At 37.7% G+C, this 144,179-nt stretch overlaps 5 protein-coding genes across 5 annotated transcripts in view; 3 read left to right on the top strand and 2 right to left on the bottom strand.

The window, feature by feature from the left end:
- Window positions 1–26,120: 26,120 nt before the first annotated feature.
- LOC140237932 (uncharacterized) lies at window positions 26,121–29,725 on the bottom strand. Its single transcript, XM_072317862.1, has 2 exons — window positions 29,700–29,725; window positions 26,121–26,907 (listed from the first exon to the last, which is right to left on the bottom strand). The coding sequence occupies exons 1-2, from the start codon at window positions 29,723–29,725 to the stop codon at window positions 26,121–26,123; spliced, it is 813 nt and encodes a 270-aa protein (XP_072173963.1).
- Window positions 29,726–29,986: 261 nt separating this feature from the next.
- Window positions 29,987–46,673, top strand: LOC140237571 (sperm-associated antigen 16 protein-like). The gene is made up of 15 exons (XM_072317506.1): window positions 29,987–30,084; window positions 31,373–31,447; window positions 31,874–31,941; window positions 32,434–32,558; window positions 33,283–33,420; window positions 34,976–35,083; window positions 36,124–36,241; window positions 36,690–36,908; window positions 37,726–37,859; window positions 38,311–38,454; window positions 39,315–39,415; window positions 39,927–40,011; window positions 42,644–42,770; window positions 43,364–43,621; window positions 44,262–46,673. The coding sequence occupies exons 1-15, from the start codon at window positions 30,033–30,035 to the stop codon at window positions 44,370–44,372; spliced, it is 1,863 nt and encodes a 620-aa protein (XP_072173607.1). The 5' UTR covers window positions 29,987–30,032; the 3' UTR covers window positions 44,373–46,673.
- A 1,664-nt stretch (window positions 46,674–48,337) lies between these two features.
- Window positions 48,338–52,929, bottom strand: LOC140237933 (sulfotransferase 1A3-like). Its single transcript, XM_072317863.1, has 7 exons — window positions 52,908–52,929; window positions 52,450–52,632; window positions 52,039–52,166; window positions 51,138–51,387; window positions 49,698–49,792; window positions 48,947–49,145; window positions 48,338–48,447 (listed from the first exon to the last, which is right to left on the bottom strand). Exons 1-7 carry the CDS (start codon window positions 52,927–52,929, stop codon window positions 48,338–48,340), a joined length of 987 nt encoding a protein of 328 aa, XP_072173964.1.
- Window positions 52,930–60,557: 7,628 nt separating this feature from the next.
- LOC140237515 (ralA-binding protein 1-like) lies at window positions 60,558–116,790 on the top strand. Its single transcript, XM_072317447.1, has 15 exons — window positions 60,558–60,692; window positions 84,853–84,982; window positions 86,991–87,295; window positions 90,914–91,024; window positions 99,604–99,807; window positions 100,618–100,736; window positions 101,687–101,817; window positions 104,260–104,319; window positions 105,038–105,119; window positions 106,926–106,982; window positions 107,663–107,825; window positions 108,639–108,830; window positions 110,799–111,019; window positions 111,893–111,955; window positions 113,376–116,790. The coding sequence occupies exons 1-15, from the start codon at window positions 60,611–60,613 to the stop codon at window positions 113,781–113,783; spliced, it is 2,328 nt and encodes a 775-aa protein (XP_072173548.1). The 5' UTR covers window positions 60,558–60,610; the 3' UTR covers window positions 113,784–116,790.
- Window positions 116,791–136,957: 20,167 nt separating this feature from the next.
- The window catches only part of LOC140238000 (solute carrier family 25 member 44-like), a 7,563-nt gene continuing 341 nt past the window's right edge, over window positions 136,958–144,179 (top strand). Inside the window, exons 1-3 of the mRNA XM_072317928.1 lie at window positions 136,958–137,558; window positions 141,508–141,647; window positions 143,797–144,179. The exon at window positions 143,797–144,179 is cut by the window's right edge and continues 341 nt beyond it. Coding sequence (XP_072174029.1) covers window positions 136,958–137,558; window positions 141,508–141,647; window positions 143,797–143,970 — 915 coding nt within the window. The 3' untranslated portion in view covers window positions 143,971–144,179. The remainder of the gene's footprint in view (window positions 137,559–141,507; window positions 141,648–143,796) is intronic.

Below are 144,179 nucleotides of genomic sequence, written 5' to 3' on the forward strand. Positions count from 1 at the left end.
CGAGTCACTGCACATAGTATGTCATGCAGAGACAGCAACAAAAGTTATGACATGAAATCTTACTCAAGGGTAAGAGAAATTTCTCCCTAGTCTTTCATTCTGCTCACTATTACGGAAGAGCTTCGTTAAAATCGATCATCCATTTTTGTGTTCAAACTAACATGATGTGGTGCCCATGCCCATAACAGAAAATCGAGCTTAAATTGTAACCCCTATCTAATTTTAGCCACAGTTGATGCATAGTGACACAGAACGTATCTTGTTAGCTGGCTGGACATCATGCAGACTAGTTGGTAATCAGCTGAATGATATCTTAAAGTGACTGTACAGTACTGGTTGATGTGGGGATTCATGTTTTGAACATTCCTAAGTGAGATAATGAGAAACCTCTTATGAAATATGAAAGAGCATGTAATTTTAAGAAGAATTCAACGTTTATTTGATGAAAATTGGTTTTCAAATGGCTAAGATATCCAAAAAAGTGATAATAATTGAGGGCGACAGGCCTCGCCTTTTATTAGGATCTCTTTGTTTCACGTTGTTTTTGGATATCTCAGCCATTTCAAAAACCGATTTTCATCAAATAAACTTTTGATACCCCTTTGAATTGCACATGCTCTTTGACATCTCATAGAGTGGTTTCTGAATATCTCACAAAACATTAAAAGCTAAATACTCACCTCGACCAGAACTGTACACACCCTTTAAATGCGGAGTGACTCGGGTGTTATTTTCGTGTTTTACAACCCTATATCAAGTGATCCCATCACTGCAAGCCCTTGAGGCTTTTACGGGACACCTTTTTCTTTCACTTTACTTCACTTCTCTCTTCTTCTTCTTTCTGACTTTTTTTAAAAGTCTGACTTGTTACTGTACTTTATTATGTCGTCCCTTTGTGTATCATATTGTGAATTATGTTATACTTCGTCTTTTTTAACTGTATATATTGTAAATGTGGAAAGAAATAAAGGAGAGTTCCTATGCTCTCGGTCAATCAATCAATCAATCTTGCCATTCCACTCAGGACACTGAAGTAATACTGACATTAAAAAACAAAAACAACCAACGCTTGCTCATTTAGGTGATAGTTACGGACATAAAAAATATCCTAGTTTCATTTATGGTAATGTAATAACTAATGATGAAAGAAAATTAACACCAATAACAAGGATACCATGCGACACCATGTGGTCCTTAATAAGATGCTCCTGAAATCTGCCACAATTTATTCTTCATGTCATCATAAATATCATCGCCATCGCTGTATACCGTGTGTTCTTTTGATGCTTTGGTTACTAACATGAATGAGATAATGAACATTGCCTTTGTGAATTCGCGAGCACTATCTCTGATAAAAAGTGGATCATTTTAGCTAGTATACGATCTACCACTGTAAATTGTGTAAAAAGTCAGGACTAAGGATCCAATCAACTGGTAAAAATGTGACCAGAGTTTTGACACTGTCTCCTTCCCTGCTGATCATATCACCACTGTGGTAGGAATAGATATGAAATTAAGACATCAATAATACGGCCTTCTTTCGGGAACAGATATGCACACAATAATATGAACAGATATGAATGGCCATCCCTGATGCAAAGGTCCACAGGAAGGTGTAGTTCAGGGAGACTGGAAAGGCTCTTTCAGCAGTTTGACTTCACAGAACACCAATTAAAGTAACATAGTCGGATTACATTTTTCACAGGATGGATTCGTACTCATCGTGGGTTTTATTGTTTTGAGTGACATTGGATTAATTTTTCATTTCTTTTTTTTTAACTCTAGGGTTTGTTAGAGTAAGATTTTATACGAGATATTTGGATACATTATTCTTTGATCATGCAAAATATCTCAGCGTTTGCAAAAGGAATATGCGACCTTTTAAGAAAGCAATAAAAAGACAAAGAAAAACACTAATTTACATAATGGATTAAAAACTAATCCTTTCTTCAATAAGTAATATATGTACACTCAGGAAGAAAAGGAAGTAAACACTTTTTCCAGTTCATATTTTTCATAGAGGACTTTGATAAAAAGCCATTTTGTCATTTGCCATATCAAAGATTATTTAATTGACTTTCAACCTGATATGTTTATATAAAGGGGAACCTTATGCATGAGTGAAAACATTTGTTTTTGTCCTCCAAGGCAGAAAAGTAAAAATTAAAAAAATGGACAAGTTGTTATTCAAGGGTATGTCCTCTTCCATATACCAATGAGACTAAAAGACAAATTCAACACAACAAAAATGCAATTTTGTTTGCAAAGATCAACCTATGATCTCCATAATGTCTCTGTAACCCTCCAAAGATAAAGAAAGGCAAAAAATAATGGAGGAAAATGAAGAATCTTCTGTCAAGTCCTGAGTCAAAAGACATAAGAAAAGGAGCAATGGTAACAAAGACGGTAGAAATTTGAAACGTTGTTCCAAATTACTACTAGGTTTATAACCAATTAAACTGCCGTTAACATGGTATATAAAACATCTTTATTGGCAAAATAATATATGAGAAAGATTAACTTGAAAATTGCTTTCTTTTTTTTCTTTTTGTTTTTGTTTTTGTTTTTTTGTTTTTTTGCTGAGTGTATTATCATGGCTAATCAACAGCACTGACTTGACTGGATGACATCACGTGTCGTGGCCAGACATAAACTTGGTTTTGAGAGTCTGACAGAGATTGATGGCGATACTGGCAGCCAATCTTGATAAATGAAATTATACGTCACAATGTTTATAAGTGGTACCCAGTTTGAGCTATCCGTTCAGACGAAGCATAAACAGCATTTCGATCTGATGAAATATACCCGCCTGAGGTCGCCTTGCAGAAGACACAATCATATACAGTATATGTTATTAATAGGTCAAATTTAGAGCAACGTAAGCCTGATGCATTTTAGTTAAATGCAATTGCGTGATGACAAGGAAAATGAATAGACAAATTTGTATGGTTAGGCCTATTACACGTTTGGTCCGTACTTGCGTGCCAGCAGAAAGACCATGCTCGTATCATCTGCAAATAAAATAAAATGGAGCAATTGCAAAGAAGGTACAATAACATTTACATACAAAAAACAAAATGGGTCCTTGAATCGATCCTCGTGGGACTCCACAAAGGGTGTTTGCTAAGTGGATTCATTTTTATTGATAAAATACATATTGTTTTCTGTTATATTAATAATCTGTGAAACAGCTAAGAGCTCGGCCTCAAATACCACATTTTCCCATCTTATACGATAAGATATTATAAATAAGGTATCAAACGCCTTACTCAGGCCCATGAAAATACCAATGGCATGTTTTTGTCATTTTGAAAATATTCAATGGATTTGTCATATAATTGAATGATATAGCATTGTCGGTTGAGTGACCTTTTCTAAAGCCAGCTGGTTAGAGACTAAAAGTGCATTACTATTCAGAAATCCATAAAGTCTGTTATGAACAATCTTTTCCAGGACTTTAGATAAGGCAGGAAGTAAAACAAAAAAAAAAATGGACGATACTTCTTCATTTATGAAGAATTATCTTTTTTTTTTCTTTGATAAACTTGCTTATTTTAACTAATCCACCCAATTCACATTCACCCAATAAAAAGAAAGTAAGACAAATTCAGGGATCAGCTATACAAATCATTTGTTTGATAAGATAGACACTAAAACCATCGTGCCTTTTGGGATTGCTCAGTTTAAATTCTTAGACTAATTCAAGAAATCCAGGATGGTTTAAGGACGGAGTAAGAAATAAAGAGCCTCCAGGAGATATTGGTAAATACTATCAAATTTATTATTCCCCGCACCTATATATAGCGGAGGCTAATAAAGCGAGGTCCCAACTCAATAATGTGATAAATTCTTCAGCAATTTCCACTAAATCATTCACTAACTCATCATTAATATCAATATTAATATTAATATCAATATTAATATCATGTACATACTCTTTGATGAGTTCTACGTAATAAATCATTAACAAATCATTCAATACGTCGAGACTACAAATCAAAAAAGAAGGCACTTGCGCAATGAGAAACTCATCATGAAGCATAAATTATTGGGTGTTCATCATCATAATGATGAATACCTATCTAACCTACATCAGAAACAGGACCGTGAAGACAATAGGTTAGCTTTATTTTTCTAAACTTTGACCTCAATATATAAATATCCACACGAATCCCGAATCATGGAAGAAATACCTTACCTAGACAACTTGCAAGTGGCAGACAAGTCGTGTTTAAATGCAAAACACCAACGGGTACTTTAACTTGTCCTTCTCTTCCTCTCTAAAAGACTACAATTAAGTAAATGACTTGACTGCTTTCAACCCGCAGAGACCAGCGAGGCATCTTCCCTGTCGTGTGCTATTGGGCATCTGATGAATAAATGAGGATCTATTGGTCCCTGCAACGCTCGAACAAATAATAGGCACATCAAATATTGAAGAACCACGTCTTATGTTCGGCATTCACCTTTCACTATACGCCGCTGCTATCCCACCCAAGAGACGTTTGTTGTGGACTCAAGTTTAAGGTCCAACATGTGACTGTGTGGAAACGGAAAGCGTTGGATTTTTGTAAATGCTTGTTTCTGAAACAGAGGCTTTTGGTTTTTTTCATGTTTTTTGTTGTTTGGTAATCTATGTTTCACCATGTATAAAATTTCCGAGTTGTCTGTTCCAAATCCTCTATAGCTGGCGGTTACAGTATTTATCTCTAAATTAAGATTTGAAGAAAAAATGTTACATATATTTACATGTCACAAAACACATTATTGAAAAAATTAAGGCTGTCTAATATTTTGAGCGCATTTTTCAGATTCTTGTTGTTCTGTGCGCACTATAATTCATTACCAGTAAAATTTTTATACACAGATATTTCTGTTTGTGTATTTTGATTTTGTTTATATTTGACAGAGACTGTTGTCTTCTAATAACATAATGAACATTTTCTATACATAGATTTCCCTACACATTACTAGTATTTCAATTCTAAATATGAACACAATATACTGTATATATTGATTTTAAGTGTATCCTGTAACTTTAGCTATTATGTAAGTTCATTCTGTATTCATGGGATTTTCATTACTATATTGTCACTATTGGTTGATTTGTAGAAGTAGGTCGCGAATCAAATTTGTGGAAACTTGATAAGTGAGATGAATAACACATCCAATCCTGTTATACACAGTACATGCAGTATGGCGTTCGGTGACACTCGGGTATTAGCAATAACTCCATGCTATCAAGACAGAACACAAATGCCACTGAATCAAAACAAATTCTGTATTCCACTGAGACTACACCATTATCGATTGCAGTTTTAATCACACAGGTACTATCTATTCAACTGCTGTTTAATGTGCAAAAGAGTTGGTTTTGTAACGGCTGAAAAGGAAAGGAATTATTTATTGCCATCACGTACTTTCACATCCATCGGAAACAAATTGAGATTTTTCTCGGTCGTGTGCTTCCGTCGAAGCCCTTCCGACATTATTTTCAAAGTCTGAAGAGAAAATGCAGGCCTTTATACCTGCTTTATACTAAATACACTACAACTCCAAACACTGAAAATATGCATAATGGTACGCCGAGAAAAAATGTATGAGTAATAGTTGGTTTCGACTTGACTTCAAAAAAAAAAAAAAAAAAAAGTTTTTTTTCACCGAAGAAGGAAATGACACGTTTGCAGGGGTTCAGTTTATATGACTGCCTTAAAAATATGAGGCATATTATAGCCAAGATGGTCATCTAAGTCCCAGTATCTTTCATCCTGTTCCACTCATTCTTTCCATGACTTGTGAAGTCATCGCCGTGAGGTAATCTTAGCGGATGTGAACGTGTAATCCTTTCATGCTACGATAATACATGCAGCTGCGTGCAGACATGAGAAACGACACCTAGTCTGATCTTACATTTTACATTAATGTTACTCTGTATGTTGGGTGTGTGTGGGGTGCATTTTGGCAACTTGTTCTTCATTACACACACTGAAGCATGTGTACCCGTGTGACCAAGGAGGTTTTATACATGGAGTAACAACAGTTTTATTCCCTTTGATCTCATGTTTGATGCCGCTATGGTAATTACTTTTCGCTACCCCTTCTTAATAAAAGGTAGGTGGTACAGACACGAGGATGCGCGAACAGAAATTGAGCAAAAAATGCTGAAATAAAACTGAAACTTACTCGACTGGGCATAATAATGTGGGCACTAATCTGATATATCTATTAATAAAGAATTATACTTGAAGATAATTCCATATTACTTTTAATTGGGGAAATTAAGCCGAAAAGTGATAAAACCAGCTTTCCAGGATGGTACATTGTGCAAATTGTGCAAATTTCTGGACGGAATTGACTTTTGTTTTACATGCTTTATCATTATGTCAAATTTCATTTCATTTAATGAATAAATAGGCAAAATATGGCCAACATTATGATAACGTTCATAATAAATCTTCAGATTGCTCAGCAAGACGGCGGCGTCGAACATCGATTATCAAAGGCACAAATGCACCTGTGGAATTCTTTTGTATATCAATAGAAATCTGACAACGGTTTGGATAATTACAGCCATAAACACAGTTGGAACTTCATGTATAAAACCTCCTTGGTGTGACGTAGGCTACACTCATAAGTCATCATTTACACGCGTGTTGCCAGGAGGGGATGGGGGGGGGGAGCAGAAATATGCCGTCCTTGAGATTTATATGAAGAGTGATTCATCACTGTACTATAGACTGATTTGAATGTGTCTCATTCCCCTGTTTATACGTAAAAAAAACAAACAAACAAACATACACAGTTTATATTCTTCAAGTTAGGGGATACCTTTTACAGACCTCCCAAAATGCAGCAAAACATTAAATATGAACCTCAGGGGACTTGTTTAGGTCACTGCTGAGAAATTTGGAAGTCAACAGTTATCTACAATTTGAATAATGCACAAAACTCAACTACTCAGTAGTTCCTGTGTGTCAGCCACACTTAAGCCTTTTTGTTGCAGTCTTCTGTATTTTTTTTTAAATCTATAAACACAAATCTAAAAGTATAGGAGCTGATGTAATAACATATAGAGTGTGTGGCAAGAATGTATATAGAAATGTTTGTAAGTTTTGATGAACTTTCTTCACAAAATATACATGATGGACACACATGCAGTGCATGGGTTTGCAAAGGTAGCCTAGTAATGTACTGGAATTTACGGTGAGCCCCGAAAAAAAAAAATCAACTCAAAATCTAACGGTCAATAAAAATGTACTAAATGTTACCTTCCACTTTCAATACTTTATGGGAGTTTCTAAAATGATACTCTCTTCAACATACCACTGTATTTATACAACTCTTCATTTAAGGCATGCAAATGGGATTCCCTACCTTTAAGCGCTAGCTCGCTACGCTTGCTCAGTCAGGTTTTTAGAGTGTTTTTCCTGACATCAGCAATTAAGTGGGGGCGCTGTGGCATAGTGGATAAGACTCCCGACTCCCGAACGGAGGACCGTGAGTTCGAATCCCGCCCAGTGCTTACATCCTTGGACAAGATGTTTTTACCCACAATGTCCCTCTCGACCCAGGTGTATAAATGGGTACCTGGCAACGCTAGGGTAATAATAATAGCAGGGCCCTCTGGTAGAGCAGTGGCAACACTGAAGAGGCTACCCTGGGTAAATAAGACCTTATTATTATTATTATTATTATTATCATAAGTGAATATAGAAAGCAGATAACATGAAAAGCACCAACAGGCTATGAAGTCAACCTGTAGGTCTTTTGAAACTTTCCCTGTTATAAGATATACGAAAAGTGTGCACCGGATAGCTAAATCTCTTGTGGGAGGGAGATCGGATCAAAATGTTCCAATGTTATCTAACAAAAGGTGTGCAAAAATGAAAACAAAAAGCTGCCTATTGTGTGTGTGTGTTTGTTTGTAGGATACCCCCTCCAACCCTTCCCCATATGGAACATATTTTTGCCCCCCCCCCCCCCACACACACCTTGAGCTCCTCATCAAACTTGAAGTGAAGGGATAGTACAGTATTGGTGGAGATAAGAATTGGGCTTTTAACTTTTTGCGAGATACCAAGAAAACACTTATGATATACAGGGCATAAAGTTTATTTGATGAAAATGGGGTTTGGAATTGCTGAAACATCCAAAAACAAAGTAAAACAAGCGATCGTAATAAAGTGTGGGTCCCACACTTTATTTATATAGAATAGCTCTTTTTTGGATATCTCAGCCATTTCAAAACCAATTTACATCAAATAAAATGTTTAATTCCTCATAGAATTACATGCTCTTTCATATTTCGAAAGAGGTTTCTCATTATCTCACCAAAAAAAAAAATGTTAGAAACCTGAAATTAGGTCTCAACCAAAACTATACGATCCCTTTAACGTCCCCTTTAAAAAAAATCCTGTGTACGTGTATGTGCCTACGCATCATGAAAATCAATTTTGAACATTACCGATTTATCAACCAAGCAAGGTGTGAAGACTGAGGTTCGAAGATGTGCGAGTATGACATGTAAATACTAATTATATCTTCTCTAGGTACCATGTTGTGTATATATAGCCCGTATAATTTTATGAAGTATGGCGATACACGTTCTGTCGTTTGTCACGTACCAAAGACTTGTTATATACCATACAGCTCACACATTCTATTGATTATCTTCCTTCTCTTCTCATCTTTTATTTTATTTTCCCCCGGCATTTTCTTTGTCCTTGTGGTGCCTCCAGGAATACTAGGCAATCATTGAAACGCATTCCACGGTTCGGGGTTTTGTACTGTCACTCCGGAGTAAATAAGGTCAGATATAAATATTCTTCATTGTCTTTCTGCATCGCTTGCTGGTGAGATTACCAGTTCGTTACCATGGTTATCCTTGCTAGCAAAGAAGTCAATATATCATTCTTTTCTTCTCTCAGAAGCTCCCTTCGTCTCATTTATGTCTTAGTATGAGTCCTCTCATTTTCCCCGTTCAGTCAACACTTCCATTTTATTTTGATCGTGTGTATTTTTTTTTTATCTTTCGCGATTTCTCTTCTCCCTACCTCAACTCCTATCACATTTAATGCAATTCTTCCTTGGTGTTACATATTTCTTAGAGAAATGCAGATTTCTTTTCAAGAGTTGTTGATGAACATCGAGCCAAAATTGCTACTCAGTGGAAAAGAGAACTGTTACTCAGAACTTTGTATTTACGTGGTCGCATATTATGCCATTAGTATGCAATTATATGCAATCATATTTCATAAAAGTGTCTGGAGTAAATATCAAATTTTGACTGATACCTATGTCCTATGACATTTTACCTCTGACGTATTTTTTACATCATTAAATACCATCATTACACTATTACACAGTTCAAATACTACTGCAGAATTCAAAATGGTTTCAGATACACCGAGTTACCGTATATCTGTATCAGTAATGTGGATATAAGACATAATGATATGTGACCATTCACACCATTCACACCGTCGTATATCCATGATACGTATATTGATATGACAGCATTCAAACCTCAACACAACATGATACATCGGTCAGATGATAGTGCCGATACACCGTAAATACACCTTACGGTGTATCGGCACTGTCATGTTTCATGGCAAGCTCATTAATTGATTGGTTGATTGATTGATTGATTTTATTTCTGCATTTCTCTTTCATACATCAATATGATACAGAGTCAATTAACCAAATTAATTGCGTACAATATCATTTGAATCTAAGAGTTGAAAGCATGGATATATATATGATTCTCTCCCTTGCGCAGAACGAACTTTGAATGGGCTTTGCGCATTGATTTCATCTGGTTGTTCGCGGCCCCAGTGAGCGCCGCGAATAAGCCCCGCCTATACCTCGTTTATCTATGTATGTGATATCCTCACGTATATCCTCACGTCGTACATCCATACGAGATCTCTCTAGTCTGGAGGGTGTTAAGCGTTAGGATTAGGGTGGGTTACGGTTAGGGTGGGTTTTATATAGGGTTAGGGTTAGGGATAGGGCTACAGTTTGGTGTTTGGTGTTAGGGTAAGGGTTTGGGTGGGTTAGGGCTAGGTCTAGGGCTAGGAGTTAGGGTTAGGGTTAGGGTTAACCCTAGGGTTAGCCCTAGGGTTAGCCCTAGTTGGGGTTTGGTGTTAGGGTTAGGGTGGGTTAGGGTTAGGATGAATTAGGGTTAGGGTTAGTTTGGACTGGTGTTTGGTGTTTTGTGTTCGGTGTATGTCAGAATACTATTTGCCCCATAACATAATTTGTGTAATAGTTGCCGAGGACCATCTAATATATATTTCTTCAAATTTAGATCGTGGTCGGTACACACAACCACCTGCGTGCAGACACTTACTGTAGTATACAGCACGCAAACGATGCGTACACGAGTACACCTACGATTACACACACACACAGACATACACACAACACCCAAAATAATATATAAAACAAATAATGGTGGAGGTCTGTGGAGCCGGGAAATGTGCAAAAGCCGGGAAATGTGCAAAAGTCTTGCCGGCGGGCAATGCGCAAACGTCGGGAAAATGTTCAAACGTTCAATTTGTCGCTAAATGTGCAAATCATTTACTTCACCGATATTATGTATAAAGATGGTAGATAAACTCACTTTTTAGCTCACCTGAGCCAAAGGTTCAAGTAAGCTATTGCGATTGCGATCGCGCTTTGTTCGGCGTCCGTCGTCCGTGTACGTTGTGCCTAAACTTTTTACATTTTCATATTCTTCTTGAAAACTCCATTACCGATTTTCACCAAACTTGGCACGTAGCATCCATAGGGTGATAGGGTCTTGGGTTGTTTAAATGGGCACCATGCCCCACCTGAAGGCGCCAGGGGGCCCCAACCACCCTCCCAAAATTAAGGAATCTTAGAAAATCTTCTTCTCTAGAACCAGAAGTGATAAAGCTAAAGTGAATACTATTGATTAATACATTAATGGCAGTAGTTTCAAGTTTGTTCATGGAGGAATCAGGCGTGCCCCCCTTGGGATCCTGGAGAGGGGATGGGAGGGGTCCTAATGGGGGCCAACATTTCATCTTCTTCTTGAAAACCCCAAACCAATTTTCACCAAACTTGACAGGTAGCATCCCTAGGGGGATAGCATACTTATCTCAATTGTTCAAATGGGTACCATGCAGGGGCCCAAACCCCCCAAAATTAGGGAATCTTAAAAAATATTCTTCTCTAGAACCAGAAGTGATAGAGCTAAGTTAATACTATGAGTTAGTACATTAATGACTGTAGTTTAAAGTTTTTTTTTTTTTTCATAGCGGAATCAGGGGTGCCCCTTGTGACCCTGGGGTGGGGGTGCTGGGAGGGGTCCTAATGGGGGTCAAAGTTGTACATTTTCATCTTCTTCTTGAAAACCCCCAAACCGATTTTCACCAAACTTGGGAGGTAGCATCCCTAGCGGGGACAAGATCTTAAATTGTTTAAATGGGCACCATGCCCTACCTGGGGTGCCCGAGGGGATTATCCAAGAATAATTTTTAAACTTCATCATTTTGTTGAAGTGGTCAGACCAATATCAAACGTCTACAATCATACAAAAAGTGTATAACATTGTATGTAATGCTGAAGGGATATTATTCAGAATTATAGTTGCCATGTAAACACGAGGATATTGGTTTCACTGTAATTCTTTTACCATCCATTTCTCATGGAGCTGCGGAGGCATGTATATACCTGGTCATCCAAAAGAGAAATGTTCGAGCTATGTTATTCCATCATGGCCCAACGACACGTTCTTCTCCGTTGCTTTATCATTTAAAACATCCCGAGATATCTATATGTAAGCATGGTATAGATACTACCGGTTTCTCATAACTGGAACTTTTGTTTTTGATTTGATATTAACAAAAACCTGTGACGATTTCTCCATGAATATCAAATTCTAATAGGCAAAAAAAAATCAAAAACAAAAAAACCACCCACAAACAAAACCAAACAAAAGCAGCAGCAGCAACAACAAGAACAACAACAAAATTTGAGGCCTACAGTCACTGAACAGAAGGAAACGCTCCGACCGGACCTTGAAGGGTCAAAATAGCTTGGGCTTTATAGGGTTAAGGTGATTGTATATTATGCTATCAGAGTTGTTGTTCCCTATTTCCATGATTCGTATTTAGAGCTTTAAAAAATAGAAGTAATTTTTTGTTCCTCTTTTTTTTTTCAAGGACATTTTTCCAACGTTAGTTTCTCTTAAAAAACAAATAAAATTCTAAATAGAATAAAATGTTTCGCTTTCAATTTACATAAAAAGGAGGAGAGCTCAGTCTTCGATCTGCATCCTAGGCTGTACATCCTGGCATTCATGATTTCTGTTTGTTATGCCAATTGCGCCCATATCGTTTTAAACTCTTTAAACTTTCTTTCATCATTCATCATTTATCTTATTCAATTTTACATCCACCAGCGCTCCTCCACCGTCCCTGCAGCTGAGTCCTTCTTGCTCTAAACCCCGGTATTGGAGTGGACATTGTTCACTTCTCCTTGCCTTCCCCTCAGGGCTGGTAACAGTCTGAACACTCCTGTTCACACAAGAGCTCTCGAAGAAGGCACACTTGAGTCTTGCTTTTGCCACCCCGGTCACTTATGGAGCCATTCAGGCTGCTCCTCGAGATCGAGTTACGGTCAGAATTGTAGACAGACATCCAGTCATGGAGGAAAGCACACAGAAGAGCTATTCGTCTCGCTGTACAGGCAGCAGACACTACGTCCCACTGCTAAGCTATGTCAGCAACTATTTTACTTCTTATAAACGCTTGTCTTGGCGATTAGCCTTTTCGACAGCAGGGTTTTAAGTTTTAGTACCAGTAGACTCTGAAAATATATGTATCAGAGGCTGAGCATTGCTCTTTTATTTTATTTTTGTTTTCATGGAGTCCATACATAGAACTACACGATATGCTCTTTCTATTTTCAACGGTATTGATAGTGTAACAGTTTGGAATATGACACGCGAGAGTATATGATAGTAATTATACTTCTTGAAATTTCATGAAACATTATAAGCCATGACATGTTTTAAATGCATGATTGTATTGATTCTTTCCCTATAAAGGGTCCAAATAATAGTTTTAGTACTGCTGGGCTGAAATGCAAAGACATCTAATTGTTCTTTTTGCTCAAAGTTTATGCAGAAATTGTACATCTTAAAACAAGACATTATGAGAAATGAGAATTAAAATGTAAAATCAAATATCTTAAATTACTTCGAAACCGTAGTCTGCAAACCCATCCAATCTTAACATTGTCAAACAGAAAATTTAGTGCATAAAAATTCAATCTTATACTGCACTGCTTGAAAGTGGCACAGCAAAAACGAACTGTATATAGAATTATGTTGGAACCTCAGGCTCAGTTTCCTAAATAAGTTGTAGGTCTACACCTAATAATTATAATTATGTTAAATCATTGATGCATTGATGAACCAATTTCTTATCCTATTAAATACGGATAACAATGTCATGACTCGAGCATTAGAGCGATATTTCAAAGTAACCGCTGTATAATATACCATGGACTTTTTACAACAGGAATGTAATATTACTGTCCATAATCTTCTGCACGGTGCGTTTATGGTTAAACGAGATTGATTCACGTCTAAAGAAGAAAGGGGCTTAGGGAAGTCATCGCAAGGGAAGGTTCGATTCTTTCAAACATTAACACTTAGCTTAGATAATCCGAGTAAAAAATGTGCAGGTTCTCATCACAAACTAGTAACTGACATCTTAGCCTATATAAATCGCAAGAGAGAAATGACTGTGTGAGGCCTCTGTCAGTATGTTCTGTTCAATAGCGGCAAGATTTGTTTTCTTTCTCAAGACTTCCAGTCGCACTTAGGCCTACTACAATCCTAGGTGGCGCCATCCCAGCTCACATCCCACTATCCCACCCAATCTAACAGGGGTTTCTCTTCATTGCACTAGTTTCTAATCGATCTTTAAAGGGCTACATGACACCAATAAAGTTAACGTAATATGCAGAAAAACCCATGCTGACCTGAAGAACTGGGGAAGCCTATACTAACGATGGATACAATCATATCTTCAACATTACTTGCATTAAGATGCAAGAAAGCACACGAATGCGGATGATTGCATGAAATCTAACATTCTTCCTTTATCAAAAGAAATATTTCGTCTAATGCTGCCACGGACTCTGCCATCGGTATTTCTTGCCCGACGTAACAAGTTGTGGAATTCATGTGCTAACCAAGATTGACCAGAATGGTCCGTTCTCCCATTGGGGAAGCATCCATTTAATTGTTTTGCATTGAATGCAATAATAACTTTCTTCTACATTGTACTGCCCATAGTTGTTGCTTTCAGATGGCGGTACTCTCCCATGTAAGATAAATAAATAAAAAGAATGAGCTGCTCGACCCAAAAGACGTATTTTGGCCCATTACAGAGAATCCTAATCTGCGATTTTTTGTGGGCTGTGAGCTGGGCGGTTACATAAATATGTAATTGGCATATTGTCTTTCGAGTGATCTACATCTTCAGTTAATCACTCTTTCCTATCGCTATACATAACATATCTATATTTTGTCACCATACATGTATGCATTGTTTCTCTCATTACATAATCATTCGTACATACTATTTTATATTATACTTCACGACTTGTATATATTCTTCTTTTTTTTTTGCATTGAGTAAAACATTTGCATGAATATACCGAAAAGCAAAGAATTTCGCTGAAATCTACATAACATTCATTGTCATTATGTAGATTATGTAAAACCTATTTATAACCTTTTAGTGATTCTATGAGGTAGTTTTCTTTCTTCTTTTCGTGCGAAATGTCCAGTGCGACAATTTGCCATCTTGTTGATGGCAGCTCTATCCCAATTTGAGTCATTTTTTTTAACTCCCAAATCTGGCTAAACAGAGGTTGTTGTTGTTTGGTTGGTTTTTTTCTTTTCTTTTCTAGTAGAACTAATGCATCATTTGCTTTCATAACCTTTTTCTTTTTCTTTTTTTTTTACCGTTATGTATATGCTGGCGATTCACCAGCTCAACGGAAACGGAAGAGCCGAATAATAGTCTTGGCTTTTGAAGCACCTGGCGAAAAGCTTCGCATGTGCATGAATGAACAATATACGCCATGAATATATCATATTTCTTTTTGTTCCTTACTACTGTGGTGAGCTCCTGCTCTAACGACGACGAAAAAAAAAAAAAATCTATACTCCACCACGCGGAATCACTCCATTCTTTACTAATATCACGTTAAGGTACGATGGCAGTTACTTGAGAAATCGAGCGTTATTGCTTTTTCCAAAAACTACCGGTGTATCGATTATAATGTGTGATTCATAGAAGGTAATCGGGCGAGTGATAGCTGGAAATTCGGTCGCTGGAGGTACCGTCAAACTATCACTGTGTTTTTCACAGTATGCATGAAATTAAGCCATCTTTATAGAAACAATATCATGACTGAACAAGAATCAACATAGGATCTGATTCGTATCAGGGTAATTACCCCAAGGACAATTACCCTGACTAAGTACTGGTTAGTGCAGGGTTAGAGCAAAGATGATGGTTAGGGAGGGCTGGGTTTAAGATTATATTTTTGTTAGGGCTAGGATTAGGTTCGGGATTAGGGTTAGGGTCAGGGGAAGGGCCTGGGGTAAATGTACTAGAACCTATGTACATTGAATGCAAACACTTCCTGCCGAGACTGGTCATTTCATGTTGTGAAGCGGTAAAAATAGAATGGTCTGTATGCTCGCATGGACGCTGCGTTGATAGTGATAATATAGTGAAAAAGAATATAGAAATGGTATCATTTTGGCGGGCTCAGACTTCAAGCTGGTTGAGACTTACCAAGATGGTATGCAACCTGGGGATTGGGGCCATCGCGGTGAACTTTCGGCATGTTTCCTTTCGTTGACCCACTTCTAGTTCTCTCTCTGTGTTTTGCTAAGAATACAACCCTGAGTCCCCGTCACAGATTTCGCGAAAATCATCTAGACACGCTTGAAATTGTCCACAACATTGCATGCCAATTATTATGTTTGATTTACTGATGTGCCAGCTCACTCATGTCTGTTGCCCTCCCTTTTACGGCTTTACACTCGTAGCTGTTGATTACGGGACAGCCGATGAAAGGTGAACATTGCATAGATGTCAGTTGTTTCCCATGCAGAATGATATGTCTTGTTTCCAAGAAAGCTGACAACGGTCATATTATGGCAGCGTGAGGGAAAGTGTTGGTGAAAGTTTCGGCGAGAGATTATATCAATAAATGCGTCTTGTTTGCCACTCGCGAAGGAAGCAAAACCGTGTTTGCACAAATCAGCAAAATATGCGTGCGTATAGGTCTACAATAGATCACACACCTTAAATGAGTAGACATAAGGAAATTGATTGCATAAATGTCTAAATAATAAAATCCACGTGCAACAATCCATAAATCAACTGGGTATAAGCCTTCTATTGAAGCTCCGTGATAAAGTTTTAATTGTCGTTTTACGCGCGCCAAGACTTTAATTTGTGAGGGAATGACAGTTCTCCGATGTCTTCTTAAAAGCAGACGACATCCAGCCCCTGGTAAACACACGAATGGAGAGCAAAAGCGAGTCAAGTGGACATCGGAGAACCCAATGGCGACTGCTTGGCATTTTCCAAACCTCACGGTTTGACAAGAGAGGTATACAACGTTTTTGTACACATCCAACGGCAGCACGCGCTCACTTCACGCACTTGTGCTGAAGTCAATTGCTCTGAGCACGCGCGTGGTGAAACAATTAGAGTTGAGGCGTGAGGTCTACAAAAGGTCATTCATTTCTTCCAGTACTGTATTTTCTTTGTATCAAACCTTTTCTTGTCTTGAACCCGTCATCTACTGTTTTCCGGGCAGCGATATTACTACCACCAGGCTATCTGTTGCCGGCGGTGACATGATGAACTTCTCACGCAAATTCCTAAGCTTTTCCCAGATTCTTATGTTAAACATAGATGTTAATCTTAATGTCATCTTATATTAATCATAATAATTATGTTTAACATAACATTGTCGGAATTTCAAAGAATGAGTATTTTGTTCCAAGTTCCAAATTCATCGTGTCACTGCCGATAACCAGGGATGACCCAGCATGCTGGTAGTCATGTGCCGCTGCCCGGAAAGCAGTAGGCCAATATTATGACAGGTTCGATTCCCACAGGTTCCTTCTTCCCACGTACAATGTATTTGCAAAAATGTAGACCAGCAGTTGGGATCTTACAAAATTATTTGTACAGAGGGTGACAATTCATAAAGCAAGAAAATTCTCATAGCACTTACTAATATTGTTCTGAATTATTATGTTCTCTGTGTTACTCTGGTCCTCTTTGTCCCATGACGTCTATATACCCAACCATAAGAATGATAACAAACAGGATTGTTATTGCTAACATTGTGCACTAAAAGTTGATTCGATCTTGAAGAACAAACCTGAAATTCTCCAATTTCATTATGTCTTTGTCTTGTTATCGGAGGCAAAAAGAAAGAGTTGTCACGCACTCAAATCAAATCTATATCTCACTCGCGATTTCGATCTCTTCATCAATATTTTTACGCTATAATTGGCTGTCCTTCCTCTATAGGTCGTGATACAGATATTTCGCATTGTAAGTTTCTGGAAGTATTCTTCATTAGAAGATATCACTCATGAACTCTTTAGAGCATTCTCGGTGATCCATTTCATCTGAGCGTGCATGTACACTTCCAGCGCTTCAAAGATCTGCGATAATTGGTATCGTTGTTTAGATTCCCTCAGGATATTCCAAAATCACCTGCTTTAGCTTTTTGCAATACATTTTGTGAAGGTAGAGAGTACCCTACAGAAACGTTGCGTGACTGTGAGTGTGGCGCATTGCTCTATATACTGTAATCAAGGTGCAATTGGCTTCGACTCTGCTACGTTGCCCACGTCATCCTTTATGCAGGCACACGTACTAGTATATAGCTATATCCGACTGGCAAAATTTGAGACTCAACTTTCCAAAGATTACAAAGATGAAAAAAAAAACTATAATAGCAACTACTGTTGTGCACGTATAAGCAGAAAAATGCATCATCTTTGTGCGATTTCCAAATACATCTTTTTTTTAAACTAACATTTTTTCAAAATCTTCATTACAGTGGAAAATGTCCAATAGCGATAACCATGCACTTGATGAATATACTAATGAGATTTACCATTATCTTACCGTTTCACAGATCACAAATCACATGAACAGAGTCTGAGAAAATATCGGAGAATATCGAAAGAGTATCTGCCAAAGAGCTGTGTTATGTATGTTTATAATATAATCATGACTATAGTCTTCATATCAAAGGTGAAGTTGAAGACTCAAATACCCACCAAAGGAAAGTCTCGCATAGTACTCCCCATCTGCCGATTTCACACAATCCTCGCCCGGTGTATACCTGACAGCAGGTTCATAGGCACCCTCAATGAGGTTTTCAGAAGCTCTGCCGGAATCCATCTAATAGACAGAGTAAAATATTACATTGCTTCAACATGAGGATTTCTTTTGTGGAAATGGTAATGAGTGATCTCTCAGTCAAATGTTATAATCACCTTTGTCAACCTCTGAAATAAAAATACAATGTACTAGTTAAATCAAGCTCTTCTGTTTGTGTGCACTCTTCATTATTCCCACTTACCAATTAGGAGAGCTATCAGTGTACCTATGGCAGACATCACTTCCTTTTCAGAATGAAGATAAAACAACCCAGGAAAAACCAAAGTACAAATTCTCAGCACCTCCTATACTTTGTAAAAGTTATTCAAACAGAGAAGAGACATAATTGGTGACATTGCTCGAATACCATGTGTGCGAGTGTAGCCCTTTATCCGCTTTATGCGGGACAATAAATTTCGGGGCAAAGTCTGTTTTCGCCATTATATTCAAGAGAAAAATCAACATGAGTAATATTTGTGCTTAGATGTATAAAGTAACGTCATGTTTGGAGTGGCATGTGATATTATATACAGTTATGGAATTTGTACATATAGGGATTGTTTAGTCTAGCTTGTGTTTAATAGTCTGGAAGAAAATTATGTTTTGAAAAAAAAAAAGATGCGAATGTTTTGATGACTGTATCTAATTTTGCCCTCAAAAGTTCTTAAATGAGTACTCAGGTTCGATCTTACTGGAAATCATGAACCTGAATAGTCGCTGTGATACACAATACCCGCGGGTCACTACACTATAATCCTATGGTATTATTTGCTACAGTGATCACATATTGCTTTGTTTTGAAGATGTATACAACCATTTCTTTGTGCATACGTTATTTAGCAAAAGAAAATCACCTAAGAAAATTAGTTTACCGTATTCAATACCGAATAGCTGTTCACTAACTATCACTATAGAATCTAATGGATCCACCAGTCACGTGGAACTGATGTAAGAACCTGAAGCAAAAACAAACAAAACAAACAAAACAAAATTTTCTGTAAGGAAAGCAGGTGTCTGTGTGATGTTTGCTGGGTTTTATTTTGGAAAGAATCACCTCATCGAAATCAGACTTCATGGAGTACACGTTTATGTTCAATTCACCTTCAGCATATTGTAGCCGCGACATAACAACCCTTAGTCAAGAGTTTCCATTAATTAACTGCAGTGAAATGATACAAGGTAATACGTCAGACTCATTATCACAAAACTCATTATACTACAGAGCTTCATCATGTTTAAAGAGAGTAAACGATGAGTAGTTTACAGTAGAACAAATCGTGAATTCCCTATATTGGACGAGACAATAATCACGCATGGATATTCGTCACCATAGGAACTGAGAGTGTCGATTTGGGCATGTTGGGTGAAATTGACAAATCAACTTGGTCCCTATGTGTTTTCATATACGCTTACATTTTGTTTTTGTGTGAAAAAATGGTTGGACATGGAAAGTTGCTTTCGCAGGAACCTTAACTGACAAAATAACAACCCGGATTTCTGCATACTCCGTATGACCATCAGTTTGTTTATAATCAATCAATAAAGTTTATGAAGTCCACAAAAGTTATAGGAGAAAATTATAAAGCAAAGAGGGAAATGGAATCCGAATGGGGAAGAAGGGGTGATGATCGCTATAGCGCAGTATACGGAACGGTATTAATGCATTATTCATCTGTTTGGCAGGGAACATGGCCCGGAAAAAAATAATTATCACAACACCACAGGAAATGTCAGCTTTATCAGCTCGTACGGATCATGCATGCACATTGATTTAAAATAATGCGGTTTGAGAGCGTCGCTGCATGTGTGGCAGAAAGATCCCCACTGTATTGTCAAATACAAGGGGATTTCAGTGCTGAAGAAACAGATGATACGGCCGAAGACAGCATCATTCGTAATGAAGAAAAATAGTATACTTACTTGCCTCTCTAGCACTCCATAGCCGTAGGTATATGAAAGACCACAATGTCCTTACTCTTTCAAGACGTTCACTTTGATATTCAGTCACTGTCCATAAGCGTGTACAGTATACAGTACTTTGCACAAAGAAACTGCGGCAAAGTAGCCCTTGTTAGAGGGTAGGTAAAGACGAACAGTGATTTGAATAAGGCGGCGCACATTTGAGCAAGACAGGGCGAAGTGATCCGGTATTTCCTCATAAACTTCCAGTGTAAATAATAATTGTTCTGAATACTTTGTTGTTGGTAGCCCGCTGACAGCATAAGATCGACCTGGTCCCGTGATACTGAGCGTTCCACAGTGAATCATTTTAGCGAGGATTCCCAAGCACTTCTCCAAGTAATTAGGCTCTGCGCAGCTTTAAGTGAGAATTTCCCCGCGGTTACTTTATCTATATTTTGCAAAGAAAGCAGAAGCCCTTTTATGATCAAGAATACCACCCATGTATTTCTTGGCCCTTGGTTTACTCAACAGAATTATTATGATTCCTTGCACTTTAACGCTGCATTTGACATTGTGACAAGTTGCAGAGAGAAGAAATGAAAAGGGTTAGCCCAATATTCCGCGTAAAATTGATATCTTAGTAATTAGCATTTTCTTTTGACAAGTAAGTGCTTTTTAGTTTTAAAGGGATCGTATAGTTTTGGTTGAGACCTAATTTCAGGTTTCTAACATTTTTGGTGAGATAACGAGAAACCTCTTATGAAATATGAAAGAGCATGTAATTCCATGAGGAATTCAATGTTTATTTGATGAAAATTGGTTTTGAAATGGCTGAAATATCCAAAACAGAGCCATTCTAATAAGTGTGGGACCCAAACTTTGGATTTTTCAGTCATTCCAAACCCAATTTTCATCAAATAAACTTTGAATTCCTCTTAAAATGGTATCTTCTGTACCATTTCATAAGTGTTTTCTTGGTATCTCGCAAAAAGTAAAAAGCCCAATTCTCATCTCCACCAATACTGTACCATCGCTTTAAATTCCACATAGGTTTCCTTTTCATTACTGTTGGATGTACTGATTGTCTGTTGATATAGTTGGAGGTGTTATGTGTACATTATACGTGCCAGCGAGAAGATGAAACAATTTGCCATTCAAATCAGTTCAATAAAAAAATAGTATTTCCACATAAAGTAGTATTAGCCATAGCCAGAGAGAAAACTACTTGCAGTCAATCCATATCACACAAAGAAAATTAGTAAGTTCGATATTAATAACTTGTTACTATATTCTCCTAGATTACTATATTCTCCTAGATCATCTCGTCATCTTTTTTCTACTCCTCTTTTTCTTCTTTTCTTCAGCTTTTTTCTTCTTTCTTCTTCTTTTTTTTTTCCTCTCTTTTTCAAACAAGCCATCTCTACATAAACTAAATGTCTGTCAGGACCCTTTTCTCTCTCTCTCTTTATATATCTATTTATTCATCTATCTATCTATCTATCTATCTATCTATCTATCTATCTATCTCTCTTTCTATTTTGTTCATAATTTGTATGCATATCTTGTGGTACAAATGGCACTAAAATGGAACGCAACATTTTATGGGTCAATTTGTGCTAGCAGGAAAATGGCCTCGAGGCTAGCGCGCGCAGTGAATGCGAAATGAAAACACCTCAAACACGGTTGTTGTTGTTGTTGTTGTTGTTTTCTCCTGCCTCATGTATTTGATATATTTACACGTAGATGTCTTCGTGATAGTTATTACCGTTGTGGAGTGGTCATGTCTGAACCTTCCCCTGATTATCTTTTGGTCTGAAATTATAAGACCGACGACCTGAAAAAAAAATCTTATTCAACAACAAGAATGGATATGCCATTCCTTGGACTGATTGAAGCATTACGGCTTTCCGACGTAGCATCTGCTCGAAAATGACAGACCAATAATGCAATGAAACTGTTAGATATACTCCATGTGGAAAATCATGCCGTTCTTGGAAGAATTCCTTTGTGACTTAATCAAGAACTCATCAATCGAGGATACCCTCAATTAAACTTTTGTTCACAAGGCTGTCCCGTACCTTTATAGCATTATCATCATTCATGCACATTTGAAGACATTATTTTAATATACCATAGACCGTGACAAAGAATGTTACACTCTACAGAGAGGTCAGGAAGAGTCTCATGAGGTCATACGATCAATCATACATCAATGTTTTATCTTATTTGCATTTTATCACTGTTTATTGATAAACATGCAAAATTCAATATTCCAAACCTTTCGTATTGAAAGAAACATTCAGATCTGTTTGTTGGATCTCACTGTAAATACGTTTTGTGGAATGACGCTTTAAGAATATTATGATGCTAATTTTTTTTTCGCTCTATTTCCTCTGAAGTTAAATGTACTGAGGACTACTGCCATCTCATGGGGCAAACAGAAACATTCACCATTAAGAAAACACCTTGAAAACCTTCAGCCATTTCCTTGGTATCTCCCCCCCCCCCTCCCCGACTGAACACCGATTCCCTTGGGCTACCTCCGTTGTCAAGTGGTGCTTCTCCTATCTTTTCGATGGGCTGCATAAATTATCGAGACTACTGACTTCCGCTGCAAAACACGCTGTATGTAATTTTATTCAAAAAGTCATTGTGATTCAATTATATTCACGACGTCTCATTTTCTTTCATATGCACGACTATGCAGATGTTGACATTCCTATTCTATGCTTGTGATTCGTGCAGGGGTAGGAGCTGCCAAACACGAAATAAGAACTCCAGTAACACAACGATAATAGTAATAATGATGATGATTATTATGATGATGATAATAATGATAATATTAATAATAGTAATGATAATAATAATAATAATATAAAAATAATATATAAGATAATATGTAATGATATAATAACCAATGATAATGATAGTAATGATAATAATAACAATAATAATGATAATAATAATAATAATAATAATAATAATAATAATAATAATAATAATAATAACAATAATAATAATAGTAATAATAAACCGGCACAATTAATTCATTTCGGAGCTTGGCAGAAAAAAAAAGAAGAAATACCATGTGAGAGCAAATGGTAAATGCACGAACCATAGAAAGTTTCTGAAAATAGCCGAGTTAAAATCCTGTGGGATTTCGATGTCCAAACTGGCAATGTCATCCAGCATGAACGTCCAGATATCATCGTTGCATTATAGAAAAAGATCGGAAGATGTGAACAATTGCTGATGTGGATGTACCGTGAGACAGCAGAGTAGCCGAAAAGGAGAAGGAAAAGATAGAAAAGTACCAGGACCTGGCCAGTGAACTTTTCCGCCTGTGGAATATGAGAACGATGGTGGATTCCTATTGTAGTCGGAGCACCCGGAACAACACCAAAGCAGCCTATATACGACGTTACTTAGACGATGTGGGTGTCTCCGAACGAATGCAAACGGGTGCACGTCGCGAGATCGACACCCACGAGTCATACAGCCCACGAGTCATACAGCCCATGAGTCATACAGTCCACGAGTTATACAGCTCACGAGTCTTATACAGCCAATGAGTTCGTTAAGCTAACAAGGCCCACGAGACCGACACATTAAGCCCCGTGTTGTATCTGTCGAACTCGTGAGCTGTTTTTACCTAGTGTCGAACTCATGGGCTTTATGACTCTTGAGCTGTATGACTCATGGACCTGTTTTCAATGTCGAACTCGTGGGCTGTATCGCTCGTGGGTGTCGGTCTCGTGGGATGACCCCGTGCAAACGCTCCAAATAGAAGCATTGCTGGGGACTCAGAAAAGTATTAGAGTCAAGGGTTGTAGGATGGAACTTAACGTGATATTAATCTCCAAAAGATATGATAACGACAGCAATAACAATTATTAATCCCTTCCTCGTCCATGTCATCATGATAATTATTTCGCCGACTGGCAAACGATAGACATTATTATTTATTTCCATCCAAAAATACAATGCATGCATTACACAAATCATATTGCTTTATCAATTTGTAAAAAAAGAATTATAATGCGTGTTGACCGTAATATGTACGATCAAATACAATAACGAAGAAAAACAATGCATACTTTGCAAGGTTTAGGGCTTATCCCCGTAGGTATATTATGTAAACTATGTTTTATAATGTGGGCGTGTCTATAGAATGTCTACATTTATCATTATGTATAGATATTATTGTGTATTATCACACGAGCATCCGTTAGGCAACTTGAAAATCAACGCTGATGTAAGTAACATTATAGCCTCACAATCAAGGACCTGTCTTTTATGCCACTATCAAAACTAATTAAGCTAAATTAACAGCTACATCGTACTTAAAAGTTTGATATAATCATCCTTTCAAATAAACTTAATGAAAGTCTGTCTGTAGCTATGATACCGTCCAAGGTTGTCAAAAATTTGACTCTGCTTTTTAGAGAAGAAGATGAAAATGTGAAATTGGGACCCATTGGTCTCTCTCCTCCCACCATGGGTTAAAACCATGGGTGCTTTGCTTCCGTAGTCCATTGCAGCTTTGTTTTCTTTAATAGCCAGGTACGGTTTACATAAATTTAGCTAGGAAGGTCAAACAGTCACAAGGTTTCGGTTGTTCCCAATCCTTGATTTATTTTGGTATCATGCAAATCTTTCTGTTAAAGGGTCATTCCAGACAATTTTCATAATTTCACATCATGTAGTACATAAATCGACAGTTCCATGTACAGATTTGCGGAATTTATTGTGGTCCTAGAGCAGAGAAACCAATACTCTGAAAATCTTAAACAAATTACACTGAACAGTGTTGATGACATAGGAGCCTCACATATTTCAGAAATGTAGCAGTGCAATTCCAATACCGCTTGCTTAACAAGTTCACCTGTGTAGAATCTACGCATGCCTTCTTCTTTTGTTCTGCTTCCTTCAGCCCCAGCTCATCATCCTTGTTTATTGCAATTTGTTATAAATTTTGAAAACATTCTTATTCCTTATCCCAATCACTATAAATTCTGAAACTCTGTACTCAGTATAACTAATTTATAGTTGTTCAAATGAAAAAGTCTGAAAATCATCCGGAGGTCTCCTTTAATTTTTGTAGAAGGAAGGGTGCAAATCTTACATGTTTACACTTTTTCTTTTTGGAGAAGGTGGAGAATATATTTCATTAGTCTCGAAGCTAAGCCTTGTTTATGACGGCAATGATCTGCACTTTTTTCATTTTTTTTCCTTTTAAGCCGATATGAATTTGATGATAATTCATAAATATTTAAGAAGTATGAAAATACAAATACAACAACGTAGACTAGTAGGTCATACAGAATTTTACATTATCATCAAAGGAGAAAGGGAGAAAATTTCCCCTTTGTGTTGCTCTTTGTCTTACACCTCTTCCTGCTTCTGCACAGACCTAATAATTTGAATTAGAGCACGTTTTTTGAAGCGTGCATCCTGTTTGGTTGAAAGCTTCTCATAGCAAGGCACACCGAGTTATCGTTTTTCCTTTCAAGCTAAGGATATAGACCTATTCACTCCAAAGTGTTGAAGACAATATCTTAGACATACTCCGATTAATATCATTGTTATTATTATCATTATTATCATTATAATTATTATTATTATTATTATTATTATTATTATTATTATTATTATCATTATTATTATTATTATTGGTATCTCTATCTTCACAAGATATCTCTTGGAGATTAATATCACGTCAAGTTCCATCCTGGAACCTTAGACTTCCAGTACTTTTCTCAGGATTCGTGCCGTCCCCAGCAATGCTGCTTTTTGGAGCGTTTGCACTCGATCTGGCACACCAACATCGTCCAAGTGCCGTCGCAGCTGCTTTGGCGTTGTTCCGAGTGCTCCAACGACAATAGGGATCACCTTCGTTCTCATATTCCACAGGCGGCGAAGCTCTCTGGCAAGGTCTTGGTACTTCTCTATCTTTTCCTTCTCCTTCTCGGCTACTCTGCTGTCTCCCGGTACCGCGACATCGACGATTGTGCACATCTGTCGAGCCCTTTCTACGACGATGATATCCGGACGCCTGTGCTGGATGACATTGTCAGTTTGAACATCGAAATCCCACAGGATTTTAACTTGATCATTTTCAGAAACTTTCTGTGGTTTGTGCATATACCATTTGCTCTCACATGGTATTTCATGTTTTCTGCAAAGCTCCCAGTGAAGGACTTGTGCCAGTTTGTCATGTCGTCTTTTGTACTCCTTTTGCGCCAATTTACTACAGCCACATACGATATGTTGCACTGTCTCGTCTCTTTCTCGGCATATCTTGCATGTGGCATCCACATCTCTCTTCTGTATCTTGGCTTTCAGAGCATTTGTTGACAGTGCTTGCTCTTGGGCAGCGATGATCAGTCCTTCTGTCTCCTTCTTCAGTTCTCCTTTCTTCAGCCATAACCATGTGTCATTACTGCTGATGTTCTCCGTCTCTCTGCAAAACTGCCCGTGCAGCTGCTTTTCTCTCCACTTTGCAGATCTTTCTGTTCGTTTCTGGCTTTTGAAAGTAAGTGGATCAATGGCGTTTACATTATTTCCACTTTCAACCAGAAATTATTATTATTATTATTATTATTATTATTATTATTATTATTATTATTATCATTATTATCATTATTATTATTATTATTATTATTATTATTATTATTATTATTATCATTATTATCATTATTATTATCATCATCATCATCATCGTCACCATCATTTTTGGTCGTTGTCGTAAATAATTTATTTAGATTTTGTTGAATATAATAATGACAATTAAAGAATAGTACTAATAAAAATAAATCACAGCGGTGACCCATAATACAACATCCATGATGTGAACGACAAGTTGTTCTTCATTTAAAAGTCCGGAAGTGGTAGTAAACGTAGTTAGAAGTTTAGTTAGATGGTTAATTAGTTTTCCCCTATTTGGGCTAATTCGTCGACTCTGTCTTGAACTGTTCATACCCTTCACCTTTAGAAGGAGGCCCTACCTATGATTATGCAATATGATTTGCTTATAATAATACTACTTTCGGACCTGGAAAAACAAAGCTTTGAAATGCACGCCACCTCAAGCCCTTCGTTGCCCCTCCCCCCAACTCCCAAAAGAGGCCTCCACTGCACGGATGGGGTAGATCTGAAGCATATTCATGATTTGGGAAGAAGATCTTTGATACCAGTGGCGTACCGTGGGTCAAGACATTGGGGGGGCACCTCATGGCAGCAACATCAGAATTGCATAACGTAACAATTAAATGCGAGCGAGCGGAGCGAGCGAGCTTGAAAATTTTGACATTTAAAGTCCCCAAACTGCCGTTTGTAGCTATATGTATGTATATATTTGCTTTGGAAATTAAGGGGGTTGCACCGGGCGCAACTACTGGCAGTTGCTGGCAGTAACATCACGAGAATGGCATAACGATTAAATGCGAGCGAGCGAAGCGAGCGAGCTTGAAAATTTTGACATTTTACAGTCCCCAAACTGCCGTTTGTAGCTATATTTTTCGCTTTGGAAATTCAGGGGGGGGGGCGCACCGGGTGCAACTGCTGGCAATTACTGGCAGTAATATCAGGAGAATGGCATATAACGGTTAAATGCGAGCGAGCGAAGCGAGCGAGCTTGAAAATTTTGACATTTCATGTTCCCAAAACTGCCGTTTGTAGCTATATTTTTTCGCTTTGGAAATTAAGGGGAGGGGGCGCATCGGGCGCAACTGCTGGCAATTACTGACAGCAACATCAGGAGAATTGCATAACGATTAAATGCGAGCGAGCGAAGCGAGCGAGCTTGAAAATTTTGACATTTTACAGTCCCAAAACTGCCGTTTTTAGCTATATTTTTTCGCTTTGGAAATTTAGGGGAGCCAACGCACCGGGCGCAACTGCTGGCAATTACTGACAGCAACATCAGGAGAATTGCATAGCGATTAAATGCGAGCGAGCGAAGCGAGTGAGCTTGAAAATTTTGACATTTTACAGTCCCAAAACTGCCGTTTTTAGCTATATTTTTTCGCTTTGGAAATTAAGGAGAGGGCCTGGGCGCACCGGGCACAACTGCTGGCAATTACTGACAGCAACATCAGGAGAATTGCATAACGGTTACTTAGTAAATGCGAGCGAGCGAAGCGAGCGAGCTTGAAAATTTTGACATTTTACAGTCCCTAAACTGCCGTTTGTAGCTATATTTTTTTCGCTTTGGAAATTAAGGGGAGGGGGCGCACCGGGCGCAACTGCTGGCAATTACTTACAGCAACATCAAGAGAATTGCATAACGATTAAATGCGAGCGAGCGAGCTTGAAAATTTTGACATTTTACAGTCCCCAAACTGCCGTTTGTATACATTGTATATTTTTTCGCTTTGGAAATTAAGGGGAGGGGACGCACCGGGCGCAGCTGCTGGCAATTACTGACAATTACTGACAGCAGCATCAGGAGAATTGCATAACAAAAATGCGAGCGAGCGAAGCGAGCGAGCTTGAAAATTTTGACATTTTACAGTCCAAAAACTGTCGTTTGTAGTTACATATATGTTTTTTCGCTTTGGAGGGAGGGGGCGCCCGGTGCTCCCCCTGGATCCGCCACTGGTAGTCAAGGGTGTCGGTTTATGTTCATGATTGGGGGAGGTATGACCAGCGAGGGGGCGTCGAAGTGACCAAGCGGGAGAAGGATGTCTAAAATCTGCACTTTATATAGAGCATCCCCTAATTTGTTTGTGTTTGTGAGTGTGTGTGTTTCATATAGATGGAAAAGTTAGGAAATAGCTAAGGTCAAGTCTTATTATTGGCAATGCAAGGCATTTTAATATAGACTAGTATGTAAAGCAACACTGCAAAAATCAATGATCAAGCTTTGATAGCAAAATGTGTACAACCTATCAAACATCACATTGCGCAACATTGCAGCGACTCTTTTTGCCATTCCGATGTTCTGAGTACACTGCGCACATCCTGCTTGTATTCAAAATGGCAACCAGGAATCACACTGAATCACAATCTTTTATCGTCTCCGGGCTTTTTGAACAATGTTTCACTATAATACCTCTTTATGGTTAAAAGAAATCTTAGAAAAATATCTTTTTTCTTGATCATCCTTTCATGTCGATTTCAAAAGCAGTTTACTAACCCTTAAATTACCATTTTGGTAGGGTTTTTTTTTTCTTTTTTTCTTCTTTTTTTTTCTTTTTTTTTTTACCAGCGGATTGGGGGGGGGGCACGTGCCCCCCCATGCCCCCCCGTAGTTACGCCACTGTTTGATACTATGGTTCGGTACCGGTACACACTTTTGAGCTTTTGGTTACCTACTTTGCATCCCCTACACACCCAAACATGATTCATGCCATGCTTTGTGAATTTTTGCATTTTAAAGTCAGAAAGTAGAAGATGAAAAATATCAAATTTTGCACTCAGCTGTTCAAAGTCTGATTACAGTACGGTTATGCGTCGCCCCTAGCCCTGGGAGGACGATGACGACCGAGCATGCGCAATTTGTACGTAGCAACTAGAAGCTCGGTGACGACGGAGCGACGCACAGTGAAAGCAACCTGTGTGTACATGTACTAACGTTCAGTACGTACAGTATGTATTGTGATTTCTCGAACACAAAGCTTGTCATCGGTTATCAAGGAAACGAGAACGATGGCTTCGACAAGGGAGAGAATTGGCGAAGAAGGCGCTTATTACTTAGAACGTATCCTTTTAGAAATGATCATGTTACTAAGAATTATTCTTGTAATTTTCGATTATCTTGATTAAGAAATAAAGTAAGAACAAATAATGGAGTGGGCCTTTTGACTAACCCTTGACATGTGCTAGTCCCACGTATGTATTTGCTTGTTATGTTTTCGCCGTCAACCTATTCACCGTGTCGTGCAGTCACAATATATAGTCTACTCCTTTGTATTAAAGTTGTAACCATAACCGTGTATCTTGTACCGTGTACTAGTATTTTTCCCATTTTGTAGTCCTCCTGATCCTGGTTATTCTAATGAGAAATGCTGTTCAGGGAATATATTTGCCAGGGGCCAGGTGGTACCTGGTAGTGCAGGCTGGCGCTGGGTTTTAGTTTGTGATATAACGTTATGTGTCTATTCGTTTGGATGCATCAAAAACCAAAGTAGGGGACCTGATGTTCCTAGGACAAATGCAAAATAGTAGCTGAGTAGGATCTAAGTACTATTTCTGTGAGTAGAAGTCTAGATCCTAGACAAATAGGCGGTCTATACAAATGTAACCCCGGCGCGGGGCGCTGTATGGGTTGGGGTCGCTAGTGCGGTTGAAGAATACAAATGATGCAGATTTATGGGTGTCATAATGTTAGTATAAATTATGTACCAAATGATAACTTTGAAGCAGCTGGCAGTTGTTAACATGTGAGGTAAAGTCAAGTGTGTTTTTGACTATTCCAAAGTTATGGAGGATTGATATTTTTTCTAACACCTGACCATGTAATGTGCATTATTTGTTTTATGAAATGGTCACATTATTTAGATTCTGTGGCAGCCACTTTCAGGAGATTGCCAGGCCAGCACCAGCTCCAAGCTAAACTGATCTACACACAACTGCAGTGCATAATATGTTGTGCACAAGCAATGCAACTGAACACAGACAGACAGGCAGTCGTTGATAGTCCAGTCATTTGTATATTAATGCCTTGAGAAAAGTTAAAGTTGGGCCTCTAGGTAGAATATTCAAAGGACTGGTCACATGGCAACTCTCAGCAATCATTCAATTAGGATCCATATCACTATTTGGTAATAACATCTACTATTAGTTATATTGATTAATGTTCCTGTTCAGTGTTTTTTTTTACCTATAATTTTTACAACTCTCTTTATCATCAATGCATGTAACCTAGTTTGAAAGGATAATGTACTTTTGAACACATAAATTTTATTGCAAAAACTTTAAGGTCATAAGTGGTGATGTCTAATGAATGCATTCTAGTTTGTTTCCTTAGCTTTGATAACTCATAACAGGTGCTTCCATCCCTGATGATTCTGGAGATGAATTTCAATATGAAGAGATTCCTATTGATGATGACCTCCTCTCAGGTAATTCTTTAAAGGTGTGATAATATACAGATTGTGTAGTTATTAGCATTGAATCTGTGTAAAATTCATCATTTTGGGTGAAAATATGGCCCATGTTTGTGTTTATTGTATATCATGTCTTACATCCAAGCTTAGAAGCCTAATCTATTGAATCACAAGCAAAACAAAGCATGGAGAGGATGTTTATGTCTATTATGGGAGGGGGGGGGGGGGTGGGGAGGGGGGAGTGGGGGAGAGGATGGGCCGCTGTCTTCTTCTTCTTTTTACATCAACTCATCCTAGATGTCAGGCCTAGATTTTTGATTGACTAGCTGCAGATCCTTTTTTTTTTCCTAGTGGTTAGACAATTTGTGAAAAAACAAAGAAAAACAGGTTTGTCTCTCACACAGAAACATTATTATTCAGATTTTCTTTTTTCTCTTGCAGAAATTGATGAGGATCTCAACCATGCTGTACGCACTATTCAGGAGGCCCAAGAAGACCAAGAGGCTACAGTGAGTAGGGGAGAGGGAGAGGGAGAGGGGTACTGTGACTGGTAGACATGGGTGAAACTGACTTCTTTTGCACTTAGCTGTATATGAAATTACATGATTACTCAAACACTGATTAAGATTCAGTCCTTTTAAGAACAAAAAAAAGAAGAAGAAAATGTACAGGTACCTGCATTTATTGGAATAATTTTTAAAGTGAATTTGAATTGTGGACCCAGTATATACTGTGTACTTTGCTTAACCTTACAACCTCCATCATCTTTGTTACATCAGCTGACTGCACCCTTTGGTGATTTGGATAACTTTGATGATACATGTAATTTTGATTTATCAAATGAGTACACCAAAATCCACTGCAAAAGTTTGAAAAAACAAAAAACAAACAACAACTGGGAAGAGAATATACATGTACTTCAAAGAGAAATAAAAACTTCATGTACCTTCAACAGACCAATGTTTAGTATTTTTTTTTTGTTATTGTCTTTTCCTATCTAGGAGAGAAAGGAAGGGCTGATACCCCCACCTGTCACCCTTCGCCCAGAGGTTGTTGATGACTTTGTTCGCAACTTCTTAGTCAAGATGGGCATGAATAGGACACTCGACTGTTTTCAGACAGAATGGTTAGTAAAGCTGAAATAAGGGTCTTTCTTTGTAAATGTGCGAGTGTGTTTGAATTGTTTTTATTTGCTTGCTTTGCCTTGTCACCTAACAAAGGTGATAATTTACCTGCTGCATGATGACAAAAGGAATTATAGTATGGCAATGATAGTGAAAATAATTGTAAGAGGTGTTAGGAAGCACTGTACAGCTAGCAGTAGATGCAGAAAGCTTGGTGGAGATCAGGGAAATTTGGGCTGCATGTTGTACAAGGTCCTGTATTTTCAGAAAACAATGGTATGTCATTGTTTTGCATGTATTCATCACAATAATATGTTGAATTATGTCAAAAGGAAAAAACTTTCTCTTCTCAAGTGCTGCTTGGATTCTTACCCTCTGTCCTTCTGTTACATCTATGTACTGATGTGTTCATGCTCACCATATTTGTTTGTCAGTAATAAGTCAGCATTTGTTGAGGTTGATTTCATCGAGCGTTACGTAAGGTTAGCAGTAATTATTTCAGATTGCCATGGCCTGTATTCTTTCTCATCAACATCGTTTCATCTTTAAGTTAAAGAATCAAACTGAAATGTAAAATTCAGAAAGATGCCTTAAACCCTTGCATCATCAATCACGAAAGGTATTGAATTGATTATTTTCCTTTACATGTAATCCCAAGCCATTTTGTGTTCTTGACATAATATCAGTGGAGTCAAGATTACTAAATCCCTAATGTTTTACCTGCAGGTATGAACTGCAGCAGCGAGGACAGTTGAATGAGGAAGACGTGGGCACTGTGCCTGACATCTACTGCCGCAACCAGCAGCTGGATGGGACTGTCAAGACACTCCGTCATGATGTGAACAAGTTTAGAGCAGCTGCCATGTAATTCAAATCAGATGAAGGCCCTTTTGTGCCTCTTTCCATACTTATCAGCTCACCTGAGCCAAAGCCTCAAGTGAGGTATCGCAATCATCCATTGCGCAGTGTCTGCATCCATAGTCCATATCATCCCTAGAGTATATATATTTGCATCATGCCTTTACGTTGGGCAGCCGAGAGCCAAATCCTCTGATCTAGAGATTCTTTCCAATTTTTTTTTTTCTAGTACCAGAAGTGACAGAGCTTAGATAACATCAGTGACTGTAGTAATTTTGAGTTTACTTTTGGCAGATAGGGGGGTGGACAGCAATAAGGGCCCAATTTTCATCATCTTCTTGAAAACACATGGTCTAGTTTTCACCAAACTTGGCTGGTAGTATCATGAGGGTAATAGGATCTCAATTCATTCAAATGTGCATAATGTTCCCCCACCCCTTTCCCTGTTTTGCTGTGTTTTTCTGCAAGAATGCATGGAAGGTGAACTGGCGGTACTCAGGTGAGCACGAGACCCCCAGGTCTCTCGTCATAATTAGCAGTGTGTTGGATGGCCAGGATTTTGATAGCAGTGATTCCATATTATTTACTGGTTTCTGTGAAACCTGCTTACAAGAAAGCTGTTAATTTAATTTTCTTTATTTTTTTCAGTTGCACTTTGCTGGATGATGTTTCATGGCCAAACTCATTACAGTTTGGTAGAGCCTTCTGGTTTAGTCTGTTGTGTACATATCCCTTTACATGTGAATAGATACCATGCACTTTGGTATTTATGGCATATGCTTGGTTCAGTAAAGTAAATATTACTGCATGAATTTGGCAGTTTTGACATGTAAGTTATAGACATTGTCATACATATTATCTACACTCCAAACTGTCTAAAGTGACCACCCAAGGGAGACAAAGAAGATGACTGCTATTGACAGGCCGCTGCTATAGACAGGGTCTTTAACATGGCTTTTCTCTCGAAGGGAATAATTTTTAGTGACCATATACGGCAAGCAGCCGCTATGGGCAGGTCACCACTCAGGCAGGTTGGACTTATCTTGTTTAGCCCGTCTCAGCAAATGTGCACACAAGTGTACTTCATGAGTTAACAACTGTACATACATGTATACATATCAGAGATGCCCACTCTCCCACATGTGTTCGAATTTCTCCCGCTTAAAAGCTCTAGTTTTCTAGCTTTCTCCCACCCAACTTTTGTCATTATGTTCAAAAATAAGGTTAAGATAGCACCAGAGAGCATCTATAATCCTATAGAGCTTCCAAGGCAAGTGTTCCAGACTGCATGGGACGTCATGATTTGAGCTTTTGGTGTGTGCTACACACGCATAATGTCGTGCACCTTTCTGTGCAATCGGAGACTCCAATTTGCTAGAGGTCCAGGGAAGAGAATTTCCCATTCAAGAAATTCTTGGGATCTCTGATATACTCTGCAGTTCTTGGAACATGTGTGCTATGTTGTAGCTTGCAACAGTGCAGCTGTTCACTCATGTGCCTCTATGCATGGTATGTTCCTTCTACATTCTAAACCTCTACATATTTTAATATTCATTGACAGGAAAGCTAAGGAGACTTATGTCAAGCTTCGTAAAGAGCGTGACTTCCACCGCATGCATCACAAGCGAGTGGTGCAGGAGAAGAACAAACTGATTGATGACATCAAAAGGTGAGTTCAAAAGTTGCTTCAGGTGGCATTGCACTTTTTGTTACAGCAGTTGTGAAGAGTTCAAAGTGTTCAGAGTGAACAATTATAGTCAAAGTTCCTAAGTAGATCTGTGAGTATTTTTTGCACTCTTTTTTATTTTCCAGACAGAACATGACTTTCCTGTCTGGGTCAATTCTCTTTAAAAAAAAAAATGCACATTGTACATAAGTGTCTTCAAGGTTCTTTAAAGTAGTACTTACAAGATTTCCATACGTGTCACAAAATCAAGAGTGAATTGCAGAGTACAGTGTATATAAATCTGATCTTCAAGGGATGGTACAGTAGTGGTGGATATGAGAATTGGGCTCTTAACTTTATGGGAGATACCAAGAAAACACTTATGAAATAGTACAGAGCATACCATTTTAAGAGGAATTCAAAGTTTATTTGATGAAAATCGGGTTTGGAATGACTGAAACATCCAAAAACAAAGTAAAACAAAGTGATCGTAATATTAGAATTGCTCTGTTTTGGATATCTCGGCCATTTCAAAACCAATTTTCATCAAATAAACATTGAATTCCTCATGGAATTACATGCTCTTTCATATTTTATGTGAGGTTTCTCATTATCTCACCAAAAAAATGTTAGAAACCTGAAATTAGGTCTCAACCAAAACTATACGATCCCTTTAACATCTGACATTTGAACTTCATTACATTCAAGCTACAGTTTTACTCTTATTCTGTCAAACCTTGCCTTCTACCCCAGAATAGACTCTGGTTATTTTCCTGTAGGGCATTAATCAAACAGATGTCAGAAATGTTCGTAATTAAAATGTTGTGTCACTTAACCTTGTCTGCTACTACTTGCTACTACTTCACTATGTCTACTTGCACGGGCACTCGTGTCAACACCCCATGTACGTATGTTGGTTTGTGCTTCAGATACACTCACAGGTGTATGTAGATTTTCACCAGTGCAGATTGTAGATAACACTGAAGAGAAATACTAGTACTTTCATGTGTATGGACTTCATTGTTTGTTGTGTTGGGTTTCAGGTTGAAGCGCCACTACATGTCATATGAGCCCACTCTGCAGCAGCTGAAGCAAAAGTATGAAACTGTGATGAAGGAGCGGATGCTGGCCAAACTGGAGAGAGACAGGGCCATCAATCAGGTGGGCCACTCATTTCAGCCTTCTTGATATGTAACATTTTTGTCTAAAACATGTCATAATATATTGCACTAACATATGGGAGATGGAGCTAAAGAACAAACGTAGAATTGACAGAACAAGATTATTAATGAAAAAGGGTGAAGATTTGCTATGGCTCATTTCTTTTTTTCTTTCTTTTTTTCAATTGCCCCCTCTGTACAAAAGTATAATTTGTAAGATCACAACTGCTGATCTTCATTTTGACAAACATGTCAGAAAAAGAAACCAGTAGAATTACCTGTCATCCACTGCTCTCTTGATTTCTTGGAAGTTACACATCATGACTTCCTTCCATGTAACACTACACTAATATTCTGATAAAGAAAAAAGGTCTTTTTTGTGATTATTTTGCCTGCAATGATGGCCTATTTACCCACTTTTCTCACATATCTTATTTCATGTGTGGCAGGTGTCTGCACTGCAAGCTACCCTGCGTAGTCTTGAAAGTGGACTGAGAGAGGGGGCCACACACGAGATGACGAAGGAAGAGCGCCGCCTCATGTATGCGTCTGGGGTAGGCCCCACCCAGCAGGCTGTCCATGAGGCACGGGAACTGACCAAAGAGCCACAGAAGGTGGACCCCAGTAGCCTGGATGTAACCAACCAAACCCTGCCCAGACACCCTGAGGTATGATGAATGGTGCTTTACATGACTATTCCATGGGTACACTAGTCATGTCGTGTCATAGGGTCAATATTTTTAAGAATAAAAAAGTAAAGTTATGTATATCAATCAGATGGCACATGATAACAAAAAGAGACTTGTCATGATTTTTAATGATTGTTTATGAACAGGGTTCTAAAGAATTGATTTGATTAATCAATGATTAAAAATCAGTAGGGTTCCTACTGCTGCAAATATTGAAATAAGCTATCCTTCTGATACTGTATACGCCAAATATTTCGCGTTTTTATTTTCGCGAATTTCGCGAGTCAGGTACTCCGTATTCGCGAAATAGACACATGAAAATATTGACTCTGATCCTAATGTGAAAGTGACGTACATTTCTCCGTTCAGTACAGGACTCCACAATCGTGAATTTTTAACCACTCGCGAAATCGTCGAGAATTTCCAATTTGCGAAAATTTAGACTTGCGAAATATATGGCGTATACAGTAGTCAATTTGCTCAGATTAAATGACCAACATGGAGTTTCTGTAGTAATTCAGTTAGGACTTTCATAGAGCTTTCTTTGTAAATGTCAGGCATAACAGCCAATTACAAGTATGTGCACGATACAGAAAGATTACTTATGTAACATACCTCATCCCAATAAGATTGACAAGAGCAGCTTAGTGTTAATGGATTTTTTTTTTTTTTTGAAAAGCTGAAGCCTGATATAAAGGAGAACCCATTTCAACATATCACCTATGAACACCTTTTTGTTACATGTCAGCTTAAATTATGGTATTAAATTTTCTTTTTTCTGAATTGTGTCCACCAGGATAGTGAATTCCCTGTCGACAATGGTGTAAACCCACAGCTGGCCAATGTGAAGGGTCCATCAGCTCATCTGACCAGGACTGGAGGCTTCCGGCTGACCCATTCCTTTCAAGCACACTCACTGGCCATTAGCGGGTAAAAAAACTAATCAGCAATGGCTGGAAGCTGTCCTTACATTAAACCTACCTGCCAAATATATCAAAACAACAAGTATATTATGCTTTTTGTTATGTCAGTCAATTTTGATTTGCAGTGTCATAGTTTCTGCTTGGGATAGAAAAAAGAAAATCCCCATATTTTTTGTTGCATGTGTAATGATACTCTTTGCATCTACCAGTATGTAAATCTCCATCCCCAAAATGGAGCCATGGAAACCTTTATTTTATTGTCATGTGTATTTGTATGATATGCTGAAAATAGAACACCAGAATAAATCCTTTGCCTACCCCCTAGTTACACTTATTTCATTTACATCCACTTGGAAACTATCATAGTGCTTCCAGTTATGCACGAGTTTGAAAGAACATCTCTATTACATCTTGCATCAATTTCATTGCTGTTGTTGTTTTGTTTTTGTTTTTGTTAGGCTTGCCCTCCATCCTCGCAAGCAGATCTTGGCCACGGTGAGTGATGACCAAACCTGGAAGATGTGGGCCATTCCCAGTGGTGATATTATCATGACAGGGGAGGGGCACACAGACTGGATAGGGGACTGTGATTTCCACCCCAGGTAAGAGGCACACGGCTCAATTTCACATTGAAATTCCTGATGAGATACATGGGTATGTGTAAAATTGTGTACATCAATTCAATGCTTGCCCAAATGTTCTCAGTTACCCGGTACTTCAGTTGCTTTGTCTTCCATTTTGACATTCAGGGTATTTGAATTAAGTTCATATTTGGCATAGCACAGCACTTGCTGAGTATTATATTTAATTTGGTTAAAGGCTTCACTGTTGAGAAGCTAAAATTGTTTTGTGCCTGCTACAAGGATATTGTGGTACAAAATATTTGTCAACAAATGGGCTTATGATGCTTTAACCCTATTTTAATTGGGGGGGGGGGGGTCAAATTGACCCCCCCTCGACATTTCGCGCCACGATTCCGCAACGCGCAAAAATTTTGCTGCATCATTTCGTGACTTTTTTTCATTGAAGTCTCCCCCATATTTTGAGACCAAATTTGCGACGTCCAGGTACACTGTTCTGAAGTTACGTAATGTTTTGCATATATGCATGTCAACCCAAAAACAGCTCAAATTCATGATATCGTGTGCAAATCCAAGCAAATTGTTTTTTTTTTTTTTGGTTAAATTGATACAAAGTAGATTATTTCAACTTTTAACCATTGAAATTAATTGATTCTAGTGTAGATAAGCTTGAAAAAGTGCCTGCAACAAATGTTTTTTTACTTTTCAAATCTAAGTTTGACTTTTTTATATTCCAAAACTGCTTGAATTTATTATCTTGTACTAATTGGAAATGCATTAAAAACAAAAATGACTTGTGTTTCTTCATAATTTTAGAGCACTTCAAGTGTGAAGCAAACATGAGAATATTGTATGACAGTCACATTCTGTTCTTATTTCAGTGGATCCCAGCTTGTGACAGCCAGTGGAGATGCTACAGTGAAGATATGGGATTTCTCCAAGGCAGAGTGTGTACATACATTTACAGAACACCAGCATGCAGGTAAGCAGTTTTTTCAAAGGATCTTTGTTGATCAGTGGTTGCCACTAGTTGGCTACCAGTGGTGGCTCATGTGCACCTGAGACGTTGCCACTTTTGTGGTAAATTGCATATCGTAGCCTGGCTAGCAGAAGGGACTAAGGCTTGAGCGTTTGAAAAATCCCACACAAAAAAAAAATGATGATTACATCATATGAAAAAGCTTTCAAAACTCTATCCAATTATATCACAAAATTTTATTTTGGATCGAAATTTCATGCTAGGGCTCTTCTGGTGAAGGGCAGGCAATGATATATGAAAGTACATGAACGAAAAATCCTTTCCCTCCACCTCCCCCCCCCCCCCCAAAAAAAAAGGGGAGGGGGGCCCTATATATGGTCTAGGGAAGAATTACCTGGATTTTATATTCAGCAAGTCAGACATACTATGTCATCACCTGCTTTGATACCTACAGAAGACTCCGACAGGCTTGTCATTTAATTTGTGAGTGCAATTTTTTCTCTTCCACCTATAGTATGGGGATGTACCTGGCATACTTGTGGTGACTTTGTGGCTAGTGCCTCCATGGACAACACATCCAAGATATGGGATCTTCACAGGTGAGGCAAATTAAAACTATGTGCAAATTGATCCCCCCCCCCCAAAAAAAAAAAAAAAAAGTGAGCAAATTAGCAAAGTAAACAAGTAAACAAATTGATCTCTGTGGCAAATGTCAATGATTAAGTTCAGTCAATCAGTGGGATCACTTGTTTTCAACATTACTGAGAGGGAGAGTACAGAATCATCCATCCAAAAGGTTTCAAATGCTTGTGAGGATGCAGGGGCTGCAGAACCAGGGAGGCTGAGGGACCCCCCCCCCCCCCTCACACACACACACACACACACACACACACACACACACAGAGACACACCTTTCGCTCTTCAAACAAACAAAAAAAAAAGAAAAGAAAATGGGTAAAAAAAATCAAACTGAGACCCATGACATTCCAAAGGTTCTGCCCTCAAGATTCTTCCTGCAGAAGCAGGAGGTTGCCATTGGCCATTGACACAGCCCCCCCCCCCTCCCCTTAAAAATATTTTATGGCCCCTGGTGTGGTCATTAGTCTTTGGACTTGTCACTTCCATTTCAAACCCCACTGTTTAAATATATTGTTGACTACAAAGTCATCTTTTGTATCATGTAAGTTAGTCTAATTCCTTGCAGAAAAATGCATGCCATCAACTTGAATTTTCTATGGTCATCAGTTTCGCACCATCACCAACAAGACCACAGCTTGCTGGCTTGTTGTGCACATATCTATGGAGTTATACCCTATGAATGAAAGATTTGTTAACATGAAAATTAGGATTGACATGCTCTGCCTGCAGCATATTGATTTGTTTGATGTTTGGAATGTGTGCCTGTATATGTTTTTTATGCCTCCTCCATGAAGTGGTGCCTGAGGCATTATGTTTTCGGGTTGTCCGTCCGTCCTTCCGTCCGTCCGTAATGAATTTTGTGGACAGCATAACTAAAAAACCTTTTGAGGCATCCTAATGAAACTTGGCATGTATGTGTATTAGGGGGTGAAGTTGTGCCTATCAACTTGTGGGTGCACATGCTCAAGGTCAAAGGTCAAAAGGTCAAGGTCAAAAACATAAAATTTCACTATTTCCACATTATCTATGCAATGCCTGAAGATATGTCCTTGAAACTTAGTGTATACATGTATTACCCAATTAAGATTCTCTGGTGAAAGTTTGGGGTCATGAAGTCAAAGGTCAAAGGTCAAAAGGTCAAGTAAAAATATTAAAACTTCACTTTTTTCTCCATACCTTGGAAATTGTTCAAGATATCTTCATGGAACAAGGTATATATACATGTACTGACTGGCAGTGATTATCTAGACAATTTAGGGTTCATGGGGTCAAAGGTCAGGGGTCAAAGGTCAAGGGCGACACTTCAAAATTTTACTTTTTCCCTCATGTTTATGCAATGCCAGCAGGATTTTTTATTTTTACACTTGGTGTATGCATGTATAACCTAATAGAGATTCTCTGGAAAGTTCTTTTTTTTTTCTTTCTTTTTCTTTGCCTCAAAGGTCAAAAGGTCAAAGATCAAGTGAAAGTGCTGAACTAACTTTTTCCTCCATATCTCGGAAGTGGCTCAAGTTATCTTCAAGTTGAAACTTACTACATATTTATGCATGTTCTGCCTGACAGAGATTATCTTATGAATTTTAGGGTCAAAGGCCAGATTAAAATGGTAACAATTTACTATTCAATACAGAAATTGCACATTTTCTCCATACCTTGAAAATTACTCAATGCATAAACGTATGAATGGGTCAAAGTCAAGTTAAAGGGATCGTACAGTTCTGGTTGATACCTAATTTCAGGTTTCTAACATTTTTAGGTGAGATAATGAGAAATCTCATATGAAATATGAAAGAGCATGCAATTTTATGAGGAATTCAACGTTTATTTGATAAAAATTGGTTTTGAAATGGCTGAGATATCCAAAAAAGAACGATTCTAATAAAGTGTGGGACCCACACTTTGTAACGATCGCTTTGTTTTACTTTGTTTTTGGATGTTTCAGTTATTCCAAACCCGATTTTCATCAAATAAACTTTGAATTCCTCTTAAAATGGTATGCTCTGTGCTATATCATAAGTGTTTTCTTGGTATCTTGCAAAAATTCGAAAGCCTATTTCTCGATCATCTCAACCAAAACTGTACTATCCCTTTAAAGTCCTTAAATCCCCAAATACATGCTCTCCTATTCATCCAATTAAACCTAGGTCATGGAAGGTGAACATTCAACACATTTGTGACAAACTTGTTATTTTAATATTTTCCCAATTTTGTGAAAATGTAATCACACATTGTCCATATATACAATCTAGACCTATTAGGAGAAGCATGCATTATGGCGGAGGCATACCAGTCGCCATAGCGACATTTCTAGTTCCTATTATGCACTTACTATTGTCTCAGATTTTTGTCTAATGTCCTTTTCACTATCTTGCAATCCGTAGTGTTTGATTTTGATAAGAAACCAGGATATTCTTCAAACTCTGTGAAGTGACATGTCAAAGCCATAAACATAGAGTGCTGTAAGGTAGCACAAAGAGAAAAGGATTTGTATTGTTTGGATACATAAGCAGGTTATCTACAGAGGAAATTTTGTGATATTGCTATCAAGTTTTGAATCTGGCTGTGCTCAATCATAAACTCATCATTTTTCAGTTTGCGATGTCGCTACACCCTGCGTGGCCATGCAGACTCGGTGAACTCCATCATGTTCCTTCCCTTCTCCAACAACATCCTGACAGCCTCTGCAGACAAAACAGTCTCTCTCTGGGATGCCCGCACAGTGAGTGTCCACAACTCTCTCATGTATTTTCCTCGTCACATTCTGATAGTGGAGAAGCACAGGAGAATAATACAGGAATATGTGACAGTGTTGTTCTTGCACCCATGGGGCCTATATTTGCATATCCCATTGTTGTTATGTTGTTTTGGCAGGCAAAAATGACTGCTGTGTAGTGGTGCCATGGCCATGCATTTTACAAGATACCAAGCCAACAATCATTCAGTTCATGTGTAATGATTTCTTGAATCACAGTGCATTCAGAGTGACTTGATTTCACTCTCAAATATAAGTGTTAACTACTTAGAGTAGTTCTACTACAGGTGAAATAATTTAATTTACAAAGTATTAAAATTATGATCATGAACATTCAAGACCCAATCTGAATAGATAAATTCAGAATCACACCACTTGCAATCCCTCATTTAGGCCTTACGTATGAATCTTGACCTCTGATTTTAAGTGTGACCATTTCAGCATTAGGGTGCTAATCTTGCGAGTAAAGCTTTACCTGAAGAAGAAAGAATGTAGAAAATGGTCATGAATGTCAACAACAGAGATTACAATATTTGTCTTCTACAATTCATACCTGGTAGGGTCTGTGTGGTCAAACCTTCTATGGCCATGTGCACTCAGTCAACCATGCCTCCTTCAGTCTGAAAGGTGACAGCATTGCATCCTGTGACTCGTATGGCATAGTCAAGGTGTGGGACACCAGGACATGTGCTCCCATGGCAACATTTGATGTGGGACCCCACCCTGCCAATCGTGGTGCCTTTGATTCCTCTGGTACCGTCCTGGCAGTTGGCAGCAATGATGGGACAATTAAGATGTTTGATCTCACTTCAGGACAGGTTCGTTTTCAGTTTGGGTGTTGGTTGTGTTTGTAGGTGTGTGTGTGTGTGTGTGTGTGTATGTATGGTTGTATAAAAATAGCTTCTGTGTTGGAGACTAGCATATGATACCATCTAAAGCTTGAAGTCTAAATACATATATCATTTTATTGGGTTGTCTTGGTTGATTTAGAGCTGTCTGATAGATTCTCTTTTTTCCCATGACAACAAACAAGTATCATAAAAGCTGAGTAATTGTTGCATGTTGCTGTAGCAGTGATTAGTAATAGATGCAATTACGAGTGCATCTTCTGCAATGGGTCTATATAAAATTCAAATTCAGGTCTAAATTTTGAAACTTTTTTTTGGTGGGGGGGGGGGGGGAAGTCGGGGCGTCTTAAATAGTATTTAGCACATTTAGTGAAAGATGGTATAAACATTTTTTTTTTTTTTTAAATACCTGGTAGTTTCTATGTCTCTAGATTCAGCCTGTGTTCTTTAAACCTGTCAATGAAAGTTGAACCTTTGTGATATGCACTGTGTTGATGGCAGAAAATTTTCTACTACCTTGTGGTAAGCCTGCTGACAGATTATGTGTCATGGCATAATTCATGTAAATGTCTGGTGGTTTGACAACTCATTTTTGGTGTGCCTACTGCAGGTCTCCAGCCTGGCTGGCCATGAGGATGCTGTGCACGCCGTCATGTTTGACAAGGCTGGTGACTACCTTGTCTCAGGAGGTGCTGACAACAGTGTCCGGATCTGGTCCTGAGAGACTTGACTTTCTTTACTGAAGATATGAATACATATATTTATGCCAGCATTCTTTGTTTCTGTTGTCATTCTTGCAGTTTATCTTAAATTTAAGCCTGTGTTAAGAGTTTTAACTGACTTGATAAGGGCTATTACTGTACACAGTAGCTTTATGTTCTTCTTGTTTGACTAAGATGAGTGATGAGATCTCTGTGGGGCATTGCATCAAACCACTGATCAAAAACTATCATAGTGATATCAAGGCATGGATTTTTGGGTGAGAAAATAGTCATCAAACTTACTCTGTACATTCAATATACACTGCACGCCCGTTACAAAGAACACGGATATAACAAAATGTTGTTTTAACAAAGTGAAAGTGCAGGTCCCAGAATTATCATCATTAAAGTCTATGGTGCAAATTTTGCTTACACGAACACGGTTATAGCAAAATTCTCCTTATAATGGAATCGTATCCGGGCGTCATTGATTTAGAAAAACAAAAGAAATGTGGATCGCTCAAGAAAGTGCATAACAGAACAAACATGCATGGGTGAAGGCTTTACATTGTAGAACCTTATCTAAATTTCAAAATTACAAACTTTCAGATTTGAGAATTTTGAGAGTATTGATCCTTTGGAATGACAGGCCTTCATAATAATGAACCTTTGGAATAATAAACTGTAACTGAGTCCTAAACCATCATTTTTCATGTGTTTGTTTTCAAACAAAGTATGAAAGAACAAACAACTTTACATTTTCTCTCAGATGTAAAATTTGCATGAAATTAATGAGGTAGCATCACATTTAACATCGTTTTTCAGTGTGTGATTAGTGTTCAATAAAGAACTATGGATATGTGCATGGTTTGCATGTTTTTGTTATACTATATTGATCAGTTAACAAAATTTCGATGTAACAAAAGAAAACTGCTGGTCCCCAGGACTTTATTATACTGGGAGTGCACTGTACTTACTTTCATGTGTACATGCATGTGTCAATTTGCATGGATACAGGGGACATCACAGATGAGAATCAGAAGGTTATATCTTTTGTCCAGATGGAGTAACATATCTGTTCCTTTCTGTCCCTTTTTCATTGTTTTAATGCTTATTCTATGTTTGTGAATATAAATCAAGAATCGGTCACCATCACATTGATACGATAGGAACTGAATGGGAAGAAATCAATAATATTTTTTAGAAGATAATTTGCTCTGTCCATATTGTACTTTGTACAAATGTAATTGAATATATTTGTACTCTGTAATGCTTTATATGAATGACTACTATTAGTTTACTGTTGCATGATTGCATGATATTGTATGTTGTTAAATTCTACTATAGTGCACTCCCGTAATAAGGAACAAAGATATAACAAAATTTCGATTACAACAAAGTAAAAATTCAGCATGCAACATTTTCCTCTCTATATTTCTTTATTGTTTATTTGTTCAGTTTTAACGAAATTTCGATGAAATGAAAGAAAACATCCAGTCCTGGAGGACTTCGTTATAATGGGAGTACACTGTACTGTAAAAGTGGAAATTTTCGCGGTGTGGAAATTTTTGTACATTTTTTCTCGACCAAAAACTGTAAAAATGAATGCACATGAATATTTTTGCATGCCATATGTTTCAGTAGTTAATGTCCTGATCCCAAGGAATTAAAAACACTTGAAATTCATTTTACCCAGCTGAGCGTGAAAAATTACTTGCGCACAAAATGTCCACTTTTACAGTATATTTGGTGATATAAGTGACGACTGGTTAATAGGTGTGGAGTTATGTGAAAGAGTCATACTTTCAGGAATGCATTGATTGACAGAAGTAATAGTGAAAGTCAAGGTAGGAGTATTCTATGAGATTTTTGTTGTAAGATTTTAATGAGCTGCTCTGTATCAGAAATCACTAGAAGACTGGTCGTTCAGAGATTCATAAGAGTGACGTTGGATGGGGTCATAAAGAACCTGTGTATAATCTCAGCTCTCAGAAGCCTGATGATTGTGGTCTGCAAAAGTGGCAGATCAAAAAGATATTCACAATGATATCAACATTGATTTAATGTAATTATGCATATACACCAATTTCCATACTTCGTGTTTGCTTTTAGTTTATTTTGTACTTTGATAATAAGATAATTTCCCAAGAATGCAAACTGTGAGAATGTATCATTCATATACATGTATTCTATTCTTAGATTATTTCAATGGATATATATGACAAATTTTAATACACTTGATACGCTTGATTTCTCATAGTGCCGACCAGTGACTGAAAAGTGTAATGGAATAAAATCCTGTTAAGACAGAAGTCACAGAGGGCATGGCGTGATGTTTGTGGTTTGAATGTATGTCACAAAAATGATGAATCTTACGTAAGATCGTATTGAGTGTGTAGACTGAAAGATAAAGCAAGATAAATCATATATCACACACCTGCATTCACAGACACACACACATACACACACACACACACACACACATGAGGTGCATTCACATATATGATGAAATCTGTTATTTCAAATACCATTGTATTTTGCGAGGTATTTCTTATTAATGCAAATGCACCACAAAATACTCCACAAAGACATCGGAATGCACTGTCCCCTAGACTGAGGGTAAATTGCCGGTTTCCCTGTGATGTCTTTTGTTAATCATATTACATGTAGTACTGTAGCAATGACTGACAGAATGATGATGTCTCAGGCAGAATCTTGATTTGGAAGTTTTATATGCGTATCCAAGAAATCCGAAGAAAAATTAAAAAATAAACAAATACACTGTATATGACACATATTTAGATATTCATATGGTCTCATATAAGTGACAGAGCCAACATGCATTTGCATTATATAGTTCCTTTAAAACAAAATAACATTCATGTTATCTTACCTAAGATACTTGGATGTATAATCTTTTGAAAGTGAGACCAACCTAAGGAATCCAGAAATTATGTTAAATTCATCCTCGTGGCTGGTTTTGTTCTGTTTTGTTTTGTTTTATCCCAATGGTCACAAGATGATTACAAGATAACACAAAAGAATTTCACAGAAGATGGGAGAGCTCAAATCATTCTTTCTTTCTTTCTGACTTCTTATTGTTCAATGTTCACGAATGATTATACATGAATGTTGATGCTGAGTGCGTTCTACGCTATAAGTAAACATAAATGACAATTTAAAGATATATATTTATTTTCTTTGTAAATGATTTACCATTGTACAGTCATCTCCATCCGTAGATGAAAAGATAAATAGTACAGTGTAGTCCTTTCTCTACATTTTGACACTGCTGTATTTGGCATTCGTTTTCATGGACACGTTACTAAAACCATGTGCAAGTCCATGTTTAGATGTACACAGTAATATGAATCGATACAATATCTGGCCTATGTCTCTAAAACTAGGAGTCCATGTCATGATGAAATACAAGGAAGAGATAGTCATTGGCTATATGATATATTATTATGTTAAATTTGTATTCAAAAGAAAAGTATTACGCATACTCACTGCATTCGTTAGGAAAGCAATACATATAATTTTTAGAATCTACACGAATTTGTTTGACTTTACGTCACATTACAGTCAAAAACATAAGATCACACAATTAGATAAAATTTTGTAGAAAATGGATACGGCCACAAAGGGAAAGACGGGACACTGATGGCGACTAGTGTTTGATCACAAGGTGAGGTTTTAAACGACAGAAATACAAACCTCTGTGTGATTCCAATGACAGGATGGGTGGATTGATTATTTGGATTGGATGTGAGCCGAAATTTGTTACATATTAAAACGATTCACAGATGTTATACAATACACATGGGTAAGTGACGAAAACAAGAAATTGTGTCATTTTCTTCCTAATGTACAGATCGTTCAAAACTCTTGGTGGAACGTCTGTGAATAAAATGAAAGCTTTCCTTATCTCAACAGTCACTTCTCGAAGGTGTCAAACAGTTTTCAGCCCAGTTATACAATAAAGTTATTCAAACTGGAATACAAGATCTGAGTCAGCCATTTTCCTCCCATAGAGTTGGTCAAATCGCAGATTCTGCTCTTCGCTGAAATAATTTTTCCAGTCACCAACAGAACCTGAGAGAACGAACGGGATATAAATATACAGATATAATATAGGCATTGGCATGGACATGTGTTTATTTCGGGGACATGTGTTTATTTCCTTTTTTTCTTCTTTTTCAGACCGCTTATGATTTTTTCCCCAATTTGCTCTGTCTTACCATTGCTTACCCTCCCTAGTTTTAGGCTATTATCCCTGAAGCTGCGTCAAAATATTTCTAAGAAGCTGTTTATCAATAACAAAAAGACAAACAAACAAAAAAGCGAAGAAACAAACAAACAAAATATTTCTGTCATTGCAAAGTTTAATGAAACCGAACATTTACAGTCATTGTCAACTTTAAGACAACATTCTCAAAATACTCAAATTTTCAGTTCATTTCTTTTCTCAAAATGTGGTATATTTCGCTGCATTTCACGAAATAAGTGAATCATGTCAGTGCCCATAGATAGTGATGCAAGGGAGAAACTCCCTCCTTTACCTAATTTCCATTATTATTTCTAGAATGCCTACCCTTTCTCATGAATGAGGCGTCGCTCTCCTGCCTGCCTTTGAAGAGATGATTTAATTTTCTGAGTAAGGTGTCCGGATTCGATTGTTGGTTTTCCTTCATTGTTCTGAAGGAAGAGGCTTCAACAATTCCTTCAATGACGTCATCGGAGAGGGACTTTCCCATGAAGCGGGCCACCTGTTCCACTACTCCATAATGGTCCTGAAATGTGGAACATTCGAAAATAAAAAGAAATCTCACCATTGTGTTGTAAACTGCCACAAACAGACGTCTCATTGCCATCCGCAGCATAGGCATATAGGATATATGGAGAGTGTAAAGATATAAGACTGTGAATAACTTTCCTTCTCAATATACCGTTATTTACATTGCATGTTAACTAACTTACTGACTGTTGATTAACTCACAACAGCAGCAGCAACAACAACATTGACTGATATAGCTGATTCTGGGTGCATGCACTGGTCGGGGAAGCAGGCCTCGAGTCTCATGATAAAGCTTGCCTTTCCTCCCCTGCCTACCTAGAATCAAATGCTAAATGAATAAATAAATAAATAGATGAATAAATAGATAAATGAATGAATAAATAATTGAATAAATAAATAATAATAACAACGACAAAAACGGTTTGCATAGTTTAGCACACACCGAAATTTCCCTCCGAAAAAGGGAGACAGACAAAGAGAGAGAGCTAGAGAAAGAGAGAGAGAGAGAAACGGACAGACAGACAGACAGACAGACAAGGTATTGTACCTTCTTCATGTCTTCGTACTTGAGGAAAAGCACGTTGGGATGATTTCGTCTCTTCCACCAAGGAAGCACGTTCTCAAACCACGACCCGTATGGTACTGAAACAATTCACAATGGTATAAGCAAGAAAGGAAACAGGTGATGTTCGTTATTTCTAAGGTTCGTTCATCCGAAAATGAAATAAGATTCGTTATTCCGGAGGTTCGTTTATCCTGAAATGAAATAAGGATTGTAAATCCCAAAACGAAAAGAAGGTGCGTCTGATAACAAAACGTCATGTTACAAAATCTCCACATTTCGCTCACACCTCTCAGTTATTTAAACGATTGAAAACACTCAAGTTGTATGATATAAATAAACTTCAAATAACTTCCTTCATGCACGATTTCACACACTGGATACACTCTCTCTTTACATCATGAATATGTTCACATTAAACTCAAATTATACATATATATATATATATATATATATATATATATATATATATATATATATTCACTATATATATATATATATATATATAGTGAAAACTTTGAGCAAAGAAAATGGGTTTTCATCGGGATTCGAACCCGAGACCTCCGGATTACTAGACCGGTGCTATACCGACTGAGCTATTGAAAGCCCTCTAGATCGGTGTTCGTCCCAAACCCTTAATTCTCTTTGCTCGTGTGGTCAGAAGCTATAGTGTGTGCATGTGTGCCACACACGCACACATTAACCTGACATAAACCCAAATGATGTAAATCAACTTTGGAATAAATGTGAGGGATCGCCAAAGCGATGCAGCTTTTTGTAATATATTTTGAAACCGGTCTAGTAATCCGGAGGTCTCGGGTTCGAATCCCGATGAAAACCCATTTTCTTTGCTCAAAGTTTTCGCTATTTATTATTACAATTGTTTCTGGTCAGTTTTTCCTTCCTTGTTTCAAAATATATTACAAAAAGCTGCATCGCTTCGGCGATCCCTCACATTTATTCCAAAGTTGATTTACATCATTTGGGTTTATGTCAGGTTAATGTGTGCGTGTGTGGCACACATGCACACACTATAGCTTCTGACCACACGAGCAAAGAGAATTAAGGGTTTGGGACGAACACCGATCTAGGGCTTTCAATAGCTCAGTCGGTAGAGCACCGGTCTAGTAATCCGGAGGTCTCGGGGTCGAATCCCGATGAAAACCCATTTTCTTTGCTCAAAGTTTTCGCTATTTATTATTACAATTGTTTCTGGTCAGTTTTTCCTTCCTTGTTTCAATATAATTTTATATATATATATATATATATATATATATATATATATATATATATATATATATATATATAATATATAATACTCATGTAGGGCCTATCATAGGCTGTATATACTTTCCCCGTTTGTATAGACTACAGTCTTCAAATTATTTTACGTGTAGCACTGTATGTCTCCATTGAGCTTCTTACCTCGGCCAGCCATGTATTCCTCAATGAAAACATCCCAAGATTTATAGAATGGCAATCGCGATACCAGCAAACAAAAGTGGAAAAGAGAAACGGCGTTGTCCTTTGGGTTTCGCGCCACGTAGATGACTTTGACTTTGGGGTCGTCTGTACCGATTTCTACTGGGAGCCAGTCGCTATGGCAGTGACTTTTCAGTAGTCGAGGGGACGGCATCCCTTTGGCAAAGTCGGATATTACCGGAGCCTTGTTCAGCTGAAAAGATATGTGCCACGATGATAATCATTCAAAAATGAAAGGTAGCCTCTAAAAACAAACAAACATAACTAAGCATCCAATTTAGGCAGGCACATAATAGGAGGTTTCAAAACTGAATGAACTGAAAGCGCGGTATAGGGGTCTGTGAGTGGCATGTATACGGGATTTTTTTTTTCCCTTGAAGGGATTGTGATGTGAGGAGGGGGATGCAAGAATAAACGTTCAATTCAAATTCATTTTCACATTTCTCAATAAAAAGATACACCAAATAACATAAAGTAAAGTGGTACATGGCATGCAGCTAGGATGCAGAACAGAATTTGCAAACATATAAAACATGGTGGTCAATCTATGAAAGTTTGAATCCAGGTAGGGCCTATGAATGCTGAAGAAATAAGATGAAACCTACTTAGATGATTTTATAAGTTATTTATAAACCATGATAAACGATACAATAATGTTTCTGACTGTTGAATCATTGGCGAGTTTCAGTGAAATGATCAGATAATCACTTGGAAGAAGCCCTGTCTTAAAGCAAGCCTCTTATTCAATTTTCATACACCAAGAATGATTGCCTCCCAACCGTCCAGTCAATTTTTTTGAACCAATCACATTTTTAATTCTTTTTTTTTTTTTTGGCGCTCTCACGTCAGAATAGTTCACGACGTCGTGCATGTCTAAGGAGGGAACCATGGTCATCATGTGCCCAGCTCCAAGCTTCGACATGTCGCCTTCGCACCGAATGAGCAGTATTATCTGCTGTAACCACGTGGTACCTGGCGGGAGAAGAGTAAATCGATGTCTCGTCAGTGATGGATTTCTTTTTCTTTTTCACGTTGATATATTATCATCTACATAGATATACAAACGTCGTGTATATGCATGCATATTCAATAAACAACACTGTATTGTGCGTAAGCAAAAGAGGAAAGATGAATCTACTGCCTATAGAGAACTGGTATACAAAAATAAACAATGAGAAGAAACAACGAAACATAGGCATCTCATTACATGATGTTCATAAAACCAAATGTCATGGCGAAGGGGCACGTATCTCACCTGATTTCGGGTAGCTGATGATAAATGTATCATCCGGACGAACCTCAAACTTTTCCAAGGCTTCCATGCATCTTGCCGACATGTGGTTCGGCATGACCACTCCGCGATACTCGTAACAGGTGTCTAAGACACAAGCTGGAACCTCGAAAGATATGGGCCGGGAAAGTTTGTCCCAAGACTCCTCTGAGAAAGCAGATGAACGGTCACAATAAAAGTTAACTCAAAATGATATATTGCTTTGAAGGAGCCCGATCCAAGTTAAAGAAAAAGAAAACAAATAAACTTACCGTATATTGATCATGTCGATATAGTACAGAGTTTCTCAACATGGATCAAACAATGTTTGCTGAAGTCAGAACAATGGCTATTACGAGTATTGGCTTGCAACAGATGATGGACATGATAACTGATGAGGTTGTTTTCTCGATTTAACTTATAATAAATGTCACTGTATTTACCTGTAGTACCAAAGGACGTCATAGTTATTGAAGTAGATTGTCTGTTGTGGATGCACTTGGTCCTGAGTATGGGCCTATATACATGCGTTTATACATAGTATTCCTCTGTGTTCTGGTTCACTACGTGGCCTTATTACGATGGATATAAGGCTGTATTACGTCGGGAATTATTATTCAACTTAAACTGGGCCATATATTGGAGTAGGTCATCTGTTGTGGATGTACTTGGCCCTGAGTATAATATAGATACCTTTCTCTGTGCTTTGGTTCACTGCATAGCACTATTACGAATAATATGAGGCTGTGTTATGTCGGAAACTGGATAATATGTTTTTTTCCCTATATTTTTCTCTTGACAATTGTGTTTTTATTCTCGAGGAAGTGAACCATGAAAGTCGGGTTGGAATTTGTGGTTAACTTATTCCTGGAAGTATAGGCCTGCGTGACAGATTCGAATAAAAGAATAACCTTTCTGAGGGAGTGAAGCGACCAAGCGGTTTAGGGTCAGGGAGAGGCATGTTCATACACAGATTTGTTGTTGTTGTTATTGTTATTATTATTATTATTATTATTATTATTATCATTGTTATCATTATTATTATTATTGTTGTTGTTGTTGTTGTTGTTGTTGTGCCCCCACCATAATTTCATTTGCCACTCCGACGTCCTTAATCCAATTTCAACCAAATTTGGTGATTTTTCCTATTTATTTTTTTTGCGAACATTTCGATAATATGATCTAGCAATGTCAGATATTTCAGGTTGCCATGACAACTGTAAACTGACAACCATGTCCGTTAGATTTTGAGTGGTTTTCTATTCCAGTACAATAATATACTGGATTAAATGGGGTTTTCTTGACTGTAATTCGCTGAAGTAGGAAAATATGAAGTCAGTATGGTTGTGAAATGCCCTAAAATGTTTTTCTTTTTATTTACTTTATCTTTCATGTGACATGGGCATCAAACAAAAGATATAATCAAGATTTCCACCTTAGTTTGTGTCATTTTATATCTTTCAAACAAAGTTTTGCCTCTAGTATCATCTGTCTATCATATCATTAATCTGCAAACTCAAATAAACTCCTCAAAAAAAAAAAGTTGTGCAAATTCCAATTCGATGTATCATATTTCTTTTAAAACTACATCATTTCATTCAAATAATGTGGCATCATAAGAAAGCCTGATTAATTTTCTTTACAACGACAACTCACTTGTTTACATTACGCACACACACATGCATACACACAGACCTACATACACACACACGACACGCGCACACACGCACAAAATATATGTATAAAACACACACAAACACACATGATACGAATACTTATTGACGAAGTGGGATAAGATCGTGATTAGTAGTTGTGTTATTGACGAAAAAGAGAAGTATTTTCCTCCTCCGTGATCTGCCGCCCTTCTCTTCTACACCATCATCAAGATGAACCATGCATGACGTAGAAAGCAGAGACCACTCACAGAGGCAGAAAAGGCAGAAAAAGCTCATTCATGCGCGTACCCATCATTCCCTTTGATCCTCATGCAGACACCCCTGGTCATGATAACCAGCCCCTCTCCACCCTCATTACTATTCGACAGAAACGGTGACCCCCTTCCCGGCTTTACCACATTATCTTTAGTTGGATTAATCAACGAACCCCTGTTACTCTTGTAATTATGTTTTTTTGAATTTACACAACTTTTCTACATGTCTTTGATTCACAATACATCTCTGTCATGATGAAGTGGTAAAGGTCCAGCATCTCCATTTACTGTCGATATTTTGCACACTTATAGGGTCTACGTTTCTTTTATTGTACATTGTGAAGTATCCATTCAACCTCTGTAAAATGTTGAGAAGTTTATGCAGGAAGTGGGAAAAAAGGAATGATTGAATAAATGAATACCATGAATAAAATTGTCTATCCATTCACAAAATCTGTAAGCGCAGCGACCGAGCGGGGGTTTCAAAATTGGAAATAGTGGACCTTTCTGAGGGAGTTAAGCAACCAAGCGGGATAGGGTCTCACTCTGGGCGGGGTATATTTTCATACGTAAAAACAATCAATTCTTCACCTTTAATAGTTCGGTTTAACACATGTATCAGCCATGAAGAAAAGTCTCTGATCATCTTCGTGCCTATATACTGAATTGATCTTATACCTATGCGTATCTAGGGAAAACGGGGCCCGGGGCTAGCGCTAAAATTGCGCCCCTAATTCCTGAAAAAGTGTTCAACCCCAACCCCATCCCGGTAGGGACTTTAAAAAAAAAGTCCACATGATATGCTTTTTCAAGCACTTAAAAGGGGTCTGTTGAGGGTGATTTAAATGTAATAAATTTTGATATATTTTGGCGAGCGAGCTCAGCGAGCGAGCCGAAAACTTTTGTATTTCAGCTTTACAAAACATGAACTTCTTGTCATTTTTTGGTTATCAAATCTTACAATTCTAATTAAGATATAGTGACGGCCTTAAACGATTTATACCAACAAATTGAGGACTTGAAAAAATACTCTAAATTAGTAAGAGCGAGTGAGCCGAAATTTGTATATTTCTGTGTAGGAAACATTGCACTTATCTCATAATTCGTTGTACTTGTAAATCATACAATGCTGGCACACTGCTACAATATATGGTGGCTTGCCCTGTTTTTTCTGAATCCAAAAGTTTGCAAAAACTTACAAATCAGTGTTAGCATTTTCTGAACATGTTCGTATAGGAGTCTTTTGGGGGTATGTACTAAATTGTAATAAATTTTTGCGAGCGAGTGCAGCGAGCGAGCCGATTTTTTTTTTTTTTTTTGTATTTCAGCTTACAAAACATGGAATTCTTGTCAAATTTTGGCGAGCGAGCGCAGCGAGAGAGCCGAATTTTTTTGTGTGTATTTCAGCTTACAAAACATGGAATTCTTGTCATTTTTTGTTTATTAAATCTTACAATTCTAATCAAGATATAGTGACGGCCTTACACGATTTCTACCAACAACAGACCGAGGACTTGAAAAATTACTCTAAATTAGTATGAGCGAGTGAGCCGACGGAAATTTGCATGTTTCTGTGTAGGAAACATTGCACTTATCTCATATAGTTCGTTGTATTTGTAAGTCATACAATGCTGGCATACTGGCTTGCCCTGTACAGATCATGCGACAATTGAATCCAAAAGCTTGCTAAAACTTACAAATCAGTGTGTCATATTGTTTGCGTGCTAAAACTTACAAAGCTTACAAGCTTGCTAAAACTTACAAATCAGTGTGTATGGTGCACGTGCTTGCCTGTACAGATCATGCGACAATAAATTTGAATCCAAAAGCTTGCTAAAACTTACAAATCCGTGTGAGCATTTTCTGAACATGTTCGTATAGAGGGGTCTTTTGAGAGTGATTTCAATGTGCCTAGTAATAAATTTTGATAAATTTTAGAGAGCGACCGCAGCGAGCGAGCGGAAAATGTTTGTATTTCAGCTTATATAACATGGAATTCTTGTCATTTTTTGTTTATTAAATCTTAAAATTCTAATCAAGATATAGTGACGGCCTTATAGATAACGATTTATACCAACAAACTGAGGACTTGAAAAAATACTCTGAATTAGTACGAGCAAGTGCGCCGAAATTGAATCCAAAAGCTTGCTAAAACTTACAAATCAGTGTGAGCATTTTCTGAACATGTTCATATATATCGTATCATTCTTCTGTCGTATTTGGAGCTTTTCGTTCGAACCCCCTGAACCCCCCTAGTTACGGGCCTGGGGGGGGGGGGGTAGGTGGGAAGGGGTATAACGGCCCCTCCCCCTCCCCAATACATACAAGAAAGCTTTTGCGTCTTTTTAAAATTCAAGTCAACGATCCCCGTGCATACTTTGGATGGAATATAAGAAAAGTTTACGGTAAAAAAATGTAAGACAGATATTCAATGTAAGAATTAATACAAGAAATTTATTTGAATGATACCATTTTAGGCAAATTCTTCAACAATAAGCTACATCAAAATATTATTCTTCCTTAAACAAGTGGGACTGTTTCAAGTCGATAAAACGCGCAAAAACATGCATCAGATTGCACCATCTACAACATCAAAATGCAAAAAGTTCTCACCGTGGGAGGGGGTACATCCCCCTTCCCACACCCTCCCCCTCCCTCCCACGCTCCGCTCGCTCGGGTTCAATGTAAGAATTAATACAAGAAGGTTATTTAAATGATACCATTTTATAGCCAAATCGTTTAATAATAATCGACATCAAAGTAATATTACTACCTTAAACAAGAGGGGAGCGAATATCGAACAGAAGGATTTAACATTTCAAACATAACATTATTGTGATATTTTATTCCTCTTATTATTGTCTCTTAAATAAAACATAGACTGTCGATGTGTCAAATAAGGTGCATATAAATTTGTTTAGTTTTACCTGTTGAGAACAAACATTGATGGAATTACTAACATGCAAAGGCAACTATTAATATAGCTAATGTGATTTTGATTGTTTCTGTACAGTAATTGTCAGTAATTTGTGGGAAACATATTTTACGACCAACTGCGCTCAGGAGTTTGTATTTCAGAACCTGTTAATCGATCGACACCTTCCTTGTACGTGTTTGCAGTGCTGTGATTAGTAGAAAGTTAAAATTATACTTCACTCAACAACCCATATTCTGGCTATCGGAGTCCAATGTTATTAAAGTCATATTTCACGTGATCAATTCAATAATGCAAACAGACTTGCAAGTAACTTTGAAAATATATAAAATAACTATGATAAAGTAAGCGAGAGTGAAGTACGATTGATAAAAAGAACAAAGAAAATGTACAGACATTTAATGTAATAAATACAGATCTATTAATACACGATACAGGGTTCCCCCCCCCAAAAAAAGAAAAAAAAAAAAGCAGAAGGAAAATATGGCAGGGGGAGAAATATAAGGGAGGGGGACAGTGAGAAGGACCCAGCTGTACAAATCTAGAATGAAAGAAATACGAGTCACATAAAATAGTACAGAAAAACAACGGGGGAAAAAAAAAACAGAGCTCGACGTACGGAAATATATGCAAGTGAACAAAGAATGAAGGAAAATGGAGATGAGAGTGAGAGGAGGAGAAATGAAGAGAAAGAGGGGGAGAGTGAAAAGACACGTTATAGATAAAGAAGTCACGGCCTGGAAAAAGGCTTATGCAGTACTAAGAAAAGGACAATATACTATAGTCATCTAAACATGTGTCATTTATTCAAAACTTGGTTTAACTAGAAATGACTGCCCTCATTTCACAATATTTATTATTGATCCACCTTCTTTTTAGGTATTTCCTGTGATATCTTATTCAGTATTTCTTTCGATGTTCACTAGGAGGCTGCAATGAAAAGGTAATGAAATTCATCACCACTTTTATTCTCATCGCAATGGAAAAAAGAAAATCTTCAATTTCTATAGGAATTTGATTCCTAGAAATTAAAGGAAAAATTCTTAGGAAAGTAGTGAATATCTTGAGGGACCCCCAACACCCCCTTCATCAATGTTTCTGTTGGTTGAGATCTGGCAAACGACAGCAGTCTGCAAAATGCAAAACAAACCGATATCCGAATTTTTTCATTCCATTTGCAATTAGACTTTTCAATAGTACCCGTTAAAGGAAACCTCCGGATAATTTTCAGATTTTTACATTTGAACAGCTATAAATTAGTTATACTGAGGACAGAGTTCCAGAATAAATATAATAATTGTTTTGGATATAAACTCCAAATTTTATTGTCCAAGAATGGAAATTCATTTTGCCCAATTGATCGTGGGCCCGGCAGCCACTGAGCAGCGCCAGATCGACGTTGCTCTAACCTTTTCTACTGTTGAACGGCAAACAAGGTAGCAGCAACTCCCATCTTTTAACGTCTTTTGGTATGACGCGGCCGGGGTTTGAACCCACGACCTCCCGATTGTGAGGGCAGCCGCTCTACTCACTGAGCCAACACATCGGTTATTGAGATGAAGAATAAGAATATTTTCAAAATTTAGAACAAATTGCAATGAAAAAGGATGATGACATGGCAGAGTCACCATAAGATTAAGAATGCATGAGTTAGGGCTCAAGGAAGCAGAACAAAAGAAGAAGGCATGCATAAAAATATACACAGGTGAACTCGCAAGCAAGCGGTATTGTAATGGAATTACACTACATTTCTTGCAGTTTGCGTTGAGTTTTCATTAATTAGTATTTCGGGGTGTCATTTTCCGATATTTGTAATCGATATTACTTGGTTTTCACATAGTGTAGACCCTATAGGATAGCGTTGTGTCTTGGAGCAGGGGAGCTATGTATGGGCAAGGAGGTTGAAGAGATGGAGTAACAACAGAGTTATTCCCTTTGATCTATGTTCGAAGCCGCCGCTCAAAAATATTTGAAGCATGTGCCAAACAGGATCTGCCGTGCCGATACGAAGACAATTGACTCGTGTCTCATTGCATAATCACCAGCCACTTTCAAAGAAAGATAATTATGTCTTTGTGATGGTAATTACTTTTCGCTATCCCTTCTTATAAAAGGTAGGTGGTACAGAGACGAGGATGCGCGAACAGAAATTGAGGAAAAAATGCTGAAATGAAGATGAAAATTACTCGATTGGGCACATGCATAGAGCTCTATTATACGTAATATGTAAATACAGCTCTATGGGCATATGCGGGCGCTAATCTGATGTATCTATCAATAAAGAATTATATTTGAAGATTATTACATATTAGTTTCATTTGGGGAAATCAAGTCGAAAAGTGATAAAACCAGCTTTCCAGGATGGTACAGTTTTAAACATTTTCACATAATACAGCTCTGATTTACACTTATGCGCAAATTTCTGAACGGAATTGACTTTTGTTTTACATGCTTTATTATTAAGTGAAATTTCATTTCATTTAATAAACAAATAAGCAAAATATGGTCAACATGATAACGTTAAAAATGAATCTTCAGATTGCTCAGCAAGACGGCGGCTTGGAACATCGATCATCAAAGGCACAAGTGCACCTGTGGAATTCTTTTGTACATCAATAGAAATCTGACAACTGTTTGAATAATTACAGCCAGTTGGAACTCCAAAAACCTCCTTGGTTTGGTCAAAAAGAATATGAATTTGATGATTTTTCAATACAATGTTGTTTTTTCCCGAGTTATTGTTGACTGTTGAGGTGAGATGCTTGATATAGGTCCTACTGAAGTAAACGTGACGTTTGTCATTCTTCGATAGGATGGATTTTAATACTTGATCAATCTGTTTCGAGAGGGCTAGAGTGGCCTGGGAAGTCACTAGAGCCAGGTCCAGGTGCTGTAATTAACCCTAATTTTCACCGCTAGCGGTTTGTATTAGTTTGCATTAATTAGTAATTTGCCTTAGTTTGCATTAATCAGTAGTTTGCATTGAGTTTGCATTGAGTTTGCATTAGTTTGCGTCAGTTTGCATCAGTTTGCATTAGTTTGTGTAGGACCGCACAACACGGCACGCCCTCTCTAATGCCGCGACTGCACTGGATGAGGTGCCTTCTCTGGCATTGGCACCTACATAATACAACATTGGATCGATAAACAATGAGGAAAACTGTGCAGCAGTACAGTAGTAACGCAGATCGTCCAATGCGAAGAGCTCCGGCTAAGACTAAGGGCTGCAGAATACAGCATGATTACCTATTTTAAAGTATTTCCCTAACATATCAGAAAATATGAGCGTTGGTGAAGGTCATATTAACCAAGCAGAATTTCCTGAGGCTGCTGTACAACAGGCCAGAGAGGAATACAGTGCAGGTAACGTCAGAATAAACACCATATCACTCCATTCAGTGGGAGCGAGACAGAGGTGGATCATCTGGTCCTTCAGTCCCATTGCCCTTTATTTGGTGTTAGTTAATTGTCCGCTGCATGCATGCTGCAGCTACACTACAATACATCCATCCTGCACTTCACTTAGCTGACAGAATTCATTTATAGCAAGAGATCTAGTAAAAGTTAATGTACTTTATTCCTAATTCTATATCTACGTACTAAGCTAGGTTTGATTACCGGAATGTCAAAGCATTATATTAAGCTGAAATCGAGCTAGCTTGGATGGATTAGTGTCTATTTAGCCAGGCCTAACCTTAAATATAAATTTACGTGAGCAGAAATTTATTCTTCCCAGTTGAACCAGAGAGTGGTTTCTTTCTAGTATTTAGATATGTTAGGGGAGTCCATTTGAATTGAGTTATACATCATTTTAAAGCTTAGAGTCTGTCTTTCAGAATTTGCCCTTAACTAAAAATCCATGGCTGGCAACTTTTTGTTGGTTTTGCGGTGCAGGGTCACATATTGTCATTATTGTACTACTGTAACTGCGACCAGCCCCTACGCGTTGGGCTCCCACAGTATAACTGTGTACAAGGAGCGCCCGGGGTTAACCAGTTCCTTACGGGAACCTGGTATACCAGGTTCCCGTGGGAGCAACTGATATACGGGAACCTAGTATATCAGGTTCCCAAAATAAAGACAAGAGTGCCTGCTTTAGTGGCCTAAATTCATGTTTCTTTGTGTTAAAATGCCCAGAAAAGTGGGTTTGATAAAAAGATCAGAGTTTATTCTATCAGCATTTGTTCTTCTTCTGTTTGAAAAATGCGTATTCCACAGTATTATGTACCTTTTTCCTGATTTAGTTTTTCGCTTGTTCTGCTGTAAACTCTTACGGACTTGTACATACAACGTAGCGATCAAGGCTGAGATAAGTTAGATATCTGGGTTCGCTGACCCCAGTCACCTCATTCAGGTACCTGGTTTTGTGTAGAACAAAAGATTCTGTGAGCTCATCAGCACACGCTCTATTCATACTTCGCATCCGATCGATATTTCCATTGTTCACTACTGGCACATGTAGTTGACCGTGGAAAGGGGGATACAATAGGCCCGTTCACAAACAACGAAAATCGAAATTTCAATCGCGATCCAAATTTCGATTTTTTTTTCGACCGTTCATACACAGGGAAAAATCGCACTTCGCAGCAAGGAAAGAACGATCAGTGGCCAAACTGCGCATGCGCGAATCTTGCATGACCGAAGACTGACCCCGCAGTCCCACAGTCCCAATAGAGTTTCGCACGCGCTACGAACGATGGGACTAAAAATACCGATTTCCGAATCTCGATCGCGCTCACACACACGACGCTTGGCAAAATAATCGCGATTATTCTAAAAAATCGCACTAATAGTGCGAGTTGGATCGCGATAAGGATCGCGGTAATTAGTGAGATTTTTCTGTCCACACTGGAAAAAATTTCGAAATTTTGATCGCGATAAGAAAATCGATTTTTAAATCGCACTTTTTCCCTGTGTGTGAACGGGCCTAATGTACTGCTTGACTGCCTTCACACAGGTTGATTACCAACCTGTCTGCCTCTCTGTCAATGGGCAAAAAGAATCTCATTTGGGGGCATTAAAGGCACTCAGAGAATTGCGGAAGGAACGGGTTAATATTGTACATGTATACAAATGTACAATGCAAGTCTACCGGTGCAGGCAGACTCTCTGAGTGCTGATGCAGTTTTGTATTCCCTAACTTGAATCATCACACATATCAACGTACACGCATTATGTACAATACTCCTAAATGTTAGGGTTAGGCTAAGGTTGGTTAGGCATTTAGGGTTTGTTGTTACATAATCAATGGGAGTATGAAAACTGCATAACAGCTTCCTCTTCTATATTCCTACACATAGCATTGTAGGTTTGTATTTGTGTGTAAATAACATTTCTGACTGAGCTGATATCTCATTGCCAGTGGCATACTGCAAGTGAGTGTCTTTGACCCTCTGCTCTGCCGGTATCTATTATTTGAAATTATTTATCTTTTTAAAAACAAGACTTTTCAAATAGTCTACACTTTTTGCAGGCTATCTAGAGATTTATGGCAATATAATATCAAGCATAGTGAATGAAAATAGTGTAGTTTAACTTTGCTGTGTACAGGAGGATTGCAGTATCATGATCAGAAACATGGGTTCTCATGCCATTTTGTTTGTGATGAGTGACTATACAAATACACATGCATGGTGGAAATTACAATATTTTGTAGGGACCTATAACCTGCAATGCATGTTGACAAAGTTAAGGCATGAATGTTGTTGAGTCAGAGCTACAGTGTTGAGCAAGACTTTTTGGTGAGAATTACTAGCAGCATATTGGCAAGACTCTAATGATTCTGATTGGAAAACATTTATTTGCAGTATTTGGCCATTTAGAGAACTTTGTATGAAAAATTTGATAAGACATCAGTAGATGTATGCTGTATTTTTGTTGTATGATGCTCTCACCTGAAAAAAAAAAAAAAAATGTAACCTAACATGAGAAAATTTCCCAAGAAGGACCACAAGATTGGTACCCCATGGTAATCTCCAATATGATATACACAAAAGTAAATACCATCATGCAAGAGTGTGTATCTATTAGACATTTGTACTCAATTACAGCATCAGAATGAACAAGTGGAAGTACCAAATTTATGCTGAGTATCAGGACCGTGGACATGCTCAGAGCTGCCAATTGCTATGTTTGTGTGATATTTAGTGTCATTTCTTCTTCTTTTTTCATCCAAAATAGGAAGATTTGTCTGAAAAGAAGATATGATTGAACTCCTAAGAATAAAACTTTGATTTACAATGTACATTATAGCATGCTAACTTTGAGCAGTTTTTCATTTCTTTATACAAGATATGATTTTGCCTTCAATTTTTTTTTTTTGTATGTGAAGTTTTGTGTACCTTTAGGCTTCAGTACATGTACTGTACATACAGTACATGTGTACACACAATTTACAGTTGATAATTATATCTATGCTTTTTATTATATAATTTTTTTTTTATTGCTGTGCTGTCTTCTGCAGCTTGTAGGATGACAACTTTGCATGCTGAATATCTACAGTATATGATAAGATCACAGATGAGTGCAAGAACTCCATTTTATGTTCTTAATCTTACAAGGAAACTCTTGAATCTTCCTGTTACGTACAGTGTACGACTTGTATAACAGTGCAAGCCACTTCCCAATGCATTTCTTGGTGATCTGAACACTGGACTGGGTTAATGCTCCCAGTGTCACAAAAGTATCTGAATAATACTGTACTTTAGCAACATGATATTAAAGCCATTAAACCGACCAAGATAAATGATCCTGTCACGCCAAATTGATGTTTGAAACTGGAACTAAACACAAAGGTTTCAAGTCTGCATTTAGAAGCTACCAAAGGAACATGAGAGTACCTGAGAGTGGTGTGAATGCAGAGCTGCAAAGTCTTCCTGATTTTGCAAGAGACTTCCTATTATCTGAAATTTCTCTTCATGTCATGTCAACAGAGTACAAAATCCTACCTGATTGCAGCTATTATTTTAGCTTACAGATGCATGTCATAGATAAATTATCTCCCTTATTGGGTCTGTGAAATCTCCCTGATTGTGATCATGTGTGAATGTTGGCAGCCCTGTGAATGCTGTGTATACAAGTACTTGACTTACATCAAAGTAAAAATATTAATTAGTGACATTAAAGGAAACCAAAACCCAAAATGAATTTGGATTGAGTGAAAGAAGCAATATTAGTAGATCATATCAGCTGTAAGTTTGATTAAAACTGGACAGTCAATTAGAGAAGAACTGTGAATTTTGAATTTTCAGTGCAGTAATTTGCTTGATAAGGAGACTACTACAGTTCATGACATTATTGTGGACAACAGTATAAAGAAAATCTATGGAGAATTCCACAAAATTTCATTTTCATGGAAAGTACTTACTCGACGAGCCATTGACATATGGTAAGGGTAATATTATTCCCTCTGCTTTCTGAAAGAGGTAAGTCAAGTGCTCTTTTATAATGCTGAAAAGTGAAAATATGTTGAATTTTCTTTATGTTTTCTGTATATCATTGTCCACAATGATGTCATGAACTGTAGTAGTCTCCTTGTCCAGTGATGACAATGCCAAACTTTAAAGATTCATAACTTTTGAACGGAATGTCCAATTTTCCTAAAACTTTCACTGATGAGATCAACTACGTGTAATATTGCTGCTTTCATTCAATCCATGATCTATGTTTTGGTCTGGGTTTCCTCTAATAGTTAGAGTCAAGAAGAATACAGACGTGTCATATTACAAATACAGTACGTGAAGGTATAATCTTCATCTCAAAAGGGTTGGTGAAGAGGCTTGTCTGAACATTGCATTTCTTGCTTGGCATTTTCATAGAACATGTATGTCAGTCGGCTATGGCAGCCCAATTTGCCCGAAACGTACTGTAGTGTGCTGTGGGTAGATGCACGACATTCTCAATGTTTTCCTCCCCCCTTTACATTCTAGTTTTGTTCGTTCCAGTCCTCGCCCTGATGAACATATACACTGTAGCTATCAGACGCTGTTTTCATGGTGTCTGGTCAGGCTAGACTATCAATTTTTTTTTCAGTTGCGTCCCTCTACGGACAGCTTCCAAGTTTTGTTACTGACGGCAAAGTTTGTGCATATTTTGTTCCGTTCACTGCATGTTATCACTGCATACAAGATTCTTCAGTAGCACCGGGACTGCTGTGGCAAATTTTTTGATAGTTAAAAAATCTGACATGGCATCCACAGCAATTGTGGCCTGTTGGGCAAGTCCAAGCTATTTTGCACCAGTAACGCGTGGGACATCACAAGCAGATTTAGCCCTATATTGCGCTGTTAAGATTGAAATTTCATATGTTGGGTTGCTTTTGATAGCTAGTAGGTATCTTCATTCAAAACAATAGAAATAATGAGAATCAGGCGTTCAGTATTTAATTTATGCAAATTTATTCTCCAGTAATGCGTGGGACCACAAAAATTGTCTTTTTTTTTCTTCTTTTACTTTTATCTCAATTATTGTGAAAATACTTGATGTACTATAAAATCATTACAAACATCTTTTTCTACAACAATAACTGTACCTGAAACAAAACATTTCAGAAAAAATCATGAAACTGTTTTCTCTCAAGGTCAATTATAGAAACATAGGTATAGTAACGCGTAGGACATTTTTGTCACTATGAATATTGTGATGTGAATTGCACATTTGCTCAGAGAAACTTTAATATGGGGTACTTATTATCTACACAGATGTATTTCTAATAGATTCTTGCATATTCAAATGATTTAGACCCACCAGAACAATAGATATAATAAAAAATATGAAATGCCTGTGTTATCCTTTATTTTTTGACATTTGACTTTGAATGTGACCTTGAAAATAGCATGTAATGATCTTTTGTGAATTATTTATCCAAAGTGGAACTTTTTACCAAATTTCAAGTCAGAATTCAGAAAATTACAAAAAATCCCTCAATAATCTACACATTTCCCATAGAAGACTAAAATTTAGTACACTTCCATTGACTTGTACACAAATCGTCCCACGCGTTACTAAAATGTCCCACGCGTTACTAAATTTAATTGAAAATTGCAAGTATGAGATTTATCAGACTAACTTTTTATCTCTTGGATATGATTAGGTCCATTGTGAATTTGGTCTTTTGAAAGTTTCAGGTCAATCATATCATTGAATTTTATGCAAATGAGAAATAATGACCTAAAAAAGTAACGCGTGGGACATGCTAATTTTGGCCCATCCCTCATTTGCATATTTAATCAGTTGAGAAACTGAAAATCACAGTCATGATAACTTGTTAGTCAGACTTAAGGTCACCATACTTATTTTCATAAAAAACTTGTAAAAATTAAAAGATACATTTTAAAATGCAGAATTTTTGAATGTCCCACGCGTTACTCTAAATTTTAATTTATGCAGATTCATTAATTTATTGCTGGTTATGCAGAAGGATTTTGACTTTTTCTTTTTAAAATTCATGTATTTTAACTTCTTAGCATTCAAATGATACCAAGTTTAGGTAGATTGACCCATTTTGAATTTTCAGTTTTGTGTGATCAAATAGCTTGGACTTGCCCTGTTGCATTTGCCTATCCTGTCTCACCATGTTGTTTCAAGTCTATCCCGTGTTGTCCATGGTGGCCTGAAACGGGACTGCCGTGGTTGCCGGGAACATGGTGTAAACGCAGCTTTACATTCCATTGAAGGAATGTAAGAATGATGTTGTTTTGTCTGCAGGTGTAGCAATTAGGGAATTAAAGTTAAAATGTTCATTTATATATAGCATAAACTTTACTGTACCATGCACTCTCAAAATGTATGGAATATAATTCATGGTAATGCTGCACCAGCAACCATAGCAAAAGATCATAGTACCATTACAAATTATTGGTAATATAATTCTTAGTCATGGAAAATCCAGGCAATGTATTCAAAGAAGCCAAGAGAGATGCCGGTGTTGCTTTTTCCATTTCTTTAGGCATGACTTGTCCTCGAATTTCACTATTCATTTGTATGATATAGTTTATTTCCAAGTGTTTTAATGACAGCAAACCAAAATGAAACAAATAATGTTTGTTTTTGTTTTTTTCTAGTTCTGTCATAATATTTCTACAAGTAAATTATATGTACAGATACCCTCTATATCTAAATGCTACGTCTTTTCATACAAGGATATGATTGGGGCAAATTGTTTATCTGATTCTACCTTTTTAAGAAAGTGCAGTTCAATAGAAGATCACATCAGATATGACTTGTTACTGTCAAGTTAACAGTCAAGTTAATGCAAATATCAAAATTGATCAGAAAACATCATCAGTTGGTGATCCTCTCAAATGTTATTTTTACCTTCCCACAATTCAGTTTCATACAGAGTGTAGTGTGTCAGTTTACTCCAAAGCTATTCAGCTACCAGAATTTAAAGGTACTGTTCACCATTGGGAGCAGTGATTTAAAAAATGTTCAAGTAATCACATTTGATGAATATATCTCAGGTCAGTTGTACACAAAACATCCTACCATATAAAATTTTTCACAATAAAGCCTGAAATACATGTATAAGGAGATATCACTGTTTTTCTTACTAAAGCATAACTGTTGACCATTTTAGTGTAGAAACAATTTTATTATACTATTGTTCCCATTTTTCATATTTAGCAATACTTAATGTTGATTATTATGATTAAATTTTTTACATTGGTTGTTTCTATCCCTAACTCACATTTTAGCACTAGAGGTGGGTTTTTGTTTCAACTTGCAATTGGTAAATAATGCCTTTAAAAGAGATTTCATGATTAATTTGATTTTTTAAAGAATATTTACAAGATAAAGATATAGGAAAAATAGTATAAAGAAATACAAACTTTGTGTATGTTGTGAAATGATAATTTCTTAAATGATGGAGAGCATTTGTATACTGTAATCATGAATACAATACTTTATTTGTTTGTACTTGTGTTTTGAATTACCATAATTTTGAATAAGTACCTCTTGATACCATTCATGCTTTACTCTGTGATTCACTTCTGTTTATATTGTAAGAAAACAAGAAAACACAATAACACAAGGACAATGCAAAACGAAAATAACAGTAACGAAACTTATGGGGAAAATGCATATGATACAGTGATGCAATAATTAATAACTGACTGTGTGCGCCTCCAGAAAAAAAAAAAAAGGAAGAAACTTCTGTGTGAAAGTTTGAATGTGAGACAAGAATAAAGCAAGAAGAAAATGGTGAACTTCTTCAGGGAGTTGCAGATTAGATTTATACAAATACAAGGTTTAATCTTGCTGTCATGTCAGCAATTGGTAATTGTGTTTATTCTCTTTGTTCTTGTCAGTGCATGCATGAGATTCAGATCTTCAAGGCATTCTTTATTCTACGTTTGTAAATGAGGAACACCACTGTTCCATTGCAAAGCACTTACAATGCACTGGATTTCCTATGAGGAAGAATGTACTGAAATATTGTGAAACTGGTCAGTTACTCATTTCAGTACATACGTAGTATGCATGCATACACCATGCATACATGCCCGCATGGGTTGCACTGTGTCATGGATAGACACTGTCCCTTTGCATATCAAAACTACCAATTTATTTTTATTGTCACCCATGTATGACAAGACATCAAAGATGTCTCTGTTCATCTCTTGAAAGTTGATATCCTGTTTAGATCATTAACCCATTGAGGACGGTTTAATTTTACTACAACACGCATTTCCCATAGACGCTTGCCCGAGTATACTCGGGACTCGTCCTCAATGAGTTAATTGATGCACATTGTGCAGAGTGCATGTATGTCTCGAGTCCTCTTACTACAACTTTCTCACCAATTGCAAATACTTAGTAATCCGTATTATACAGTGCGTATCAAAAAAAGGTAATCCAACTTTGGAGGGCTACTATTTCATAATTCTCAGCAGTGGAGAGCAAAATGTTGATTGTGATTCCAAGAGTGAGTGTTAATCGTGAAGGAACAATGAATGTCTCAGGGCAAGTCCAGGATAATGTCCCCTCAGATGCTGAAAATTCATCTTGATCTAATTTAAAAATTATTGATGTCATGTTGTAGCCAAAGAGTTAAATTGTATACTTCCAGCAAAGAAAATATTGGTTTATGCAAATTTATGCAAGAAATACTGCCTTGATTTGCATAAATCAAAAACAAACCTTACGTACATTGTATGGGACAAATGAAAAATATTCATCTAAAATCAGCTAAATTTGTTCTTGACCTAGTTCCTCTATGGACATGACCCCTGTATGAGCTAGTATAATTTCCAATTGGTAAGACAAGGTCAGCAGATTAATTATGCAAATTATGCATTTTTTTATTTTTCCCAGAACGATGTGTCCCATACGTAAGGATTTGAGTATGTTTTTTTAAGTTTTTTCTGATGATTTCTAAAATTGACCAATCATACTTTAGGAAGTTCTAATTTATTCATTTTAACTCCAGATCAGCAAAACTAAATTTTGAAATCTAATTAATCCTTCATCTTATAACTAATTAAAGTTGCTTATGTATGGGACAAATGCCTTACGTATGGGACATTACATGCAAAGTGAATGGGAAAACCTCCTTTTGACATGGATGCTATATGTCCTTACATTTGTTTGGTTAATGGTTATCTTAGCACCTACACTGAAGGATATGTCTATATATCTGCCTCTCCTACTCAGTTGACTTCAGGGAGAGTGTAAGAACAGCATTATCTAGTCATTCTATGATTAAGAAAGGAAAATATAGAATATACATACTTGTATTTTCTTATTTTCATTACAGGCTGTGCAGCCGATCTTCAGTTAACATTCCTCCTTTTAACATTTTGATATTGGACATTTTCTTAATTCAGTTATCATTTTCAACTTTACCTCTCTACAAAATGACTTTGTCCAAGAGAATGGGATTCTCTGAGTGTCATTTTAGGTGCAGTACACTGTTCAGCATGTACTACAGGCTGTACAGCCTCAAAAGGGAAATCAAAACAATTGTGCTTGTGGTGCTCATCAGTGACAACATTACAGGTCTTACTGAAAAGAAAAAATCACTTGAGGTGACAGCAGGTAACTTTGTCATTACTAGAGTTGATAGCAAAAGAAAAACAATACGACAACACTTTGTTTTGATATGATGTTTAATATTTCAACTGCACACCCTCAGAATATGTCATGACTTATCAAGGTCATGAACATGATTTCTGAAAATCCTGTAAAATGAAGACTGTAGTTTACATTTGCCATGAACCACAATATCAATACTGGTTCTGTGGTTGGAGTGCTAAAAACACAAATTAAACAAATGGGGAATTCAATTTCCTTTTCTATTTTGTGTTTGAAGAGACAGATGTGCTCTGAGACACCTTCATCAACTCCTACTTACTTTGTACCCCACATCTACACAATTATCAACATGCATTGCAATCTGGTACTGTATGATCAAATGAGGTTATTAGAATTTATCAAAATTGAAGTTTCAGATCAGTGCGTTACTTAAGTGTTTCAAATCTAGAATGACATTTTCTCTTAAGATTTGAATGTACATGTACAAATGATAATCTTTCCTGTATCAGTACACAAGCATGCTGTACATAACTATGTATGCACAAAGTAAAGCAAATTTTGTCATCTTTAGTTTCAGAGACCTGAAGCCAAGCAATTTGAAAAAAAAAAAGCCAGCATTTGTACTGTATACATTCTTCTATCACTTTGGTCTACCATGGCTTTTAAAATCTAAAAGTTTCAGTAAAATTTGATTGATTTTGCAGAAGCTAAAATTCACATGGCAAAACATGATGATTACAGAGCAAAATTAAGTACTCTTGTTGTGTTTTGTGCTGCATTTCAAACAATTATAAAGCTCTATAAAAACTTAGACAACTTGCAAGGTAAGCCTAGAGCTACTGAAAGTACCCACTGAAAGTACCCACTTCAAACTGTAACTGCAAATTACGTTTTACATTATGACATTAGATTTTAAAGTTGAAATTATCAAGACTACAAATTAGTCATGGTACATGTATGCTATATCAAGGTCACAAGCTAGAATTCGCACATTTTTTTTTCCATTTGATAAAAAATATTGACCAGAGTATTACAAATAGGCTAGAAATAGAGTGTCAGTATACATGTACTGTATCTGTATGTGTAGACACCATGAGGACAGTGTTAATGCATGACGGAATCCACACTACTGTAAGACATTTAATTTGTAAATTAGTAATTACTTTTATTTGTCTTATTTTAGCTTTTGTTAGGTACCTGAACCAGGAAAGTACCCACTTACAAGTCTATTTCATTTGTTACATGTTGTAGTATTATTTGTGGAACTGAATATGACACTATGGGGAAATTTTAAGTCATTTCCATGAATGCACTTGTGCACTAAAGACAAATGTCCCATACTCTGTACGTAAGTTAAGCCATGTCCCATACGTAAGGTGTACTTTCATTAATTAAATCAACTTCATGAAAATATGCTTTATTCTTTTGCAGTGAAACTTTGCTGAAAGATACTTCAGTATTGTACCTTTCTTCACTTCTAAACAGAAATTGATCAGTAAGGTACTTTCAGAGAATTTTCAATTCAAACTTTATTTTGAAAAATCCAGTTTTTCTCTGGTCCCATACGTAAGTTGCCATATTTTTCTTAAAGGGGCATAGTGTAGAGGGCGATGTTGATGATACTGCCGATCACCGTTAGCATTGATACGAAGATTACCGAAGTTGAGCTGTCATCAAGAGTAAAGTGCATAGGTGTTGCTAAGTAACGTTGCCTTCGTTGTCTTCTCTGCGCATCGCGCAGTCTGTAGTAATGCCAGGGTGCGTGCATATGTGCTTGTTATTATGACATCACAAAAGAAGTTTGCTAAAGCTGTCATACCCCTCAGCCGAACTGTCATCGGACCACTGACTACAGTGGATCGGACTTCTTCGGACTCGGGGAAGTGGGTCAAAGCGTAAGCGCTAAAAAGAGGAGTCAATAGCGTAGGTCTCTATTGGAAACTTGCGCCGTGCGCCCGCGTACGCATTTGACTAAAACACCGGGACCATGCACCTTTAACAAAGTACTAAACCCAAGGTCAAATAACATCAAACTTAAACACAATATTCTTCTCAGGGATACCAGTCCTCCTGATGATAAACAGTAAAATCCAAGTGCTCCTTCATTACTTTTCAGAGGTTTGAAATCTCTGAATGTCCCATACGTAAGGTGCGTGATATCTTGGACTTGCCCCTCACTGAATGGGTGAAAGTGGTCAAATTATCAGGCCAGCCTGCATGACTTTGGGGTTTGTGCTTCTTCTACCATTATATGGTCCATAACCTTTAACATGGCCACATTGTCGACAACTTGGTCACTCCCACAAAAGCTAACCCATTATCCATTTTTCTCTCTTCATATTCAAGACATGGTTTGTTGCTGCGAGCTATGTGTTGAATATGATAGAGAAAAATGGACTGTGTGGGTTGGTATTTGTGGGAAGTTATCAAACAGATGGCCATGTTAAAGGTTATGGACCATGAAATGTCAGAAGAAACCCTTAACACAAACCCTAAACACTAACCTGTATTTGATTTGTAAGGGCTGGCCTATTTGGCCACTTTCCTTGACAGATCTCATACATTCAGTAAGACATTCATTGTTCCTTTATGATAACACCAAAGAGATTATACCACAAGAGGGCGTAGTCCAGTGGGGAGGCAGCCGCGCGAGGGAGCTGCCATTTCGCGCTGTGGAAGCCGCCATTGCACGGATTCTGTACAGTTATTAATCAGTAGATGGCAGCACACTATTCGACGCAGTAGCCTTGCGCCGTTTTATTGTGATGTCACAATGGTCATGTTTAAGCGTCATAATGCTGCTGATGTTGTTTGATTTTACGGCGTGAGTGGGAATGTAGGCAAAACAAACGTCATAATGCTCAAACTACTGTCTAGTCTACACCCAAGTTCCCACTGTTTATTTTGCGTACAACAAAAAGGTCTGGACTCTACCAAATGGTTCAAATGATATGATATCATCGTAGAAACTAATGTTTTAACAATTAACCTCATTGCGATTCTGAAAATGAAAATGTGTTATGAAGAATAACATATCACTCCAGATATGATATGAGAAGATATGACTTTAATGTAGACTTGTAGATCCATTGCCTGAATGTGAGGGTGCGCTCCCTCTTCAATTTTGGACGCAGCATTTGTACGCACGCGTATATCGACTACTAACTCTATAGGTATAATCTCTTTGGATAACACTCAAACTTGGAAAAAGTGCAGTGTGTCATTGTTGTCTTTAAAGTCCATGTGCTCAGTCATGCATGATATTTGTAAACATAATTACAATTGTAGGTATTAATACAATGTAGAAAGAAGAAGAGTTCTTCTTTTCTCAAAACCAACATTGAGCTCTCCATAGTTGACAATAATGAAACAGTAGCCCTCCAAAGTTGGATCTTCTTCTTTTTGCATACATGTACTGTATTATGTTGCACTGTTTTCTGTTACAGTTAATTCAGCTCTGTTAAATTAGATTGAGATTGCATACAGTGTGCTTTGATCTATGATTGAGTTTTGCTGACATGAGTACAGGTAATGGTATAGAAACTTTTCTTTCTGAAGATGACAGACTTTTCTTGTAAAGATAATGGAGACATACTCTATAATGCATGCTCATGCAGGAGAATTGCAAGAGTTTTCGTTACTGTACACCGTATACCCTGATGCACATGGTGCTGGAATTCAGCAGTGTGTGAGTGTTACGCCACCATCGCCACTGCAGCGGCCTTGTCACATTTTGTGTGCACAATACTGGCCACGTGAGGTGAAGCAGAGTTGAGTACTGAGCCTCATCTTTCATTGAGTGCAATGGTGCAAAACTGTATTGAGTAGATTATTATCCTGTCGTGGGAGTATTATGTAAATGGGTGACGTCAGCATACATCATGTTATATCTGAAATTGCACATTGAACAGTGACAGTGTATGGTTCTTTTATAAACTGCATTTCATGAGATGAGCAATCAACTAATCAGATGGCTAGAATCACGTAGGTGTTGCACAATCTGCATGAATATTTGGAAGGTAAACTTGCAATACCCACGTACACTGTAAGCGCTAGACCCACTGGGTCTAGTTGTCCCCACCGAACGAGTTCGAGCAGGGGATTATGAAACGGTCTCCGTACGTGTGTGTGTCAGTGTGTCCGTCTGTCCGTCCGTGCGTCCGTGTGTGATCAAAATGTTCAAAATGCTACTCCTTCGCCATTTCTAAACCAGAATTTCAGTTGTGACCTTTGACCTTGACCTTTGACCTATATTGTACATTTTGCTTCAAAATGCTACTCCTTCGCCATTTCTAACCTGATTTTGATTCCGTTTGCTTTATATGATGGCACTAGGTGAGGGCTTCCAAACTTCTACACAGAATTTTGACCTTTGACTTCTTTGACCTTTGACCTATATTGTACATTGCCTACAAAATGCTACTCCTTCGCCATTTCTAACCCGATTTCGATTCCGTTTGCTTTATGTGATGGCACTAGGTGAGGGCTTCAAAATTTGTACACAGAATTTTGACCTTTGACTTCTTTGACCTTTGACCTTGATTTTTGACCTATATTGTACATTTTGCTACAAAATGCTACTCCTTCGCCATTTGTAACCCGATTTCAATTCCGTTTGCTTTAAGTGATGGCACTAGGTGAGGGCTTCAAAACTTCTACACAGAATTTTGACCTTTGACTTCTTTGACCTCTGACCTTGATTTTTGACCTGTATTGTACATTTTGCTACCAAATGCTACTCCTTCGCCATTTCTAACCCGATTTCGATTCTGTTTGCTTTATGTGATGGCACTAGGTGAGGGCTTCAAAACTTCTACACAGAATTTTGACCTTTGACTTCTTTGACCTTTGACCTTTGACTTCTTTGACCTTTGACCTTGATTTTTACCTATATTGTACATTGGCTACAAAATGCTACTCCTTCGCCATTTCTAACCCGATTTCGATTCCGTTTGCTTTATGTGATGGCACTAGGTGAGGGCTTCAAAACTTCCACATAGAATTTTGACCTTTGACTTCTTTGACCTTTGACCTTGATCTTTTTACCTATATTGTACATTTTGCTACTAAATGCTACTTCCGGCGGGGACATATATTACGCACCGCGTAATTTCTACTTTTCCTTGTTCAGTTCTTATTATGCTTCCTGACATGGCTCCACAGACCAATTCTACTTGTACTGCGGAAGTTGCAGGCAGTGCATGCATAGGGTTTGTCTGTTTCTTGTAAGCAAGAAGCTTTGGCGTGTCTTACTGCTCTCTTCTCCTCTGCTGCCTGATGTTGCTCTCTCTCAGCAGAATTTGTTTGATCCCTTACAAGATTCCTCCAGTATGTCCGATTTACGGCAACCTTCTCCAGACTATCTGGTGGGATCTTGGCCAGCAAAAGTTGTCTTTTCAGGGTGTCTTTGAAGCGGAGGAGGGGATGGCCAATGGGTCTTCTGCCTGTTTTCACTTCTCCATAGAGGGTTTGCCTTGGCAGACGATTACTATCCATGCGCACAACATGACCTGTCCATCGGAGTTGTGACCTCATGATAGTGGATTCCAAGCTCATCATACCTGCTCTTTGCAGCACTTCCTCGTTAGAGATATGGTCATACCAGCGTATGCCCATGATGCTGCGCAGCTGTCTCTGTAGAACCTTGGATAGTCGCTTTATGTGACGTTGGTAAAGGACGTAGGTCTCTGACGAATACAGCAGTGATGGTAAGACAATTGCCCGATACACAGCTATCTTGGTAAACAGTTTTACACCATGTCTATGCCAAAGTTTGTCTCTCAGCCTGGCAAAGGAGGAGTAAGCTGCTTGAATCCGTTTACTTATCTCTTTGTCAAGGCCGGTGTCATGAGTTACAGTGCTGCCTAGGTATGTGAAACTCTTAGTAGTTGGTAGTGGGCGACCATTGAAGTTTATGGTTGGGTTATGGTATTCAGCTCTAGGAGGAGGTTGGAACATCACTTCTGTCTTTGAAGCATTGATAGTGAGGCCAAAGTCTGCAGCTGCTGTAGAGAAACAGTTGAATGTTCGCTGGAGCTCTGCTTCAGAGTGAGCAACAAAGGCTGAGTCATCAGCATTTAAAGCAGTTCCTGTACACACACCTCCTCTACTTTGGTTTTGGCAGACAGACGGCGCAGGTTGAAAAGGTTGCGAAGAGAGAGAAGAGTGTGGGTGCTAGGGTGCAACCTTGTTTGACACCATTGGTTACTGGAAAAGTGTCAGAAAGTTCTCCACCAATCACGACTTGGGCTTCCATGCCTTCGTGGATGAGCTTGATGATGTTGATGAACTTGTCAGGACAGCCATACCTGCCAAGGATTCTCCACAACATGTCTCAGGGGACGCTGTCAAAGGCTTTGCGGAAGTCAACAAATAAAGCTGCTCATGGCACTTCTCCTGAATCTGTCGTAGTGTGAAAATCATGTCGGTTGTACCACGACTTGGCCTAAAACCACATTGTGACTCAGGAAGGTGTTTCTCTGACAGAGACTGAAGCCGCATCACCAAGATCTTTGCATAGAGCTTCCCAGCGATTGATAGTAGGGTGATTCCTGTATAGTTGCCACACTCATGCCTGTCGCCTTTGTGCTTGTACAATGTAACGATAACGCCATCTTTGAGGTCTTTTGGCAGAGTTTCATTGTTCCATGATTCTGTTATTATGTGCAAGAGCTGTTCTTTGATGCGTATACCCCCAGACTTGTATATTTCTGCAGGTATTCTGTCAATCCCTGGAGCGTTACCATTGCTGCATAGTTGAATTGCTTTTATTGAAATCGACAGGGCACTGCTCGGCCATCGCTAGGGTTTTACAGCCTGCTCAGCATCTCCAAAAACTGCTGGGCAGTGCCAAAATTTCAGCAGCGACCGAGCAGGCTACAAATCGGTCGGTCGCTGCTCTGAGTTGTGACCGTAGCCTTACTTCGGCCGCCTACATGTAGACATCTGACTAGCAGCTTCCAGATTCTTAGTCCTACTGCCGTCGCCATTGATCCATCGATGCAGGTCTTTCAACACATAATCTGCATACTGGACCATTATAAAAATGGTCAGATAAAGATACACATTAATGGATAGTCTCGCCTTCGCTAAGATTAAAGTGCCAAACACTGCGCGACTGTTATGTTGACACACTCAGATCCCTTAGTTCTAGATCCAACGGAATGCCGAGGCATGACGGCTGGTGACAAAGGGACCCGGGTTTCCTGAGTTGCCTTCTCATACTAGGTTAGATCTTATTCCTAGCAATTCCTAATCGCAATTAACAATGATTCAAGACTCCATGAGAGAGTTTGTAGGAAATTCGAAGTTTGACCTGCCTGGTTACGCCATTCCCGTCAACATAGGGTTATGAACCTCACGTCAACACCAATGAAGTCTTAGCCTTTCCCGGGGGCAGGTGCCTTTACCCTATCAGACCTATCTGACCTACACAACCTAGCAGGCAGGGAACTTCGAGAAAAATAGGGGAAAGTACAGCGTACAGGGACAGAGGGAGACAGCTAGGGAGGCAGAGGGAGCTGATCCCCTCACTCTGGATATGGAGAACCAGCCCTTCTCCCAACATAAGGGATAACTACCATGATAACTGAACGTGCGCTCCGGGAGAGGGCACGTCCAGGTAATTGTGACCATTGACCGTGCAAGGAATTTTGGCCCGAGCCTGGCGCTGCTATCATTCATAAATTTTTCAATCGGCACCAGTCCCGCGCCTGGTACTAGCTTCAGCAGCGCCAAAATAGCCCTCTCCTGGCGCGGGCCACTTTGGCCCAACCCGTTCATAAACTCAAAATTTTGCGACTTAGCTCAGGCCTGGTCCGAGCCAGAGGAGTTTCTAAAAGGGGTAATACAGTAGTCATACAAATGATGCTGGTACCTCCAGGTGGGTGGGGGGGGGGGGGGGGAAGGGGAGAACTCAAAGATTCTAAATTAGCTAATTTTCATTCATTTTTTTTACCAAACAGGAATCATCAATGGAAGAGGGGATTACAATTGGTGGTAGTGCCCATGGGGGTTATAGGTTTGGACCCGATTGCCCAAAGTAAGGAGAGGTTGCCCCAGGGACCTGCAGTATTCCCCAAATATCAAGAATTTTGGTAGTTTTCCTAGGTGGTGCTTAGGTGAGCACAGGGGTCTCCCAAGATTTTTTTTTTTTTTTTGCATATTGTAGTTGTTATTATCATATTACTATCAACATAACTTGTGTATAGTGAGCATATTTTTTGATAACTATATGATGTCTAAAAAAAGAAATTCAGTGCTCAGTGTTTGTGGTTATCTGTCATAAACCATGCATGACTCATCAGTTGATAGAAAAGTGAAGCTTTGAAGGTTATTAACTACCCTCTTCCTTTATCAGACAGGCAACGGGGTACCTTTGCTGGCAGGATGTAGTCTTAGTTCAAGACCTTCTTGATTGGCAGCATATGATATTTATAGTGTTAGTGACTCTAGCTTCTTTCTTACGTAATTCAGACAGTAGAGCAGTGCTCAACAAAAAGTTTTGATGATCACTTGTAAGAACAGTGTTTATACGTACAATTGGACTACAAAATGCCTGCAAACATGCTTACAAAAACTGCTGGCAAGTCACAAATCTTGGCAATATTTCCACAGGTGGAAGCAGAATGCTGCCATTTAATAACTACATTGTAGCAAACAAATATTAGTACTCCATATAGCATCCTTAGTAACCCTGCAGTCATAATACATCTACATAATCCAATTATTCCCATGGAATTTCATCTCATTGTATTATATAGCATAGCACATGATAGCCATGTGTTGAATATTGAAATTCAATTCATTATTTAGAAATGAGAAACTAAGATGTCACTTGATCTCTCTTTTTTTTTTCTTTTTTTTTTTGAGTGATCAGGGCAAAATTTATTAATCTATTCTTAGGGATTATTTTGTCCCAAGTGAACATCACATTTTTATTTTTCGTTACATATGGCTAAACTACACTTTAAACAAGTTATTGTAGTAAAGCATTATTAGTACAGTGCTGTTGTAGAGCCTCCCCGTGCCTATGAAATCATAGGGCCAGTGCCCAGTAGGTTAAGTAAAATCTTCAATTAGGTTTAGGGGAAGAGTAGAGTCTAGCGCTGTTAAGAGCAAAGACTAGGTTAGGGCAGAGGGATACTTAAAATGATATCCCTAGCAATCTGCTCAGCAGTCAGTCAGAAGTGTGTCTCGAGCCAAAAGGAACAGCTCCCTGGTACTCCATTGTGTAAAAAAACTTCATTCACATCCTGGTGAGATTAATGGCATCCAAAGTAAAGAAAAAAAGTGAGTACTGTATTAATGGTGTGTGTTCATTATCAAGTTAAGGGTCGTGGTAGGAAAATGTATTTCAGTGAATTTCATCGGATTGTTGGACTGTGTAGTTGCTGCACTAATTCCCTTGGAGAGAGGGATTATAGTATATATCTAGACCAGCCTTATGTAAACGGAAATATAAAGAGCCAGCTGAGGATGGCACACTCTGCAAGCAACAAATTAGGACATAAATCTCTTTGTGGAGTTGTGATTGTCGTGTGATTTGTTGCCTCATAATTCAGGCATCATTGTGAGCTCCACAGCTTTGTTCCCGTGCACACATGATGAAGGTGTTTTTATTTGGTAGGTAGAAAGGGGCTATGCTGTGCTGTAATGATTGCTGTGCAAAAACCAGTCACTCATTTTGTCCAGTTGTACTTATAGACCTGCGGTAAAAATCATAAACTAAATCATACTATTCTCAATCTTGTAGCATGGACCTTCTGTAATCTGTGATTTTCCCCCCTAATGACTTGCCCAGCAGATTGGATAATTTGTGTGTTCATCGTTTCTAATAGAATGTTTGAGAGTCAGAACTTGCTATGAAGATCAAACAGTACTCTTTAGTATTCTTATTATTTTATATAGACTCTCCTTCCTTCCCCACAAACATAATTATACATGTATGTGTATGGCAGGCATTAATCAGGGAGCAACATTTACTTGATTCTTGAGTAAACTGTCCTTGGTGTTGTGATATGTCTTGTGAAATCCCATTCACTCTTATAGAGGATTATAGTTTAGGAGAGACACACCTTAAAAAAAAAAAAATGCTCTATGCTACATACATTATCCAATTCATGTAGGACAGTGACAGGAGTGCCTCCAATTACAAGATTGCTTGTTTGTTTTGTTTTGTTTTTGACATCCACACTTTGAGGAAGAACTATGATACATGTATGCCAGCATTTTGTATACTGCACTAGGAATATTCTGCAGGGTTTTTTTTTTTCCTGATTGGATAGTCTCATGCTGCTTATAAAGTTGCAAAAAGTTTCTGTAGTTTATTATGTTTGATCATAGATATATATTCTATACTTTTTAATTTTTTCTCATTAAAGTAGAAATCAGTATTGTAAAAAGCAATGTACAAAACAAAAGCAATAGTCAGTGAAACTGTCAGTGGAATATGAATAGTAAAAAAAAGAAAAATTTAGGCCATTTTAATGTTGATCATCATCTCATCTCAGATTGAAAGAAAAAAGTTCTCAGGGGCCTTGGCAAACACTGAGGATTGCAACAATCATACACGACTGTTTCATTATCTCATTAAGTGAATGAACACATTAATCATCTCCAACAACTAATTAGTATTTTGAGTAAGTGATTATTAACCCTTGGTAAAGCTATTAGTGCATTTGTCTTTCAGAATAAACTGTAAACTTAACCATTTTGAAGTCTGTGTAGTTGTCCGACATATGCATTTTTTGTAAATGCTTTGTTGAATGTTGTTAATGCACAGTAATGATGAGTTAGAGAAGCTCCAAAACAATCACTTTTTCAACCTTATGCTCAATTTAAACCCCTGCTCATTGACTTTTCCCCCTATGATCCACAAACTGTACCATTTTGTCCTTGCTATCTCTTTGATACAACACTATTACTATCCAAATCTGTCGCAATGTTAGAAGCTGCTTTAATACAATGGCTTTTCTGATGAGCTCTAAGAGAGGAAGTATGTACAATGTACTTTGTAAGATGGGAAGCTTGGGTGGCACACATAGGGCTATAACTAGTTTCTTCCTCTCTGTGTTCTCTAGACATAGAGTCCTTTAGCTCTTATGTCTTTAAAAATATTGAGAAAATGTGAATACATGGTTTCAATGAACATTCTTTATATTTACAAATTAACAAATCACCTTTTCAGATTCTATGCAAAGACAATGAGTAGTCTTACAATCTTAGAAATAGATTATTTTGCACTTTCATGGATGTTTGTCAGAAGAGTTAGGTGTATGACTGTTTTTCTTTGACTCATGTTGTTTTGATGGGAAGTGTCTGGTACTCACAAGACCATGCTACCTGATGTTATGAGGGACACTATGTTCCTGAGAGTTGTACTCATGTGTCAAAGAGGGATTTATTCTTCTCCTGAATTGTACCGTGAAAGTGCTAATTAGTTAAGGAGATTAAATCAGATGTGTGTCACGGATGTACAGAAATAGTCCATATGAAAAGTGAACAGTCTAATTGAGATAACCACGAATCCAAATTGCATAGGCCAAGATGTCATGTGTGTCTTAACTTTTTTCAAGGTAATGGTGAAGTAGGAAAGTCCAATCTTGTGTCCAGTTGAATAAGCACATATTCATAAATATACTTTTCTCTTCTTCTCTTACCCTTTTTATTAGCTGAAAGGGTTATGTCAGTAATGGAGGATATACAGTACAATGTAAGGTACATTTGTAAAACGGGTTGGATTTTCTTTTCCCACTCAACTCTGCCTTTGTTTTAATATGATTTATATATGTATTGCCACTATTGATGTACCTGTACTGATGATTTGTTGTTGTTGTTGTTGTAATAATTGTATTTTGTTCGTGTTTTGTATATGTAATTTATTTTGTCTCATTGTAGTTCAGATGCAATTCAGCCACATTTGGCTGTGAAGTTTAATGATCAATAAACCATTCAATCAAACTTACTAAATTATACATGTAGGCATTGGGGGATTTTCAGGAAGTACACACACACACACATACTCTTTTATTTCAAAGATCTTTGGAAGTTTGCAGATCTATAGAATTTTTTTTTTTTATTATAAAATAGAAAAATGATGCAATGCTCTTTTTATAGTCTTCTCTGGTGAAATATTTAGTAGATATTTGAGTCACTGAATGACAACATTCCAATGCAGCTGTTCTTTTACTGCTTAAATTGCTGAAAGAGAAACAATCTTTTAAGAGAAGCAACTTAACATATTCCACATTAGTACAAAAACCTAAATAATTGTAATCTTAGACAGTTTACAACTGGACATGTTTGCTGTTGTTGGTTTGTTTGTTTGGTTTTTTTTTTTTTTGGGGGGGGGTGAGGGTTACTCTAGCACTATGATAAGTATTGTATGAGTTCTGCATTATCAGCACTTTAGAATATTTTTGTAATATCCATGAATGTTTCCTGCCATCATACTTGGTGATGAAATCAATTTCCCTGGTTTTCTGTTAATTGATTCTTTTTTCTGTTGGTGAAATGCACTTTTTGCTATACTGTTTGTGTTGTTGGGAGGCATAGCCAGCCTTAAGACAAGACCATAGGAAAAGAATATGAGTTGCTGTGATTAAAAGGAAGTACGCATGCATGTGCAAATTTTCAGAAAATCAGTATACTGCTCTAGTGACCAATGGGTGATTTCAAGTTCGGTGCTAGTGCTAGTGCTAGTGCTAGCCCCCAAATAACAGCTTAAATCGACCTCCAACACCGACGGTCAGATTAACGAGGCGATACCGATCAAAATTATCGATCACCAGCACTAGGTGTTGGAATCACAGCACCGCGAGTCTGCGGAAATTGCGCGACGAAAAAAAGTGATGGTGCATAGTTGAAGTCATATATAAAAAGATGTAGCCAAAACTACTTAGTTTTAGACACGTAACGAGGAAGACTGATTAAAATGCCACAAATTTCATCCCTTCTTTAAAACACAATTTTGCTCCCAGGCTCAGATTTCTATGGCCATGTCTGGAGTGTTCGCGTTCTTTACGTGTGCGACCGTTGCATTAGCATAGACTTTGCACGTAAAACGTGCATCTCTTATAGAAGTGATTACGGGTCTCGCACAGCAACGCTAACACCAGCACCGAACTTGAAATGACGAAAATGATAATCCCTAGGGGTTAGTGTTAGTCAATAGGGAAAACGCACGTAAATCGCTAACACAGACGGTGGAGCTCGGTTCAGCAGACGACATTCAACACCGAGCCCGGCACCAGCAACCGGAAATACGTCATAATTTTTGAGGTCAACTCCCAACACCGACGTGATTTCAAGTTTGGTTTTATCGCCGGTGCTAGTGCTGAGATAGCACTAGCACTAGCACTAGCACTGAACTTGAAATCACCCAATATATCATAACATCAGACATATATGTGTTTTACATTTGTTCTTATGGGTAGACTGAACTAATAAGTCCCCCTCCCAATAGTATCAGCACAAATAGACAAATATTATACCAAAAGCCTGCTTTTGACTCTTTTTTGACCATAAACTGCAAATATCGATTGTTCAACGGGTGCAATGCAAAACTTCTTTGGTGTGTTAGCGTCTTATTATTTTGGTCATGAGACTTGACTTCAGCAGTTAATATTTTGTTGGGTGAAAATATTTTTTAAATTCAGAATAGCAGGAAACAAATCTCACATTTCTGTGCAAGATTACTTTTGATCTCAGTGTATACAATCTCAAGAAATTCTGTAAAGTGCAGGGCAGTGCAGTTCTTCTTAGAAGGTGTGTGGTCTTCTTCAGTTCAAAATAAAGGGTGACGTGGAGACCCATGATTGTCTTGCCACGAGGATTAGCTCATATTGTAGTCAATCTTTCCATCCTGTTTAGAGTTTCGTAAATATCACCTTGATGATGCCTCCACATGGAGCACTATAGAAGGAATGGCCAATTATTTGGAAATTTTAGAGTTTTAAGAAGTGCCATCACTGAAAAAAAAAAGTTTTTTTTTCTCTCTCTCAAGGATATGGTTTAAACTAAGCAATGAAACAAAGCCAAAGGCTTTAGGGAATATTCCTATAATTTCATAGTGTAAATCACTGTGGGGTCTTGTTTGCATCATTGTAATTGCCCATTATATGACATTTTAAGCAGCGTCACTCCAGATATCAAGAGATGTGGCAAGGTGTGAGTAATTCAAGTTGGTCTATCGATACACTGTAAGAGGTACACTTAGATATTAGATGCCGGATCTGAGATATTATTAAAATATAGTATTTTTAAAATAATATTTTCATTATAACTGCTTGTGCTATGCTTTATTTTCTGATTTTGAAATTGAAAGTCATGGAGTTTTTATTCTAGGAAGTTTATTTATTAGGGAGTAAACTTTATTGTCATTGCGATTACACTTCATTATGCGTCTTTCTTCTGTTGTGTATGAAAATTCCAGCTATAAAACCTGATGTCATGCACACCCTGTATTTGCTCTCCTTCTCTCTCACAGATTCAGACTCTTATGGAGAGAAAGACCCATTCAAGCTAAAGAAGGAGAAAAAGGAGATTGACAAGAAGAAAAAAGAGAAAGGATACAAGACATTTGAGGCGGAAAGCTTCTCAGAAGAAGATGATGAAAGGTATGTGTACAACTCAGCTACCGGTATATTTGTTTGGCTTGCATGCATCTCGTATATAGGACCTAGATAGTAATGTAGGCTTAATTCATATGATGCAGTTATCCATAACGTGTTCTTAAATGCACTAATATCTGTGTCCTTCTTTTGAGAACTACTTGCAATTGCCTCTATTGTCCAGAAGAGGGCTGTTGGGATATCATTATACAATTGAATGTTTAATCAATCTTTCCCACCTTACCTTATTTGTGAAAATTTATTTGACTGACAGAGAAAGTTAACAAGTAGTGATTGCAATTGTTACCTATGCATATCATGCTAGAATATCTCCACAAGCTTCTGCCCTATTTAGTCAGTGGCATATCCATTTAAGACTCGGGTCATTGTAAATAAAGACAGTGAGCACAGATATAATTCTGCGGGTAGTATATAGTGTACACTGCATACCTTGATTTCCTTATTGTCTACTGAAGGATGACTCCAGGAAGAAAGTGATATATATTAGTTTACTTCCTGTATTGAATGTCGAGTGCTAGTGCTCTGGCATTACACTCAACCCTGACAGTCCATGCACATGGGAATAGAGCTTGCCAACCAGTGTCCAGAAAGATTTGTGGTATCTTGTGACCCAGATAGCTGGAGGTACAGTTTGTGAAGAAGTCCTCACTACAGACTGTGGCTACTGATGGATCAAGTCAAGTTCTCTAGTGTGCTCACAAAGTTTTGTGTAATTATCTACCCGGTCTCTGATATTGCATTAGGCATGAGACTCATGCCTTAGGAGTCTTCCTCAGGCTCATAAGCCTGACAAGCTTTACTCATGCTTCACAAGAGATGCCCCCAACAACAATGACAACAACAAACAAAGCAACAACATGGATTTCCAACGACTGAAAAGTCAAATTTTGAGACCTATTAGTACCTACTTGCTAGTACGCAGTAGCTGCCAGATAATAGAACAGAGACCAGAGAAAAGTTCTTCTCTCTGTCTCTCTCTCTCTCTGTCTCTCTCTCTCTCTCTCTCTCTGTATGAAAGGAGTCACAGAATATACTTCATGTCTTTTTCATGTTCTTTTTTTTTTTCAATGTATGGCATGTATATGCTGCTAGAAGTAGTTCATTTTCTTTAGCATAGTGAACTCACACTTATATACACACATATCAAAATTGGAGATAGGATACATGTGACTACATGTATAGCTTTAACAGTGGATTTGAAAGCAAAAGTCATACCAGCTATTGGTATGTTAAAAAACAGAAAGATGGAACTTCATTTTCCTCCCTTGATCATAGACATAAGCGCACACACACACACACACACTTATGTTTACTCCTCATATCCTCTTTTTGCTTTGTGAGCTGGCATATTTGTAGACTACAACACAAGGTCATTTTGTTTTCTGGAATTAAAAAAAAAAAAAAAAATCCAGGTCAATGAAGCAATATAGCACAAACCAGTTGGACTACCAGCATACTACTGATAGTCTTGGAGTGGTCAATCTGAACTCAACAGGAAACCAAATTATTTACAATGGAATGCAAGTCATTTTTTCAATCTAAATAATGATGACCAGAATAGATATCTTAATAATCACATGTAATTCTCTGAAGCCCTATGGAAAAGTAATGAATGTTGCAGTCATTGTTGTAGTTGTTGTTGTTTGCAATTATGCCATGCCAAACAGGGTCAAATTGTGTCCATTCCCACAGACGTTCAGCATTACCAGTTAACAATGAGAAATATATAAAAAATATATAAAAATACTGTAAAAAATGATATATTCGCAGCATGAAATTTTCGCGAATTGGAGCCGACGACCTTTTTTGCGGCATGAAATTTTTCGCGAATTGCCAGTGGCATTCGATGCATGTATAGTGTAGACGAGAACTTTCGAGTGCATTTTAATTTCACGAATCTTGACGCTCGCGAAATTTGCGAAATTAAAATGCATGCAAATATTCTTCATTTTACATCGTTCATTACGATTTCTGCTCTATTTTGTTTTTACAGAGGAAAGGGCAAGAAGAGACCAAGTCTCTTCAAGAGCCGTTTTGCTCCGTCTGCCAAGACAAAGCCAAAGGACAGAGTGAAGGGTGTAGAGAAGGATGGAAAGACAGATGAAAGGAGACTGAGCAAGGACAAGATCAAGGAGGAGAAGAAGGTGAAGGGTGGAGTGGAAGAAAAGAAGGTTAAAGGCAGCAGTGAGGAGAAGAAATCCAAGGGTGTGACTGATGACAAGAAGAGGAGTAAAAGCAAAGAAAGGGAGAAACTAAAAAAGAAGTCACATACCATCGACATTCCCAACGTAAAACCAGGTGAGTAGCAAAAATAGACTGCTTTTCTTTATCTTATGGTATCCTGGTACATCAGGATGGGCAAAAGACATGATATTGATCTCTTCTGTAATGGAGACTGTTCAAAATTGAGCATCTGTTTTCACAAGTGTTATGACGTGTTTGATGTAAACTGCACATAGTCACAAGCAGATATGAGGCTGAATTTTACGCCACTTCACCATACGCTGATATGTGGTAACAGGTGCCACATAGAGTATGCACACACGTTTTGTTTTGTCAGACTTGTGCGTTGACTTGAGGTGAGTCAGAACAACTTTTAACATTTTCTATTTTTGTTGGATGATACCAACAAACTTCTGTTCGACACTGAATAGTCTATGATTCAGAAAACACACCACACAGAGGCTCTGATGCATGCCTAAAGATACAAAGAATCAAGGCTGCAAAGAATCCCAGAGCTTAAAGTATTTTGGACTAATGGGAAATTGTGTGCATCTCAGAATACAATACAGAGTGATTCTACCCAAAGATTAATAGATACTTTTAGGTATTTTGAAATTACAAACATTAATTTTTCATGCTTGGTTAAAGTTGATGTCATGAAAATTGCCATTGTATGTACTGTAGATAGCTAAATTATGAAGCGAAATATAGTTTTGTAGTAGTATTGTAGGGAAATGGGCATAGTTTAAGGAAGTGTGAAATCTGACATGAGCCAAACAACTGAGGAGGTTCTCCACTTTTTATGACTCACTTACAATGTATGTGACTAAGACAGCTAATTTGAGCAGCCCAAATGACAAAAGATCTTAATTTGTTATGACCATATAGGTTGTAAATGTATTGTTATTCATTGAATGTTCTCGTGCATTCGTTAAAAAGAATTTTCTCAATAGGGTCATTCCTCAATTACTTTTGAACCATCATAATCATGTCCACTCTCTATCTCTCACTCTCTGACAAACAGATGTTCAGAGTTGTCCTCATGAGGAAGTTGTGAATATCATGGCTTGGTTTATTATATCTGATCCCAGATACACATTGTAATTGTGACATATTGTGGGATCCAAGCACCTTTGAATGTTCTTTACAGAGAAGTGGCACTATAAGTACACATTTGAATGTTGTTCTTCTTCATCATTATCATCATAATCATCATCATCATCATCATCATCATCACTGTCATCATCGTCATCATCATCATCACTGTCATCATCATCATCATTATCATTGTCATCAGCAACTGTGCTATCCATGTTGACTCTTTGTACACTTCTACCTTTAAAGGGATGGTACAGTATTGGTTGAGATGAGAATTGGGCATTTAACTTTTTGCAAGATACCGAGAAAACATCTATAAAATAGTACAGAGCATACAATTTTAAGAGGAGGAATTCAAAGTTTATTTGATGAAAATCGGGTTTGGAATGACTGAAACATTCAAAAACATTGTAAAACAAAGCAATCGTAATAAAAGGTGGGTCCCACTTTATTACAATTGCTCTGTTTTGGATGTCTCAGCCATTTCATTACCAATTTTCATCAAATAAACGTTGAATTCCTCCTGGAATTACATGTTCTTTCATATTTCATAAGAGGTTTCTCATTATCTCACCAAAAAATGTTAGAAACTTGAAATTAGGTCTCAACCAAAACTATACGACCCCTTTAAATATCAATCCTTGAAGTCATGATGGTGTTTCTGTTTTGTAGTATCAAAATTATTGATGATTTAATAAACCCCACCATGAATTGGGCAGAAGTGTCATGTACTGTAGATGTCATAATGTGTAGAGCAGCGGTGGACAATGCATGCAATTCCATTCACTTCCCAAAAACACAATTGCAACCAAATGATGGCATTTGTAATTAGTACAGATTCCTGATAGCAAATAAACTGACATTAGTGACATGGCATTCCAACTAACATGCAGCAGCTGCAGTTGCACAAAAGAAAAGGAATACCTCACCTTACAGATCAAAACGGCAACTTTTTTTTTTCATTCAAGTTAAGAGTTTATCATTTTTACTAGTTTCTTTTATCAATCCCAAGCATAAAGGATACTAACAATTTTAACACTAAGTTGATTTTTTTTTATTCTTTGTTAAGGAGTTAGCTTTCTCTTGTCATGTATTTTCAAATTACTTTTTTTTTATGTAGTAAACAATTCACTTAAAGAATGGAAATAGAAGTAATGTCAGAATATTGCAGTTGACTATCAGAGCTTAAATGATCTCTTTCTTTTTGCATGTTGAACATCACACATTTTCACATTTAATGGAAAGGCCGACACATTTTTTAAAACCATTCTTGAAAACTATCCAATAGTAATCCACCACCTCACTCTCAATTCTTTACCAATTTTCATTTTAAAGATTTTGTATTGCAAGCAGTTTTATTGTAGTATGTTATATTTAATAGAATACTAAATTATCTTTTCATAGTTCCTTTTAGGTTTGTAGCAAATAACTGTCTCTATTGAAGCTGTTTTGATATACAATATTGGTAATTTAATACAGTACAAGTGAGCTGCAAAAAAAAAAAAAAAAAAAACTTAACACAAAAAAAAACTCACTAAAATTTGTCAATGTAAAAAGATGTTTGCATGCCATCAAAGAGGCTGTGTTTAGGATATCTGGGTAATGTCAGTGCTGTGTATCTTTGCCATTAGTGAGATTAGTGTTGTTTGTGGTGTGGTCTATTGAGTGGATGTACTCACCTCCCTTTGCCATGTGTTGTGTTCCAGGAATAGACTGGAATCAGCTCTACAGGATGGGGATGTAGGATTAGCTTGGAGTTAACCTTAATCCCAGCCAGATTTAGTCATAAAGATTATCACTAAGTATATTTGTGGCCACATCTGATATTTGAGTAAGTGAAAACTGAAACCACAAAAGTCCACATGTGTGACATCCAATGACAGTGCTAGATCTACTCAGTTCTGTTCTCCCTCATGAGTGTTTATCTGGTCTGTACCAAAACAAAGTTGTCCTCTACCCTAACGCTGCCAATGTTCTAATATCACTATAGGCATTATGTGCTGACAGTTAGTATGAAATAAGCACAGATATGATGAATCTCTGCTTCAACAAGCAAATTCTTGAGGCACATGGGCTTAAAAGAAACATAAAAGGAATTCTCTGTGTGTTGCTAGTGAGTTCACAAGCGCAGTATAATGGAGCCCAATGACTGTGTGCAATGAGATTGACATGTACACATGTACCCTGCCATGAAGCACAGATGTTAGTTAATAGTACATTTGTAGGTGAGAGTTTCATTCGTTTCTACATCAAATAGATAATTCATGTAATATTTCACGTGCATGGGAAAATAAGAACAATTCCAGCGAAGACATACATTGTATACTACCAAACTAAGATTTGTTAAGTACTGCGCTTTATTGAATATCATGCCAGAGAAGCATATGACTTGTGTAGACATGCAATATGTGTGTAATTTACTGATATTTACAAGAGCTGAAGCTTTTAGTCGGCAGCCTGGTTCAAACCATATGCTGTTGTATGTCTGTACACACATACTCCAGGCAAATAAGGCTGGATGGATTTCAGTTCCCTGCTGTTGAGAAAGAGGTGTGATGACAACTAACAGGTAATTATTGCCATTGATCATTTCAGAGCCCGTCTTTGGTGCACCCTTTGAAGATGCAGTCACCAGGAGCAAACTGTATGACAACATTGAGCTGCCAAGGGTGGTGCGGGAATGCATCGACTGTGTGGAGGAGTATGGTAATCTGTTCAGAATAACTTCTGTTATTTTCTTGTTGTTGTTGTTGTTGTGTTTTTTGGTCCTTGCTCTTCATACTTTAAAATCCTGTAGATCTATCCTGGCCCAAACTCATTGCTACTTGACAAACTGAGAGAATAATGAAAAATAAAGGATTACTTTTGTTTTACAATATCTAGGAAGGTGAGGTTGGTAAAGTTGAATTCCCCTCTAAGACTCTATACAACCTTCAGAACAAATATGGTTTCTTTTTAAGAGGACTATATTTGAATATACTGTATGTGACCCTGCATGGCAAAACCAACAAAAGGTCGCCAGACACAGATTTTTATACCCCCGCCATACGTAGTGTGAAGGGGGTATATAGGAATCACCGCGATGTTGGTCGGTCGGGCGGGCGGGTGGGCGGTTGGTCGGTCTGTCGGTCTGTTGCAAAATCTTGCGTCGCGAACTCCTCCTACAGTTTTGAAGCAATTTAAATGAAACTTAGGGTAAATGATGATATTGAGGTATAGATGTGCAAGACATGTTTTTGTGTTTGTCAGACAATGCGTTGCCATGGTAACCATAATTTTACCTAAACCTTGTGGATTGAATAACTTCCATAGTATTTAAGCAGTCAATTTCAAAATTGGTATCTATAATGATCTATAGGTGTAGTTATGCAAGACACTCTTTGTCTTTGTACTTGACAAAGCGTTGCGATGGTAACTGCATGTTTTCTTCGAAATCTTGTGAACAACTTCCACAGTTTTGAAGCAATTGAAATCAAATTTGGTAGGCATTAAATTTTGAGGCATAGATGTGCAACACATAATTTTTGTGTTTGTCAGACAAAATGTTGCCATGGTAACCATAATTTTACCAAAACCTTGTGGATTGAATAACTTCCACATCATTCAAGCAATTAAGGTCAAATTTAGTATGTATGATGATTGGGAGGTGTAGTTATGCAAGACACCAATGTGCTAATATAAGAAAAATGTGTTGCTATGGTAACCACTCATTTTTGTATCAAATTGAACCATTCAAGCTATGAAGGTGAAATTTGGTGTGTATGATGCTCTTTAAGTGTAGTTTTGCAAAATGTCCTTTGTATTTGTATCGGACAATGCATTGCCATGGTAACCGCATTTTTTTAAAATCCTGTGGAGTGAACTTCTTTCACAGTTTTCAAGCAATTTAAACCAAATTTGGTGGGCATTATGGCCCTGAGGTATAGATGTGGAACACATAATTTTTGTGTTTGTCACACAAACCGTTGCCATGGTAACCACAATTTTACCAAAACCTTGCATATCAAATAACTTTTCCATCATTCAAGCAATTAAAGTCAAATTTAGTATGTATCATGATCTAGAAGTGTAGTTTTGCAAGACACCAATGTGTTAGTTTAAGGAAAATGTGTTGCCATGGTAACCACTCATTTTTGTATCAAAATAAACCATTCAAGGTATGAAGGTCAAATTTGGTGTGTATGATGGTCTTTAAGTGTAGTGATGCTGGGGGAAAGCATGTTTCCATTTGCTGTAAGTTTTATACTCAGTGTCAACTCAGTAATTGTACAGTAAACTAAAATCATTCTGTTTCCAATTCGACAAGTGCACAAACTTGGTATTAACATCATTGCCCTCATGACATCACATACTATAAAGCAACACTAGGAGCGGGGGTATTAATCACCTTCAGTGATAATTCTAGTTAGTTCAGGGTAGATTTTGACATAGCAGACTTTAAGCTTTAAAATGATATATAACTCAATTCAACTTGACTCTCCTAACTTATCTAAATATTGGAAAGAAAGCACACACTCTGGAAAAATGTGGACTGAGATAAAAAGGCTCTGAAGTATAGGGTCTATTTCAGCACTTACCGAGCCTTGCTCTGTTCAATGAATGGGACAAAAAACAGGATGTAAAACTTCATAGCAACAACAATGACGGGATTATCAGATTTAGCTAAAATTGATTATGCCGTATTAACACTATCTATCCATGACTAATACCAACTCAAAGCAGTAGCATCAATCTTTCAGAAGTCATTAGAGTTGAAAGTGAAGAGTTTAAAGGTAGGGAATACCTTTTACAGACCTCTCAAAATGCAGCAAAACATTAAATATGAACCTCAGGGGACTTGTTTAGGCCACTGCTGAGAAATTTGAAAGTCAACAGTTATCTACAATTTGAATAATGCACAAAACTCAACTACTCAGTAGTTCTGTGTGTCAGCCACACTTAAGCCTTTTTGTTGCAGTCATCTGTATTTTTTATCTATAAACACAAATCTAAAAGTATAAGAGCTGATGTAATAACATATAGAGTGTGTGGCAAGAATGTATATAGAAATGTTTGTAAGTTTTGATGAACTTTCTTCACAAAATATACATGATGGACACACATGCAGTGCATTGGTCTGCAAAGGTAGCCTAGTAATGTACTGGAATTTACGGTGAGCCCCGAAAAAAATTCAATTCAAAATCATCTAACGGTCAATAAAAATGTACTAAATGTGTATTGAAACATTTGAAGAACAAAGTGCTTGAGTTTCAGGACCTTTTGAGATTTGCAGATGTGATAATTATTTGTGAGTGCACAGAAATCTGAACTGCTGCACCACCCATGAATGATTCAGTGAGTCACTTTGACCACTAAAGTTACTAGATTCACCCAACAGCTGTCAGTGCAAAATGTACATGTACATGTATATATATGCATGACCATCATTGAGCAGAGCTCAACTGGTAGGTTTTTCTACTAAACATAGTTTGAACTTAAATTTAAAGGTGACAGTTAAGAAATGGTAATAGCAAAAATGAAGTGGCACTAAAGTCTCTTTTCTTCTACATGTAACAATTTAATTGTAGACTGTGACCATGCATCACAAAACCAACAAAAAGTCGCACCCCATGATTTTACATGAGGACTCAATAAAAGGTGAAACGGGTCAACGTAGTCAATTTTGAGTTTTTCATATTTTCTGATAGAGCTATCCTTCTTCTACATTATTTATAGGTTTGGGATCATAACATGACTGGGAAGGTGTGCTTTCAGCAGTTTTTCTACAACCCTTTTTTGTAGAGTAGTGTGAAAAGGTTATGTCTAAATAAAAGCCCCTTCTCATTTCTTGAAAATCATTTTTACCTTTTTAAAGGATAATGCTACTGTTTTGAAAGTTGGCATTAAACATGGAAAGAATGTGTTGATAGAGCATGCTTAATTTCAGCTTAATCTGATATCCCTTCATTGTTGTTCCTCTGGTGGTTTACATCCTGTTTTTTTTTTTTTTTTGTCCCATTCATCGCACAGCTAGTGTGGCTTGGTAGAGATTAAAGGGATGGTACAGTATTGGTGGAGATGACAATTGGGTTTTTAACTTTGTGCGAGATACCAAGAAAACACTTATGAAATAGTACAGAGCATACCATTTTAAGAGGAATTCAAAGTTTAATTGATGAAAATCGGGTTTGGAATGGCTGAAACATCCAAAAACAAAGTAAAACAAAGTGATTGTAATAAAAGGTGAGTCCCACACTTTATTAGAATCGCTCTGTTTTGGATATCTTTGAAAATCTTGGATAACATTGAATTCCTCATGGAATTACATGATCTTTCATATTTCACAAGAGGTTTCTCATTATCTCACAAAAAAATGTTAGAAACCTGAAATTTAGGTCTCAACCAAAACTATACGATCCCTTAAAGGCATAATTTACCATTTGCAGATGAAAGCATTAGTGCTTTAAAATAGTTCTAAAATGTGAGTTAGGGATAGAAACAACCACTGTCAAAATTTGAATCCGTATAATCGATGTTAAGTGTTGTTAAATACACAAAATGTGAACAATAGTTATAATAAAAATGTTTCCAGACTAAACCGTATACAGTTACGGTTTACTGAGAAAAACCCTGATATCTCCTTATATTTTAGGTTTTATTGCAAATATTTCATATGGTAGGATGTTTTATGATACAACAGACCTACACATATGCATCAAATGTGATATCTTGAACATTTTTGAAATCACTGCTCCCAAAGGTAAACTGGACCTTTAAGTGCTTGAATAGACCTTGTACTTCAGAGCCTGTTTTCTCTGTTCACACTTTCCTGGAGTGTGTGCTTTCTTTCCAATATTTAGATAGGTTAGGAAGAGCCCATTTGAATTGAGTTACACATTGTTTTAAAGCTTAGAATCTGCTTTTTCAGAATCTGCCCTTAACTAAAAATCTGGCAACTTTTTGTTGGTTTTGTGATGCAGGGTCACAACTTTTGTTTGTTGTCTTTAATTAATTTTTCTGTATTTATGGAAGTTGACCAAAGATAAGGAAAACTTATTTCAGGCACTGTCACCACTGTGGCAGAGGAAACCTGGGTTAAACAAAGTTTGGGAAGGATATCAGTTGACATCTTGATGCTTGATGTATGTTGTGACAACCCTGCTCTGGAACTATATCACTGACACCCTGCCACACCAACTGACGTCAATGCACAGACGGCAGTGCCAAGCACCCACCCGCCACAGTTTCCCTCTCAGATTCGATGGAAGATCTGCCAAGTAAAAAGAATAAAGAAAGACATGCTCTTACCTTAGGTCATCTTTCAGTTAGAAATATACCAGCCAATCAGGTGTCATTTCTACTGCTATATACAGGAATGACTCATAGCTTTTGTTAAAAATACATTTCATTAAATCTTGTTTGATGTAGAAATTGCAGGATGTATTGTTAGTTGAAATATTTAACTGCCAAAGCAATCCCCTTTTGTCCTACACCGAGGTTTAATACTTTAAAATGAGTGAGTCTATCTGCCATAAATATGTATTATTGTTATTCATTTCAGGGTTAGTTCATGACCACTTCATATACATATATTTGTGTTTATGTGTTTATCATAGTGTTGTTGTTGTCATTATTTTTTTTGGAGGCAGCAAATTGTCTATGTGTGCCATATAGCCACTCAAAAAATTCTCTACCCTCAGGCTGAATTTATATGGAGATTCCTTTGATATTGGAAAGGGCCAGCCAATTTTTTCTAAGAGAGGAGCTACATCATCATCATTATAAGTGGGGTTTTAGTTACAAAAGTGAATTAGGAAGTAAAAGTCACATATGGAAGGCTTCTTGGAAATGTAATGAGTAGTAGTGAATAAGACTTTCACAGTATACAACTTTAGTTTGTTAGTTGCTTCAGATATTTTTGTGGCTGCCATGAGATATTAGTACTTGATTAATTCATTGTGTTCATGAAATTCTATGAGGAGGAAACAAAGTAGGGAGAGAGATTACAGAAATCTGCAGATCTGAGTAGAATCTTTGTAAAAAGTTTATCAGAGTGGGTTTGTGCATTTCATGCGTACTTACTTACTTACTGCCCGTTATGCCATAGGCACGTAGGGCAGCAACAAAAGTCTGCCATTTGGCTCTGTCCATGGCCAGGCGCTGTAGTGTCCCCCAGGTGTGGTTCAGGTCCCTCATCCCTCTCTCCACAGTTTTTCTCCATGTGTTTTGGGGTCTCCCGCCCCTCTTCCTCCGCCCTTCTGGAGTCCAGTAGAGTGCTGTCTTGGTAATGCTGTCCTGTTCTTTCCTGAGCACATGACCAATCCATCTCCAGCGCCTTCTTTGGATGATTGTGTCCATGCATTCCAACTGGCATTTGTCATAAAGCTCTTCATTTGATATTGTATTTGGCCAAAAATTACATTTCTTTGCATTTCATGCAAAGAAATGTAATTCAAAACCTCAGTGGAGGTTTAGGAAACTTAATTGGGCATTAAAAAAAAAAAAAAAACATTGACTGAAAGCACAATGTTAAAGGAGGCATTTGTAAAAATTTGTCTTATAAAATGTGCATATTGTTTAGCTCAAATTGCAGCACCTAAAAAAAAAAAAAAAAAAGATGATTAAGTAAACTAAAGGAATACACTCTAATGGGATTACATTACAGCATACTATTTTACTTTTTTTTAAAATTACATATCATGTCATATTATGTAGTATCTTTTTTAGAACACTGCAGCAAAATTCCATATATTCTTTTACATAATCAGGTGCATGTATGATAGGGTCAATGAGTTTGTTAAAAGAAAATGTGCTGCAAAATCTTTCCGTATACCAGGGCTCCACACTAACTTTTATTTTTGGTGGCCCAAAGGCAAACATCCGACCTTTTTTGGTGGCCCGATCAGGCCACCAAATTCTTCATTTCTGAAATTTTGGTGGCCCGACTTGCGTTTTTGGTGGCCCCGGGCCACCGGGCCACCGTTAGTGTCGAGCCCTGCGTATACCCTTATTAGACTGCAATGTCTTCCATATGGCATCTTAAATGTAAGAGGCATTTGAATTCATGTTTTATGAATGGTGTAACTGATTCTGAAATGATGAGATTACAATGATTTCATCCTCTACAAAAACCATGACACCATTTGTCAGATAAGAATAGTAAAATAGATAGCGTGAATGATGTATGATACATATGAACATGTCCATTGCCACTGAAGTTAATATTGTTATCAAAATCTGTTCATGAAATGTGAAATTATCCATAGGAATCATTCATAAACAGGCTCAATTATTTGGTAACTTGAAATCGTTAAATGGTTATACAGTGATATGTTATCGCATTCAAAGCAAGGTTTCATGGTATGCTCATGAATCTGGAGCAGAGAAGTTTCATTCAAGGTGCAAGACAGATACATACACACATGCACTCCTTCATTTGATGGCTGTCAACCAGGAGCAAAAACAGACAATCTTGTCTAGCAGCTGCCCCATCAACAGCTGTCTTGTGAGGTGGAACTTTGACATCTTGACTAGAGAGGGGGGAGGAAGTCCCAATTTGTTATCCCTAATCCCATTTCTCCCCCCCCCCCCCATGCCATTATTAGGTGTGACTAGGGCTTCTTTAGAGCATGGCTGTAGATGGAGATATGCCAAAATAAGACATAGCTCCCAACATTTCCTTCATATTTTGCCAGCTGATATGATAGTTCTGTATTGGACATAATAATTTAATGCACTTTATATAGAGAAACTAGTTGACACCACTTTTGCGAGTTAGTTTATACTTATGAGTTATAAGTTAGTGCTAGTATGTTTTTGAAAGATGGTCACAAACTGAAACATTGAATTGAACTTAAAAGGCAGACATAAATTTGATTAGATTTCTGTACAATAGCTTATGGTCAAATATCCCTGAACATTGACTTACAGAAGGCCCTTTCACTCATGACAGTTGTTGATTTTTGGATCACATTGGCTTGCAAAAAATCCATTTTATGTGATACCGTTCTCACACGTGGCGCGCAGACATTAATCAAGCTTTATAGCTCTTTAGTATCCTAACTGGGCATGCCTAAACAATGGCCAAAGCATGACTATGTGTGCCCTTGTGTGCAGACTTAGTGTTGCAAATTACATCGTAGAGTTAAAAAACTTGAGTTTGTGACATGCAGTTCACACAAATTATCAGTTGTTGTTTTTTCCACCCACAAGAATTAACATTGCTAAAATCAATTCTTGAAACTTGATTTCGATTTTGTGTGGACAGACCTAAAATATTATTTATCAGCCTTCAGCTGGGAATTTTACTTTGAGTATGATTGTTGAAAGGGGTAGAAATAGGCAGACAATTCAGTTTCATACAGTAGAGGTGAAAAGTCATGTTCATAGGTCACCATACTCCCCCATGGCATTTCCAGCCATTACTTCGCCAGGAATGTCTGTCGATAATGTAATTTTGGTAGGGAGGATAACAAACAGGAAGAAAATTAAAGACAATTTGCATTGTGAGCATTATGTGTATTTGCATTATAAGAGATGATTATTGGTGATCTCTCAAAGGGCAGGATCTAAGATCATTTTACTTTTGCTTAATAGTTTACTGCTACAATTTTAGTTGGGCTTTTCCAACCATTTAGCTAGAAATGTCCTTTAATAATATCACTTATTAAGGAGGGTAGAACTGTACAAACAATTAGTAGCCTGTTTGATAGGATACAGATATTACAGAGAGAATGTTTCATGCATTAACCACTTCACAGAAGAAATTTGTGAGCAGGGAATATACAAGTACAATGATTGTGGACTGCTCTCTGTATTCACTGACATGAGCATCAGTTGGGATTTAAGAACAATGGCAGTGCCCTGGTTCTGTCATGGCCCTGTCTGAACCATGACAAGAAGTGAGGAGCAACATCATGAGTATTTATAGTTCCAAAGTTTCATGATATCCTCATAATAGACATGAATTGCCAAATGAATGAAGGCCAAGCTTCCTTTGGGTATGACATGTCCTAGCTGTTTTATTGGACATATCATATTCTGAGGCAAGCAACTTTACCAACTGATTTGAAGTTTAATATTTATGGCAACATGTCAACATTCCTATTCATGTAATAATGTGTCAAGTCTCTGCAGCATAATTCTTTAAAAAAAACAGTATGATATGTGATGTATAAGAGACAAATTATCACAATACCCATTCAAACACAAGGGAAAAGATAATGGAAGCATTCTTTTTCTTTTTTTTTAATGGAAAGTACAAAGTGTATATGTTACCTTTTCGCTGTCTACCATTGCTCTTGTAGGTATGTCGACAGCAGGTATCTATCGTCTGTCTGGGGTCAAATCCAAAGTGGAAGCACTGAAAGTCCTTTATGACACTGATGAGAAGGTGAACTTGCAAGAAGTGGACCCGACTACCATCACCAGTCTCCTCAAGTTGTACCTCCGAGAGTTACCAGAGACTGTTCTTACCAACAGACTTACTCCAGCATTTGAGCATGTATCAGGTGAGCCTTGATACCAGCATGCTACAAATTCTAGTTCAGTAAAGGCTAATTAGAAAGTGATGACTGGCATCAAGCTTCTCTCTCGAAACTGAAGGTTAAAACTAGTGTCCATTATACATTTGAACCCAAGGAAATTATGATAAGCATTAGAGCAAAAATAAGCCTGGAATATATGGGATGAAATTCACAGTGAATGGCACTTCTTGGCCTTGTGATTTTCACAATTTAGTCAGTGTGAGAATTTGAATGTGCCACAGCTCTTTCCAAAGAGAAAGCTAGGATGACAGGTCACAAAAGTACACTTTTCAGACCTCTGACAACAAGCAAGCATACATTGGTGGTGGGCAACTAGTCTTTTTTTGTTGTTGTCGTTTTTTGTTTGTTCTTGGAAAGTGATAGTCTCAACACTCAGGTTTACTTCTTATTCAACTGATTAGGCAAAATTAAGCATCCCTATTCATTCACCCACAGATAAATCCTGCCACCAATGTCAACACATCAATTTAGCAATGTTGTTTTAAAAAAATCAAGGAAAAACAAACAAAACAAACAAGCAAACAAACAAAACAAAACATAGCAGAACAGGGCACTTGTGTTTCATGCAATTGGGTAGTTCTTCTCAGTTTTGAAAAACAAGTTATCCTTTTGTGGAGTGGGTAGGAATTTTGAGATGAGAATAGTTTATGATATATGCTAATATGAGTCATGTATTTGTCATATAACAGAAGTAAAGTTCTTACCTGATGGTACCCTTTAAATACACTCTCTCTACTTTTCCCCCATTCTGGTTCTATTTCTTTCACAATGAAGGGCTGCCAAAATCTGAAGCCAGGACAGAGACGTTCAAGAAGATACTAGCTCAGCTACCAACCTGCAATTACACACTCATATCCTGGTTAATGGTGCACCTTGCTCATGTTTTGGAAAAGGTAAATGGCACAAGGATTTTATTCAGGAAAGAAGGTGCTGCATGACCTGGCATTATAATTTTGTTGGTAATAATGTGCAGTCATTATTTCACCCATATAATATCTTAAAGATGTAACTTTTAGGATATGATATTTCACATGTATTTGGTCGCTTGAACTATACATGTTTTAATTTCATGAGTTATGAGCATAGACATCACTTCATATTAAAAAAAGGAACAAAATCCAATTGTTTTCCCACATTTGCAAGAGGGGAAACATGATAATTCACAATTTTTTCCCCTAACTGATTTTACAGAAGTTGTGACATAGTCCCCTTATGTTTGCAGTTTCTCTGGAATGATTCCTGAACTCCTCTTCGTGGCATTTCTTCATCTTTTGTATTGCTTATTTAAACAATTTAAATTTGTTCAAACAGAAAACAAATTTCACATGTTTCTGTATGTCTTCTTACGCTAATTCAGAGCAATAGTAACTGCACATTAATCACATATAATAGGTATTCCAGCCATTTTGATACATGTGAATGATTACAGTGATGATAGCAGTGCAGAGAAATTGGCTGCTATGCGTCATATACAGAGCATGTGTAAAACATGGTGAGGGACTCTAACTTTCATTTGAAGGTTTGTAATTGTGTTGAATCAGTATTATTTGAAATACATTTTTTTTTTTTGGGGGGGGGGAATGTTTGACTAGTGATAAGCTTATATTATGTATTTGTTTCAATGTCAAATTCAAGTTTTAGGTCAAAGTTAAGGTGCACTGTGCAATGATATGCGTGATATTCCTATTTCAGTGGACAGATATGAAGTATTGAAACTGCTGTTATTTATGTTTAAAAATTTGTGGGTTTGTAAGAGAGTTTTGCGACCTGATAGAATGCAGATTTTTCAAATCTTTTTTTATTTTGATGTCGTCTATTGCACATGTCCACTGCGACTTGACAGAAGGAGGAGACAAAAATGACCATCCAGAACCTGTCCATCGTCATGTGCCCCACCCTACGGGTCAGCCATCGTACCATGAACCTCCTCTTCACGGAGTGGAGGAGCCTCTTTGGGGATGTCGTCCTAAAGAGGTGAGAGAGTGTGATTGGTTTGCCAACTAGAGTGCGCAACTAACTGCAAGGCATGAAATGGTGGCATTTCTTAGCTTGCCTCCTTCCTGCAGTTTTGATGGATCAATACACAAGGTCCAGTCATGTGTATCTTTTACTCATTATACTTGAAATACATCTATAGATTTGCAATGTTTATCCCAATGTCTGAACTGCACCAAAATTCTTTTAGGGAAGGGGTAAGATGAGATATTTGTTCCCTGCTGTGTACACGCAGGCTTTGTTGTCAGCAACTACATACCACCCTTGGTGTCCATGAAAGGTCTTCTTACACCCCATTTAATGACTAGATGACCTCTCTAAACTACCAGACTAACAATTTCCCCTACCAATATTTTATTTCATTTTATTTCTGTTTTAGAGAGGGGTGGATTTAAGGCACCCTTCAAAGGCACTTAAAGTCCTCTGTGCCCTCACCTAGAGTATTCTGCTCCTTTTTACTGTCTTTATGAGTAAAAACATCTTTTTATTCAAATATGTCTAGTTTGTAAGATCAAGCATATCAAAACTATAAGAGCATGTGCAGTGCAGTAGATTATGTCTGTACTTTGTTTCTATGTCATTATTGGTAGTGTAATTTATTAACAGTTTTTTGAGGTTGAACACAGATTAACTCTCCATGTAGGTACATATATCTCTTTGTATAAGCTGCCTGCTTAAGACATTTACTATATATGCTGAATATTTCACAAGGTTTTTATTTTTGCAAATTTCGCAAGTCAGGTGCTATTCATGAAATTAAAGACACGCAAAAATAATGACTCTGATCCTGATATGATTGTGATGCACACTTACACATTTCTCCGTTCAGTACAGTATTCCACGAGCGCGAATTTAACCACTCACGAAATCATCCGGAAGTCCTGATTCGCAAAAATTTAGACTCGCTATATATATGGCGTATGTAGTATACAGTGTAATTCAGTTTTTAATATCTCAGACACATTTAACGCTTCACATGATTGATGAGATGATTAGTTTCTCTCTCCATCTCTCACTCTCTGTTTCCCTCCATATTCCTCCTTTCTTTCTCTCTCTCTCTACCTAGCTGTCTGTCTAGCTCTTTTGTCTGTCTGCCCTTGTATATATATATCTCCCTCCCTCTCTCTCTCTTTCTTTCTCTCTCATGTCTTCCCAATTAAAAAAAAAAAAGTTGATAGCAGTTTGTAACAAAGGTTATCATTTTGGCTGAAAGTCAAACCTTTGTCTAACAAGAAAATGGATAATCTGAATATTCTTGGCAAGGAGTGAATCACCCACTGATACATCCTTTATTAGGAGTCATTCAAAGAGTCTATTTATAGACTTGGTTTCAGAGAAGCAGTTTATGTTCAGTGAGTAAGTGTGTGATATAATGTCACCTCTGATCAACTTTATAGATAGTATGCAAATGTGCTGCATTGTTGATCTGTAAAGCATGTGTTCATTGGCTGTGGTTTCAGGCCATATAGTGTGTATTTGTGCTCGAATTATTACTGGGAATGTATGGCCCAATAATTGTCCATAGCTTTCCAATGCTACACATGTGAAAATAGATTTAAACATTGACATTTACCGAAAGTAATAATAATAAAGCTACTGCGTGGTGTGCTTCTGTTTTGCAGAATAATGACTTTATGAAGGTTTTGTTCACAAAGTCAAGGAAAATGTACTCCAAGCACACACACTCAAACACACACACACACAAACATAAATGTGTGAAACCAAATGAACATACTGAACAATATTTGGCATGTAGACTGTCATCAATAGATTGTGATCATCTGAATATGAATTGGTCGTCAAAAATGAGGTCGAGTGGGCCTCTCATAGTAGATTTCTTGGTCATAAGCCTATTTGCCTTTGATAGTTGAATCGTCAACAAATATGTTGACACCATTTTAGTTCTTCATGTAATGTTGTTTAGATGTCATAATTTCTGTATTTTGTAAAAGGAAATTTGTGAATTGTTCATTATCTGTTACATTAACACACCGATATTTTAACTGTGCAATAATTTCACCAGGCAGTTTGTATGCTTGTACAGCACTCAGTCATGCAGTTTGTAATTATTACGATGAGAGACCCAGATGGATCTGATATGAAACAATGGTTATTCTCAAATCTGAAGAAAGTTATTTTGTTGAAAGCAGGATTATGATGCTTGACAATTTCCAGTCGCAGGAAGTTTAATTTATAAATAACATCTACCACCATGTATTTTGGAGTTGATAGCAGATAAACATATGACTACTGAATTCACAACTCTGCAACAATGTTAGATTAGGTGTACCTTTATTTGTGTAATCATATTGATAGGGTACTTTTCAGGTATTGTGTTTTTAGAGAAAAGAACTTAAATAGCTTTTTCACTCGCGGACTATTTGCGACATGATAATATATCATTTGTTTTTACTGTATTAGGTGCCCCAAGCCACTTGAGTGGATTCCAGGCAGTGTGTTTGAGATGCCAGAAACTACTGCGTGAGTACTCGTTATCATAGCAATGTGTGCATGTGTTCCTTGCCCGACAGATTCACCAGTCCCTGCATAAGTGTGAGATGCGCTTTTTCTTACATACAGCCAGATATGCATAGAATAGTATATGCAGTATATGTCAGGATGGAGTTGTTTTCGCAGATTTGTACGCCAAATGATATTTGTGAAATCGACAACATGGTATCCGACAAGTACAAACATCCACTATATTCAGGCAGTACCTATGCTACTGTATACAGAAGAAGTACTCTGTATAAAAACTGTGATATGTTCATGCCTGTCATCATGGTTCTTAATCACAAATTCAGTCACCAGCAACGTTGTTGTACCAGTCTCAATTTGTGAAAACTTGTGTCAGCAAAATATACATTGTATGGCATTAGTTGTTTGGAATGTTTTATTAACACTTCAGTTTTGATTACAAGTGTTATTTGGGTTATCATCAGGATCATTGAATCAGTAATTATTATTGTTTAGTCTTACAGAGGTAACTTGTTTGAGAGAATACTTGTGTATGTGTTTCATCCAAAAGGAAGAGACAAACATGCCATTGTGCAAAACCCCAATACAAATACCCTTTGAGAGCATGAAAATCTGAGGAATGCAAAATCATGTCATGAATCAACTCCTCTACAATACTTTATATTCAGGACAACTTGAAATGCTTAAGTACTGGTGATCTGTTATTTTGCTGTCATTGCAGAGAAATTGAAGATGAATTGCTGCGACATGAAACCATTCTTGCCAAGATGCACGAAGACCTGAACCACGGCGTAGCTCACAAGGTAAATTCATGTGTAGCAGGTGTTTAATTTCAGGCATTACACTTGATGGCTTTTTAATTTTCAAAGATATGAGAGTTAGAAACAGCTCTATGTTCCTTCCTTTTGTCTGCCTCATACCCCCCCCCCCCCAATCATTCCTGTCAGCTGGATTTTATCGTGACTCCTCTGAAAGACTTACAGTCTTCACAGAGATATTTTAACAAATACTGGACCTGAATCCTGGTGCACATGGTGTAAGCTTGAATCAAAGTTTATGCTTTGATTATATATACATCAAATCTTTGTAGAGGTTTTTCTTCCAGTTTGGTTGGCTCTTTGAAAATAGCTGGATTCACTTGCTTACAACTTGTATTATCCATAAACCCTATTCTGTGAATACTGTCTTGTTTCTTACCCTTGGCAGCGTAAGCATTTGTTTGTAAGTCAGGTGCTCCACCCTTATATGAAGGAACTACAATGTAATACAGTAATCTTATCCAAAATATGATGTTTCAAGCGAGGACTTTACACAATCAACATAAAGAGAAACATCTTTCAATCCTAAGTTGATAGATGAATCAGCATTGTTTCCTTCCTGTTGTCTTGTGCTATTGATATCAAATATGTGGTCAGAGGAAAGAAATGGATTAAATTGACTAGAATGTTGAAACTGAAAGATAACATCATGTGAGGTTTAAGATTTCATGCACAGATGTGTCTTACCGTGCCACTTCGAATGGTTTTCTAAATTTGGATAGATAATGCTCATGACTTCTAAAGTTGTTGCAAGAATCAATCAAGGTTCTTAAAGCCCTAGTGTAATTTTATAAGGAAAATCTCATTTGAAAAATATATCCTCTCCAAAAAAAAAAGTGTGAATATTCAGTCGTACAATAGGTATGGAGATTCCTATATGATGATGATGATAGTGATGATGATGATGATGATGATGATGATGATGATGATGATGATGATGATGATGATGATGATGATGATGATGATGAAACAACATTTAGGTTTTGCCAGTAAAATTTATCCTGATAACGCAGGTAAAATGACATCCTGATAAAACTTTAATTACATACTTTCAATTACATACTTTGGGTCTCACTCTTGAAAAAAAAAAAGGAATATTTCAGTGATATGAGTGTCTAAGTTTTGTCCTAATGTGGAATAACAAATGGAAGCCTTACATTGGATTTATTCTCTTGATCTGTAACTTAATGCTGGGAAAATGAATGGAGGGAAAGTTTGCTCTTCCTTGAAGTGATTTCCCATATCCTTGGGCAGCCTTTAATGGTGAATTCTGAACAAAGGATTATGTGTGATTCTATGCTGACAACATGAGAGACAAGTATCTAGCTGAAGACTTTTGTTGACATTGAAACATACATGTAATGCCAGGAGAAATTAGCTGCAGTCATGTTTCTAACACGTGCAGATTATGAGTCATGCTAGGTTCAAAAATAATCTGCTGATGATTCTGAAAGGAGTGAATACGTCTGTTCAGCACAGATGATTTATTTCAACTGACGGTGCATTCTCTGTAAATTTTAAGTGTTTCTGTCACAATCATGATGAGACAGACAGAAGACAAGGTAAGAATCATAGGTCTAATTGATAGAAATCATGGTAATTATTTGACCCATGTGTAGCACAATGATTGAAGATTGTCTCTTGTAATGAACACTTAGTAAAAATTTGCCATGCTTGTTCCAAGTTGTCAAGAATTGTTCTGCAGTTTTGTGGCCAAAAAGAGTGGCATGCATATTTGATTCTTGCTGAAACATTGTAAATTTTTCCACATGTTGTTGTGACTGATTACAGAGCACTGAAGACCATTTATGGGAAGTACAAAGAGTGGTCACTCAGCTCAAGAGGAAGGTAAGTTACTCCACAAATGTGGGCTAATATTGGCTGATTGCTTTCAATATTACATGTAGGGAACAGCTTACTTTTGCACATCATGCCAGAAGGATGACCTCCTTATCAGAATTAAAGAAAGTTGCAGTTTTTGCCTTTTATGTTCCATTAGGTTTCATATTATGTAGACGACATTAATATCAGAAGAGTAAATATGAAATTAAATAATGGGCTTCATGAAGTGTGAGAGAAATTTCCGTAGAATGGTTCAGAATGTAAATAAAACAAGACATTAAAAATGGCAGTATTCAAAATATTGCTAATTCCCTAAAAAGTGAAATTTTGGATGTAGACAGGCACCTTCACATCTTTTTAAGTCTAGAATGAGGAGGAATATTGAAAATTGTGATGAAGTACTGAAACTTACAATGTAAGATCGCAGTTAAAAACAAAAAGCTCTTGTAATGTGTTTATATTTTTTGAATAGTTGAATATGTTGATGTTTACTTGTGTGCATCGGCAGGATAGTGATTAAACATATTTTAAAGAACTTTCTGTCATTTAATAATTTTGATATACATATTTTTTTTTCATAAGAATCAAAAATTTCCATGTACAATTTCACTCTTGAGAATTTGTGTACATGTAGTCCTGATCTCTGTGTTGTCTTCCTTGGTGTCCTCTCCCAAATTGTCATCCAGTTGCGAGTTAGTAGAAGAGTGTCTGAGACGAGACTAGCAGCTAAAGAGAAAGAGATGGAGGGGAAAGAGGCCAAGGTGGTATCCAAGGAGAAATCTCCAGCCAAGGGTGTGTCTCTTCCTCCAGAGACCAGCAAGCAGACTAACAAGGAACATGTGCCAGCTGGTAAGTTTCAAAATAGTTGAAAGGAGATGGCTGTATGTAAAGTCCGAAGTCGAAAAACAGATTTTCACTGAGGGAGGCAAAGTGAAAATATTGACCCTGAATTAGTACTCTTGCTTATCTATTTTTTGGAAGAGGGGAGGAGTTTCCTCCATGGTCTTTCATTGTCCATCATGAGTTTGTCTGTATGGTCTTCCAGTGAGATCTCAGAACTCTACCGATTACAGATTATACACTACTGCCTCCAGTCGGTATCTTTGGCGTTGTCTTCATTCGTATCCCAAATATTAGCTCTGAGGTACACAAATACAGCAATTAATTGGAATTTGCCAATTCAGCTGACATTAAGCTCATTGAAATCGTACCCTGCTATGTGTTGTAATAAACTTCGTATGGATTTTGCTGAGATTTTGTTGTGATGCCTTTCATCGTAATGATACAAATTGAAGCTAAGCAGGCTTGTTCAAGCTTTACCACAGAGAAAGTAAAATTAATCAATGTAATGGCAATATTCCTATTACAATTTCCTGCTCGTCTAACTATCACTACCAACAAAATGGTCACCTATCCAGGAGCAAGCTATTTATCAAGAGTTTACCCTCCTGTATATCTCACTGCACCTTAAATTCCAAAGTCAGCTATTGGTAAATGTCCATGGCAGTTAAAACTTAATTCAAGGACTTCATCACATCTTACTGTTAAATGCAAGTGAAATCTCAGTTAGGAGAATGTGCATGCCAGTGTGATATGGAATGCCATTCCTAGACAAATCAAGAGGAGGGAAATACGTGAATTTTTGGGGTAAATTTGTTTCAGAATCAAATGTGGAAACTGAAGAGAAGGCGAGTAATGAAGAAGCATCCAGTGCACCAGAACAAACAGAAGTAGATGGTAACAAGGCTGAGGAGACACAGGAAGAGAAGGAACCACCAGAAGAAATCAAAGAAGAGGCTGAAGAGAGAACCAAGGTTGAGGATAGTGTGAATGAGTCTGCAGAACCTGATCTAGGTGAGAAGACATGTGCAGTAGATGCTTCCTCTATTCTTATGCAGAATACACACTATAAACCATCAAGAGTTGGAATATTTATATTTCTTGTTCATGTCTGGTTTACTTACATGTGACATAATCTGTTGAACGTGTCTTGACCAGATAGAAATCTGAAGGAGTAAGTAAAAGTAATGAATCAGTTATCCATCAAATCTGGTGCAAAAGAGCTTATCACTTCCTAAGTGTTTATATAGAATGCAGGTTTTGAAAAGATTCATGTAGACTGGTGGGTTACAGTTAATATCAGCTGTGTTTATCAAATCCAGGAAATATTCTTACTCAAGTACAAAATTGTGCCACCAAGTCTGATTGTTATAAGAATCTTGTCTAAAAGCTAAGTCATGAAGTCATATTGTTTTTAAAATGCTTTCTCTCTGGGAACTTACCTAAGGCCCCCCCCCCCCCAAAAAAAAAAATTGTTGTATTGGCGTAACCCGCCCGACCCTAAAAAAAAACCCGACCCTGAACTTTTCAACAACAAAAAAAGGAAATACATCGTTTTTACCGAGAGAGGGCGCGATACGGGTTTGCGAATTATCAAAAAAAACAACAACAACAACAGCTGGTGTCGGAAAATGGCCACGCAGTACAGCGTGTCGGCGACCGGCAAGTCCGGTTCAAAGATTTATTTAAATTAGCCCAGGAATTTGTTCGTTCGTATTTTGACCGGTATGTGGTGACGGCTGTTAAAGAGGGGAAGGCGGAAACAGGTCCGTTCAAAGATGTCATATTTCACCTCAGAGTACTGTGCGCGACTTTTAGATTTAACTGCGTAAATTTAAGTCCCGCGTGATATTTGATCCCCTGACCATACTGATATACAAATTGGACTCCTAGAATAAACACGGCTACAAAGTATATAATGTTTCTGTGATGTTTTATTTCACTCTATTTCTCCATGTGAATACAGTAAAACCTTGTCGTAACAAAAACTCTGAAATAACAAATGCCTGTCACAACAGTGGGTGGAATTCTCGAAGGTGCTTTCATTTTAGACCATGGTTCTCACAGCCATGGAGTGGTTTAAGTTGGAGGCGAGTTCATTGGACCACTTTGAAAATACGCGCTTGATTTAGCGCATATTTCAAAAGTGGTCCAATGAACGCATCTCAAATTTAAACCACCCCATGGCTTAAACCAAAACCACCTTCGCGAATTTCATCCCCCTATTTTGGGTGGATGCCTATACTTGTTCCCTATTTTCAAAAGACCCCCCCCCCCCCCCATCTAGGGAAAACATTCAGAAAATGACCCCCCCTATCTACAGAAACTGACAAAATAACCCCCCCCCCCCCCTTTTCATAAATTTCTAGGGAAAATCTTCTGGAGATCAGTCCAATTTTTTTTTTTTTTTTTTTTTGGGGGGGGGGGGGGGCTCTGACCCCCTATCTACGGAAGAGTTTTCAACAGACCCCCCCCCCCCCCATCTACGAAAGAATTTTCAACGGACACCCCTATCTACGGAAAAGACTAAAAAACACCCCCCCCCCCCCCCTTCATAAATTTCTCGGGACAAAACGGGAACACGCATGCGGTCTCCTATGGGTTCGAGTTGGGGGCCAGGGTGTTTTTCCATGTCCAAAATATGATTCTCTTTTAATATTTATTGCTTTTAAACCGGTGATATAACAAACTTTGGATGCAACAGACCCTCTCTATTGAATGGGGTTTTGTTAAATATGAGTTTTACACGTAAAACACAGGTAGCAAAAAAAAAAAAAAAAAAATCCGCCCGCCCGACCCTATTTGAAAATCTCATGTTACGCCAATACAACATTTTTGGGCCTAAGTTGTTGACATCAGAGATTCTTGCAGGCCTTCACTTCCTTGGCATAAGTTTCATGATTGTATGTGGCACATAAGATGTGTATTGCTAAGAGGTTTGCATTGCTATTATCAGGCCTCTGACGATTTCTCCCATGACAGAGATGGTGAAGCTGCTGCTCCTCTCCCAAGCTGAGGTGGTAGCTGAGAAGGAAGAGCTCATGAACATTCGCAATGATCTCCAGAAGCGCATTGAGGCTGAGCAGCAGGAAATAGCAAGGCTACAGTCAGCCATCACTGAAGCCAAGCAGGCAGCACGAAGGAGAGGTGCATCAGTGGACAGCATTGACAGCTCGGCAGCATCAGAGAGCAGCAGTGAGAGTGTATCCTTAACTGCATGCTGTTGCATTTAGGAAGGAGTGACAAATAGCAAGGAAGACATTAAGGGCTGATTCGAAAAAAACATAATTAGGATTTATCATGGTTTACTACCAAGTTTACCGCAGGGCATTCATCTGACAAAGTGGCTGTAATATTCTAAAGATAATCCATAAACCTTTTCTTCCCCCACTTCTGTATATAAAAAAGGCTTACCACACATCCTGTACAAGGAAACTGCTTCATACACTAAGTTGTATAAACGACTGTATGATAAAGACTGCGGGGTGTAATACTTCTCTTTTTTTTATACATTATCGTGAGCGAGTTTTTGTGTCTTTTATTAAATGCCACTTGTTCACGTGATGAAAGCAAGATCATACTGAACTCTTTTTAACCTCAAATATTGGAAATACATCAATCAACTCTCATTACTAAAACTACATCAGGGATTTTGAACGGCATTGTCCATCAATTACAAATTATCAATTGTTTAATGTGTCACTTTCCCAATAATTTCCTCGAAGCAAACACCAGTCCTTGCTGCAAGCATCTGAATAACTTGTCAAGTTGCTGGTATTATGCTCAAACAATTATTAAATGTTATACACAAAATCATAGTTTGGTTGAACACAAGTTTTCATAACCAATATTCATGTCAGTAGTAATAGTAACTTGCGTTAAGGGTCAATTATTTGTGAGGCATAGGATGTTGCAATATTTATAATGACATACAGCGCACTCTCGAATGACATGTATGGGAGACTACGTCAAGGTCAAATGTACCTTGAAGCTCAGATGAACACCCCCCCCTATTTTATTGACCAGTTGTTACACAAATTGACATTTATAGTTTCCTTAACATTGTGAATCCTCAGGAAGATGAAGAAGAGCTGCACAAAATACTGGAAGGACTTATCAGGGAAAATGAGGAATTAAAGGTAGGTAGCATTGTGACTTCTCATAGAAAATTTCAAACAAGATAACAGATATTCATCAACAGATTTGAAGGGGATTTCAGGGATGTCGTTTATTTGGTAGATGAATTTGATAGTCCTTAATATGATAATTAAGATAGATGAAAGGAAGTGGATGTAAAATAGGCTAGAAAGTATAAACTTTCAGTGTATATTCTTCATTGCAGCTTTTTCGACAAAATTTGTATACTTTCATTCATGTCTCTGTTACTGTTCACCTCAAATTTCCATCCTTAATCATAAAAACTAAAAAAAAAATACTAGTAATATTAATAAAGATTGCTCCATTTATTTTTTCATCCTTGCATTATTGGATTGAAATTAAAGATGGCATCCAACCATATTTCCATACTTAAAGGACAAGTTCACCTTCACAGACATGTGGCTTGAGTGAATGCAGCAATATTGATAGAACACATCAGCAAGAGTTTGAGGAAAACCGGACAATTCGTTTAAAAGTTATGAATTTTTGAACTTTCTACTTAGTCACTGCTGGATGAGAAGACTATTACAGGTTGTGATGTCATACATGTATGTGTACAACGATATAAACAAAGTATAAGGAAAATTCAAGATATTTTCACTTTTCTCGTATAATAAAAAAACACTTGACTTCCTCTTTCAGAACGCAAGGGGGAATAATATTACCCTTAACATACGTCTGTGACGAGTCAAGGAAATGTGTACTTTTTTCAAAAAGTAATATTTTGTGAAATTCGCTTTATATTTTCCTTATATCGTTGTACACATGTGACATCATAAACTCTAGTAGTCTTCTCATCCAGCAGTGACTGTGAAGATACTTTAAAAATTCTTAACTTTTGAACGGATTGTCCAATTTTCCCCAAACTTTCACTGATGTGTTCTACAAATATTGCTGCATTCACTCAATCCACATGTATATGAAGGTGGACTTGTCCTTTAATAGTGAAACATCCAGCATAACTGTCTACTCTAGTTACTAGAGACTGTGCACTGCAAATTCAAACTAAAATACAAATAATGAACCAACTAGAAATTGTGCAATGTATGATTTCACACTTGAATTAGTACTACAGCATGAGCTGTAAGCTCTGATTACAATAGTTTATCGTTTGTTGTATCACAGACAGAATGTCTGTGTTGAAATGTATTGGAGGTCCTATAAATCAGAAAAAACAGTTTGTGAATTGCAGCTGATTTTAGGTATAGTATACATGCACATATAGCTTCATGCTGTCCTGTTTAGTGCACATTGGTAGATATTAATAACAAGTGAAAATGCCCTTGTTGCTTGACTATCATGACATGTTGTTTCAGATTATTGTATTATTGCAAATTTAGATTGTTTGTGTACTGTGTGGTTTATTTTGTTATGTATTGATATGCATACATATCATATCAGAGGAAAAATATGCAGCTGAGCTACAACATCCACAACGAGCGAGAGGCGTGTGCAGAGCTGCGGGTCCAGATCAAGCTCCAGCAACAGATGCCCCAGATGCTGGAGGCATTGGCCCAGGCAGGTCTCAAGAAGGAGCTGGTTGCTAGGGAAACAGATCTCAAGGAGGAACCAGAAGCGAACCAGAAAGAGCCAGAAGCAGCACACAAAACAAAGGAGGAAACTACAGCAGAACCCATCAAAAATAGCACCACCGTCAAACACAAGACCATACAGAATGAAAACATGAACTCCAATGCGAGCTCAGAGGCTGTCAAGGATGAGGGGGAAGTGGATTCTGAGCCAGCTGCTGTAGTGAATCAAGATGTGCAGAAAGGCACAGAAAGACATGTGGAAGAAACTGCTTTGTGAAATGATGTTGATCAAAGATTTGGTAGAGACTAGATATTTGTCACCATTCAGTGAGTCACCCAAACTCTTCTCGTTCCATTCTCTAGCTAATAGTTCGTAATGACAATAAAGTTCAACCCAAATGGGCACTGAAAATACTATTATGTACAGGGGCGGATCCAGGAATTCCGTAAAGAGGGGGCGTGTTTACAAAATTAAAGGGGGGGCGCACGCACCCCTCCCCTCATTTTTTTCTTTTTATTTCTTTTGTTTCAACAAAAAATAAAGGGGGGGCGTGCGCCGGTTGAGGTCCTCCCTGGATCCGCCCCTGATGTAGTTTGAATATCTCAGCAGGGATATGAACATGATTACAAGGAGAATTTTCTAAATGCATCCATTGGGAGAGGATCAAGCACTGTTGGTTTTTGGTTCATCATGTAGCAAATTCTTTTTTGGATGTGCCTTGGTCTGGAAAAGATTAAAACAAAACAAAACAAAACAAAACAAAACAAAAAAGACCGAAGAAACAAAGACATGATGAACCACAAATGGCTAGTGCCTAAAAATGACTGACACCCTTACATAGATATTTGAGGTTAGGCAAAGACAAATATCCCTGCACCTTGTATATCAAATTTTAGCCTTTTTGTTAGCACTGCTGAAATTCATCTATTGAGATGAAAAAAATAAAGGAACTTGTGTACACTCTTCATCTCATTCCATCAGAAACAAAAGAGTTGATTATAAGATGTACAGTGTATATTCACAGGCAAAGATAGAATGGATGCGACAGACAGACTGTGCAAGCAGCTGATCAATGTCAAGAGTTATTTGACAAACAGTGAATGAGAGTTATACTCACTTCCTTTCTTATTTACTTTTGTGAAGATGATACACACTTATGATGTGTTGTAACTGTCTTACACACTTGTAAACTTGTGTTACTCATCATATTTGCTACTTAAAGTAATGCTGATTATGTTTCCCAATTTTATTAGGCAGAATCACTGTTCCAGTGTCTTGTCTTGTGTTGCTATTTCATCATATTCTGTACTTGCATTTACTCAGTGAAAGTCATCTGATCAACCTTTGTGAAGCAAATGCATTTTGGGAATTGCCTGAATGAATTTTCCTTTTAGGGGTCCATTTCTGATTCAGTCTAAATCAATTTCCTTTCTTTTGACATTGTATTTTTTTTTTAAATCTGTTCAGCTATCCAGTCTTGAGCACTATGTGTACACTGTACTGTATAAGCTGTTATTTTCATGAGGGTTTAATTTTCGCGAATTTCGCGAATCACTGTTGGATCGGGAATTTAACAACACGCGAAAATGTTGCCATACACTATAGTAGCAATGCATTTATGATAGCTTTGGTGTCTATTCATGAAAACAACATCTCACGAAAATGTTTATGACCTCCTAATTTGCAAAAATATCTGTACACGAAAATAACAGCTTATACAGTATTTTATGATATTTAAATGACAAGATTTCAAGAAAATTTTGGTGAAAAGTCAAGGTCATTATTCCAGTTTCATTTTTTTTCCACTACAATGGAAATTGTATCAATCAGCATGACTTTAAATTTCATGGCAAGGAGATAAAATAATGCAGAGCAATGAACTGTTCCAAGTTTTGATCCAGATGGAATGGTTGAAGTCAGATCCAGAGTTTTTCATCACTCACACGAAAGCAGTCAGTATGTGACAGAAATCATCAACTGAAGTACTTTGACAAAGGTTTATTCAACATTTTGAGCATTAACTCTTTTAAGTATCAACCCAAGAATAGGTCAAAGGGTCATCAAACCTGTAGAGAGAGATGACCGGACAATTGACCAATTAGATTGCTGGCAAACTAATTGTGGTCAGTTGAGGTGTGTAAAGTTGACTGTTTATGCACTAGTGCTTCCATTATTAACTCAAGAAGCATTTCATACGACTTCATCAGATTGGCTGTGAATGATGGTACGATATCTGACACTAGTGGGCAGACAAGGGTGGTAGGGTAGCACACACTGTGCTTCATTTACTACATGCAGCATAAATTTTTGGAGGCATTTCAGTCAACATATCAGGATGTCTTTTCTTTTTCTCTCTCTCTTAACAAGTGTGATAGTGGGGGAAAAAATCTGTAAATCATTGACATGTACTTTAAGGTATTTGACATACAAAATAGCAGAAAGTCATGCTGGGGAAAGATGGAAAAAGAAGAAAATTGATCCATGATACAACCAAATAGGACTTTGAAAAGATATGATATGATTTAAAGGGTGCTGAAATTGTTGAGTTCTCAAGCAAATAATTTTTAAACATTGTAATATCCGCCTGCTTTTCCCCATTCGGTTTCATTTACGTATTTACGTATATCACAATTTTCTAGGGAGCCTCTTGTCAGAGACGAGAATATAGATAAGTTATGTAACCAACCAATATTGTAATAATTATAACAATTATTTATTTACAGAGCATTTATTGATGCATGATATTCTCTATGTGCAGTGCATATCACATAAAATGCACAGCATAACACATACAATACACTGTATTCGTATTTCAGGTAACTTTATACAAAATGGGCATAGTGTGGCTCTCAAGAAAAGCAAAGCAAACAGGTTTTGTTGAGAATACACAAGATTGTGGGGCACAGAGTAGAATGTAAGATTTAATTCCAAGTCCCTGAATGAGTCACTTTTCTTGACTGCCACTGACTAGTCCTCCCCTGATCATCACATGACAGTCGAGGGTGTAGTGAGGTGTGTCTCTGTTCTTATCTCATGCAGCAGGAGGAGCAACATGGTGACATTATATCATGTATATGAATAGCATAGAATATAAATTAAAAGCATAATATTCCTTGTGAATAGATAGAGGACACAATACTTGTGTATTAATGTTAATGCCCCATGTGATATAAATGAGAGTTTTGTAGGGATTTCTTCGAGGATGAGTGATTTTGGCAATATGTGTTTTGTGTCACAATATGATATGTTTTACTGGATAAATAAATTCATTGATGTAAAGAGATTATGTCTGATTTGGCTTGATGATTTGATCATTATCGAAAGTTAATCAGGAAATGATAAAGGAGTGCAGTGAGTGATGACTGTTTTGAATGGAATGATTTATAAATACATGATCTGAATAATTTGAGGTGGCATGGAGGACAAAATTAGCAAAGTGTTTTTTTGGTAGTAAATTTGTGGGATTGCTGTCTCTTGGCTGAGTAGGGCATGACAGTGTCAAACATCATCATGTAGTGATTATATACCATTATTCTAGAGTTGCCAAACTCTGGTCACTCATCATTCCAGAAGGTCCCCTGGATGATAACATGGTTAAACGAATGTAAGTGGGATTGTGTTGTTAGTATCATGCAATTGTGAAATCATGTCATTTGACCATGAAAATATAATTCTAATACTGTAAAAAGTGAAGTGTCATTCTGGTGAAAGAATGTGACATTCATTGCAAACTACTACATCTACTTTCTTCTTGTGAGTGTGATTGTGATTACCATATTTAAGTCTTTTCATAGATTTTTAATATTTGAAACATGGATCAATATTATGTTTCTAGTACATGTGTTTGGTGATGTCAGAGGCATTATTCCTCTGGATTTTTGTATGTCCACTTGGCCATCAATCTTATGTGATAATTTCTTGGCACTACCACAAGAATTAATTCTGCTATCAAGGCAATGAAACATTTTCATTCGTCTGGGAAGTTTGATAAAGTAAAATTACATCTTTGGCATTGAATAAGATGAACAGTTTTAAAGTGATTGGGTGAATTCAAAAATTAAAAGGATTGTATTTAATGCTATCACTTTTTTTAAAAAAAGGACATTGAAAACAATGAAATATGTCTGCCATTACATTCAAATGACAAAGGCTACATATTCTCTCAGACCTAGTGATATTTGCATAATGTCCAGTAACAAATAGAAGACAGCGGCTTCTTCATCTGAATTTGCACAAATTAATTCTATTACTATAATTTAGCTGAGTTGAGTAAGTTTCATTCTCAAGATTTTCCTTGAAAATCCTATACATTACATATCGGCCTTTTTCTTTGACATTATCATGCCAGTTCTGTTTATCAATATCTTGTAGCTGTAATTCTAGTGCATATTTTGACCAATTAACATTCACATGATCTTGTTCTTACCAAACATTTCCAAGTTGGTATCCATTAGATCTTTGTAATCCACTGGGATCAAAAAGATGCTAAACATCACTTTCATGCAATACACTGTACTTTCATTAGGTTTATACATCATACAAGGCAGCTTAGTTTGCTTACCAACCAAAAGTCTGAAAAACACCATTCTAATCCCCGGAACACTTGCTAATATATATCTTCCTGTTTCTCCATAAACAATGCAGCTAGCTGTGGACTTATTTAACTTTAAGGGATGTAACTAAAGAAATTTCTACAAAACATCTCAATAAGTGTCAACTGGTAACTGTAGACGTCCAATTTTCCAGGAGACTAAGCATGGCTCTTCTTGACTGACATACCTGTTTTTGTTATAGCTCTTTTAGATGACCACTATATTCATTGTGACACCTTAATATGTTTAATTATCTACATGTACTATCTTATGTTCACTTTCATGAGAGTTAACACTGGTATGTGTCTTATTTTATCTCTAGAATAAACCATAGCCTTTTATTTTGGAAGTATTCACAGTGAGATCCCAGAGATTGCAATGCTTCCCCTGTACATTCAGTTGCGTGTGTGTGTGTGTTTTTTTTTTTTTTTTTTTTTTTTTTTGGGGGGGGGGGGGTTTGTTTTTGTATGTCATTAGCCCACTCTGACATAAAAATGCCAATAGTAGTGTTTACATTGAGTAATGTGTAGGCCTACTTTCGTTAATAAAGCTTCACATCATCGTTACTTTGACACATTGTGACTTAATCTAATACTGTATACGCCAAATATTTCGCAAATTTCGCGAGTCAGATGCTATTCGCGAACCACGCGAAAATATTGACTCTGATCCCGATGTGACTGTGACGTACGCATTTACACTTCTCCGTTCAGTACAGGGACTCCACGATCGCGAATTTAACCACTCACGAAATCGTCAGAAATTCCTGATTCGCGAAAATTTAGACTCGCGAAATATATGGCGTATACAGTATATTGGCCCCGGCCTCTGCAAAAGTGATTTATGAATTAAAAAACAACATCCAACAACACAAAATCATTTAGATAAATGGCAAATAGTAGGCCTAATGGGGATAAGTTGTCCCCTTGACAACATCAATGATTACCTACAGTCAAAATAAGTGCATCTAACAAATCAAAGACCTTTCTCTTCTTCACTTTCCTATATAATCCACAAAAGGATAAAAACTTTAAAATTAAACTACATGTATAAAGAAATATGAAACTATGATAAAAGCTAGAGTAGCCTGTAGAAAGCCTGCCTGCACATCCCCTGAGTACCAACTTGAGCATTAATAGCCATATGGTAAACAATTCCCCAAGACAGCTCAAAAGAGTAATCCCATAGATATTATTAGGGTAATCAACTGAGCACTACTTGTTTTTTCTTAAAAAGGAACAACAATTCCAATACTGCAGTGTGGGAATGATCCCAATATTCGAAATTACAAGATCAAACAACTGAACAACAGCAACTGAATCCTGATCATCACATATATTCTGTTCAGAATTCTTCAGAAACTCAGATGTAGTAAACAAACATGCACCGAGAGCCTCTATTTGAAATGATTTATTCCTAGGTGGCAGGAATAGCACTATTTTTCTGAGGCCAGGACACAGCCCCAAAGAAAAGTAGGCCTGCTGGTACTCGTTCAGTCACCCAGGAATCAGTAATTTCACTAGAGGCTCAAAATAGTGCAGGACATATTCATTTGCATTGTATATCCTTATAACTTTTTGAAAATTGCAAAATGTTTTTACTGACAAGAAATTTCACTGTAGTTTTGGTTGTTTGCCTACATACATATTGCAGCACAGACGATTGATCAATTAATGTACCATATGCAGTAGATATGATTCTACAGAATGGCCTATGAGTTTGATACCTCAATAGCACTTTGCACATGTTATCAAAGAATATACCATGAATATATGGCATACCATAGTGTACCATACCATGGGTATGATGTCACGTCCAGTATGACACATTTTCCTCAATTGGTATTTTTCTTTAATAATTGATAATAGTAATAATAATTATTATGACAGTGCTTATATAGCACATAACACATAGTGCATAATGTCCCTATGTGTTCAAAAAAAAATGGAAGAATATACAAAAAACATACAATTCCAATTACTATGATGGTACTGAGTTTCATGTTTGCTTACATGCGCTGTAAACAAATGCGTTTTGCAAAGCAGACTTGACTCTATTTAACAAAATACTCTATGTACAAAATACACAATAATCTTACTCCTCTTTCAGCACAGGACTATATCATCAAACAGGCTACTCAGTTAACGAGAGCCTCGCAACCACACTCCTATCAGGTACCATATTCGAGAACTGAATCGCATCGCCATTCGTTCTTCCCAAGAACTGTAAGGAACTGGAATTCCCTGTCGTCAGACATTGTTTCTGCACCATCTGTGGGATCATTTCGAAACCGTCTAACGGTTGATCACAGTGGCTAGTTGTTTTCGTCAAATTTTCTATGTGCTTGTAAATATCTGTAAATAAATTGTATTATAATGTAAATAGCACCAGTCTGCAAGAATCTTCAGGCTATTGAAGGAGGCAGACTTAACCAGAAGAAGAAGAAGAACATAGCAATCATATTACATGTGTGTATATGTTTGCAATGGTCACATGACACTTACATGCATGTACATCAATCAGTGAACGGCTAGCTAGGATTTCTTGAATAAAAGATCAGTGAATTTATCCATTCTGGTATGGTGACATATGACATACCGGTATTTGCTCCTGATATGTGACAACTGCTTCAATCTTATATTCTCCAAAGACTTTATATGGTTAAGGTTATAGGGTTTGATAGGATTTTTAGGTTTAGTTTCATATGTGTGAATGTGGGTTATAATAATGATAATAATTGACAGTGCTTATAGCACATAACACAAAGTGATAATGTCCGTAATATTTGGCTTAGCATGCAGATATTTCATAGAAGCAATTGTCACTAGGAGCAAATGTTCTGGAATGATCTATATACCAATTGTTTCATTATTTGTCTTTCTTTTTCACCAAGACTATATTCATTATACTATAACAGCTGTCGGAGCTGTTGGGGATCGAGCCACCAAAACTGCATTATTTGGTTGGAAGATGAGAGTTTTTTTCATGGAATTTGAAGGGACTATATTTTGGGTGCTGTGCATGTACAGAAAGTATGTGATTTTTTTTTTTGTTTTTTTTTTTTTTTGTTTTTTTTGTTTTTTTTTTTTAAAGAACTTGTAGTCTGGCTTTGCGAACCCTTGGACAGAGTTTGAGCTGAAGAACCCCCTTGGAAATTTGATGGATGAGTATACCCTCACTTTTTCAGGTTACCGAAGATGAAACGCCTCATTTCTGCCAATTATATTACAGAATTTTTTGAATTTCGAATTTTAACACACGTCTCTATTTGGAAATATTCACCCGTGTGAACCCATACAATGTGAGCTTTCTTTACCGCTCAAAGAGAATTTTGGGGAAACTTTCTTTGCTACCGCTCAGAGCGGGTTTATAGACTATCCGTTCTGCTACCCAGAGCCTTAATTCTTTTACCGCTAGAAAAGCGCCACCAGTGTCTGCCCGACTCGCTCGCTGGCGCTATCCTAGCTAGCTAGCTCACCAATACAGCTCTATGGTGTCGTTCATCATCATAGCGATCGCACGAGTGCACTCATGAGCTTATCACCGGCCGGTGGGTGGCAAGCTAGCTATGCATACAAACCGAAGCCAGCTGATGCTCGATCCCATCCGAATTCTACATAGGCCTACTGTATGCCTACTGCTGTGAAGGGCCTACATGATCTAGGTAGTGCAATTGCTTGACAGCAAGGAACACCGGTAAGGTAGTTGTACAGTACGATGTATTAAAAATCCGCCTGTGTTTGTAGCCAACAAATTCGTACGTTGTCTGTCTTCCAACTGTTTGTTAGATCTTGGCATTTTTATTATGAAACGAGGGATGATGTCTGCAATGTCCCTCCCTAACAACATTAGGCCTCTTAGTCAACATGGCCAATGCTAGTTGAATGGCACTGACAGTGACACCGTGTCTAACATGTAATCCATTGTTAGTGACCAGCCTGGTGACAGGTCTAACGTTTGTAAAAGGGTACTAAAACTAAAAGACTCCAAAACTAAAAGACGGCATCTCTTTACTTACTTTACTTTACTTTACTGTAATCCATCGATGCTTGTAGGTCCTGGGCCTGTTCATCGATCGATTGGTGGTCATTTGAGTCAATCTTTCAATTTCTATGGCAAGGTGTGTGTGTGGAGAGAGAGGATTCAAGACATCTTCTAACTAACACTAGAATCTAGTGCTAGTATCCTTCAGCTCAGCTCAGCTCAGTACGTCAGCCAAAGTCAATACAAGGCTACTCGGTGGGTTAGGCCTAACGGTTAGGTTAGGTTTACTACTAATTAGGCCTAACGTTACGCAGATCCTAACGTTTACTCTGTTAACAGTGAGTTAGTGTTAGGCTAACTGCTGCGACCAGCAGCCCCATACGCATAGATAGTCTATATCAGTTCGGGAAACCCACTCACAAGGGGGGCCCCTCCTTATAAGTAACCCGTCCCCCTTATAAGTAACCCCGTCCCCCTTATAAGTAACCCCCGGGGCACCCCTTATAAGGAGTCTCCACGCTTTTTTGCAATGCAACGCGAAAATGAAAGGACTGCGGCAATTCGCTTGATTATGTCCATAAAGCTTCACAAGTTTCCTAGTTACTCACGAAATTTGAGCAAAATCGGTTTGAGGCATCATATCTAAAATCATGGATTTAAATGCGATGTCAAACGACCCATGCGAATGCTGAAATGCGAGCGATTGCTGGCGCGAGTGTCGCCAGGCGCGGCGGCGCGGCAATGCTCGAGTGCAGACGTGGCGAAAGTCTTCGTACTCAGTCGCCACGTCTGCACTCAAGCATTGCCGCGCCGCCGCGCCTGGCGACACTCGCGCCAGTAATCGCTCGCATTTCAGCATTCGCATGGGTCGTTTGACATCGCATTTAAATCCATGATTTTAGATATGATGCCTCAAACCGATTTTGCTCAAATTTCGTGAGTAACTAGGAAACTTGTGAAGCTTTATGGACATAATCAAGCGAATTGCCGCAGTCCTTTCATTTTCGCGTTGCATTGCAAAAAAGCGTGGAGACTCCTTATAAGGGGTGCCCCGGGGGTTAACTTATAAGGGGGACGGGGTTACTTATAAGGGGGACGGGTTACTTATAAGGAGGGGCCCCCCTTGTGAGTGGGTTTCCCGAACTGATATAGGCCCTAGCGTAATCCATTACGCTATGCGTGTGTATGGGGCTGCTGGTCGCAGTTGGTGTATTTTTAGGCCAGGTTAGGTGAGGGTTGTACTTTAAAGTTACTCAAATTAGTCGAGGGATATTAAGGAAGTTCTTCCAAGGGGAATAAAAGGGTAAAACTTAAAAGAACAGAAGGAAAGAAGGAAGGACGAGTAAAAATTTAATGTGCTGTGGAAATCTGCCCTGCTGCTGTACTATCGCATCAATCGCGTGTAGGCCCCACCTTAATTAACGCCATTTGGTGGGGCCACATTCAGGAAGTCTAAATACTGATTATATACTAGACCTCTGGTTTAAATCTGGTATTAAATTACTAGGGTCAAGGGAAGAAAGTCCCACCGCTGTGCTTGGGATAGGTAGACAACCCCACTCGAACTCCACACGTCACAGTAGGGCTGAAAGGTGTATTAATTGTTAGGGCTGCACACTTGCGCCGGTCCGACGGTCAAAGACCAGTAAAAGTCACTGTCGGACCGGTAACTTTTCAGGAAATTTACAAGTTACCTGTCCGACATGACCAGTAAAAAAAAAAAAAAGAAGGGCACTGGCGGGGTCAGTAGAAAGAAAAAGAGCAGCCCCGATCAGGGAGAAACAGAATGCAAGATATCGCACTGTTCAACAAGTTTTACGCAAGTTTTCGTTTATGTCTACCGGTGCAATTTGTACAGTAAACATATATTAGTTTTGAGCACTAGCAGTCAACCGGATTCGCGCTTGCTTGCGCATTGACGCTGCTCACACACTGCCATGCCATGCAAAACATGTACAATGTAACTGTTGAAATGCATGTAATTCCCCGATCCCCGTTTTGTTTGTTCGTTTGCTTGCGATCGGTGGTCATGCCAGACAAGAAGCATTGATAGAAGTGCACGCATTATCTTCTGGGTCATTTTACTCATACTTTTTAATGCAAGATCGATCCGATCCCGGCTTCGCAGCAGCGTGGCAGTTGACATGTTAGAACTAATTTACTTGTGCCGATTTTTAGAAAAAGTAAAAGCATATTCGATATTCAGCGATACAGCGAATGGATCTGATTGCGTTCATTTTCATTTTACACAGTCATTTCACAAATGAATATTTTCATTCGTTCAGAATGGTCTCATAATGAAGATAGGCGCAAAAAGGATCACGAAAGCGGCCCATCCGTGTACTTTTTAAGAACGCATGCACAAAATGTGAAGAGATAAAAAACAATCATGAATCATTGCAGTCCCGCTTGCATATTTGAGGTAGAAATCGACCCAAAAAGGATCATGAATTCGGCCGCGTCGTACACCTTTCAAAAGCTCATGTACGAAATGCGAAGAGATTATAGAGGAGAAAAACAAAATGAAGGACACATTTGTTGCATGCATCATAAAAGATAACAGCCGAATAACAATTCAAGAAATCAACACAATCCCGTTGAAATTTGAGGAAATGATAGGTGCAAAAAGGATCTTGAATTCAGTCCTGCATGCCGTGTTGGTTATCAAAAATGCATGCACAAATGCAACGAGATTATCGGGAGAAAAATAAAAAACACATTTTTACCCTTCTGGTGCGTGCATTACAAAAGATTACATCCGAAGTAATTCATGAAATTGCCACAGTCCCGTTGATATTTGATGTAGAAATAGGCGCCCAAATAGTCCGGGAGCCAGCGGGGGTCAGCCTAGCTGAAAAGGTTACCAATTTTTATGTATATAGCAATTTAGTACATATGCCCCTAAGTATGGAAATGCACGTCTGGCTGGTCATCGGTGGTGGGTGTGGCCAGGAGGGCCAAAAAAAGGACCCCTCAAAATTAGGCTAGCCTAGCTGGAAAAGTAACCCCATGAAAACCACTGGAACTTGTTCGTTACACTTACAGGATAAATGAATGACCATTGCCAGACGTTTTAAGTGGTGGGGGGTAGCCGCCAGACGCTCTTAAAGGCCCAACTCCAGCTAGGCTAGCCTAGCTGAAAAAGTAACCTCATGAAAACCACTGGAACTTGTTCGTTACACTTACAGGATAAATGAATGACCATTGCCAGACGTTTTAAGTGGTGGGGGGTAGCCGCCAGACGCCCTTAAAGACCCAAATTTTTCCAGCTAGGCTAGCCTAGCTGAAAAAGTAACCTAATGAAACCCACTGGAACTTGTTGGTTACACTTACAGGATGAATGAATGACCATTGCCAGACGTTTTAAGAGGTGGGGGGTAGCCGCCAGACGCCCTTTAAGACCCAAATTTTTCCAGCTAGGCTAGCCTAGCTGAAAAAGTAACCTAATGAAACCCACTGGAACTTGTTCGTTACACTTACAGGATAAATGCATGACCATTGCCAGACGTTTTAAGTGGTGGGGGGTAGCCGCCAGACGCCCTTAAAGACCACACTTTTTCCAGCTATATAGGCTAGCCTACAGCTGAAAATATAACCTAATGAAACCCACTGGAACGTGTTATTTACACTATGTCTTACAGGATATATGCATGGCCGTTGCCAGACGTTTTAAGAAGTGGGCGGAGGGGGGTGTAGCCGCCAGATGCCCTCAAAGACCCAATTTTACCAGCTAGACTATAACCCTGGCTGGAAAAGTAACCTCCTGAAACCCACTGCGGAACTTGTTCTATGTTTGTATCTCACCTGATAAACACTGTCGACATAGTATTCTGGTGTTCTTTCAATAACTTTCCACACTTTTGAGCTATATGATCACCAAATTCACTCCTCAGATCATCTAATGATTGCTGTCAACTAGTGTTAATATTGGTGAAGTCCGACTACGTCAACAGTCAAAAAGTCAATGAACTAGGCCTATGCCATTTGAAAATCTCTGTAATCACAAAGTCGATATGTGAACGAGACATCACTTCGCTTTTGCCTTGTTAAATGGTGAATATTAAATTAATTTGTAAGCTTCCGTTTCTAATTCATAACAGCTCCAGCATACATGTCTGAGAATAGCGGTAAAGAAGATTAGAGTCTTTGGCAACAAGTGCAAAATTAAATTCTGTGCCTTATTTGCTAAACAAACGTGGTAGGAGGACAACGACCTGTTAGGCAATATGGCGGACCAGTAGTTCTATATTATTAGTGTTATAGAATAAATGACAATGATGTAGTTCTGTAGCATACTTTTCATTAGATGCTTTTGCAATGACTCAATGTATACTTTTAATCGAACTAAGTATATATCCATGACTTGCTCATGAATTACGGCAGAACGATTCCGTGAGGAAAGTTTTCTGTCATGTCATTACGGAAGAAGTGAACGTGTAAATATTTTGCTATTTGTTCCATAATTATTTCTTGAAGTAGTTAAATGTACTTTCCTAAAAACATTTTTTCTTTTATATGATACCTATACGTTGCATCCAAATGCCTATTCGTTGAAAAAATGCGGGCCATGTATTCAAAGGTCAAAGATCATAGGTTAATGGAAGTAGGGCATACATTGTACAACATTTCACTAAGTTGTTGTTGTTGTTGGATTTTTTTTTTTTTTGGGGGGGGGATGATTCAAAGTGTCCTAAAACCTTGTATTTTAATACATGTATTTAGTTTTGTAGTCACGAATCTTGCTATGAATGATGCCAAACTCTTCCCGCTCATACAAATGCAGCCGTTTCAGGGAAATAATTATGATAATGATTGGTAATGCTTAAGTGGTTCATAACATTCCATTGATACTATGTATAGAACAGAAAGTGAATTTGAAAATGGTATATGATATCCGCAATTTACTCTTTGACAGGTTCTATCATCCGATTAATAATGTATAAATTGAATATACAGTAGTCCCCTATTCAGTAACTACAGGTTAAGTTAGATAAGCTGCATTCATTTTGCACGCGACCATGGCGTTATAGCCAAAGATGATTGAATTCTGTAAATCTCTGTGTGCCTGCACAGGATTGGAAAACGAAACAACTTTCTGTGTATAGAACAACGAAACAGAAACTGGTGCATGCATTATCTCAGTCACTTTGTTATGCATCATGATGGTTTGCTCATTGCAGTTCCGGAATCTCAGCTCGAGGGACTCGAATTGATCCTAAATCAGTCGGCATGCGTGTATCACCCAAAACAATATCTGAACACAATTATAACTGCAGTCCTCCATAGTCTGTATTGGTTGTCAATAAGGGCTGGTATCAAGTTTGATTTTCATATTATTTACAGTACCGAAGTTGTATTTAATTGTTTTCATCGAAATGCCCGTATACGGTATGCGTATCTCAGTTAACTCTTTAAACCATAGTTGTAATCTACGTGCCAAGAATCTCATGTTTTCAATAAGCGTGAACTCCAAGACATGTCGTGATAAGGACTTTAAGACAATTGGCATCGTCATAATAAAACGAATTCCCCTTTTACAAGACACGTTTTAGATTTTAGATAGAAATATGGATTCGTTTGAATGCATACAAACAGCTTCTTAAATCCTCTTACATTTTGTTTTTAAGATATGGTGTATACTTTAGAAGTGTAAGAAGCATGCTCTTGTTTTAGAGGCTTTGAGTACTGGTAAGAAGCATATGTTATTCTTATAGATTATGTGAATAAGTACGCATTCAAGAACGTTTTGAATAAAACGTATCCAGACAACTGCATATCATATTTTCACCTCTTCCTTAAACATGCAGATGTATACTCTTGCCGAGAAGGTTAACTGTTTGATAGATATAGTGCTCACCTTATTGAAAAGGTAATTGGGTAAATTTTTGGTTTCAGTATATCATTCAAGCACAACTAAGTTAACTTTTACATTAACATTTTCACAACTCACAAATTCTGCACGCACACACATTTCATGATTCACAAGATCCAAGTCACACTAATCCTATTTATTTTACAGAGTGCAACAACAACATATAGTTATATGCTGAGCAAATAGGCTTACATCTTTTCGCACTATTCAAGGTTTAGAGTAGTTAAGGAACTAAATCGTACCCGATTTTGTGATGCTAAGTTGCACCTTGAGATGATGGGCAATATTGCCCCTGTAAAGGAGCAGGCAGTGACACTGACTTGCTCCTTTGAAGGAGCAATTTTGCAGCAGTCATGGAGCAAATAAGCACCACATAGGTGCAACATCATACCAATAAGGCACAAGGTTGCACCCTCAAGAGAGGGTACATTCTTGCATCCTTCGGGCATAAAGTTGCACCTAAAGGTACGAGGTTGCGCCTTTTTCAAGGGGGCAAAGTTGCTCCCGAGGGTGTAACTTTCACCCTTTCTTGCGGGTACAAAGTAGCATCCAAAGTTCCAAGATTGCACCCTCAAAACAAGGCACAATCTTGGAGCTTTGGGTGTTTCTTTGCACCCTCACGAAAGGATGTAAAGTTGCACCAAGATGTAAAGGCTACACGGGGTGCAAAGGTGCGCCGAAAGGTAAAGGGTGCAAGATAGCACCCTCAAGAAAGGTGCAACTTAGCACCACTTAATGTGGGTGGAAAGATGCACCCTCACGAAGAGGTGCAATCTAGCACCACTTAGTGTGGGTGGAAAGATGTACCCAAGGGAACATTTTCGCACCCTCAATAAATTGTTCAACTTTGCACCCTCTCTGCAGTATTATTTTATACACACGTGAATTCCTTGTTCCTGTGAGCTACGTTTAATTTGAGCGTGACCCAGTATTAGACACGTGTCAAGCCTTTGCAGACACAGAATTTTTTCTTCATATTCTTTAAAGGTCATTTAAAACAAATTTAAATATATATTTATTTCTTTTAAGTTAAGAGCAAATGTGGAGATCATGACCTGTGATACATGTTACGGGAAGTCTATATTTTTATGTCTACTCGTTTTTGTTTTTTTCAACTACAAGGAATTACCTATGAGCTAATTGGATAAAGAAGCTGAGCATTCCTTTTTTTCATCAGTTAATGTCAGTGCTGGTGTATTATTCTTGAAAAGTTGGCATCTAAATGTCCTCCAAACCAAGTACTTACTGTATAAAATTATATTTCTGTGAGTTACGTTTCTTATGAGCATGACAGATCTGTAGACACGTGTCATAGTGGTTACAAACACTAAGTTTCCTTTGCTTTCATCGTTATCAAGAAGCGATTTTGAACAATTTCAGATGTTCAGTTGGTTTTTTTTTTTTCAATTTCGTTACGAGAAGGCAATAATGATTTCATGTAAAATATGTTAAGGAAAGTTGATAGTTTGGTTATTTTATCATTACTCATCTTCGTCTTCTCAACAAGAAGATGATACACATGAGCTCATTTGCTAAAGAAGTTGAAGGATGTTTAATTGCTGGTAGCCACGTAGGGGCTTTTGTCATAACATTTTGCATCTTAATCCCTCGAAACTAAGTACATGCAGTATTAGTTTATAGAAAACATAATATTTTTGTTGTTGCTGTGACTGAGATTATTCATATGAATTTTAGACATGTTTCTCACATGTTTCTGTCATATGCTTTACTGAAGAACAGCAAATGTTGAGTTTATTGGCAAGAGAGGTTGATCATTACTTTACATTTAAGCTCACTGAAGTGCCGGAGCATAAACTTGTCTTGAAATATTAGCATCCAAAACCCTCCAAACCAAAAACGTGCAATACTAGACACGACAGGAATTCCTTGTTGTTGTGAGTTATGTTTCTTAAAAACACTGATTTTTTCTGCTTTTCCAGTGTACTATGTTCAAAAACACTCTTGAACAATTATCAGATTTCGTTTCTTTCTTAAGAGAAGAAAACGGTGAGGTAATGTGAAGCATGTTCCTATAAGTTTTATTTCGTTAATAATTTTTCTTTACCCATCTCCTCAACCGTAAGGTGATATGGTACCTAAAAAGTCATAGGCCAAAGGTAATGAGCTTTACTTCCCCTTTTTAAAGTAAATTTAAGAGCTGGGGCATTATTTTTTTTTTTTTTAAAGTTGGCATTTTAAGCTATGTACACCGAGGACGAGTCTTACTGAATGGATTTCTTGTTTTCCATAAGAATGCATGAGATGGGGCTCAAGGAAGCAGAACAAAAGAATATAAGGCATGCATAGATTATAGACAGGTGAACTCGCAAGCTAGCGGTATTGTTATGGAATTACACTGCTGTCATTTCAGAAATATGTGAACCTTATAGCTGGTAAAATTGTGTCTTTGAGAGCGTCTGGGGGCTACGCCCCACCACTTAAAGCGTCTGGCAACGGTCATGCATTTATTCTGTAAGTGTAAGAACAAGTTCCAGTGGGTTTCATGGGGTTACTTTCCTAATTTTCAGCTAGGCTAGCCTATATAGCTGGTAAGAGTTTGGTCTTTGGGGCGTCTGGCGGCTATTGTCTGGCAACGATCATTCAATTATCCTTTGAGTGTATCACAAGAACAAGTTCCAGTGGGTTTCAGGAGGTTATTTTTCCAGCTATAAATCGGCTATAGCTTAGTCTAGCTGGAAAAATTGGGTCTTTAAGGGCGTCTGGCGGCTACCCCCACCACTTAAAACGTCTGGCAATGGTCATTCATTTATCCTGTAAGTGTAACAAATAAGTTCCAGTGGGTTACATTAGGTTACTTTTTCAGCTAGGCTAGCCTAGCTGGAAAAATTTGGGTCTTTAAGGGCGTCTGGCGGGTACCCCCCACCACTTAAAACGTCTGGCACTGGTCATTCATTTATCCTGTAAGTGTAACGAACAAGTTCCAGTGGGTTTCATGAGGTTACTTTTTCAGCTAGGCTAGCCTAGCTGGAAAAATTTGGGTCTTTAAGGGCGTCTGGCGGCTACCCCCCACCACTTAAAACGTCTGGCAATGGTCATTCATTTATCCTGTAAGTGTAACGAACAAGTTCCAGTGGTTTTCATGAGGTTACTTTTTCAGCTAGGCTAGCCTAGCTGGAGTTGGGCCTTTAAGAGCGTCTGGCGGCTACCCCCCACCACTTAAAACGTCTGGCAATGGTCATTCATTTATCCTGTAAGTGTAACGAACAAGTTCCAGTGGTTTTCATGGGGTTACTTTTCCAGCTAGGCTAGCCTAATTTTGGGGGGTCCTTTTTGTGGCCCTCCTGGCCACACCCACCACCGATGACCAGCCAGACGTGCATTTCCATACTCAGGGCATATGTACTAAATTGCTATACACATAAAAATTGGTAACCTTTTCAGCTAGGCTGACCCCCGCTGGCTCCCGGACTAAAAGGATTGTGAATTCGGCCGTGTCGTTTGCCTTTTAAGAACGCATGTACGAAATGGGAAGAGATTAGCGGGAGAAAAAAAGGACACATTTTCAACCCCCGCTTTTGGCGCTTGCATCATATAGATTACAGCCGAATAGTAGATCATGAAATTATTGCAATCCCATTGAAATTTGATTAAACAATAATAGGCGCAAAAAGAATCTCGAATTCGGCCCTGCATGCAGTGTATATTTTGAAAATGCATGCACAAATGCGAAGAGATTATCGGGAGAAAAATAAAGAACGCATTTTCAACCCTTCTGGTGCGTGTATCACAAAAGATTACAGCAGAAATAATTAATGAAATATCGCAATCCCACTGATATTTGATGTAGAAATAGGCGCTAAAAGGATCGTGAATTCGGCTGTGTCGTATAGGCCTACCTTTTAAGAACGCATGTATGAAATGGGAAGAGATTATTGGGAGGAAAATACAGGACACATTTTCAACCCCTTTTGGCGCGTGCATCATAAAGATTACAGCCTAATAATCATTTATAAAATCATCGCAATCCTGTTGAAGTTCAAGGAAACAGTAGGCGCAAAAAGAATCATAATTTTTGGCCGTGTCGTATATCTTTTAAGAACGCATTTACGAAATGCGAAGAGTTTATCAGGGGAAAAAATAAAGGACACATTTTCAACCCCTTTTGGCGCTTATATCATAAAAGATTACAGTAATTCATGAAATCATCGCAATCCCGCTGATATTTGAGGTAGAAATAGGCGCAAAAAGGATCGTTTACCTTTTAAAGGACAAGTTCACCTTCATTAAGGTAAGGATTGAGAGAATGTAGCAATATTAGTAGAACACATCATTGAAAGTTTGAGGAAAATCGGACAATCCGTTCAAAAGTTATGAATTTTTGTTTTTGTGCAGTCACCGCTGGATGAGAAGACTACTGCAGTGTATGATGTCACATACGTACAACAGTATAAGGAAAATATAAAGAGAATTTCACAAAATTTCATCTTTTGAAAAAAGTACACATTCCCTTGACTCGTTACTGAAATATGTTATGGGTAATATTATTCCCATTAACTTCAGAAAGAGGCTAGTCAAGTGCTCTTTTATTATGCGAAAAAAGTGAAAATATGTTGAATTTTCTTTATATTTTCTTTATACTGTTGTACTCATATGACATCACGAGCCTTAGTAGTCTCCTCATCCAGCGGTTCCAACACAAAAGTTTTACAAATTCATAACTTTTGCATCGATTGTCCAATTTTCCTCAAACTTTCACTGATGTGTTCTACTAATATTGCTGCATTCTCTTAATCCTTATGTTAATGAAGGTGAACTTGTCCTTTAAGAATGCATGTACGAAGTGGGAAGAGATTATATGGGGAGAAAAACAAAGAACGCATTATCAACCATTCTAGCCGGTGCGTGCATCACAAAAGATTACATCCGAAGTAATTCATGAAATCGCCACAATTCCGCTGATATTTGAGGTAGAAATAGGCGCAAAAAGTATCATGAATTCGGCCATGTGGTACATCTTTTTAAGAACGCACTTACAAAATTCAAAGAGTTTATCGGGAAAAAATAAAGAACCCCTTGTAGCGCATGCATCAGAAAATATCACAGCTAAAATAATTCATTAAATCATCGTAATCCAACTGAGCACCAAGAGCAGGTTATGCAGCAAGTTCGTGCGCCGATGTCCAGAAAAAGTCTCAAACGCATTTGATACAATCTGATTTTGTTCATCATCATTTTACACTGTAATTCACAAACAAACATTCTATTTTTTGTTTCTTATTTTTTTTAATTTCTTGTGCAATAAATAATGTAAAATGTACAATGGGGGGGGGGGGGGTACGTCCATAAAAAAACAAGAAAATAAGTTTGCAAGTCATTTAATGTTTTTTATACCCCTGCCACATGTAGTGTGAAGGGGGTATATAGGAATCACCGCGATGTTGGTCGGGCGGGCGGTCGGTCTGTTGCAAAATCTTGCGTCGCGAACTCCTCCTACAGTTTTGAAGCAATTTAAATGAAACTTAGGGTAAATGATGATATTGAGGTATAGATGTTCAAGATATGTTTTTTGTGTTTGTTGGACAATGCATTGCCATGGTAACCATAATTTTACCAAAACCTTGTGGATTGAATAACTTCCCATAGTATTTAAGCAATCAATTTCAAAATTGGTATCTGTGATGATCTATAGGTGTAGTTATGCCAGACACTCTTTGTGTTTGTACTTGACAAAGCGTTGCCATGGTAACCGCATGTTTTCTTCAAAATCTTGTGGAGTGAACAACTTCCACAGTTTTGAAGCAATTGAAATCAAATTTGGTAGGCATTATGGCCTTGAGGCATAGATGTGCAACACATAATTTTTGTGTTTGTCGGACAAAGCGTTGCCATGGTAACCATAATTTTACCAAAACCTTGTGGATTGAATAACTTCCCATAGTATTTAAGCAATCAATTTCAAAATTGGTATCTGTGATGATCTATAGGTGTAGTTATGCCAGACACTCTTTGTGTTTGTACTTGACAAAGCGTTGCCATGGTAACCGCATGTTTTCTTCAAAATCTTGTGGAGTGAACAACTTCCACAGTTTTGAAGCAATTGAAATCAAATTTGGTAGGCATTATGGCCTTGAGGCATAGATGTGCAACACATAATTTTTGTGTTTGTCGGACAAAGCGTTGCCATGGTAACCATAATTTTACCAAAACCTTGTGGATTGAATAACTTCCACATCATTCAAGCAGTTAGGGTCAAATTTAGTATGTATGATGATCGGGAGGTGTAGTTATGCAAGACGCCAATGTGTTAATATAAGAAAAATGTGTTGCCATGGTAACCACTCATTTTTGTATCAAATTGAACCATCATTAAATGGTGAAGGTGATATTTGGTATGTATGATGCTCTTTAAGTGTAGTTTTGCAAAATGTCCTTTGTATTTGTATCGGACAATGCGTTGCCATGGTAACCGCATTTTTTTTAAAAATCCTGTGGAGTGAACTTCTTCCACAGTTTTCAAGCAATTGAAACCAAATTTGGTGGGCATTATGGCCCTGAGGTATAGATGTGGAACACATAATTTTTGTGTTTGTCACACAGACCGTTGCCATGGTAACCACAATTTTACCAAAACCTTGCAGATCAAATAACTTTTCCATCATTCAAGCAATTAAAGTCAAATTTAGTATGTATCATGATCTAGAAGTGTAGTTTTGCAAGACACCAATGTGTTAGTTTAAGGAAAATGTGTTGCCATGGTAACCACTCATTTTTGTATCAAAATAAACCATTCAAGCTACGAAGGTCAAATTTGGTGTGTATGATGGTCTTCAAGTGTAGTGATGCTGGGGGAATGCATGTTTCCATTTGCTGTAAGTTTGATACTCAGTGTCAACTCTAATTGTACAGTAAACTAAAATTATTCTGTTTCCAATTCAACAAGTGCACAAACTTGATATCAACGTCTTTGCCCTCATGACATCACATATTATAAAGCAACACTAGGGGTGGGGGTATCAATCACCTTCAGTGATAGTTGGTAACGGATGCTGCAAAAGTAGCCATCTTGGCAGTCGCGTTGCGCTGCGCCGTGGCTGGTATGGTAGCTAACTGCGACCAGCAGCCCCATACGCATCGCGTAATGGGGCTGCGGACTGTAGCATCCAGGATCATGACAGGGTAGTATCGCGGATGAATATCAACTGAAAATCGAAATTTTTTTTTTTCAATTTGAAGACTTACCAGTGAAGTTGAAGTATTGACAACAGGGTTCGTGCAATGTTTGGTTCTGCCAATAGTCTTTTTCTGTTCGAATTGATGACTTAATGTGACTCGGTCGAGAGGAACCTGGGAGAGCTACTACCCTGTCATGATCCTGAATGCTACAGTCCACAGCCCCATTATGCTATGCATATGTGGCTGCTGGTGGTCGCAGTTAGTACGGTAGCTAGCTAGCTAGCGCACTACCTATGCATGTGAGCCAAAAAGGTAGCTAGCATGCAATGCATGCTATAAAACGTAGCCTGCGGCCCTGCGCAGCCCGAACACGATTACGACGGGTCGATGAGATGAAAAAACATTTTTAGACTTTTTTTTTTCATTCTTTCTTTAGCTTAAAATGGATAATTTTGGGTTTAAAACCGTTCACAAATTTGCAGAAGATGAAATTTGTGAAAAAAAAAAACAAACTTGAAAGAGCAAAAAAAAAAAAAAACTAAAAAACCCGACCCGAAATTTCCGTGATTTTCGGTTGGTCGCGAAGGGCAAACAAAACATTTTTGGGTGGGGCCTAATGGTTAGTACCCAGTGTGGCTAACTGCGACCAGCCCGAACGGGACCACTCCCACAGTGTGTGAAGGAGTGCCCTGGGGTTACAGACACAGTAGGGCCTATACATGCAGTGGTAAGACCTATTTTACGAGATTAGTAAGTCTACTGCTCATCGACCACTTATTTTTAGATCGACCACCCTCGCGCAATTGCTTTCTCGCGTATAAAATCAAAAATACGCGTGGGACGGGGTGCAATATGCTGGAACATTTGATCATGAATACAAATCAAGAAAAATTAGGGGGATACAGGTAAATAACCTGAGGAAAAAGAATTGAAAAAAATCCTCATTAGTAATACACATAATTATTGTTAACACATATTCGGCCATTCACTGGATTTACATGCTTTTCAATGGGAAAATGGGCGGTCGATTTTAAAAAAAGATGAGCTTTTTTAAAAAAACTACCAACTACAGTGGGCCTGGTAGGCCTGTGTACATACTGATATCAATAGTCAATAGAGATGCAGATGAGGGACCCTACGTCCTTTACGCACTTGTAGTAAGTTGTACAAATGTTGAGGGATTTGTATTGTTATTATTGTTTTTGTTCAAGTTTCCCTTGATCAAAAAGTATTCTTTTTCAACAGTGTAGAACGATACTTTGACACAGCTGTTTGTACTATCAGTAGAAAATTTAAATTTTAGCAGCTGTGCTTTTCATAAGTATTCAATTTGACAAATCAAACATAAACAAAAGGGAAATCATAATTTGGAATTTCGTCTTCTTGAATAACCTGTGAGAAATAGGATGTAATCTAACTACTGTAATTTCTTGTGTGCTTTGAGTGTCATTCCTATTAAGGGGAAAAAACAAAACAAATAGCAAACAGCTATGTACAGCGTATGTGCAATTATGTTGCCATGACCAAATCAGGGCACTGACTGAGTGGTTGGAGTTGGACAGCACCAGGTATGATTGGCAGGCAGAAATTACTTTCCCCCTGATGTGTCCTGAAATTTCTGATGCTTCATAAAAATGCTTTTCATGCAGTTTGCAGCGAGGGGAGAGCCCTGAGGGATATCATTAGATCAGTGACATCATTGTACATGAGATAAATTGTCCAATTTAGCAGATCATATCCCACATTGATCATGCATTCTTTCTGAATTCAATCACACAGGTGAAAAGATCAGCACAAGTTGGAGAGAATCCTGAGCAAGAAGATGCTTTGATGATCACTCTTGGCTGCGTACTGAGAAATAAGCAGCTATGACGTCAACAAAAGAGCGTGTGGTTCATATCATTGAGTGGGATGACATGGACAAGAGAAAGTTTTTTGGCTTTGGGGCCATGCTGTCATTTGCTGTCCGGACATCGGTCTACCCCTCTCATCTCATCAAGACCAGGCTTCAGATGCAGCAGCAAAACAGTCTGTACAAGGGAACATGGGATGCCTTGAAAAAAATAGTCAAGTATGAGGGTGTCCGGGGCTTGTACAAGGGCTTCGCAGTGAACCTGATTTCCATTGGCTCTGAGCAGATGTACATCTTAAGCTACGAGTTGATGCGAACAGCATGCAAGGATATGGACAACTCCCCTCGTACTTTCATCGCAGGAGGCTTTGCCTCGCTGGTCTCACAGACAATACGGGTACCTGTTGATGTCATTTCACAGAGGACGATGATGTTGGGACTGGCTGTGGATGCACAGACTGTCAAAAAGGAAGTCCACTTTAAGGACGTAGTGCAGATTGCCCGAGCGACATACCATCAAAGTGGATTCTTTGGTTTCTATCGTGGTTATGTTGCCTCCTTGATGACATTTGTGCCAAACAGTGCCCTATGGTGGACATTTTATCACAATTATACAGGTATTTAGACATGAATCTTCTTCATACCGGTAATTATTTCACATCAAACAAAATAAATCATATTGCATAATCCCAGTACTTGTGATGTTTTATCCACAGCCCTGAGATGACAAGGCCATAATTCTGCTATTCATGTACATTTTGTATGTTCAGTATGATACCATCCAACTTTGTCTCTTCTCATCAGTCTTGCATTTGAACATGTTTCAATACCAAGTTAAAACAAACATCAGACTGAGTGTTGCAATGAATCACACATTTTCAGAACATGCGTTTTGAGGTAAACTTGGTATTTTGACTCTGGTGATGATTTGTATAATTACTAACTACATGAAGGTATGCATAATTGGAAAAATAGAAATTGAATGATTTATTTGAAAAGCATTGTCATAGTCATGTGTGTGTCTCTGTACTATGCTTGTGTATGGGCCATGTCCATGCACAAGTCTTCATGGCAATACCTATTATTTTCCATTGCCTTATATAATTACCATATAATCCAAATTCAAAGTGTAACTCTCAGTGCACATAATTTAGGTCTTCACACTGAACGATTGCAAATGGTAGAATGGTACAACTGATGTTATATTGGGCTACATGTACATTGTAGATAAAGTGTATTGAAAGTCGGGGTCAATGTCTGAAAACTTTGCCCTAATTATCTTTTTATTTGATCTTGATTGATTTTGATGAAGTGTTACTTCTTTACACTCTCCAGTTTAGTATTCACTACACTTAATAGTCACATACATATTTTTATACCCCCGCCACACATAGTGTGTAGGGGTTATATAGGAATCACCGTGATGTTGGTCGGGCGGTTGGGTGGTCGGTCGGTCGGTCTGTTGCAAAATCTTGCGTCGCGAACTCCTCCTGCACTTTTGAAGCAATTTAAATGAAACTTAGGGTAAATGATGATATTGAGGTATAGATGTGCAAGACATAATTTTTGTGTTTGTCGGACAATGCGTTGCCATGGTAACCATATTTTACCAAAACCTTGTGGATTGAATATAAGTATTTAAGCAATCAATTTCAAATTTGGTATCTGTGATGATCAATAGGTGTAGTTATGCAAGACACTCTTTGTGTTTGTACTTGACAAAGCGTTGCCATGGTAACCACATGTTTTCTTCGAAACCTTGTGGAGTGAACAACTTCCATAGTTTTGAAGCAATTGAAATCAAATGTGTTAGGCATTATGGCCTTGAGGCATAGATGTGGAACACATAATTTTTGTGTTTGTCGGACAGAGCATTGCCATGGTAACCATAATTTTACCAAAACCTTGTGGATTGAATAACTTCCACATCATTCAAGCAATTAAGGTCAAATTTAGTATGTATGATGATCGGGAGGTGTAGTTGTGCAAGACACCAATGTGTTAATATAAAAAAAAAATGTGTTGCCATGGTAACCACTCATTTTTGTATCAAATTGAACCATTTAATCTATGAAGGTGACATTTGGTGTGTATGATGCTCTTTAAGTGTAGTTTTGCAAAATATCCTTTGTATTTGTATCGGACAATGTGTTGCCATGGTAATGGCATGTTGTTTTTTTTTAATCCTGTGGAGTGAACTTCTTCCACAGTTTTCAAGCAATTGAAACCAAATTTGGTAGGTATTATGGCCCTGAGGTATAGATGTGGAACACATAATTTTTGTGTTTGTCACACAAACCGTTGCCATGGTAACCACAGTTTTACCAAAACCTTGCAGATCAAATAACTTTTCCATCATTCAAGCAATTAAAGTCAAATTTAGTATGTATCATGATCTAGAAGTGTAGTTTTGCAAGACACCAATGTGTTAGTTTAAGGAAAATGTGTTGCCATGGTAACCACTCATTTTTGTATCAAAATAAACCATTCAAGCTATGAAGGTCAAATTTGGTGTGTATGATGGTCTTCAAGTGTAGTGATGCTGGGGGAAAGCATGTTTCCATTTGCTGTAAGTTTTATACTCAGTGTCAACTCTGTAATTGTACAGTAAACTAAAATTATTCTGTTTCCAATTTGACAAATGCACAAACTTGGTATTAACGTCATTGCCCTCATGACATCACATACTATAAAGCAGCACTAGGGGCGTTGGTATTAATCACCTTCAGTGATAATTCTAGTTAGACATAGAATCAATATTATCTGTGATGAAGGCTACATGTAATCTAAGTGAATGCAAATATAAAGTCAAATATTTGATCTACGGTAAGACAAGGCTCTGATATAGTAGTTTGTATAAAATTGTTCCATTTGATAAAGTACAGCAAAAGGTCATGTTAAACAGACAATGTATTGGAGACATTTAGCAGGACATGTACAGACAGGACTTTTAATGTTCTAATTTAGAAGTTACATGAAGTCCTGTATTATGCCTGCACTCAAAGCATGGTTAAGGACTCCTGTTTCCTGGTTGTTGGCTGCCTGTCCGTCCCACATTTTATTATGACATGTGAAAAACACACCACAGATTTTCTCTATACCCACCCAACTTTGTATCCCAGGCGTGATGTGTGTATATAAGGTGCTGTGCTTATTAGATTTTTAAAGGAATTCCTTCGAGGAAGGTCAAAGGTCCTTGCACTTTGCTAAAATGTCCTTTTTCACGTGTAACTTCATATAAAGTTCCAGTTGTGATATACAATGTAGTAATTGGGTAAAAAGACTAGAAAAAATGTCAGTAACATGGTGGTGAAAGGTCAAAAGTCAAGTTGATGGTTTCTATACCAGCCCCCCCCCCCCAAAAAAAAGCAAGTCATTTCTAGTCATTTGTACTTCAATCAGCTAGAAATGTCTAGTGGTGATTTAGCTGTTGGACAAGGTAGAAATAAACTGACTTTAAGTCTGTTACTAATCACAGCAGTAGTAGCTCATCATGTGCAGATTTGCATAAACAACCTTTCTTTTTTTCTCAGTTGGTTAGGCATTTCAGTTGTTTTCAAAGCGATATGATGCATAAGCTTGCTCAACATAACAATTTGGAATTCATAGTCAAGCAGGGCATTAACTTGTGTAACAGGGCTCTCATCACCAGAATGGTCCATCATTTAGAAGGAAAAATTTTCCTCAGATTCAAGTTTCTTCACTTTGTCTCCCTCTACAAATTAAATTTGTTAAGATCGCAACTGCTGATCTGTGAATTAACAAACATGTCGAAAAAAAAGGAACCAGTGGGACTCGAACCTGTCATCTACTGCTCGAGTTTGAGTCCCACTGTTAATTTACAGATCAGCAGTTGCGATCTTAACAAATTTAATTTGTAGAGGGAGACAAAGTGAAGAAACTTGAATCTGAACCTTCACCCCTCTGAATAATTATCTTTCTTTCATTAATAATTTTCCTGTTATCATCGCATCACAATTTGCTGTGCATTTTTACAACACCTGCTACACAAACTGACTTTTGTGTAGCAGTTTTTTCCATAGAAGTGTACAGCTTACCATATGAAATATTGTTCATCAGCTGAAAATTGCTAATCAAATTTGAGTCAGAAAATTATTCCGGGATTTAACACTTTTGGAAGCATCTATTCTAATCAACAGTTAAATGCTTTTATAACTTATTGATTGGGGTGAAAGTTTTAGGTTTATATTTACCAAAATTTAACTTTTTGTCATTTTCTGGTCATAAATTCAACCATGTGTAAGTTCAGTGAGAATGTTGTTTAGTGTAAAGGATGGATATGAATTGGATAATATTTCCTTGGTGCAGAGAGGGTGAAAGGTCTATCCTTAGTTGGTGGTCAAGATTGATGAGTCTCATCAAAATGTGAACTAGGGGTTCTGTTCTTGGGGCAGATAATGATTATTTGAAAGCCTAGACATCCCAGTTGACTGCCCAACAGCCCATTTGCTGTACACAGTTATATTTCCAATTAGTTGTGGATGTTTTCTATTTCAGTCCTAATCTCCTGGGTTTGTTTGTCCCATCCCCTCCTCCTCTTCACAGAATGCATAGCTTCCTTCCTCCAGAATAGTCTTCATCTTCAAGTGCCTTCCCTTGCTATCCAGGCTGTGTCAGGGTCCTGTGCAGGCTGCAGCGCTGCATTCATCACCAACCCCATGGACACCATCCGGACTAGGCTGCAGGTGAGAGATGCCCAGTATTGAGGAGAACTTACTCATACAGAGAATCAGAACAAATGGAAACAATAATACAAAAAACAAACAAACAATGTGTTCAGTTTGAGCAAATGGGCCAACTGTGACAAGAATCCTAATAATCTTTATTGTAGTCAAAGTCATGTGTTGTATGTGTTGACTGTTCAGAAGTTATTTTGTCAAGTATTTGTGATGCCAAATACAAAGAGCTATACACTTTTCCCTAGATAAAGAGGAACTTTAGTTGTAATGCATTGTCCAAAAGAAAGGTAGTCGAACTTGAGCCATTTGGTCAATGTGATTCAGCCTAAAAATCCTACAAGACAGTGTACTATGTAAAGGTCAGCCCAGTCAAGATTTACGTCCAATGTTGTACCCATTTAAACAGCTTGTTAAAGGGACTGTACAGTACTGGTTGAGGTGGGGATTCATGTTTTGAACATCCCTAAGTGAGATAACGAAAAGCCTCTTATGAAATATGAAAGAGCATGTCATTTTAAGAAGGATTCAACGTTTATTTGATGAAAATTGGTTTTCAAATGGCTGAGATATCCCCAAAAAGTGCTAATAATAAAAGGCGACATGCCACAACTTTATTAGGATCTCTTTGTTTCACCTTGTTTTTGGATATCTCAGCCATTTCAAAACCAATTTTCATTGAATAAACTTTTGATACCCCTTAGAACTGCATGCTCTTTGACATCTCATAGAGTGGTTTCTGAATATCTCGCAAACGTTAAAAGCTAAATCCTCACCTCGACCAGAACTGTACCCACCCTTTAAAGCATTAGCAATCAGATACTGTAAATTCTGTTATTTTTGTGAGGGTTTGATTTTTGTGAATTTTGCAAGTCACTGTTGGGCTGTGAATTGAACAAGATGCACAAAATGGCCACCTTATCTTGATTGTGTTGATTTTGTGCTGGGAAAATATTAACATGCTCATTTTGTGGCATGAGATGTTGTCCGAGGTAGGGCGAAACATGGCCATGTCGGGCCAGATACATGCATGCTTGTATGTCTAACCTTATGCACACCCTGCCTTATTTATAAACCTCAAGTACAAGAAAGTGTAGTGATCTTGGTTGCTGGGTGTGCAGTAAAGTGGCAGAGTGATTTTACAGGCATTAGTGCAGTAACAATAGCCTCAGTGTCAAATCGCAAAAAAAAAAAACAACATCTCCCAAAAATGTATGTGACCTCTTTTTTCACAAAAATATCTTTATGTGGCAATGATGGCATTACAGTAGTCATGGCATGAAAACATTATTCAAATGATGGGATTGCAGACATTTTATATAAAAAATGATGCACAAAGGTCAAAGCGAAATCTGAAATGTTTCCTTGTCATAACAACTCGGGTGGAAAATGAATTTTATGTAGAGGTGACTTCCACTATTATGAAGTCCTTGGATTTGGCAGTTTTCTTTTGTTATATCAAGATTTCATCTAAGCCGAACTATAAAGTATGAATAATAATTTGGGAACTGGAATGTGTACTTCGTTGTAACAAGATTTTTGTTGTTTTACCATGTTCTTTATAACGTGAGTGCCCTGTATCTGACATCGGAACTGTAAACAGATTGAAATAATGATGAAGAACGCCCACTGAAATTTTAGGTGTACATCAACTTTTTCTTGAAAATAAGAATGTTTGCAAAAGAGATGTGTGACATTCAAAGGTAGTTCCAGGTTGAACCTGCTTTCTGAATGCAGTTTCATTTAAAAGGCAGCAATATTTACAATGTAGTATAGCAAAATCTGATAGCAAATTGTTTACAAGAGCGTTTCATGGTACAAGTATTCAACTGAGGTTGCAGTTCAGTAAGAAAATAATGAGATATACACCTAATGTCAAATACTTCTGATATTGAAGCATCTGGTATGTCTGCTAGCTTATCAATATCATAATGAAACAGTTCCAAGTCAAATTTTCTTTTTTTTTTAAATTCAGATGAGGAATTGGAGTTTCTGTATAACAGCAAATAAGAAATTAGGCATACAGGAATAACTCTAATTCTTTCCACAAGCCTGCTATTGTAATTTACAAACATTCAGAATATGTTAAGGAACTCAGGCATTTGTAATTACAGGATCTCTAGTGTTAGTTTATGTTTCATTCTGTTCTATTCTTCAGGTGACTGGGCAGAGGTCTATTATCACCACTTTTCAAACACTGATGAGGGAAGAGGGCCTTGGAGGACTGACAAAGGGTCTGACTGCAAGACTATTTTCCACCATTCCCACTAGCCTTATCATAGTGTTGGGATATGAGACTATAAAGAGGAATAGTTTACGAAGTGGGATTTGAGAAAGTATATAGTGGGCATGCATGGTGGTTGGTTTGTTTTTATATCTGTGTCATTCTGTAACCAACTCCTTGGTATTGTGTTGGTAGAGAGGAGAATATATTTTTGTGCAACACAGGTAAATGGATAATTTTTCATCAGAAAACACAGAAGGAAACAGATAGGGGATAAGTAATCCATCAAGTTTTTAGCCTTTACCCTTGACACATTC

Source organism: Diadema setosum, chromosome 14, assembly GCF_964275005.1.
Source record: "Diadema setosum chromosome 14, eeDiaSeto1, whole genome shotgun sequence".
Lineage (NCBI taxonomy): Eukaryota > Metazoa > Echinodermata > Echinoidea > Diadematoida > Diadematidae > Diadema > Diadema setosum.

Coding starts and splice junctions, on each gene's coding strand:
- LOC140237571 (XM_072317506.1), top strand. CDS start 30,033: ATGGCTTCGACAAGGGAGAGAATTGGCGAAGAAGGCGCTTATTACTTA. Junction 35,084..36,123: donor CTGATTGATGACATCAAAAG/GTGAGTTCAAAA, acceptor GTTGGGTTTCAG/GTTGAAGCGCCACTACATGT. Junction 36,909..37,725: donor CCCTGCCCAGACACCCTGAG/GTATGATGAATG, acceptor TGTGTCCACCAG/GATAGTGAATTCCCTGTCGA.
- LOC140237515 (XM_072317447.1), top strand. CDS start 60,611: ATGAGCGTTGGTGAAGGTCATATTAACCAAGCAGAATTTCCTGAGGCT. Junction 60,693..84,852: donor CAGAGAGGAATACAGTGCAG/GTAACGTCAGAA, acceptor TCTCTCTCACAG/ATTCAGACTCTTATGGAGAG. Junction 106,983..107,662: donor TCACTCAGCTCAAGAGGAAG/GTAAGTTACTCC, acceptor ATTGTCATCCAG/TTGCGAGTTAGTAGAAGAGT.
- LOC140237933 (XM_072317863.1), bottom strand. CDS start 52,929: ATGACGTCCTTTGGTACTACAG. Junction 51,388..52,038: donor ACGTCGTGAACTATTCTGAC/GTGAGAGCGCCA, acceptor ATATCTTTTCAG/CTGAACAAGGCTCCGGTAAT. Junction 49,793..51,137: donor GGAATACATGGCTGGCCGAG/GTAAGAAGCTCA, acceptor GAATTGTTTCAG/TACCATACGGGTCGTGGTTT.
- LOC140237932 (XM_072317862.1), bottom strand. CDS start 29,725: ATGTTTGGGTGTGTAGGGGATGCAAA. Junction 26,908..29,699: donor GGGTGTGTAGGGGATGCAAA/GTAGGTAACCAA, acceptor TACTTTCAAAAG/CCAGAAACGAACAGAAAGAT.